The sequence below is a fragment of the Acomys minous genome (genome assembly GCF_964271855.1).
Source record: "Acomys minous genome assembly, chromosome: 16".
NCBI classification, from domain to species: Eukaryota; Metazoa; Chordata; class Mammalia; order Rodentia; family Muridae; genus Acomys; species Acomys minous.
Window position 1 is genome coordinate 69,711,241 of NC_140498.1, and position 138,710 is coordinate 69,849,950.

General features: G+C 53.2%; 6 protein-coding genes across 15 annotated transcripts; 2 read left to right on the plus strand and 4 right to left on the minus strand.

Annotated features, from left to right (window-relative positions):
• Positions 1-514: 514 nt before the first annotated feature.
• CHLSN (cholesin) lies at positions 515-104,110 on the plus strand. Of its 4 annotated transcripts, none has more exons than XM_084764273.1 (5): positions 515-642; positions 5,100-5,229; positions 100,675-100,868; positions 101,481-101,562; positions 103,028-104,110. In XM_084764273.1, the coding sequence occupies exons 2-5, from the start codon at positions 5,101-5,103 to the stop codon at positions 103,211-103,213; spliced, it is 591 nt and encodes a 196-aa protein (XP_084620399.1). In that variant the 5' UTR covers positions 515-642; position 5,100; the 3' UTR covers positions 103,214-104,110. The 4 variants fall into 4 exon arrangements, with proteins under 4 accessions (XP_084620399.1, XP_084620398.1, XP_084620400.1 ...); XM_084764272.1 differs by lacking the exon at positions 515-642 and adding an exon at positions 4,287-4,415; XM_084764274.1 differs by lacking the exon at positions 515-642 and adding an exon at positions 4,392-4,418.
• GPER1 (G protein-coupled estrogen receptor 1) lies at positions 35,494-40,687 on the minus strand. The gene is made up of 3 exons (XM_084761380.1): positions 40,506-40,687; positions 39,975-40,174; positions 35,494-38,173 (listed from the first exon to the last, which is right to left on the minus strand). The coding sequence occupies exon 3, from the start codon at positions 37,926-37,928 to the stop codon at positions 36,801-36,803; it is 1,128 nt and encodes a 375-aa protein (XP_084617506.1). The 5' UTR covers positions 37,929-38,173; positions 39,975-40,174; positions 40,506-40,687; the 3' UTR covers positions 35,494-36,800.
• On the minus strand, positions 49,052-59,160 carry LOC311587447 (uncharacterized protein). The gene is given in 4 exon segments (XM_084764267.1): positions 49,052-50,654; positions 58,265-58,271; positions 58,274-58,407; positions 59,054-59,160. Coding segments are annotated over 4 exon segments (1,158 nt in total). The 5' UTR covers positions 59,076-59,160; the 3' UTR covers positions 49,052-49,659.
• GPR146 (G protein-coupled receptor 146) lies at positions 70,775-86,398 on the minus strand. 2 transcript variants are annotated; one of them, XM_084761381.1, is made up of 2 exons: positions 86,244-86,398; positions 70,775-74,765 (listed from the first exon to the last, which is right to left on the minus strand). In XM_084761381.1, exon 2 carries the CDS (start codon positions 74,738-74,740, stop codon positions 73,739-73,741), a length of 1,002 nt encoding a protein of 333 aa, XP_084617507.1. In that variant the 5' UTR covers positions 74,741-74,765; positions 86,244-86,398; the 3' UTR covers positions 70,775-73,738. The 2 variants fall into 2 exon arrangements, with proteins under 2 accessions (XP_084617507.1, XP_084617508.1); XM_084761382.1 differs by lacking the exon at positions 86,244-86,398 and adding an exon at positions 77,098-77,394.
• Positions 104,111-104,695: 585 nt separating the features above from the next.
• CYP2W1 (cytochrome P450 family 2 subfamily W member 1) lies at positions 104,696-112,367 on the minus strand. Of its 6 annotated transcripts, none has more exons than XM_084764256.1 (9): positions 112,328-112,367; positions 111,083-111,249; positions 110,688-110,837; positions 110,453-110,610; positions 108,544-108,717; positions 108,076-108,214; positions 107,798-107,982; positions 107,463-107,604; positions 104,696-107,341 (listed from the first exon to the last, which is right to left on the minus strand). In XM_084764256.1, exons 2-9 carry the CDS (start codon positions 111,141-111,143, stop codon positions 107,154-107,156), a joined length of 1,197 nt encoding a protein of 398 aa, XP_084620382.1. In that variant the 5' UTR covers positions 111,144-111,249; positions 112,328-112,367; the 3' UTR covers positions 104,696-107,153. The 6 variants fall into 6 exon arrangements, with proteins under 6 accessions (XP_084620382.1, XP_084620379.1, XP_084620381.1 ...); XM_084764253.1 differs by having other exon boundaries at positions 111,087-111,249; positions 112,164-112,366; XM_084764255.1 differs by lacking the exon at positions 112,328-112,367 and adding an exon at positions 112,164-112,237.
• An 8,231-nt stretch (positions 112,368-120,598) lies between these two features.
• On the plus strand, positions 120,599-126,362 carry COX19 (cytochrome c oxidase assembly factor COX19). Its single transcript, XM_084764277.1, has 3 exons — positions 120,599-120,749; positions 123,001-123,116; positions 125,613-126,362. The coding sequence occupies exons 1-3, from the start codon at positions 120,668-120,670 to the stop codon at positions 125,691-125,693; spliced, it is 279 nt and encodes a 92-aa protein (XP_084620403.1). The 5' UTR covers positions 120,599-120,667; the 3' UTR covers positions 125,694-126,362.
• The last annotated feature ends 12,348 nt before the right edge of the window (positions 126,363-138,710 follow it).

Below are 138,710 nucleotides of genomic sequence, written 5' to 3' on the forward strand. Positions count from 1 at the left end.
TGGTCCTATTTTGGTTTTTGGAAACAGGATATCATATATCCCAGATTGGTCCATAATTTTTTTTTTTTTTTTTTTGAGACAGGGTTTCTCTATGTTATCTTGGACGTCCTGGACTCACTTTGTAGACCAGCCTGCCTCTGCCTCCCGAGTGCTGGGGTTAAAGACATGCTCCCCAACAACAGGGTCTTCAACAATTTATTCTGGCTTCGAACTCCCTACGTAGCTGAGGACAGCCTCCACCTAATCCTCCTGCCTCAGCCTTCCTAGGGCTGGCGGGGGTGGGGGGGAACAGGCGAACACATCCAAACTAGGCAGCCCTCGGATTTAGAAGCTTTACCATGCTGCAGTTTTCTGAGAGGCGGTCCATCTGTCCCGCCCAGCATCGGCGGGCAGATTCTGGCTACTCGTGCCCACGCCACTAGGAGTTGCCCGGGCAACTGCCTGCACCCTTAGCTCCGAGAGATGACGCCAGTATCCTGCGCCGGGCCTGCTCCCTCCCATGCAGTTGCCATTGGCTAATTAGAAGACGGACGCGGGTCCTGTCCAATGGAGAGATTCGCTCTTCGAGGGCGGGACGGCGCGGAACCTGCGGAGCTGGTGGTGGAGGCGCGTGGCAGAGGTGTCTGAGAGTGGACGCTGCAGGTGCGTGGTCTGCGGGTCCTGGGGGGTCGCAGCCGCTGGGGAGACGGCGTCCTGGGGCCGGCCGTGCGTGTCTGCCCGGCCCTCTACGTGGATCGCCATAGATCCATTAAGCCACCCACCTACCCATTTACCCCTATGGATACATCCATCCAGGCATCCGTTCGCCCACCCCTCCACCCACTTAAACATGCATCCACTCCTTTATCCACTTATCCATCCATCCACCCACCCATTCATCCACATCCTTCGTCCACCCACCTACCCATTTATTTATCTATGCATCCAACATTCCTTCCATTCATTCATCCATCCTTACAAGTTGGGTGTGGTGGTACCCAGCTGTAATCTCAGCATCTCGGAGACAGGCAGGAGCATTGCTGCCAGCTCCAGTCCAGCAAGAATGTTTCAAAAACGCAAAAAAGATTCTTTCGTTTCTTATTTTGTTTTTTCGAGACAGGGTTTCTCTGTCCTAGACTCGCTTTGTAGACCAGGATGGCCTCGAACTCACAGAGATCCTCCTGCCTCTGCCTCCTGAGTGCTGGGGTTAAAGGCCTGTGCCACCACGCCGGGCCTCGTTTCTTCTTATGTGTTGGTGTCACTCAAGGCTCTGGGACATAACAGGTCAGCATAGGAATCCCAGATCTAGCTAGCCCAGGTTCTGGACCGGAGACGATCACATGTTAGTGGTCTTGGTTGGAGGCAACTTTAGGGGGGTCTATTCATTTCCTTGACCTTGTTGAGACATAGTTTTTCTGGTTTCTGAACCCCCCCCCCCCCACGCAGCATGTACCCTAGGCTTAGTCTCCTGTCTCCACCTCCCATTTTGGAGTAGGAGAGGTGAGGTTAACAGATGCACACCACTGATCTGGCTTTTTATGTAAGTCTCAGGAATCGAACTCGGGTCGTGCCGCTTTTGTGGCAGCTTGCTTTTACCCACTGAGAAGTCCCGGCCCCTGTCTTATTTTTAGCTGCTGCATGAAGCCATCTCTCCAGCCCCTTTATATGCTATTTTTAATTGTGCGTGCGTGTGTGCGTGTCGAGAGCTGGAGTCACTGGAGGCCGTGAGCTGCCTGTGGGTGCTGGGAACTGAACTTGGGTCTTCTGCAAGAGCTCTTAGCCACTGAGCCCTCTCACCAACCCAAGGGCAGAAGTTTTTAGTTGTGATGTAGCCCGGCTTATTTTTCGTTAGACTATCTAGTTATTGGGGTTTTTGGTTTGCTTAGTCTTTGGATTTTTGGTTTTTCGAGACAGAGTTTCTCTGTGTAACAGCCCTGGCTGTCCTAGACTCACTATGTAGACCAACCAGGCTGTCCTGGAACTCACAGAGATCCGCCTGCCTCTGCCTCCTGAGCGCTGGGATTAAAGGCGTGCGCCACCGCATAGTTATTGGTGTTTTTAATCTGAGAGAGCACTTTGTTCTCCAGGGCCATGAAGGTTCATCCGTGGAAATTCTAACAATTTTAGGCTTGGCCTGATAAATCCCAACTTTGCACGCCTTCAATTCCAATCTGGAGGCAGAAGCAGGAGGATCTCTGTGAGCTGAAGGTCACAGGGTTGTGAGACCCTGTCTTTAAAAAAAAAAGGGGGGGCTAAGCTTGGGCTCTTTGACGTGGTGGGCTTGGTCTGTCCTGAGTTGTTAGTCCTGTGGGGGGGGGTCATACCCGCTCTCCCCATGGCTGTCCAGCTGCCCTCCAGCTCTGGGCGGAACAGGGTGCTCTTGGAATTGTCTTGGCACCCTTGTGGAAAGTCGCTTGATTGGAAGCAAAGGCGATATTTCCTGGAACAAACACTCGTTCCCTCAGTTGCGAGCTGCTGCCTCTTAGAACCCCCTGACGTAGAATCGTCTTTTCCCTTCTTCTTCGCAAATAGACTCCGTGATTAACTTTTTAACGCCGGCTTCCAGGGTGAACGCAGACCTTTTTCTCTCCTAAGCGGTGTGCAAATATTTGCTGAACTTTCCTTATTTCTCTAACGAGGTAATTGGCTGGCGTCACCACCCCTATTTTCAGTGTCCCTGTGTCAACATTCTCGCCTTCTTTTAAGATTTCTTATTACACAGCTAATTGAAAATTGTAGCCTCTGGCTTCAAATATCTTTAAAAAAAAAAAAAAAAAGAAAGAGGAGGCTTAATTAAAAAAAAATATATATATATAGATAGGGCTTGGAGGTTTCTGATTCTGGAATGGTAATATTCTGTGTGCCGTCATCAGTGACAGCCCCAAGTGAGACAGGGATGTCCCGGTGCCCGCACACCTGGGCTGCAGGTTTGCTGGACTTGTTCGCCGCTCTGCCTCACAGACAAGGGTTACATGGCTGCAGATTTGATCTCTGAGGGTGTTCGAGGCTTCTAGAACTCTCCCATCTTTCCATGCTCACTCTCCTCTCTTTTTCTCTTCTTCTTATCACTGAGTTGATCTTCAGCCCTATAATCATCCCTATACATCCCTCCCCCCCAGGGTCTCTTTGTGTTAGCCTCTGTGTAGCCTTGGCTGTCCTGGAACTCTCTTTATAGACCAGGCTGGCCTTGAACTCACAGCGATCCGCCTGCCTCTGCCTCCGGAGTGTTGGGATTAAAGGTGTGTGCCACCACCGCCCAGCTCCATTATTATTATTATTATATATGTTTTTTTGAGGTTCTCACTTGTGTGTTCCAGGCTGTTCTTGAGTGTCTTATGCCCCTCCTACTTCTGCCTCCCGAGTTCTGGGATTACAGATGTGCGCCACCGTGTCTAGAGAGGCCGGCTCTTGCTGTGTAATTTAGGCTGGCCTGAAACTAGTGACAGTCCTCCTGCCTCAGCCTCCCAGATGCTGGGATCACAGGCCACCATCTCTGCCTTGCATATTGGTCTTACATTCACGGGCTTCTGGTTTTTTTCCTGATGTGTGAGGAGGTAGATGCTAGGACGCTAGGCTTAGATTTATCTCAGTATCTGAAATCTAGCTTCATCCAGGAATGGCTCCGGGCTCTGCGCCTCTGCCCCACCCACCCACCCACTTACCCAGGGTCTTTCAGCCTCTCCACCCGGGGATGGGGGTATAATACAAGTTACAGCTTGCATAGGGTTGTGATTTAGCCTAGATTTGGAGAAGATGAAACTGCCTTCTAATATGTACTGAGTAATGAAGGAATAGGCAGATTTCTACCTTTAGAACCCGGTGACAGTAAAGATGGTGTTGCTTTTAATCTTTTTTCCTTCCTTCCTTCCTTTCTTTTTTATTTATTTATTTATTTATTTTTCGATATAGGGTTTCTTTGTATAGCCTTGGCTGTCCTGGACTCCCTTTGTAGACAAGGCTGGCCTCGAACTCACAGTGATCCACCTGCCTCTTCCTCCCGAGTACTGGGATTAAAAGAATGAGCCATGGCTCAGCTATTTTGCTCTTTTTTCCTTTTTTTTCAAGACAAGATCTCTCTGTGTAGCCTTGGCTGTCCAGGACTCACTTTGTAGACCAGGCTGGCCTCGAACTCACAGCGATCCGCCTGCCTCTGCCTCCCAAGTGTGGGGATTAAAGGCGTGCGCCACCACGGCCCGCTCAGCTATTGCTCTTAATCTTTCCATACAGTGTTGCTTTTGAGTTAGACCCAGGCCTACTGTCCCGGGCGGAGGCTGTAGGCTCGCAAGTTCAGTCGCTGCCTGGGCTGCAGAGTGAGCTGAAGAGGCCAGCCTGAGTCATTTAGCACAAACCCTGTTTGAAAAATCAAAGAAAAAGGAAAATTAGATATTCATGCTAAAGGGGAACTCCTGGAAGACAGTGGCCATTGCTGCTCCACAGTGGTGTGTCCTTGGCCATCTTTTAACGTTTATGTTTGGTGTTTTGTATGTATGTATGTTCGTGCATGTATGCACATGTTTGCACACATGTTGTGTGCTCATGTGTGTATGCACACGTGAGTATCTGTGTTTGCAGGTGAGAGGACCATCAGTTATCTAATGGTCTCCAGCTTATGTTTTGAGATGTGGTCTCTTATTAAACCGGGAGCGCACCAGTTCTGCTAGGCTGGCTGGCCGTCCACTTGAGGGGTGCTCCTGTCTCCACCCCCACCCCCGTTGCCTGGCTTTGTATTGGGGCACTGCCACACCCGATTTTTTTTCTCTCTCGTGGATTTTTTTTCTTGTTTTTTGAGACAAGGTTTCTCTGTGTAGCCTTGACTTCCCTGGACTCACTTTGTAGACCAAGCTGGCCTCGAACTCAGAGCGATCTGCCTGCCTCTGCCTCCCGAATTCTGGGATTAAAGGCGTGCGCCACCACCGCCTGGCTCTGGGGCACAAACTTAAGTCCCGGTGGTTGTCCAGGAAGCCCTTTATCAGCAGCCATTGCCCTCGTTAGCTTATTTTACTTAAACCTCCGTCTGTGTTACAGCCAGGAAGGGTCCCCTCCACTGTGTCACAACACAGCACTTGGTGGCACAGGCCTCTTCCTTCCTACTATTGATTGACCTGCGCTGTCTCTTCCAGTATGTCAAAACACAAGAGAAAAAGTCCCGAAGGGACTACGGAGAAGAGTAAGAAGCAGAAGATGGCACCAGCGGAGGGGACGCCACGGGCACCTGAAGCCAGGCCAGGCAAGGAGGCGGCCAGCCCCAAGGTAGGCGACTCTGCATGGAGCGGTCACACGTGGCTGTGTTTGGTGCTTCCCAAAGCAGTTATAAGACAGCAGCGTGGCTGTTGCGTGGATGCCCACGTTTACCGGTGGACGGCGATGGGCCAGCCTGGCCACGCGGAGGGTCTGGGAATACAGGGCCTCACGGCTCCACTCCCAGGAAACTTCTCTCTTTGATGTGTGTGTACCTGGGGTGTGGCCCAGGTTCCTGTGTCTAAAAACTTGAGTGTCAGCGCCAGGCTATGGGCTCAGTGGTAGAGCACTTGCCTAGCATGTGGGTAGCCCTGCCTTGGAACACAGCGCCAGAAAACAAACCGAATCCTTCATGTTTTATGGAAAAAACAAAACTTACTCACGTTTGTTTACTCATGTGTGTATTCTGGCACCGCATGTAGGCAACTTTCGGGTGTCGGGTCTCTTCTTCCACAGTGAGGGTTCCATGGGTCAAATTAGGTTTGTCAGCCTTGGTGGCGAGCACCTTCACCCACTGAGCCATCTTACTGGCCCAAATAATTGATGTTGATACTCACCAAGAGAGGGATGCTAAATGCTGTGTAGGTTTGGTTTTCATCGTATAGCAGGTATCTGCCATGTGTATGCAGATACATCTAAATGTGATTTTTTTTTAAATTCATTTATATACGCATGCGTGTGTCTTCATGGTGTGTGTGTGTGTGTTAAGGTCAGAGGGCAAATCATGGGAGTTCAGTTGTCTCCTTCCGCCGATGTGAGATTGAACTCGAGTCATCAGGCTTGGCAGCAAGTGCCTTTACCTGCTGAGCCAGACACATCTTGGTCTGATTTAGAGCCTGATGTTTCCAGGAGAGCCACAGGCTGTGTTTGCTTTTCTAACTACTGGTGTTGGGAGACAGAAGCTCTGGGCTGTTCAGTGGGCCTTTGGAGGAGGCCCTGGTGTACTGGCCTTCCTCTGAGGCGGTGGTGTTCTGGTACCCTGGGCCGCAGGGGACTGGCCAGCAGGGTGTTGTCAGCCTTTCTCTGTGGTCACCGTGACTTAGGACTGTAGTTTGGGGACTCGGGTCTTTAGCACCCCTTCTCCTGTTTCTGGAAGCCAGTGTTGCATACAGAAGGAGGCCTTTCTCTGCTTAAGAATGCTGATCTCTGTAGACAAAAACATTTCTTCGTTCAGCTCTCATGGGAAATTGTCAGAAGGATGTGTGTCAGGCATATTTTCTTCAGAGGAAAAATAGGGAGAGCTGAGCCTAAGTGTTCAAGAAGGCTGGGTCTCAAGGCCTGAAGAGCAGCAGTCCCATCACCCAGGAACTGGTGGAAAAGTACTATGTTGGTCCAGGCCTGTCCCCCTGTGGCTCCAGTGAACTCTGTGACAGGGAAGGAAGAAGCCTCTGTCCCTACTTGGGCCACTCCATTGTCCTCCCTGAAGTGTCCATGTGGGGAGCTCCCAGGGCCCAACCCAGCCACTTCCCACAGCTCAGTGCTCTGTGCCTGCGCCAGGACCGCCCAAGTGTCCCCAAGTGCTGGGAACTTCATTGGCCCTTGGGGAGCGGTTTCCATGGAGCCCAAGTTCCACTTGGGGCTCTGGGCCCTGTGAAGCTGTTGCATGTTTGGGCCACGGCTCTCTGGGTCCTGGTGCCGAGGGCCTGGGGTGCGTGGGCACCTTGCCCCAGCCCCAGCTTCTGTCCTGCCCTGTTCCCCAAGGCCCTGGAGAAGTAGTTGGTTTGTGGATCCTTGGCACAGGAAGAGTTCAAACACCCCCACCAGGCATCTTGGGACTGGTTCCTGTTTTCTGGCTGCTGGTCTGAGAAGGCTCCGGCCTTACTGCTTCCCCCTTCCTGGATTCCCAGAGGCAGCAGATCTCTGGGCCTTGGTGGGGAGCAGGAATTCACAGAAGTTCCATACTCATTAATGACACCCTGGACCACAACTGTCTTGTCTACTGTAGGAAGGGCCCCCCCCCCCCTGGACCTTAAGTCCCAATCTCTGCCTTAGTCCTTCCAGACAGAATTCCTACCGCAAAGAGCTGCGGGATACAGCTGTTGGTATCACTCGCTCTCAGGAAGGGCTGCTTGGGCCACCCTGGCGCGCCTGGCACCCATTGAAGTTGGGACAAGCCAGGAGGTGGCTGTGTTCCTGAAGATGCCTCCTCTCCAAGGCTGGTGGCAGTAGGTCAGATGTAGGGACCAGACTGTCCCACACCAGGACCAGGCAGGCTGCATGCATAGTGGCCAGTCCCTGGACAAAGGAACAGACCCCTCCTCCCCCCTTTGAGACTATGCTGTAGTTAGGGCTAGGATAATAATAAAATGCTTGCTTTACAGTCATGAGCGTTACGTTACCATCTGGGGGACCTTGACTGAGTTTGCTTTCTCTGCCAGTTAAAGACTTAAAAGTCAAGAAAAACCTTAGACACAGCAGGGCAGCCGCAGGTTAACAAACTTGATTACAAGCGATGAAGGTGGAGCTCACACACTTGTGCACACACCAGTATGCTGGCCAGCCAGTGGCATGCAGGTCCCCAGGGCCACCTTTCTCTTCCATGGCGGGTCCTGCCTGGTAGGGCTCAGGCCACATGGAAACCATCAGAGCTGCTGGCTTTGGTGCTGGGCTGTGGCCCTTTAGAAAGTCACGCACATCGTGTGGGTATGCAGCCTGTGGTTCCTTAGGAAGCCACCCAGAAAGGCTTGGGAATTTTATGGCCCTGAGACTACTGCTCAAATCCCTCACGGCTGTGGTAAGCGTTGCTATGCAGAGGCCTCACCAGATGTGGGATCTGAGTGAGGTTTGAACAGTGTCACAGAAGCATATGTGTCTGCGTTGATGGGACTGACCACCAAGAGGGTGGTTTGTTGAGGGGCCGTGTACTCCTGAGGCCAGTCCTAGCCCACAGGACACAGGCTACCATCCAGGGCCTGTGTGTCACCAGCCCCCTGGCCTCCCTCTTTTATCTCCCAGGGAGGCTACTGCCAACTGATCTCCTGGGTTAAGTGAGTACAAACCAAGATAGAAGACTCCTGCCTGGAAACCCCCAGAGGAGCTGAGCGCCTTGTTTGAATTCTGGCGGAGGACAAAGACAGAGGCGTGTGCTGGCGTGTCATGGGTTGATGGTGTCTAGGGCCTGTAGGGGAGGAACTGGCTCAAGAAGCTGGTGTCTGTTGCCTGGCTGCCTTAGCCTTCGCACCGTGGAGCTGGCCCAACCCAGGGTAACTTGGGTCACTGCCCATGGTTAGAAGTGACAGTTCAAAACTTTGTAACTCTTATGTTGGGGCTCCGCAATGCCCTGCTGACAATGACACGTGTGGGGGAGGTGTGGAGGGCGTGGTTGGGGTGGGTGAGGGGCTTGTCCGCCTTTTCCCTAAAAGAGATGATATTTTTTTCAGATTCTGGTAGATTCTTAGGAAGTTGCAAAATGACACAGAAGGCGGTCCCAAGTACCCTTCACCCAGTTTCCTGCAGTGACAGCTGGTGCCCTGTATCAGGGCCCACAGTGATGGAGCCCGGGTGACTGGGCAGCCTGCAGGGCTTGCTCGGGCTTCAGGAGTTTGCTGTACCTCATGTGTTTGTGTGAGCATGTTCCCCTGCAACCTTAGAGTACATGGGGCCGCCCATAGCCATGGTCAAGACTGACCCCCTCAACCCTCATCCAGGACAGGGCCAAAGGCTTCTGGGATTCTTGCTTTTGTGACTAAAACTGACCTAAGTGTTTGTGATGGCAGGTTTTTGTTTCTGTGGGGTTAGTGCCAGGGTGTGGTTTCTGGGTGCTACAGTTTTTAGGAGTACGCTATTCAGTCTCCCCAGTAGGAATCGCTGTGTGATCTGCCCCTCCCCCAACCACCCCGTGACCAAGTCAGATGTATGTCTCTGTGCCTGCAGCATCCCCCCCTTTTCTGTTTTAACTAGTTGAGTCATGGAGTTTTTTGTTTTTAAGATGGGGACTTGCTTGCGGTGCTAGCAAGGGGACCCCAGGACCTTGAGCATGACTCAGGCAGCCATTTCACCAACCAGGCCACATTCCCCAGCTCTGTGTTAATGTTTAATGTGTCCTGTCTCATCTGTCTCATCATTATCTTTCTCCTGGAGCTTTTTGGGGTGGCCACCCTGCTACCCCACTAGTCCCACTCCGAGCAATCAGACCGACACTTCTGCCTACCTCTCCCAGCCTCTGCCCGAGCGCCATCTTTTTCCCCAGCCTGGGGTCCAGTCTATGGAGGAGCTGGTGGCTGACTGTCATCACTGCCATGGAAACCTGACAGTTCTCACTCTGCTCCAAAGAAAACAAACCCCACTCCTTCCCTGTCCCCATGCCAGCTGTGTTCCCAAAGTGTGTGCCTTGCTCAACCAGGGAGATGTTTCTGGGCTGGGCTTCCTCATGCCTGATAGAGAATAACTCAGCCAACATAATTGGAAAATGTTTGTTGCTTTTCCTGAGTTGCACATGGCCAATGTAAAAAAAAAAAAAAAATAGCAAGTACAGAAAAATGCACAAGGAAAAACCAAGAGCAGGTGTACCTCCCTAAGGTGCATTTGCCGTGTTCAGTGCCTTAATATCTTCATTGTAGTGTGTATGGGAGAGCGTGAACCACACACCAGCCTGGGCAATTTACATGTACAGTTCCTGTATCTTGCGTTCCAGTGACAGCGGATTCCATTTTGCTTTCCTCCCTCCTTCCCTCCAGGCTTCTCTCTATTATTAGCATCATCATCATCATCATCATCATCATCATCATCATCATCACCACTGTCATCATCGATTTGATTGGGTGGATATTTGAGACAGGATCTCACTGTGTAGCTCTGACTGGGTTGGGAGTCTATGTGTATATCAGGCTGGCCTCGAACTCACAGGGATCTGCCTGGCTTTGCCTCCTGAGTGCTGGGACCAAAGGCAAGCATCCCTACGCCCGGCTTCATTGTCTCTTCTAGTTGTCTGCGCGTATTCATGCTCCTGGATGCGCACATAGATGCATGCACATGTACACAGCTGGCCACATGGACGAGGTGAGCAGGACCAGAAGTTACAAGCCCAGGGCAGGAGAGATGGCTCAGCGGTTAAGAGCACCGGCTGCTCTTCCAAAGGCCCTCAGTTCAATTCCCAACAACCACACGGTGGCTCACAACCATCTATAATGAGATCTGGTGTCCTTTCCTGGGCTGCTGGCTTACTTTCAGGCAGAATACTGTATAAATAGTAAATAAATACATCGTAAAACAACAACAAAAAGAAGGTACAGGCCCTTGTTGTGAGTTTGATCTCAGATCTCCCATAAAGATGGAAGGAGAAAACTGACTCCCTCCTCACCACACTGTGAGTTCAAGGCCAGTCTGGTCTACAAAGCGAGTCCGGGACAGCCAAGGCTACACAGAGAGACCCTGTTTCAAAAAACAAAACAACAAAAAAATAACCCTCCCCAAAACAAAACAAAAAACAAAAAAAAAAAAAGAAAGAAAGAAAGAAAAGAAAAAGAAAAAAGAAAGTTTAATCCTAGAACTTCCAGGCGAGAGAGTCTAGCCAGCAAGGAATGTGAAAGAGAAAGGGAGGCGTAGTGCCTGTGGCTCATCCGAGGGTTTTGTGCAGCCCCTGGGCCCAGCCACTGTCCTGCTCTGGGGCTGGATCCCTGGCCTCTAGGAGAAAAGTATGTGCGTGGGTCCAGCTTTAGAATGAAGGAGGTGCTGAGGGAAAAGGCCCCACTCTGCTTTCAGGGTAGGTGTGGAAATGCTCTTGTCTTAATGGTTTTGAGCAAATAGAGGGAAAGCGTTCAAGGTAAGGTTATGGCTCTAATCAGGCAGGCTGTGTGCAGTGGGGAGGGAGGATCCATTGAGTGATAAGGATGGTTCCTAGAAGTTTTGGGTCTCTAGGAGTTGGGGACTAATGAAGTGTTTTGTGTTTTTTTTTTTTCCATGTCCTGAAGCCAGACAAAAAGAGATGAAAAACAAAATCACTGTGTCCTCTCCCTGCTCCCGGGAATCCCACAAATCATTCTGTGGAAAGAGAATGACATCCGAGGCCTTGACATGGCCTGGAGCTTGCTCCTTTACTGGGCATTGCTGTCAAGCAGTTGTTGAAAAGGCCTGCCCTACCCTGGGGCGATTCCTCAAAGAGGACCTGCCACAGTCAGCTGTTGAGGGGTTTAGATCTCCTTCCCTTTCTCCGAGGGGCCGGCTGAACGCCATACCTGTGCATTTGGGGGAGAGATTGCTTGTTTTTTCCTGTGTGCGTGTGATGGGTTCTCTTGTTCACTACTACGAATACCAGGCTAGCTGGCTGCTCTGTGAGCTTCTGGGGCTCTCTCGTCTCCTCCTCCCATCTCACCGAGGCAGTGCTGGCATTGCAGATGTGTGCCGTACCCCTAACTTTTCACATGTGTTCTGGGGATCCAGACTCAGGTCTTCATGCTTGCATGGCAGGCACTTTATGTGCTGAGCCTGTTTTTCTTTTTGTTTTGTTTTGGTTTTGTGATAGAGTCTCACATAGCCAAGGCTGACCTTGAACTCCTGGCCCTTTTCCCTCTTCCCAGAATCCCTGCTGAATGCCTGGCTTCTGTTGGGTTGGTTAGGGGCCTCCGCGAGCTCTGTCCTGTGGACCTTCCAGGTTTTCCTTACCTGGTTTCTGCTGTGCTGGGCCTGGAACCCAGGGCCTGGAGATGCCAACTAAGCTCCCTACCAACTGAGCCCAGTTACAGCACAACCACAGTCTTAATTTCTCAAATACAAAGCTTCCCCCGACCCTTTTAAAAATAAAACAAACCCATTGTAAAAGTACCAAAAACATGGAAAAGTTTGGCAAGAAAAATGGTTGTGTTTGTATGTTCTATCTTTTTTTTTTTTCTCCTCTGGCATGGCTGGCCACAGGCTTCATACTGAGCTTTGTCACTGTCACGGTGACTTCATCTGTGACCAGAGTACAGCTGATCACACTTTTAGAGCTGGGCTTTTTTTTCAATTCTTGAAGAAAAATTTTAAAATGTGTATGTGTGTTTTACCTGTGTATATCTGGGCACCACATGAGTGCAGTGTCTGCAGAGGCCAGAAGAGGGCACTAGATCCCCTGGAACTGGGTAGTTGTATACTGCAGTGTGGGTGCTGGTACTTGAACCCGGGTCCCCCGCATCCAGTGCTCGCTCCTGACTGCAGAGCCATCCCCCCCTGTCCTTGAACTCTGTTGTTTTTGAGCCTGAGTGGCTTATCTCAGCTTGTTCTCCAAATACCTGACAAAGGCAACTTAAGAGAGGAAGGGTTTATTTGAGTTGAGGGGTATCGCCCACCATGGTGGACAGACATAGTAGCAGGAGGGTGAGACCCCTGGTCGCCTTAGAGACACAGGAAGTAGAGAGGGGGATGCTGGTGCTGAGCTCGGAGTTTCCTCTCTAGTCCGCGTGGGACTCCGGTCCATGGGATGGCGCCGCTCACATTCAAGCTGTGCCCATCTCCCCCAGGTAACCCTCCCTAGAAACCTGTGGTAGCCAGAGCCTTGGCTTCTAGATGATTCTGCCTGCTGTCAAGTTGGCAGTCAAGGTTAACTGCCAAAACATAAAACGGCCAAGGTGCCATCTCGACACCGGAGCCAGCAGCACCATCCGGCTCGCAGTGTCCCGTCCCCTTCGCAGGCGCATCCCATCCTGGGTCCGAAGCGGCCCAGGTGGCCTGGGCTGGTGCCTTCAGCTTTCATGCAGGGAAACCGCTGCCCGCCCCATGGCAGCCTGGGCCGGGCTTTCCCATCCAGCCTGTATTTCAGAGCCCCGCTCATCCTCTTGGCCCTGGGTGCGTGTGCCGTGGAATTACTGTCCTACAGGCCTGTTGGGCACTTGATGTTTTGGTTCTGCTTCCCTGTGGTACCACACCCTATCCCTAAGGTGCGCAGACTCTGTTTTTGATGAGTCCACATTCTTTCCCCAGTTGCTCCGCGCTGTGACGGGCTTCTTGTGTCACAGGTCTCTTCTTCCATAGGTTGCACATACTATAGAAAAGAAAGCGTCCCGTGTAGGGCAGCCCCGCTGGGTGGTTTCACCTTCTTGATGGCTCCAAGGCCTCCCACATCAGGGCCGAAGCCAGGGAGCCAAGCCTGGGTGGGTGGGGAGCAGGGAGGTGGGGGAAGGCCCTGATGCTCACAGGCAGTGCTGGGCACCACCCTTCTCCACACAGGGTGCTCCAGGAAGCTCTCCTGTTTGGAGTCTCAAATACCAGGATGAGGGGCGCAGCCTCGCATGTTTGTACAGTCATTTCAGAATTATTCTTGTAACGGCATGGAAAGATTTCCCAGGGTGGAGCGTCCACAGCTGGGAAAACAGTTGTGGCTTTGAAGACATTTTCCCAGGAACTGAGCGCGCATCTCCCGCTGTTCAGAGCACGGACCGGCTGCGTCTGGCTTTGCTTGCTTAGCTCCAGGCATGGGCAACGGCAAGCACCCTGGGTGCCCTGTCAGGAGCTCTTGGCAACGTGATGAGGGCTGCTTTTCAGTGCCCGGGTTGCCTTCTGAGTGTGACAGGGGCTTGTCGGAGTGTGACTGGGTTTCAGGAGATGTGTGACTGCGTAGTGGGGAAGATGAGGAGCCTTCTTGAGGCCACCAACCTGTCCAGGGTGGGTGAGCTTTCTTTGGGTGTTCCCTGGTGATGGGTGTTGTTTCCTTGCTGTGACGAAATGCCCCACAAAAGTCACATGAAGGGAAGAAGGTGGCTGGTCACATTGCCACTATAGTTAGGAAGCAGACGAGTTTGTTTGTTTTTGTTTTTCCAGCCAGGGCTTCTCTGTGTAGGCCAGGCTGTCTTGGAACTCACTCTGTAGACCAGGCTGGCCTCGAACTCACAGAGATGCACCTGCCTTTGCCTCCCCAAGTGCTGGGGTTAAAGGCGTGCGCCACCACTTTTTACTTTTTATTCTGTCCTTTCCACTTCTTATTCATCTCATCCCATGAGATAGTGTCACCCACAATTAGTGTAACTTTCCCACCTTAGCCTGTTCTAGACGCTTCCTCGTAGGAATGCTCAGAGGTTCATCTCTTAGGTGACGAGACCTTGATGAGCCAACAGTGATTGCTGTCACCCTCATCATGGACTGTTAAAGTCAAGGTTGGCTGGGCCTTGTCCTAAGTTCCTCTTCCTCATTCTGTGGCCCTGGGCAAGAGTCCTGCTCATGCTCAGGATAGCCGGGTACCCTGTGGCAGGCCCTGTGGCCTTGGATTGGTTCAGGCCTTTCCACTGATTGCTGGACTCTTAAGAGGTGGCACAGGAGATGGTGGCGTGAGACCAGCTACAAGTGATGCTGAGGTTCCCAGGGCTGGCACCCTCACGGGGTCTGTTCTCACCGGGTGCGACTGCCAGCCTTGCTTTATGACCAGCCCCAGGACTTGCTCCTTCTGCCTTACAGCTCTGCCACCCTCCCCCTCCTCCCAGCAGTGCTGTCCGGGTCCGTGGGAGCCCACCCGTACTTACGCTGTATTGAGGATGAGCCTCAGTGTTTCCACGTCCCATCTCTGAAGTGAAGACATCAGGGCCCAACTTAGGTGTCAGGCAGCTCCTGTGAGGCAGCGTGCATGGAAGGCAGGGCAAGGTGCTGTGGGACAGCTGGCCAGGGTGCTGCAGTTCGGTGTGAGTGGTGCCCATCAGACATCCAAGGCCAGGAGCTGGCAGGTAAATATGGAGGCTTGTTGCTCCAAATTTCCTAGAAGCCAGAGATTGCCTTTTGTCTGGAGGGTTTCGTTCCAGCTTTAACCATTCTGTTTGGGTCCTGGGGTGGCTCTCCTCCTGGGCTCCTGGCAATAATGTCGGGTAGGGGTGGCGCCCTCTGCAGCTACAGTTCTCTTACAGGACCTTTAGACCTACGGTGACAGCGGTTACAGAGCCCTTAGGTCTCAAGTGTTGGGGCTGTCAGCACTTTAAGGCTTGGCAGCTCTCTGAGACTGTTTCAGTCACCAGGACCTGAGGTGTCTCATCCTCAGTGTTGCCCAGCCTTCATTGTCTCTGTTAAAAGGTGTACGGCTGAGGTTAGGGCTGTACAGAGCGATAGAATCACCACCACGCAACAGATCCACTTAAGAGGTTTAATAGGGAGATACAGGAACCGTCTCTGGAGACACACGTGGAGAGGAGAGAGAGAGGGGGGGGGGGGTAGAGAGATAGAGAGCCACGTGGAGGGCCTGTTCTTTTATATGGCCCTGGGCAGGGCCACGCCCCTGTGCCAGGTAAGCAGTGACATCACAGGTAGGCGGACTGACGCAGAATCCTAACAGTCTCCTGTGGTCTCTGCCTGACCACTCTCTTTAGCCTCTTGACACCACTACTATTGTCCTTTCTTTGTGTTACCAGCCCAGCCCATTCTCCTAGGAAGAGTTCCCTGGCCTGATGTTGTACCACCCGAGGCTGCTAGGTAGCGGTGGGGACATCTTTGGGCATGCCCCAAAGTGAGCCTAGTAAATAGCCTGCTTATGCAGCCAGAGAAGGGCTATCAGCACCAATCACAGGGAACCTTTATGCAAATGAAGCCTGTCCCCACCAATCCCAGGCTCTCACTGAGCTACCTGGCAGGCACTCCCCTTCTGCCTGGGTCGGAAAGGCTGCCGGAGTCATTGGGAGTTCACTGAGCAGGCTGTTTGCAGCTGTGGTGGTAGCGGCAAGGGCAGTGGTGGCTCCTCAGCAGAAAACGGCTGTGATACGGGCATTCCAGCTGGCTCCGTGATGCACAGTCTTTCTCTGAAGGCAATCAGGACACCAGGAAAGGGACAACAGTTGTCAAGTTACCACCCTAATTGTAAAGAAAAGATTAAGGTCAGGAGATGGCTCGTTCTGGAAGGTACTTCCTGTACAAGCATGAGGGCCTGGGTTTGGTCCCCAGCACCCACATAACAAGCCGGACATGGTGGTCCATGCCTGGAACCCAGGGCTGGGGTGACTAGACAGGAGAACCCCTGGAGCCCAGTAGCTGCCTAGTTGTGCAGAATTGGTGAGTTCCAGGCCCAGTGAGAGACCCTGTCTAAAAACAATAAGGTGGAGAGTGATTGAGGCCAGACCAACCATTGGTTTCTAGCTTGCACATGCACGCACGCACGCACGCACGCACGCATGCATGCACATACACAAGCACGCATGTGCACACACACACTTCACACTAAAGATAAAATAAATCCACAATAAAGGCTTATTAATTAACATCATCAGTCAGGATGCTTGAACCTTGTTCCACTCCTGCCCCGGGAGAGGCTGGCTCCTCTGCCCTGCCCCCTTCTCCTGTGCTGAGCAGTAGGTATGCACTTATTGTTATTAAATTCAATTAGGTCAGAAGTGAAAACGTCTGACTGGCTCACGTCTTGGGAAATCAAGCTCGACTGAGTCTCAAGTCCAGCCTACACCCGTCCGCCGCCGGGAACTTGGAATTAGAAGTGTGACCAAAGGGTGGCTTGTGATGACGGCTGTCTCAGCTCAGATGCTCCAAAACCATGCTTTATTTTTTAAAATTTTATTTGTTATTGTTTGTGTGTATGTGTGGGCATGCATGTGTACATTCCATAGCATGCCACAGCACACGTGATCAAAGGACAGTTTTGTTGGGTCAGTTCTCTCCTTTGACTTCACATGGGTCTTGGAGATCGGACTTGGGGTGTTGGGCCAACCCATCTCGGTGGCTCTTTGTTGGGTGGTGGCTTGCTGTTCTGCCACCATGGCTCTCGTGCTGCTGAGAGCCCCTTTCCTGTGGCCCACATGCTGGACTATGCCTGTGTGTGTGTGTGTGTGTGTGTGTGTGTGTGTGTGTGTGTGTAGGACCTGTGTCTGTGTGTATGTCCACACCTATGTATGTGTGTGTTGCATGTATGTTTGTGTTGTGTATATGCCAGCGTCTGTCTGTCTGTCTCTCTCTCTCTCTCTCTTTCTCTCTCTGCGCGCGCATGCGTGCTTGTGTGTGTGTGTGTGTGTGTGCATGTACACATAGGCATCCCTCCTGGCCCAAGGCCAGCTGCATCCTGCTGCGCCAGGCTTCTGCCCACTGACATCTAGTATCAGCCTCATGAGGCAGCACTGCCTCCCGGCTGCCCCTTGGGTCCTTATGTGGCAGCTTCTGTCCAGGTTCCCTCCAGCGCCACGTCGCCAGCATGTCTGAAAGGGAACGGGGGTTTGTAATGAGGGACAAAGGCTGGCAGTGTTTCATGCATATAAATTGAGTTTTCCTTTCCGTCCATATTTTGACAGAAATCTAATACTTGGTATTTTTTTTGCCCTTCCTCAGGACAAACAGCCGTGGCTACAGCGCTGTGCTATCACTCTGTTCAGACATGAGATTGCTGCGTGGAACTTTTTTGTTTACTAGAACCAGGGCTGGGGGCATGGCTTAGCTGCTGCGTGCATGAAGCCCTGAGGTCCCTCCCCAGCACTGCGTAAGCCAGGCTGCGGTGTGGACGCCACTTATCCCAGCCCTGAGAGGGACAGGGAGGAGGAGGATGGTCATCCCCAGGTACTTGGAATTAGCATGGGCTTCCATTCCAAAGAGACAAGACAGGAAGGGCCATCCACAATGGGTCCTATCCATCAAGACTTGAGACTCTACCCCCAAAAACAGAGACACAGAAATAGAAGCTTAAGACAACTAACTGGGGGAGTCTCCTTTTACCCGCAGCACAGCCCTGGCCGGAGCCAGCCGCTTCTGCCAGGAGCCAGGCTGCTGCACATGGGGAGTGAGCATGCACCGTGCACAGGGTGCCCTATCCATCACCTGGGTGGCCACCCTGCTCTACTTGGTAGCGTTTCTTACTCTGATGGAGCTCTGAGTGGTAGGTTGGTAGGTCTCTTCGCAATAACCGGTTGGTTGTACAGGGTGTTCTTCAGCTTGTCCTCACTGTGACGGAGTACCCGAGAGAAACAATTTGAGAAGAGTAAAGGTTTTGTTGTGGCTCAGGATTTCAGACCTTTTAGTCAGCGGTCAGCTGAAATTGTTTGGCAATTTCTGACAAGTTGAAACATTTTATCCTGGAGGGTGAGCTTCCGTGTACAGGACAGAGCAGAGCCTTGGGTGTCTTGTGCATATGGGTGCAGTGTTTGGGGTCCAGAAGAGGGCGTCTGATCCCCTGGAGCTGGAATAACAGGTGGTTGTGAGCCCCCCACTGTGGATGCTAGGAACCAAACTTGGGGGCCTCAGCAACAGCAGTTAAGTAGAGTCACCTGCTGGACCATCTTGCCAGCCCCTCTACCTTAATTAATTATGTAGTTAGTACATTTGAGACAAGGTCTCTCCCTGAACCTACCTACACAGCTCATGGGTTTGGCTAGTCTGACTGGCCAGCAAGCTCCAGGGATCTTCCTGCCTCTGCCTCCCCAGTGCTGGGATTATGTGGATATGCCACCATGCCTAGCTTTTTATATGGGTGTTGGGCATCCAAGCTCAGGTACCCAGCTTATGTGGTAAGCACTTTTGCTGAGCCATCTTACCACACGCCTTCATCATAATTATTATTTATTTGTGAGGTAAGGTCCTCTCCCCGAACCTGCAGTTCGCGGATCCAGCAAGACTGGTTGGCCAGTGAGCCAAAGAAATCCTCCTGTCTCCGCCTTTCCAGCCCTAGGCTCATGGGTGCATGCCGACACATTGGCTTTCCACTAGGTGCTGGGCATCCCCCCTCAGACTTCACGCTTCCCTGGCGATGGCTTTACTGGGCCATCTCCTCAGTTCTGTCTTACAGGTTTTTCAGGGGGTATTGTCTGCCCAGAGTGGAGGGAAAGTGGGAGGTCCCTGTGTTTGTTGGTACTTGGGGGCTAAGCTGCTGGGCGCTTGGCAGGAGGCTTCAGTTCTGTGCTACCCTTAGGGGTGGCAGCAGAGTGACACCAGGGGAGCTTAAGTAAAATCTGTGGACTCACACTCCTTCAAGGCTGTGCAGCTTGAGAGGCCCTGAGGCTGGCTCGGGGGAGCTAGTTAGGTAACTCCGAGCAGAGCGTGGCCTCTCTTCCTCCTCCTCCTCTCCACAAACCTCCTCTCTTCTCAAGCTACTTTGAGGCAAGAGAGCGGCCAGGTTTGCAGGCCTGTGTGACGTCACTGGAACCACGTGTCTTTCTAGCCATCGTCGGTCAGACTTGGAAGGCAGGTGTACGGAAGGTGGGCTGTGCTTTGAACTCCCTTTGGTTTGACTGGGGAAGTTAAGACCCTGGCGCGTGGGCAGGGACAGTGATGTATGGTGGGGGCCTCAGCTCTCAGCTCAGCCATCAACTTGAGTTGGTACTGAAGCAGAAATGACACGGGTAGATCAACGCCCCCCACCCCCCACCCCTGCTGCTGCTGTCTGACCAGGACCATGCCGTGCATTGTCCCTGCTGTCTTACCTGGGCCATCCCGTGCATTGCCCCTGCTGTCTTACCTGGGCCATCCCGTGCATTGCCCCTGCTGTCTTACCTGGGCCATCCCGGGCATTGCCCCTGCTGTCTTACCTGGGCCATCCCATGCATTGCCCCTGCCGTCTTACATGGGCCATCCCGGGCATTGCCTTGGCTTCGATTGTATGTGAACCTCACAAGAGTAGAAGTCTGTTACCTGCCACCCCCCCCCTTTTTTTTAAACTTTCTTGCCTCCACTTTCTAAATCTTAGCCTTGCTGTTGTATGCAGCTCTAGGTTGTTCATTCTCATCCACCATTCTGTTCCTTCTGAGTCAGGAGATGTCTGGCAGTTGCTGGCAACGCTGTGTGCACACTCTTGTTGTGTGTGTCCCGCCTCGTGGGCACACAGGATTCCCTCGGGGATGCTACCTCCTGTGACTCCTTGTGTGTGCTAGATAAACCAGTGCCGTGAGCTAGCGCTACAGCTGTCAAGCCACGGCAGGGTTCTGGGGGTGTTGGCTTCCCACTGATCCCTGGCCATCAAAGGGCCCTGGTCCTCAAGGACATCGGGCCACGGCCACACACAGGCCACGCTGGTCTCGGCCAGAGCATCCCCTCCTTGTCACCTTTGGCCTTTCTAAAAGGAAACACAAAATGAGAGCAGAAAGGGTCGGGACTAACCAGAAGACATTCGTAGAGAAGAGGTCCAGCCCCTTTCGTTTCATTCTCTTTGGTAGGCACTCCAGGTGCAGCCCACTTGGGGGAGGGGATCTCAAAGGATGTGACAGTTAGGATGGGGCTGACAGGAGCCGTTGGGAGAGAATCTCACACCCTCCGCCACACACACCCATACTGTTCCCAAAACACGAGGTTGTGTGAGTTCACGTTGCTACAGCAGCAGAGTGCAGGATGTGCTGTTGCCTTGACAACGCTGAGGTTGGCCAGGCTCTTTAACCATCTCGTTTGTGAGAATAGCACTTCATCATCGGTCCTGCATACCAGTATGTATGGTGTGTGTGTGTGTGTGTGTGTGTGTGTGTGTGTGTGTGTCTGAGTGCATGTGTGTGTCTGTGTGCCTATGTGTTTCTGCCTGTGCGTGTGCACTGCATGTGTGTGCATGTGCATACACACATGTTGTTAGAGGGCTGGAGGAGTCTGAGCTCTCGTGACACCTGTACTTGGGTCTGCAGCCCTGGGAATGCTGTGGGGACACCCACCTCACCTCCACTGCTTCCAGCTTGCTTTAGGACCTCAGCCTAGAGTCCCAGGCCCACCTGGGGTCTATGCCTTTAAGGAATTGTGTGTGTGCAGCCCACCGTCTTGTGGGGGTGCCTTGCTTGTTAGAGGCTGCTTCCAAGGGTACTTCCTGGAGAAGAATTTCCACGATTGTGGGTTCAGCCAACTTTACTGGCTGCTTGGGCATGGGAGGAAGGCAGCCTCTGTTCCTCTCTCCGTTTCTGAAGGGTGCCGTTTCCAAGTTAGGAGTACTGGGTGTCGGTTGCTTCCCTTTGCCGTCCCCTCCCTGTTACTAGCCTGACATACCCGTGGGGACCACAACCGACCATAGTTTCTGGTGCTGTTGATGCTGAGAGGAGCTGTTGGAGCCTGGAGGACAAGTCCTGTGGCTCCTTTGAGTGGATGCCCCCAGAAGTGGCTTCACGCAGACTCTGGGCTAGGACTTGTCACCACCACACTGTGAAGATGCTGAGGCTGCGTGAGGAAGACAGAGCCCATGTGGGAGGTCAGAGAGGAGGCCCAGGCTGCAGGGGAGGAGAGAGGAGGAGGACCTGGGCTTCCCTGCCACTTCATTGTGCCTTCTCCCTTGGGACGCATTAGTTCTCAGTGGAGCCAGCTCCCCGGGCATACAGCTGGGAGTGCTCCAGGCCCCACAGCTGAATTCTTGTGATAAGTTTCAGGTTGATTCCCACCCCAGGGTAGGACACGGGCAAGTTTGGGTGCCTTTTGTGTTCCATGTTCCTGTGGCTTTCAAAGGGGTCCCCACCCACTGCACAATGGCCGCAGGCAGATTAGTCCAGCAGATGACGTCTTCTTGATATCACCAGGTTGGACGTGTGAGAAAATTGAGCTGCAGTGTATGCATGAGCACCCCCCACCCCCGTGCACACACACACACGCACATCTTGACAGCCCTAGAAGCTGGGAGAGGGAGCCTGTGTTGTGCCTCTAGGCTTCTGCTGTGCCAAGCGAGTTGCCTTGGCTGGCCTGGCAGCTCAGCTGGGGGTGGGAGGGTCTCTCCAGCCTTTTGCCCTCTCTTCTCAGCATCCCTGAACCTTCTGCCCAGGGCTCGTTCCTGGAGGCCATGGCAACCCACTCCAGGCCTGAAGTATTCTCCTCTAGCCTTTCAGTGTGTGCCGGTGAGCAAGATGTCTTCCCAGCACTCAGGGAGGCAGAGGCAGGCCGATTTGCAGCCTGGTCTACAAAGCAAGCCCAGGACAGCCAAGGCTACACAGAGAAACCCTGCCTCAATAAACCAAAGGAGGACGAGGAGGAGGAAGAAGAGTGTCGCGAGCAGAGAGTTTACACTCAGAATCCGGAACAAAAGAGTCAGGCCAAGAGCAAGTGGTACGATTTAGCAAGAGAGGTTTATTAGCAATACAAAGGCAACTACAACAAAAGGCAGCGGCTAAGGCTCCAAGGCCAAGCCACCAATACCATTCCATTAACTCTTAACACTATCCTAATTCTAATAGGAGTAACATTTAGCATCTTATAATATCAATGTTCTGGGAGCTTATGCCATTAGGGTATACGACCTGATATCGTGAAGTTCTGTCGAACAGGTTCGCTGCTGCGACTTGATTCAGTTCTCGGGTTGTTTTCTGACAGCATGTCTGTCTGCTCCATCCTGGGAGAGCGCCCATCGGCTGGTAGCATTTTAGGTAATCATGGTGACAGCGAGAGAGAGAGCTAGAGAGCTAGCGAGCGAAGAGAAGAGAGAGCGAAGAGAGCGAAGAGAAGAGAGCTGGCTGCTTCTTCTCAGGGTTTTTATACTTACTTTAGCCTTACCCTCTCTAATTCACACATCTAGCTTTCTGCGGCACTCTTATCACCAACTTGCAGTCCTGGGTGCTCCTAGTTCAGAACTTACTACTAAGGTTTTATCTATCACTCACACATCTGGTCAGACGTCAGCTTTTTGGGCTGTCAGCTATTTTCTACGCTGGGCTTTGAAACAAGCCCTGACATGTAGCTGCTTCCTACACTGGGCTTTGAAACAAGCCCTGACATGTTTATTACATTCCACCCCCTGACACCTGAAATGATGTCAACATGAAAGGTGTCATCCTGGTTAAGCCATCAATTGTTGGCTATTGATGGTTAAACAGTTGCCTCGCAGGGCTGGGGTTTACAAAGTCATAATGGCGCAAACTTCTAGTAATTAAAGTAAATGGTTTCCTTAACTTAGCTTCCATATGCAAACGTTTTAAAATTCTATATCTTCTATTCATTTTATAACATGTTTTAAAAGCGGCAAATTCTAATAACATTTCATCCATCATTGGTGCTATCAGGGCTCTAATTGCCCATGATTGTAAGCTATTTGGGGTATCATTGATTTGGTCAAAATGCCTGTGGTAGAAGTGTGAGATGAAAATGCGGGGTCCGTTGTGCTGTAATGGGTCACACCGTCGTCCACTGGGTCCTTTTCCGAAGTTTGGCATGGTTTCCTCTATTTCTGCATGATAAAACAAATTTTGCAAGAATAATGACAACAATAGCAATGCCTGCTACCATTACCATTTCTTTAAACCATTCCCACCATCCATATAGTGGGGAACATATACTATTTTCCTGCTTTGTTAGCCGCCAATAATGCTGCAATTACTTCTGCGTGTTACGCTGACTTTTCAGTTCCTTGGTCAGTTATGACCTTACCATCTTCTGGCCTATAGGCTGCAGCTTTCCACTTCACTATATTATTAGTAAACCATGCATTTGGTATATTCTTGCTGAACTCCTTAGTGCCCCACAGACCAATGGTCTGATCTGGACCAGGTTCAGCGCCCTTAGGTATAAGACTGGGTGGTATCAACCAGGTTGGGTTTTCTGTATTCCCTGATCTCAGAACTTCTTCTGAGGCTTGGGATATACGACCCTGGGTTGATACTTTATTGTGTCTGAAAAAGTCTGACAGGTACCACTTCCAGTGAAGTACTTTGCCTTCCATGGGTAGTCCTGCCCAGGCTTCTCCAGGTGCTTTAATCCAGTCTATAATGGGCATTTCTGTTCGGATCACAGTTGGGTTATTCTTTATTAGTGAGTGGGCAGTTCTGCATGCCTCATATGTGGCCCAGATGGTCCTCTCAAATAGAGAGTATTTATTTTCTGACCATGGGAACTTTTTGCAGTAAAAGCCAATTGGTGTTAATCTACTTCCTTTTGCGAAGATATTCCAATTACCATATCCCTTTGTATACAATACTTCTATTATTACTGTATCTTCCTTATTAATATAGCCAAGGGATTGATACTGTCTGATTAGGTCAATCATGGTTCTGACCGCCCGTTCCTGTGCTTCTGACCATTCAAAGTCTTGAGCTTTTTTGATAATTTTGTAAAGAGGCTGCAGTAGGAGTTGCTGATAAGGAATGTGTTGGCGCCAGTAGCCAAACAGTCCTATCAGGTGCTGTACCTGCTTCTTATTTTTAGGCTGTTCCAGAGTATCTAGTTTACTAATAACTTCTTCTGGTATTTTAGGTCCTTCTGTGGACCAATGTACTCCTAGAAATTTTACTTGTTTGCTAGGTCCTTGAACCTTGGTTTGATTAATAGTCCATCCTTTATCTCTTAAATGTTGTATTAAATCTTTTACTGTATCTTGAATTTTGTCTTTGTCCTGTCCATAAATCATCAAATCATCAATATAAGATACTAACTCCACCCCCTGACTATCAAAGTCCTCCAGGGTTTTCATCAGGGTGGTGTGGGCTATAATTGGACTGTTTAAATAGCCTTGAGGCAGTCTTAAAAATTTATATTGCTTTGACTGCCAGGTAAAAGTTGTTATTTCCTGTGATGCTGGATGCAATGGTATTCCAAAGAACATATCTGAGAGATCTATAGTTGCCATCCATTTTGTCTTATTCTTAAAAATATATCCTCAATGTCAGGTAAGGTTCCTGGCATTTTTGGACTTAATTCATTAATTTTCCTATAATCTACTGTAAATCTCCATTTGCCATTTGGCTTTAATACTGGCCAAACGGGTGAATTATAATTAAAGCTTTGGGTAGGTGTCACTATACCTTCTTTAAGCAGTTCCCTTAAGGTGTTTGTAATGTCCTCTATTCCCCCTTTAATAGGATATTGTGGGGTGAAGGAGGGCTTAATTTCTGGTAACCTTACGGGTTCTATTTTTACTTCTGCTAAATTAGTGAAGAATTTTTTAATATTTTTGATTTGCAAAAATTTTGGAAAAAGCATCTTAATATGATCTATTCCTAAAACACTTGAGGGTGCAGTAAAGCTTGCCATGTCTAACTCATATTTTTTACCAAATAAGTCTACTGTTACCTTAATAACTGGTACTGTTTTAGTTGAATTTACTCCTTGTACCTGTATATTTTTAAATCCTTTGTTTTGGTTTGGGTGGCAGTTTATAATACTAATTTGACTTCCTGTATCTAGTAGCCACCTTACTGGTTGTAATTTTCCATTTATATCTATTGGGAAGTTAACAAATGGTCTGGAGTCTAGGTCCTGCCATTCTGGTTCCGTTGCCATTGTCTGACTTGTGCTTGTGGGTGAGGAGCCCTGCGGCCTCCGTTGCCTAAAAAAGGTCTTGTCCTCAGGAAAGGTCTTATCACTGCTCTCTAGGTTTGACTTTCGCTTGGAAAGATTCCACTCGTTCTTGTTCTAATTCTCTGAAGCCTTTAAAGAAATTAATAGCTTCTGCCACTGTTTGGCAGCCCTGAATGCTTCCTGTCAAGCTCATTTTTAGATGTTGTGGAGCTCCTTTAACTATAATTCGCTTGAAGGATGGCAAAAATGGTGCTGCCTGGGGTGTGTTAGCCTCATTATATATGAACCATAGAATACCCAGTTTTCTGCAAATGTTAATTGCCTCTGCATAAGTTGTCCATCTACCTGCTGTTTCAAATTGTGTTAGATCTAGGGTGGGGAAAGCTAAGCGCCAGGCTGCAGTTATCCAATCCAGGAGTGGGTGTGTGTCACCTTTAGCGGTGTCCAACACATGTTCCAATGCTTCATAGATAGACGGGTTCTCTATGATTCCCCTAAATTGTCCCATCTCCTGTTCTGTTAGAATGATTGTGTCAGCCCCTTTTTCCCACAATCTGACCATGTATTGTGCATCTTTCTGACCATTTTGGGCATATTCCCGTCTTAAATCTGCCATCTCCTGTGGGGAGTATGGTCTGGACTCTTTGACCTCTGTTCCCGGGATATAGTGGGGCTGTCTGCCATCGCTGAGGGGATTCAGACGACTGGCAATGTTCCTGATTGGAGTCCTTTTACTTGTAGTTACTACCGGGAAAGAGTATGAGGGTTCAGATGAACTGGCCAGGTTCTTCTGTTTCCTCACTATATTCATGGCTAGCCTTTTGCCCATAATTTGGTCCTTGTCTATATCCTGTATAGTTTTCACCAAAATTGCTGGTACTTCATTCTTAGGCGCCTGTTTTACCAGCGGTTGCACTACTGATGGGTCAATAAGATCTATTCTTACATCAGTAGGTTTCATGCCAATTCTATTTTTAACTGCCTGGGCTGTTCCCAACCATTTCTATTCTTCTGCAGTTTCTGGGGGGCTTCCTGTGGCTGGATTTAGATGTAAACCTCTCATTTTCTTAATTAAAGACTTCATTTCCACAGCTTATTTGCCAACCAGTATAGCAGTTTAATCTCTCTTTTCCTAAGGTACCACTGAAGGTTACTTGTTTGAGTGCTCTTGATTAATTTTTCAAATTTTAGATCGGCCAATCTTTCAATTCGTTTACTGAAAAATTTCAGCATTTGTTTGAATTTTAGATGCCTTATATTGAGTTCTTTTCCTCTGTGCCATTAACCAGCTCGGCATCAGGCACTGAGTTTGTCCTACTTCCGCACCCTTAGGGAGGGTGGTGTTTTCGGACCCAGGCTTTCCCCGCTCCTATCATCGAGGAGTCCGGTAATCACCTGGTAACTCGATATAAGTTTTCAGCCAGATTACATGCAAGCCTTTTGAAAATTGGGGAAAGTTAGCATAAACTAATCCTCTCCCCAGCCTTGTTCCAGATCCTGCCGACTACGCCAGCTGTCGCGAGCAGAGAGTTTACACTCAGAATCCGGAACAAAAGAGTCAGGCCAAGAGCAAGTGGTACGATTTAGCAAGAGAGGTTTATTAGCAATACAAAGGCAACTACAACAAAAGGCAGCGGCTAAGGCTCCAAGGCCAAGCCACCAATACCATTCCATTAACTCTTAACACTATCCTAATTCTAATAGGAGTAACATTTAGCATCTTATAATATCAATGTTCTGGGAGCTTATGCCATTAGGGTATACGACCTGATATCGTGAAGTTCTGTCGAACAGGTTCGCTGCTGCGACTTGATTCAGTTCTCGGGTTGTTTTCTGACAGCATGTCTGTCTGCTCCATCCTGGGAGAGCGCCCATCGGCTGGTAGCATTTTAGGTAATCATGGTGACAGCGAGAGAGAGAGCTAGAGAGCTAGCGAGCGAAGAGAAGAGAGAGCGAAGAGAGCGAAGAGAAGAGAGCTGGCTGCTTCTTCTCAGGGTTTTTATACTTACTTTAGCCTTACCCTCTCTAATTCACACATCTAGCTTTCTGCGGCACTCTTATCACCAACTTGCAGTCCTGGGTGCTCCTAGTTCAGAACTTACTACTAAGGTTTTATCTATCACTCACACATCTGGTCAGACGTCAGCTTTTTGGGCTGTCAGCTATTTTCTACGCTGGGCTTTGAAACAAGCCCTGACATGTAGCTGCTTCCTACACTGGGCTTTGAAACAAGCCCTGACATGTTTATTACAAAGAGGAAGATGAAGAAGAATAAGGAGAAAAAAGAGGCTGGGCGTGGTAGCGCACGCCTTTAATCCCAGCACTCGGGAGGCAGAGGCAGGCGGATCGCTGTGAGTTCGAGGCCAGCCTGGTCTACAAAGTGAGTCCAGGACAGCCAAGGCTACACAGAGAAACCCTGTCTCAAAAAACCAAAAAAAAAAAACCAAAAAAAAAAAAAAAAAAAAAAAAGGGAGAAAAAAGAGAAAAAGAAGAAAAAAATGGCTTCCCAGAGAGAGACTTGGGGTGTGATGGAGTTTCCAGAAGTTTCCCCCTGCCACCTTTCCTCATCGTTTTTAGTCTCTGTTTTTCCAGTGCTGAGATAACAAATGTAGACCACCATGCCTGGTTTTGTTAAGTGAGTGCTGGGGATTGAACTCAGGACCTCAGGCTTGCAAAGCAGACACTTTATCAACAGAACCATCTCCCCAGCTCCACCCACATTCTTGGTGTTTTTTTTTTTTTGATTGATTGTTTGTTTTGTTTTGTTTTGTTTTGTTTTCAGATGGGTTACAATGTAGCCCAGGTTGACCTCAAACTAGCAATCCTTCTGCCTCAGCCTCCCATGCAGCACCACTTCTGGCCTGCTTGATGCAGAAGGATGAAGCCAGAGCAGCAGTGTTCGCCCTTCTCTGGTCTGAGAGGAGAAACTAGCTTTCCCACGTGTGGCAGCAACCCAGAGTGACTTGCTCCATTTCCTCTCGGTTTTGGCCATCCCCAGGGGTTGCAAATTGCTGATCTCATTGGTTGATTGATACATCTTCCACCCTCCCATCCCACAAATTCTTCAGAGCTACTGTCCCCACAGAAGTGTCAGCCTTGCTGAGTGATGTGACTGGTGTTCCCTTCTGTACCTAGTTGCTGCTGCTGCAGCCGTTAGACAGCAAAGGCTGGGCCGGCAGCCTCAGGCAGGCCCTGGGCCGCTAGGCTGGCTGAGCCACTGTGCTCAAGTGTCCTGGCTCCCCCGCAGACCCTGCCCTCTGGGACAGAGAGCTGCCCTTTGCCTCTTTGTGAGCGAACGCAGAGAATGTCTGCCCTCGTCCCCACTTTAATTTTACTGAAGCGCTTTCCCCTGTTTTTAATTGAAAAGCCTATGGAAAGGCACCCCGGATAATTAGTTTCCCACTGTGAAAGAGAAAATAAAGCTGGAATTACCAGGCAGTAAGTGAGAAGAGAAAACTTTAATTAGGAGCTTCCCAGTAAACCGCAGGAGGATGGCTGCTTCGAGGATTCCAGATGGCTTAAGCCTGCCCTTGTTCAGAACCCACTCTGCAGCTACTGATGGCAAGGACAAGAGGTGTAGGTGTCGCCCCCTCCACGGGGAAGGGAGAGCGGAGCCAGGCAGAGGGTGGGGTGGCTCTTCAGAGAAGGAGTCCAGCCTGGAGCAACTCACAAGCCAAGGTGTCACCTCCCCTTCTTGTACTTCCCCTTCCCAAGCCAGCCCTGGGTCAGGCCCAGGAGTAGCGCTTAGCTTTGCGCACGAATGCCGTGCTTTGAACTCAGGTCCACACGCCTAGGCTGCAATCTCCCCCAGTCCCAGAATGCTCTTTACCTTTGATTATCTCGATTGGCGCTGAGGGTGCAGGAAGTAGGTAGTCCCATTATATGACATAAGCAGGCTTGGGGAATTGGGGTGTTGGTACACAACCTTAAGCCTCCCCTAGTAATAGCGTTTCCAGATTTTTTTGTGGGGAGGCAGGGGCTCACGTGGCCCAGGCTGGACTTGCATGCCTGATCTTCCTGCCCCGACTTCCCATGCACTGCAGTTACAGGTATGTAGCCCCATGTATCTTTTCTCTGGTTGTCACCTATCTGGGTCTCCCCCTGCCCTTTTGGGGGGTGGTGGTGGAGGCTGAGGATCTTACATTGCATTCCATACTCCTTTTCCCTTGGACCTGGAGCCGTCACTCAGTCCTGTCTCTTGTATCATTGACGTTTGTGGCGTGCGCTGGCTCCTTGTCACCATCTCGGGTTTTTTCCTAACCTTTGCTCCCGATTGGATCAGGTGTGTCTACCGCTGCTGCCTCTCTGAGTGTCTAGACTCCCTCCCCTCTGTGATGCCAATGTAACCACGGGGGAGGGGCTGTGCCATCTGCTCTGCGGGAGCTCCCAGCTCTAACAAGCTGGGCTTTGCAGGTGCCTCATCCCCTCACCAAGGGGGGGTGGTGGTGGCAAAGGCCACATGAGTGAGCCCTTGGGGAAGGGTACGCAGAGACTGGTCTTAACTCCAGCTCCTCTCTCCTGCCAGCCAGCTCTTCCCATAGGCTAGAACCCCGCCTCCTCCTCCCAGTACCCGTGTCTGGCTCATTACTGGGCTTGTTATTACATTGTATTTATTATGTAAGTTATATTTATCCAGTTATTACTGGAATGGAGTCATGGTTGCTCCTTAATAGTCTCTAACTGTTTCTAACTGTTGACTTCTCTTAATTATCCCGATGCTCAAATCATCCCAGTTTGGCCCACGGGAGGCCCTTAGGCCATCTCCTCTGTCCTGGATGTGACCCTGTCCTCTGAGACCCTTTCTCACCAAGAAGCACATGTTCCAGGCGCTCCCACCCCGAGCCTGCCAGGCCTCTGAGAGGCCAGGCTGCTGTGGCTGCCCCCTTGGCCGCAGACTCTGAGCAAATGGAGCCTAGTGTGCTTGGGGTGACACAGCCCAGCCCAGTGGTTTCAGTGTCATCCTGCAGATGACAGTCTCCCGGGGCTTGCTTGGGGTCCGTTCCCCACCCTGCCACTAGGGCTGAAGGCATATAAGTGAGGTTTTAGTACTTACCATTTATTTTTGTGTGTGAGCGTGCACGCATATTTGGAGACCAGAGGAACAAATTTTAGGAGGTGGCATTCTCCTTCTACCATGTGGACCTGGGAAAAGGAACTCAGGTTGTCAGGGTTAGAAGGTAAGTGCCTTTACCTGCTGGACCATGTCTCCAGCCTGAGGGTTTTGATTTTTAAAAGAAAAGTCCCTGAATTTAAAATTCTGATCTATGCACAGAACTCATGTTGACCTCCCAGCTAACCTCAGTGCAAAGTATAGCAGTGTTAGCACTGCATTTTGCCAGAGAGACCTCTACCGTCCTCTCTGAGGATGACTTAAAGGGGCAAGGGCAGATCATTTTCTGCTGTGATTGGGTAAGGAGCCCTCGGACCTTCTAACTATAATCTCTAGGTGATGATTTTGTTTTTGTTTTTGTTTTTGTTTTTTGTTTGTTTGTTTTTGAGACAGGGTTTCTTTGTGTAGCCTTGGTTGTCCTAGACTCGCTTTGTAGACCAGGCTGGCCCCCACCCCGAGGCTGGCCTCGAACTCACAGCACTCCGCCTGCCTCTGCCTCCCGAGTGCTGGGATTAAAGGCATGCACCACCACGTCCGGCTTCTAGGCGTTAATTGTATCCCAAATACTTCCTCAGAGTTAAAAGTTCAAATACTGTACGTAGCTCTGTAACCACTACAACTTGCAATGAAAATACTGAACCGAGTGGCCTTTTTTGGGGGGCGGGGACACACTGACAAGACTCTCACTATGTAGCCCAGACTGGCTTCAGACTTGTGATCGCCCTGCCTCCAGTCTCCAAGTGCTGGGCTTACATGCACACACCACAGAGCCCAGGCTGGGCCACGCTGGAGACCTAACCCAGGGCCTCGTGGTTGCTAGACAACACCTATGTCCCAGCCTGAAAACTAGACACTTCTCTTACAGTTTTAGGTTTATTTTATTTTATGTGTGTATGAATGTTTTTTCCTGCATGTATGTCTGTGCACCACGTGCATGCTACTAGTGCCCATGGAGGTCAGAAGAGGGCATCAGATCCCCTGGAACTCGAGTCATGGATGGTTGTGAGCTGCCATATGGGTGCTGGGAACTGAACCCGGGTCCTCTGCAAGAGCAGCATGTACTCTGAACAGTGAGGCATCGCCCCAGCCCTGGCACTGGGCACATCCACGTTTGACTACAACAAGAAGCCGTGCAGAGCCAAAGCGCATTCCGGACGCATTAGATCCTTCTCACAGTAGAAGCAGGAGGGCTCCGTGGGTGCAGGGCCTTCCCACCACGCTGGCAGCCCGAGCGTGGTCCCAGGACATGCTTGGTAGAAGGAGAGAACCAACTCTTAATAGTTATTTTCTGATTCACCCCCCCTCCGTGTGTGTGTGTGTTAAAAAAAAATATTAGTGAGGCTGGAGAAAATCTGAGTTTGGGTCTCTATCACCCAGGTAAAACCCAGGCATCGTAGAGGAGTTTTAATTCAGAACATGGCTGCTCTGGCGAGAGATCACACCCAAAGATCGTCTAGGTCTGTGTGATCAGGCTGAACTACGAACACACCTTTAATCCAGGAGACAGAGGCAAGCAGAGCTGAGTTCGAGGCCAGCCTGGTGTAGAGCAAGTTTCAGGTGAAGAAAAGCTCAGGTCCATGCCTTTAATCCCAAACGATGAAGGGAAAGATAGCGGTAGAAGAAAGCACCCATGTTTGAAAGTGATGCCTAACTGAGGGGCAGAAAAAGTGACCAATCAGAGAAGATTTGACAGAATAGGATATGCCCAGCTCCCATGGGAAGAGAGGGGAAAGGGAAGCTACTTAAGGAGCAATGCAGAGAGGAAAGAGAGAGAGAGGGAGGGGAGGGGAGAGGGGGCAGTTTTACCAGGACAGTAAGAGTCAGAGACTGGCTGCAGAGAGAGAACAAGTTCCACTCAGATGAAGACGGAATGAGCCAGAGAGTGAGAAGGAGCCAGGAGATTAGAGCAGATTGCTGGAGTTAGTTTGAGGCCAAGCAGAGCAATTCAGAGGCTGAGAGAAAAGCCAGATTGAGTAAGTCAGCTGGGAGAGGAGCTTGAGCCAGAACAGCTGAGTTGAACCAGCCAGCTATGAGCTCAGAAAGTACAAGAAAGAGTAAGCTTATTAAGCAGTAAGTCTCAGAGGCTGAAAACATTCTAGGTCTAGGTTAGACTGTACAGAGGGTAGAAGCTTCCAGGACTAGGCCTAGGTCAGCAGACAGAGGCAATGAGCCTCCCAGACAATTGAAGCAGATGAATAAAACCTTTTACAAGGCATGATAGTGTGTGCCTGTAACTCCAGCATTAGTGTGTGTGTGTGTGTGTGTGTGTGTGTGTGTGTGTGTGTGTGTGTGTGTGTGTATACAGGTAGCTCCCTGGGGTCACTGCTCAGTGAGAGACCCTGTCTCAAAAAAAGAAATAGGTAAAGATTTTTATTATCGAAAGCGATTAGGGGAAGACATCCTAAAGTGACCTCTGGCGCAACTCTATCCCTCATCCCCCTGCATACACCATGTACACACACGTGAGCTTGCACACGCGCGTGCGTGCACACTCACACACACTTTTTATTTGTTTATTTTTTATTTTTTCCGAGACAGGGTTTCTCTATGTTATCTTGGCTGTACTGGACTCACTGTGTAGACTAGGCTGGCCTCAAACTCACAGCCATCCACCTGCCTCCTGAGTGCTGAGATTAAAGGCATGTGCCACCACCCCCGGCCTCACGCACACACTTTAAAAAAGCATTACTGAATCAGAGACACCCGAGACGGCATTTTACACACGTTACGGAGGGTGAAGGGGAGGCTGCTCCCATGTGTGCTTGTGGTACGTGTTCAGGACTGCAGCGGAAAAGCCGCCACGGTGCTCCACTGCATAAGCCTTTTTGGGGTTGGAAAAAGAACCCCAAAAGACAAGTGTGCTGCCAAGCCTGCTGATTAGCCTAGTGTGCTTTAGAATGTTTGCCTCTGTGGGGCAGCCGGGCCGCTGCCTCCTCTGTCCCGCCGGAGCAGGGAGGAGCTAATGACTTGTACCTTAGGTCTTGTTCACCAGGGCCAGGAAGGGTGAGTGGGCTGCAATGCAGGAGAGCTCGTTATTAAGTTGTGGGAAGGTGATGGCATGGCTTCCAGTCCTAAGCAGGTTTTCTGTGCCCACGGTGGCTGCCTCCGCTCTTCCTAGGGTCTGAACTACATTTGTACGCAGGAGCGAGCCAGGTTACCAGGAAACAGCCGTGCAATTAAAACGCCTTGATTTTATCTTGTGGTGTTCCTGCCAAGAATAATTGTGTTAGCCTCAGCTCAGCTCCCGGACACACTCTTGAGGGGGAGGGGGTCAAATGGGCTGCACAGGGCCCCTGCAGAGCCAGCCACCTCTGTCCTGTCCCCCTAAGTCCAGCCTTCTGCGGCACTTTACTCTTCTCGCCACCCTGCCCTGGGACTCACGGATCTGCATCTCTCTCGTCCACCCCACCCACCGCACGCACCCCAGAACAGTTCTCACCGTTTGCAGATGGCAAGGGTGCTTTGAGGCATAGAGGAGACAAAAGCTGTGCTCCCACCCTGTCTGGCTACAGGCAGCCTCAGCTTAGCTTGTAGAAGACTCCGCTCAAGAGCCTCAAATAGGTCCAAGGGCTACAGTTGTGTGCGGCCAAGAGTGGGCCTGTCCTGCCTGGACCACTTTGCTGCTGTCCAGAGGACTGGGGAGGGCGCTGCCAACCTAAAAGGAGTCTCTTGAGAATGGCTCTTGGACTTTGGGCAGGTGCAGTCCCACTGTCATCCCTGGGGGTATAGCCGTAAAGAGGAAAGGCTGACCCTGGCTCCCTGGCTGCCCGTGCTCTTCTCTGTCCTGGCTGAAGAGCTGCAAGTGCTGTTGCAAAGGGGATGTGGTGTTGGAGGCTGAGGGCCTGTCCCAGCCTCATCCTTTATTGTCCATGGTTTTGCATATTCATAAGCTCTAAGCATCTAGTTGGTCTTCTGTCTCTCTGTCTGTCTCTGTCTCTTTCTCTCTTTCTCTCTGTCTCTCTCAGGGGGCTGTTGTCCTCTTTCTGATGCCTTGGCTGCCTCTGTAGCCAGAGCTGAAAGTCTTGGCGTATTTTGGGCATCTGAGCATCACCCTGGCCTGAGGACAGCCAGAAAATGCTTCTTGTATAGGCAAATGTGAAGAGTTGAGGCCCAGCCGTGCCTTTTTCTGTGACTTGGATTGGAGGGTCTTTCCCTGTCGCCATCACTGAGGTCAAAAGGGGCAACTTGAACCAGACATTAACAGTGACATCACCACCCTATCAGGGTTTGCGGCCACGCTTCTCAGCCTCCAGCCACCATAAGTCCTGCTCTTTGGCTGTCTATAGGAGCATCATGAAAGCTGCTCACAGCATGTGGCGATCAGAGGTTACTGACCAAAGCGTAGTAGGGTTTGCCCTTCTTGAGTTTTGCAAGGGCTGCATGAGCCGTGCACACCTTTGAAGACTTGGCTGGGGTGGAGCCCAGGGCTTCTCTACTTGAGTTGTAGGTCTCTGCAAGACAGAGCCACCGAGCCCTTCCTTCACCCGCCCACTTCCTGTGGTGGTTCTTCACCTGTTAAAGACACCATCCTGGAGGCAGTGTCCCATGTCCTGGCCAGGTAGAAAGCCAGCCATGCACGGGACTCAGGTAGTCGTTGGGGACCACTGCTGTACTCAGTTGCAGGTGCTCACTCCAGACTGCGAGCCATGCACCCTCCCCAAGCTGGGGTTGACTCTGTGTCCTGTGTTGTTTGGCTGACTCCTTGGCTCTGCCAAGTCCGCTAACTTAATAACTTAAATATCACGTACCTTTTCACGTAAGCTTATCTATAAATACAACTTGTTATCATCTGAATAAAAAGGCCGGGGGCGGGGGGGGGGGCGGTCATATATTTGAATGGAAAATAGCCTATTCTTTAGAGACAAAGTGGGTCATTTCTGTCACCTATGCGTTACCTCGTATGTTCCCCTAGGGTCCTGCCCCGGCTTCTGCATGAGTCCAGAGACATACACACCCCCCACCCCCCACCCTACACACCCACCCCTTGCCACGGGTCCTTGGCTGGAGTAGTGGGCTTCCTAACATGGGCAGCTGCCCCGGTAGGTGGTCAGGGAGTGGAGACTGAGAGTAAAGCGGTCTGTCCTGGGATGCAAAACCAGAGGGGCATGCCCTGTGACCCCCCCACCCCCACCCCTGGGCATTTCTCCCAGTCCAGAGTTTTCTAGGGATGGGCTAGATAGCTGTCCTCTGCAGACACTCGAATGAGGCTACGAGTGGCTGGCTGTCAGCCTGAGGAACAAGGAAGACGTGTGTGGTGTCCAGGTGGAACACAGGATGTGGCCCACTCCGTCCCAGAAGTGCCAGGTCTAGCCAGCTGGGTGGGTTGGCTGTTGGTGCATAGGACGGTGCCCACAGTGGCACACGGGTGTGTGAAGCTGTGGACAAAGTGTCCTTTGCAAGGAAGTGGCTGACTGTTCTGGTGTGGCTTTCTCATTGTCCCTCCCTCCCCCGTGCTTCTCACACACACACACACACACACACACACACACACACACACACACACACACAGAGGAAAAAAATCACAGAGCAAAGAAGAATCACCATATGACTGCATTTTATTCACAGACACTGAATGGATAACCCCAGTGCTTAGCTCTCTTTCTTTCTTTTTTACATTTTAATGCGATTCATTTACATCTCACTGTTCCCCGCATTCTTTTCTGCAGAGGCAAGTCCTTCAGCCATACGTCTCAGAACTGCAGCCCACTGGCCTGCAGAGCGGCACCCACAGCCTCCTTCCCCCTTCCCGGAAGGGCAGACACCTCTGTAGACCAGCATTGGAAGAGGTGGGCGTCCCAGAGCAGGCAGGCGCTTTGTTAAAGAGCCTTTCTCAGCTCAGACACGTTGGTCACTCGGGAGTTACAGCGGCATCTGGAGTGGTCCTGCAAGCCTTCTGGAAGACAGGAAGAAGACCCTGGTGTTCTTAGCTTTTGCGTGTGCCTGGTCAATTATACATCACAAGCAAAGGAAATATAGCCAGTTTGGGACGGGTACATAAATTCTGTCTCTAGACTCCTCCACCCAGGTAGCAGGCAATGTAGCAGGAGTGTCCCTGTGATGCTCCCATGGGGTGGCCTATTCTTTTGGATGTCACTTGTCAACAGCAGACCTGTCTTCTGGCCATATAGGGTATAGAGAGAAAACCAAGCAGCAGGCCTGTGTGGTGCCCTTTGAGGGCAGCTGTTAATGTCACGTGACCTGCTGCTGCCTTGGGCCCTTGGATCCGGATGGCAGCAGCCATGAGCTGGGCAGTCAGGAAGGATCCCAGCAGCCTCAGAGATGACCCAGCAACGTGCCATGTCCCAAGCCACTGGGCTTTGAGAAGTATGGCACGGCTCCGCTCACCCCACCACCTATGCCAGGTGTGCGCCACTCCTGAGCACAGGCCCACTCCCCCCGTGTCTTCCTCCCTCTTGGGGGGTCCCTCTCACACAGCACTGCTGAACTTGACGTCCGACGGCTCCGTGCTGTCGGGGATGACCGCTTTGAGCGTGGCATGGCAGAAGCGGTTCAGAGCTGGCAGGCTCGTCTTCTGCGCCACGTACAGCCTGAGCTTGTCCCTGAAGGTCTCGCCCAGGAAGCTGTAGATTAGGGGATTCAGGCAGCTGTTGGAGAAGGCCGCCAGGTTGACGATGTGGCCCGTCAAGGGGTAGGCATGCCGGAACGACTGTTTGCACGGAGCGTCCCCCGGTTGCGCCCACTGCAGGAGGTGGACGCTGATGAAGATGTTCTCCGGCAGCCAGCAGATGAAGAAGACAAGGACCACAGCGAAGATCATCCTCAGGGCTTTCTGCCTGCGCGGGCGCAGGCCGCGGTGCCTGTGGGCGCGGATGAGGGCCCGCACGATGAGCGAGTAGCAGAGGCCAATGACGGCGAAGGGCACGAAGAAGCCCAGCGTGACCTCCAGCCACTGCACCTCCCTGACGTCGGCAAAGCAGAAGCAGGCCTCTTCGGTGTGCCGCAGGTGCACGGCTGTGAAGGGCACCAGCGTGGCAGAGACTGAGGCCATCCAGATGAGGCCGCAGCTGAGCCGCGCGTGGTGCTTGGTGCGGAAGAGGCCACAGCGCATGGCCTTGGCCAGCGCCAGGTACCTGTCGAAGCTCATCCAGGTGAGGAAGAAGACGCTGCTGTACATGTTGATCTGCAGGAAGAGGGACATGAAGGTGCAGAGCGCTGCGATGTCGTAGTACCTCTCATCCAGGTTGAACACCTCGATGAGCGAGTCGGCCACCAGGATGAGGTCGGCAGCCGCCAGGTTGATGAAGTACAGGTCTGGGATAGTCATCTTCTCCCGGAAGCTGATGTTCACCACCAGGATGAGGATGTTGCCCACAAAGCCGATGGGAAAGAGGAAGATGGTGTAGAGGCAGGAGAGGAAGAGAGCGATCACATACTGCTGGTGCTCGGAGAGGTCCCCAGTGAGGTTCCCCGGGGTGTCTTCCTGTAGCGGGAGGGACAAGTTGAAGCCTAGGGGGGTACTGTTGGAAGGGGCTGGCCACACGGGACCCAGGTAGATCTCCACGCCAACATTTTGGGCTGGAGTGGTCGCATCCATGGCTTCCCTCGACAGCCTTCAGGACTTGCTGAAAGGGTCACGGGAGTCTCTCTTAAGCGGCAGCTCCATCTTCACAAAGAAAGGCGATTCTCTTGAAAGTGAGACAGGCATTTGTAAAGCAAGAAAGAATCGTCCTGGGAGCCTGTCTCAGAAAACCAGAAGGGCAGACAGGGTGCCTGGCGTCTGGGCCGGTGCTGGGCAGTCACGACTGCTGCCTGCTTGCTGCCTGCTCGCTCTCTGGGCACCTGTGGAGGGAGACGGGACAAGATTAGGCATCGAGAATCCTGATCCCGAGGGAGCCAGGTGTAGCACGTGATGGATCCCAGCGCCTGCCGGGACTCCGGCTTTCGCCATCTTGGACATGTGGAAGTGTCCCTTTCTGTCCCCTAAGGGCGTCCACAGTTGGAGTTGGTGACAGTCTGTGAGTCATGGGAGATGCAGAGTGGGACCCGTCAGATCGCTGGCTCATGAAATAACGTGAATGTGCGGTGTGGGAATTTGAGGAAAACTACTGTTTGTTGAGACAGGAAGTCTCATTAGCTTTGGCAGCTGTTGGAAAGAGATGTGGCATGGGAAGGGAAAAACCCAGCCTTTCTCAAAGGTAGTCCAAGAAGCCTACGGGGTGGGAGCTGTCTCTTCTTCTCTTCAGTAATATGGTAAGAGAAATTTTGCTCTTTTTATTCGTGGCAGTTCTGAGTGTGGGTACTAGGAATAAACACCTACCTCCCCCCAGTATAAAATGAAAACAAGTAAATAATAGAAATTATTATTTGAGGACTGGTATATAGTTCAGTGGTAAAGCATTTACCTGGCACACGAGGGCTCGGGGTTCGACCTTCAGCAACACACACACACACACACACACACACACACACACACACACTCATATACACAGCTGTATTGTTTTGTTTTGTTTTTCCTGAGACAGGGCTTTTTTCTGTGTAGCCCTGGCTGTCCTGGAACTCAGAGATCCACCTGCCTCTGCCTGCCAAGTACTGGGATCAAAGGTGTGCGCCACCACTGCCTGTCCACACAGCTGGCTTTTGAGGAAGGGTCTGGTGTAGTCCAGGCTGTCCTCAACCTTACCAAATAGTTGACAATGACTCCTCGTCCTCCCAGCTACTCGAGGGAATGTTGTAGAAGGACCCTGTAAGCCCAGGAGTTTGAGACTATCCTGGGCAACAGCTGAGACACCCCTAGCCCCACACCCCTGCCCCCATGCCAGGGAATAAGGGAGAAACAAACATGGAAGGAAGCATTTTTTTTGTCCTTTTCATAAATTGTGTGGGACATTTTAGGTGTGGGAGCCTGGAACCTGAGTTTCATTCGTGGCTGGGGATGTTTCCTAGCCTGTGTGACTCTGTGCCCCAAGGGCTCTCTGTGGTGTGACCCGGGGTTCTCAGCAGCACTGGCCATGCATGCAGACCCTGGGGTGTCACTGTGCAGGAGATGGGTGCTCGCATCTGGTGGGCAACAGCTGGGAATGCTGCTCAGCATCCATATTGCCCTGAGCAGCACAGCTACATCTCCCACAGTCAGGGTGGGTGAAGTGTGTAGGTTTGGCTCTGAAAGAAAGCGCATCTCTGTTGCTTTCCTTGTGGGCAGTGCATTTGCTTTGAAGGTGAAGCAAGAGCAAGCCAGAGATTTATTGGCCTTTTCTCTCCCAAAAAGACTGCTTCATTAAAATAAGGGGAAGAAGAATGGAGGGAAGGCTCACCGCCATGCCCACATTCTGAGCTGGCAGTGTGGGTGTGCGTGGGCAGCCCATCTTTCACGGGTCGTGCCCAACTGAGCCACAGAAGCGCCACTCTTGTGAGCTTCGTCTGCAGTGTGGAGGGCTTCCCTTTATTTCCCTGGGATCCAACCAGACATGTGGGCCCGGTGCACACTTTAATACCAGCGCAAAGGAGTGGGAGGCAGGTGGAGCTCTAAGTTCGAGGCCAAGCCCAGCGTAAATGTTCAGTTTCAGGCCAGTCAGGGTTGCACAGTAAGACCCTACCCCCAAAGAAACGAACAGACAAAACCTCAGACTTTTAAAGTACTCACCCAGAATGTGCCAGTGTTGAAATTCAGAGGCTTGGCCACAACCCCAGCAGCATAAGGGGAGCAGAGCCCTCAGGCGGCTTTCTCCCTAAATCGTAGGAGCATGGCAGAACCCACACCCTGGGCTCTGTCCTTGCTCCACTGCTACCCTGTTAGTCCAATGGTCAACGTCAGTGTCCTGGTTTTCTGTTGTGTGTCCAGATCTGGGGAAACAAGGCCCGGTTTTTGCAAGGCTTACGAGGCCCCTGTCCCTGGAACAGTTCTAAGTCACCAAGACCACCCCCCCCTTGGCAGACAAAGAGTGGCAGCAAGGTGGTGTTACAGGGCGTAGCCGGGATCAGAGCTCGACCCAGCTCTAAATGGGCACGCTGTTGCCTGTACTTGGGCAGAGCCCCTGCCACGGTCACACCTAGCATGCTGTCCCTGGAGGCTGAGGGGCACATGCCTACTACTCCACCGCTCCTGTCCCACCACAGTAAGAAGTTCCCAGCCTGATGCTTGTGCCCGGAACCTCGGCACAAGCATGAATCTTACCTGTGCCACCGTGTCACTGGACCGTCTGCTGCCGGTGCACTTGGAGCTTGCCCACAGGGGATTATTGACCCTGGGTTTGCAGCACCTTGGGGATGGCGCCCAGCAGGGATACAGCGGGAGAGGAAAAGAAGAGAGACCTGTCTAGAAAGGAGCAGGCTCACTATGCCTGTGGCTGTCCCGCAGCAGTGTCTGGCCCCCTTGGCACAGCGCCTCCTTTATAGACTTCCCAAGCCTACTCACTGGGCTCTGGCCAGCCTCCTTTTAAGGCCAGCATTAACCATTTTTTTGCTGGCTGTTTTTTTCCTCCCACATGTAGACAGTGAAAAAACGGTCCTGCTGGACATGTATTTTATGGAAGTTTCCAGTGTGTCGGCTGCTTTTCACCCACCGACATATTTGTTTGAAATACAAAAGGATGATAATATTGATAATATTGACTACCTTTTAGGTAAGAATCGTTCCTCAGTTGTCGAAGCAAATAATAGTACCCTTGTACTTTTAGCTGGTGCTGGCTTTAAAACTGACTGCTGAGCCTCTTCGGTCAGCTTAGTAGGGCACCAGTATCACGGTGAATGTGCGCTACCGTTTTCCCAGGGATGCTTGCAGCGGGGAAGTGCAGCGTACAAGTAGCAGGCATTTTGATCAGAAATTAGGAATCCAGGTGAGCTTTCTGCTCTAATGTCAGCTGGGTCCAGTGTCCCTGGTCAGCGGGGCCACCTGCCTTCCTCTGTTCCCAGTTCTAGGCCTTGTACAGCCAAGGTTGGGGAGACCCAGGCCCTGGGGTCCGAGTGGCCTTGTGACTGATTGCCATTCCCAAGCAGCCCACCTTCTTTCTGGGTGTTGGGAGTTTCATCCACAGCAATGGAGTGATCTTGGAATTGTTGCCCTGGATTGGAGACAAGCACAGGGGTCGGGGTGGGGGTGGGGCTTCACCCCACGATCAGACCTCAGGCAGCCTGAGCTATCCAGTCAAGTTATTTGGTATTCGTAATAATTTAGAGTTCTTCGGTCTCATTTGTACTTTCTTCTTTGTATCTGAGTGTGTGTGCATGTTCACATATGTTCATGTGCATGCATGTGGCTGTGGAGGCTAGAGAACTTCACTTGTTAGCCCTCAGGTTCTGTGAACCTTGGTTTTTTTTGTTTTTGTTTTTTTTTGAGGCAGGGTCTCGCATTGACCTGGGGCTCACTACACTGGCCAGCCAGAGACACTCCCTACACCCGCCCATGGTTCTGCCTCTGCCTCCTCAGTGCAGCCCGCTCTGTTCTCATCTTGATAAATGTTTCAGTATTGAGAAGCTGTGATGTCAAATACCCTGGGTGGGCAGTGGGCACTTGCATTCTGAGCAGGAATCTTGCCTGTTTCTGTTGGCTGAAACCACCACGTGTTGCTCCCCAAAGAGGTGCTGTGTGCAGCAGGAAGAAGCAGGCACTGGGTTGGAGAGAGGGCTCAGCGGTTAAAATGTGTTGCTCTGGAAGAAGACAGAGGTCCCAGCCCCAGCACCCAGGTGGTGGCTCACCCTCATCTGTAACTCCAGTCCGAAGGGATCCAGCTCCCCTTGGGCCCTGGGAACCAGGCACACAGGTGGTTCACAGATATACCTACAGGAAAGCACTCATGCACATAAAAGGTTTTTTTGGGTTTTGTTTTGTTTTTTAAATGAAGCAGTTACCTGCATGCAGACAGCTGCGGGGGAGTTCAGGGACCATTGGTCGGCTGCCCTGTGCCCGAGTGCGTCGCCTCCTCCTGCAAGCCCGCTTAGAGTCTTTGAGACATGTATTTTCGGAAATGTACAGATCTTTAAGTAGAGTTCCATTAAAAATAAAAGTTTTAATGGAAAAATACTAAGTCAAGGCCCCTTCGAGCTGTAGAAGCCCTGATTGCATTGACGTTTCCTCGTCTGAGCCGCACAATAAAGAGCCCTCTGCCTTTGGTCCTTCAGTGTATTTTGACTTGACCAACTTATCAAGGCAGGATGACGTCACCATTAAAAAATGCCCATGACACCATCTTGAAAGAAACAGATCATGAACAACAACAAAAAAAAAACCAACCCCACAGTTTCCTTTTGAATTAAATAAATAAAACAGAAACCCAAGCCTTGAAATAGCCAAGACGTGCCACTTAAAAATAGCTGCTCCCTTAAAAATTCTCCATTCTCGCAAAGCCCATGCTCAGGGTTCCATGGTACTGGATCACCAAGAGGGCCTTCATGGCCTTCTGGGTTCCTCGGGAGGCCCCTGGGGTGCTCTGACGTCATGCACAGGTGCACGATTGGCAGCTGAGATGTCGGGGCAGTGTCTTACCTGGACCCCAGCCTGCCTACCCTTTAATGTACCACACAGTCACATCCTATGTCCGTCTGCTAACAGACAGGCAGGACAGGACCGAGGCAGGGGGATTTCTGCCTTCGGACCTCCGTAGGTTTTCGTGTCGCTGAGGGATGAGAGAGACTTTGAAGAAGATCCTGTCCATACAGTGGGGAGTCTGTCCTTTGATGAGGTCTTCCTCCATACTCTCCTCACAGAGCTTTACAGTAGTCTCAGGGAGCGCTCCTTCAGAGCCGGGCTGCCTCTGGCCTTGGTTTCTTGACAGAGGACAGAGCCTGAGGGACACAGCGTGAGCGTTTGCAGGAGAAGGCAGGGCTGGTGGCTGGGCCTGGGCCAGGGTCTTGGCCGTTCACCAGCCATGCTCATCCTTCCTGACCTGCTTGGCCTAGAGTGGGTTGGACATTTGCGTGGGTTCCGCAGTATGCTCTGCGCATGCGTCTACAGTTGTTTATAATAGCCTTGTGTCTGAGGAACCCACCCTGGCAAGGAAGGGCCGGGCTGCTGCTGAGAGGAAGTCCAGTGTGATGGGCCCATGCCTGTTCAATAGACAAGGGAATTGGTCCACCTATGGGGAGCAGATGCCAGTAATATAGAGCCATTTGCCTTCACATTCATAAGCCCCTCACAGGAGCTCTCGGCACACAGCCCAGTCATCTTCCCAAGGCCCAGGTCAGGATCCAGAGTGCCTGCAGGGATCCCTAGCCCCGCCAGTGCTGCTCATGCCACGCCCACCCCACCCCTCCCCCGCAGGCACGCCCAGATTTCTCTCTCTGGGTCATCCTGCCCTCTTCCACAACACAGGCACAGCCCGAGCACCTCATGGGTCTAGGGTCACCTCTTGCCTAACAGTAAGAGCCCTGGGGGCGTGGGGCATGATGCCAGAGTCTGAGCAGGGCCAGTGTGCAGCATTGCCCTCCCCCCTTCCCCACTCTTCAGTGGTCACCTTGGACATGGAGATGACATAAGACAGCTCTGCCAAGGCCTTTCGACAGGGCTGCCCAGCCCTTTGACATTGTAATCGCCTCCGAGTATGTCGGGCACGTTCAAAGCTATTCTGGGACACATGTGGCCCATGGCTGCAGGTTGGACCCACAGACGTTAGGCTTTCCACTTCCTTTCATCACAGAGGCCACCCTGCCTCTTAGACAGCAACCTGCTAGGAACCTTGAGTGACAGCCATTTATTTGAGTCAGCCATCAATGCTCTTGGCTCTTCTGGTCTTCCTTGGGTCCCTACCAGGGAGACGGTCTGCCAATCAAAAGCTCACGTGACTTGGTTTGGCCCTGAACTGTCGAGCCCCGTAGGTTGGGAAACACAGCACAAAGCTTCGAGAAATGTGCCCGCGTGTTTCCAATCTGTAACACTTACGCATTTTGTGTATGTGTTTGGTGTTTATATTCTTGTGTGCTCATGTGTGTGAAGGGCAGAGGCCGATGCCCAGTGTTTTCCTCAGTCGCTGTTCACCTTATTTTTTGAGATGAGATTTCTTAGTGAACCCAGAGCTTGCTGAATTGGCCAGGCTGGCTAGCCAGTGAGTTCCAGGGGTCCTCTTGTCTCCCTGCTAGCACCGGGGTTCTAGGTATGTGGTGCTGCACGCAGCTTTTTATGTGACTGCTGTGGATCCGAAGTCAGGTTCTCACGCCTCTTTCTGAACATCTCCCCAGACCCAGTTTGTGCATTTTTCTCTAGTTGTCCAGACTGGGGGGAGGCAGGGAGCTGCGGCCCCTCCCTGGAGATGTCACTGGCTTCTAAGTCTTTGGGACAGTTAGCACTTGACTCAAATATTCAAGTGTTTAGGAGGTTGAGAGGCAGGCATCCTCTTTTTAAAGGAAGAACCAGAGCCGGAGAGGCTGAGCACTTGCCTGGGTCCCAAGGCAGCCAGGGGCCAGTCAGGGCCTATCAACCAGAATGAGAGACCAAGGCTGAGCTGGTCCCGCAGCACCCTGTCTGCTCACTCTGGCCTGGAAAGGCTGTCTTGTCAGGCTCCCCAACTCCTGAGCCTTCGCTCAACTCGTGAGATGGTGTCTGGGATAGCCTTGCCTCAAGGGGGATCCCCTCACTCAAGTTCCAGGAGGACCTGGCCTGGGGCCATGGGAGTGGCCATCTCCATGCTTGGGGGCATCTGGGTGCTGCCGTCCTGGTCCTCATCCTGGTCCTCGTACAGACAAGCATCCCAGGTGCACACTGCAGGTGCCACCCCGATCGATCTGGGGCTGCTTCCCAGAAAAAAAAGGCAGTTCAGTAGCCTTATCTTCCAATGTGGGAAGGAATTTACAGCCCCAGGAAGAGTGTCATATCCCTGCCCTGCAGCTGCCCCACCCCCACCCCCACCCCCGCCACCCCCTCCAGCACTCAGAACACACAGCCATGTGGCTGTAGGGAGCGGTTTCGGTAGCTTCACAGTGTTGACAGCTGGGCCCCTTTCACGGTTGCTGGGAGCACTTTGATTCCTGGAGAGTGCTGGCAACCACAAGTGAATGTGTACAGCTCAGGGTGCAGATGAGGGTGGAGGGGGGCCCTGAGTATATTCAGGGGGGGGCGCCGCTGACGGTGGGGAGTGGTAGTGGAGTGAGGCTCTGGAAGGAGTGGTGGGGGTGCGTCCTTGTTCACAAGTCACAAGCCCCTTGGGCTCCAAAGGAGTCTCTCCCCTCGCGTGATCAGTTAGTTCCAAGTCTCCTCCTTTTCAACACTGAGAGTACCTGTGCCCTTGCCCTGGGTCGGAGCACTCAGACCTGCATTGTGAGGTGTCCCTTTTGCTCCCCTTTGCTTTAGATTTTCCACTTGGTTCCTTCAGTAGAAAGACCCTTCCTTGTTCTTAGTAGTTATCAAAAGGTTATGACGTAGTGGGTATATATGACCAGGTCTAGAGACAGAGAGACAGAATCCTAAGGCCTAAGGCCTAACCCTGTCTACGGCCTGCTGGGAGGACTTTGGCTCAGGGACTTTTCCCACAGGGCCCTGGGGCAGCCTGCCGCCTCTTGCTGCTCCTGCACTGGAGCCCCTCCCCTAGTCACTAAAGCCCCTCCCCTAAGCACTGGAGCCCCTCCCCTAGCCACTGAAGCCCCTCCCCTAATCAGACCTCAGTGGTTTTAATTGTTTGCCCCTCCGCTCCATTTTTGTTGTTTTTATTGTTGTCATTTGTTTTGTGTTTAAGACAGGGGAGGTGCCCTTTTTTTTCTTTTCTTTCCTTTTTTTTTTTTTTTAAGATTTATTAGCTGGGTGTGGTGGCACACACCTTTAATTCCAGTACTCAGGAGGCAGAACTCTTTGTGAGTTCAAGGCCATCTTGGTCTACAAAGAGTCCAGTACAACCCGGGCTGTTCCACTGAGAAACCCTGTCTCGAAAAAACAAAAAACAAAACAAAACAAAAAACAAGGCTGGGCGTGATGGCTCATACCTTTAATCCCAGCACTAGAGAGGCATAGGCAGGTGAATCGCTGTGAGTTCAAGGCCAGCCTGGTCTACAAAGTGCTAGGACAGCCAAGGCTACACAGAGAAACCCTGTCTCGAAAAACCAAACCAAACCAAACAAAATAAAATTTATTTTTTTTAATACAGTATTCTGCCTGCATGTGTGCCTGTCTGCCACAGATGGTGTTCTTGACCTCTGAGCCATCTCTCCAGCCCTAGACAAAGTCTTTTTAAACCACAAAAGCCTAGGTGTGTAGAGAGAGCACAGTCAGTAAAGTACTTGCAAAGAAAGCCTGAGTTTGATCCCCAGAACCCATGCACAAAAATCAAGTGTAGCTGAGAGAGGGCTCAGCAGGCGAAAGCTTTTGCCGTCACGCCTGACGACCTGAGTTAAATCCCTGGGCCCTCAAGGTAGAAGGAGAGAACCTTCTACAGGTTGTCTTCATATCTTCGCATGTATGGTGTGTGTGTGTGTGTGTGTGTGTGTGTGTGTGTGTACAATAAAGAAATAAGTAAATAACTATCTACTTAGGCATATGGATGTTTTTGCTTGTATGCATAGCTGTGCATCACATGTGTGCAGTGCCTGAGGAGGCCAGAAGAGGGCGTGGGCTACCCTGGAACCCTCCCACACCGACACATGCACAGAGTTTCTCTTGGTACAACCCTGGCAATCCTGGAACTCACTCTGTAGACCAGGCTGACCTTACAGAGATCCGCCCACTTCTGCCTCCTGAATGCTGGGAGTCCACCATCCCCACAACCCCTACCCCCCACTTCCGACTCCCAGCTCCCCTGAAACTTTTTAAAGTCAGCCATGGTAGTTCCAGTGCTAAAGAGGCACAGACAATGGATCCCTGGGGCTCACTGACGAACCAACAAGTAGCCTAATAGGAGAATTCCAGGGGAAAAGGGAGGCCAGTGAGCTGGAGAGATGGCTCAGATATTAAGAGCACTGTCTGTTCTTTCAGGGAACCCAGATTCAGTTCTCAGGACCAACAATGGCCACTTACAACCATCTGCAGTTCTGGGGTGCCAATGTCCTCTTCTGGCCTCTTCAGACACTGCACACATGTGATGCACAGCCACCTATGCGGCCAAAACACCCATATACAGACAATAAAGATAAATAAACCTAAAAAAACAAACTGGACACTTCCTGAGAAATGACCCTGAGGTTGTCTTCTGGGCTACACAGTATAGCTGAAAAATCAGGATGCGGCCATCTGAGAGCCTCCAGTGCACTTTTTGTGGTCGGATTTCTAAATACACTCCTTGCCTGGAATGCTGAGGGGCTTTGCAAGTTGAGAGCTGCAGCTTGTCCTGTTTCCTGCTTTTGTCCTGGGATCCCCTGCTCCCAGTGGCCTCAGCACACAGCTCTTTTCTTCTGAGCCACGTGCTGTGGTCGCCAATCGTGGCAGGTATTTATAAGCTAACTTAGGGACCTCCACATCTGCCACGGGTGTGAACGTTGAGGGAATTGACCACGAGCCACTAAAAACCGGGGCAAAGGTAAGAGATGACTGTTGTGACACCAAGAAGACCCAGTGTGCAGAATTTGGTCCTGACTGGGTAGTGCCCAGCATTGACAAGCTTCCTGCCTGAGGCATCCTCTGGGCCACACAGCACAAGAAGAACATCTTAAGGTGAGCGGGACAGGCTGTGTGTGTTCAGCGGAAGGGACAAAGACTGGATTTGTGGACAGGCAGGAGAATCAGTATTGTTGGCATATGGCACTTGGGTAAGAGGGTACCACATGGAGAGAGTGCCCCAGAGCGTGCATCGCAGTCAGCTCAACTCTGCCTACATCCAGTGTACGTGCTGGTCTCCAGGGCTGGTCCAGGGGCAGCTGATGGCTGGCTGTATGCTGAGCCCAGTGATGTCTTGGAGTGTGGATGTTTAGTCAGTTTTTCTTTGCTGTGGCAGCATAGCTGAGGCTGGTGACTTACTTCATAGAGAAGGGTGGTGTTTGTAGCTCACAGTACAGGCAGTCCTGCCAGCTAAGCCTCTGAGAGGCCCTTGCTGGGTTTTGTCACAGCGGGTGAAAGCCTAGCAGGGGCAGGTGGAACTGTGGCTGGAGTAGTGGGAGCTGAAAAGATGGGACCACAGTGTGAAAGGATGAAGAGATGGACCATGGTGTGAAAGGACGGGATCATGGGAGGAGCTGGCGGTGAGAGCACACTGGACATAAGAGATCACGTGCTGATACAGAAAGTCTGAAAGAGGCCAGGGAGGGGCCTGTGGTCATTGTCTACTGGGCTTCTCCTCTTAAAGACCCCTCACACAACCTGGCCACTGGTGACCAGGCTTCCAACACAGAGCATACTGGAGCTCTCAGCAGCTACTGTGACACCATTGTCACTGGATAGAAACCAGCTGTTTCTGTGACCTTCCACTGATGAGTGAGAATCTCTCAACACTCCGTGATTATGGCAGATGTTTAAAAGGTGTATTTGTGTTCTTTAGAACTGTGTGCGTGCATGCGTGTGGTGTGTGTGTGCGCGTGTGTCCACAAACATATGGGTGCAAATACTCATGGAAGAAAGTATTGGATCCCCCTGGAGTTAGAGTTACAGGCAGTTGTGAGCCATCTAATGTGGTTGCTGGGAACTGAACATGGGTCCTCTGCAAGAACCCAGAGCACTCTTGACTGCTGAGCCAACTCCAGCCCCAGTGATGACAGATTTTTAAATTTTATTTATTATTATTATTATTATTATTATTATTATTATTATTTTGATTTTTCGAGACAAGGTCTCTCTGTGTAACCTTGACTACCCTGGACTCTCTCTGTAGGCCAGGCTGGCCTTGAACTCACAGTGATCCGCCTGCCTCTGCCTCTCAAGCACTGGGATTAAAGGCGTGCGCTACCATGCCCGGCTAAGAGATTTTTTAAAAAGGCAAATCCAAAGAAGATTTTTTGGCAGGAATTCTGTTGCCCAAATTCTCTGGCACTTGAAAGCCAGCTGGCAACAACTGCGTAGGACTAGAATGTAGCATAGCTATAGACGGAGAGTCAAGTGAGATCCTGTCTCAAGAAACACAAACATTCAATGAGAACGGTGTTTTATTTCCACAACGCCTTTCCTTGCCGTCAGATGGGACTATTGAATGGAGGATGGTGCCCAAGCGGGCAAGGTGGTAATATGTGGCCATTATAGTCAGGACATCCTCCAACAGACCCATGGCCTCTGGTCAGCCTCTGTACCCATGTCACTGTGTCCCTCAAGTTGTGACTGTGGGTCTCGGAAGAGAAACTGTCTTGTTTTGCATAGGTTGAGGTGAATACAGGCAAGCTAATGTTCAGTAAGGGCCTTCCAAAACACTTGAACCCGGTTCAAGCTCTCTGCGAAGGCAGTCTTCCCTGAACACCAGGAAGGGGTGTGGCCTGTGCCAGCAGGCAAGCCCTGTCTAGCCCCCTACTCTGTTCAAGGGCATGCTGTTGTGCAGCCCCTGCCTACATCGCTGTGTGAGGCGCTCAAAGAGGCCCAGCAACCCGAGTCTGCACGGTGTGTGGAGGAGGAGGATGGCCACCGAGTTGATACAGCTCTCTCCGGACAGGACCAGCTCTGCGAGGTTCATGAGCAGCTCATCCCTCGGGGAGCCCACATCCTTCGACAGCTTCAGCCGGGCCCGATGCAGGAGGACCGCATTGAAGAAGAGTCTACAGGCAAACATGTTGAGAGCCACGGCCAGTACCACCCAGCGCCCAGAGTCTGTATTATCCCTCTGAGCAGGTGCCACCCGCCAGGCTGGCTGTGTGGCACGCAGGAAGAGGAGAACCATCTGGAAGCTCAGAGCAAGTGCGAAGCCCAGGCTGAACTTGACAATCTCGTATTCGGGCCATGCAGTCAGCGGATCCGCCTGGCACATGGTAGTTGTGTGCAACTCCCCAAATGTGCCCAGCAGGGACACTAGGATGAGCGAGCTACAGACAGCACAGCCCCCGATGGCAGCGAGGCTCACCACAGGCCTCGCCAAGAGCCGGCAGCCCGAAGATCCCGGCAGAAGGGACAGTTTGAGCATGGCTCCCTGCAGGTGCTGGGCTGTGAAGTAGCAGACGTTGGAGAAGAATGAGAGTGCTCCGCAGCCCAGGTGTGTCGTGTACATGTAGTCGGGCCGGCTAGCAGCATTGAGGGACAGTAGGGTCGCCAAGATACTGGTGACCGTGAGGCCCGCAAGGAACCTGTCCAGCACCCCCAGCCGAGTATGGCCCCGGATGAACACGCTCAGACTGAAGAGCCCCGTCACTAGGCTCAGTGGGACACACACTGCTACATACACATGCGTGCACCTAGAAATGACGCTCTGTGCTGCGATGACGTCCTCCACAGCTGGGGACACATGGCTCGGGTAGCGGACCCAGGACATGTTGTGACGGTCCATCTTCAGGAGAGCTGTCAGACCTGCAACAGAAGCATATGCTTTGTCGCCACGTGGCCTGCGCACGTGACTGACCCAGCAAGGGACACCTGTGCTACTCAGGGACAGGGTTTCCAGAGGGTGCCTAGTGTCAGCCTCTGGGTGGATGGAGGAAGGATGTGAGGGCCCAGTCTTGGTGTCAGGAGCAAGGGCTGAGGTTCAGATGACTCCAGCAGGCCTGGTGTTAAAAGGTGCAGGATGAAACATGAGAAACCCCAGGCACCCTAACCGCTGACCCACAAGGACCCCACTGCCTCTCAGCAACTAACAGTGGCCTTGGATCATGGCTTTTGGCAGCAGTCTGTCTCTCTAGAAGGGTTCAGCTAGTGATTCCCAGGAACAGGGTTCTAGGGGGCCCCAGCACTGAGTCCCCCAGCACTTGCTGCCATTGCTGGGGACAGGCAGGCCTTTGTATTTGAGATTCTGAGACATTCTAGAAGATTCCAGCCAGTTTTGACCTTTGAAGGGACCTTGTTCTAAAAATCGGGGTAGCATGTTGTGGAGGCGGGGATGTCGTGGAAGCTCCCTGGGGTGGCCAGACCTCCTGCCCTATTGGCCAGAAATCACTTGGTAGCTGTAAATTCCTGGGCAGGCCATTAAATAAGGATGCTGACAGCCCAGCGCTCTGCCGGCCCATCTTTGGTAAATGAAATAATTTTGTTTCCATACAAATGGCCCCTTCCTCCCTTTAAAATTTAACCAAATAGTAGTGGAGGCTAGGAAATAGTATTGCTGTTTATTCAAAGGAAATGGAGGGTGATAAAAGTGGAGCCATAATTTTAATGGGGTTCCTGAAGACTGGCTTAGCTCCAGAGTCTGCTTTTGTTTGCTCTGAAGACGGCCCACATGCATACATTTTTGTGTGTCTGTGTGTGCGTGTCTCTGTATGTATGTGTGTCTGTGTGTTTCTGTGTATGTGCGTGTGTCTATGTCTGTGTTTGTCTCAGTGTGTATGTGTGTCTGTGTTTCTGTGTGTGTGCGTGTCTCTGTGTGTCTCTGTGTGTGCGCGCGCGTGTGTGTCTCTGTGCATGTGTCTCTGTGTATGTGTCTGTGTGTGTGTATCTGTGTGTGTGTTGGCCTGGGCTGGCTGATACACACAGTGTGTTTGCCTCGATGTACCTGCTCTGTACCCAGACCGAGGTTTTGTGTAATGCTGTCTGACTGGGGAGGTCTAGGAGGAGTTCCGGCATTGCTCGCGGAAGTAGATCACGGAGGGCTCACTTTGAGCGTATAAAGCCCAGCCCACTTCCACTTCGCTTTTCCTCTCCCTCTCCTTGTTTCACGCTTGGGGTTCAAGGTGCCTGCTGCTTGCTGCCATGCCTCCCCGCTATGATGTCTAAAGAAGCTGTGTTTTCCTACAGTAACAAAAACCAAAGGCTACAATAGCTGTTGTGTTTACAAAACACAGAGGGAGATCCTGCATCCCTTGCCTGCAGGTTCCTGACCAGACAGAGAGACGAGACAGAAAAGGTGGGAGCAGCAGGGGAGGCGCCGTGTGTGGAGGAGGATGGAGACGGGCAAGGGGGGGGGTCTTCTCCCTGCATGCATTTATAGGCAAGAGTGCACAGACCTGGGAATGCTTTATGCTTGTGGGTGTGTGCACGTGAGTGCCTGCAGAGACCAGAGGGGAGCGGGGGCGTTGGTCCCCTGGAACTGGGGTTATTCAGGAAAAGCAACAAGCACTCAGCCAATGAGCCAGCCCCAAGTTCTTTGCTTTTATAATTTCATCATCATTTAATTTTTAAAATTATTATGCTTTTTATGTGCGTGGTTGTCTTACCTACATGTGCGTCTGCGTACTATGTGTGTGGTTAGTGCTCACTGATGTCAGAAGTGGGTGTCGGATCCCCTGAGACTTAAGCTACAAATGGTTGTGAGCCACCATGTGGCTGCTGGGAATCGAACCAAGGTCCTCTGAAAGAGGAGCGAGTGCTCTTAAGCCAGCAAGCTGTCTCTCCAGCCCCTGTAGTTTTTTGTTGTTGTTGTTGTTTTAACTAATTTTGAGCACTTCCCAGTGCATACTATTATTGACCCCAGTCACCAAGTCACTCTCTGTACCTTGCCATCCTCTTCACTCAGTCAGTCTTCAGACCCAGAGGACAGTTCTCTCTGGGTGACCATCCCTGGCCCCGTGATGCCGCGATGGACTTGACTTTGATGAGTATGAGGTGTGTTCGGATGTTTACGGCGCCGCTGCCGCCAGCCAGCCTTTGCTACTCCCCATGGGCCCGCGGGCTCCTCATCGTATCTGTCTCTTTCAGTCTAAAAAGACACAGCAGTGACTGTGATGGCTTCCAGCTGCCAGTGCTTACAGAGCCAGCGGCGTGGAAATGAAGAGTCACGGCCGGGCCGGGAGGAAGCAATTTGAAGTCTGTCTTGTCAGGTGGAATGGGAAGTCGTCTTGTGATCTCTGACCATGATCTGGAAGCAGAGCTGCTGAGCAGACATCTGATGTATCTGTGCAGCCACTCCATGCCTCATGTGCGCGGTGTGCTGCTGGGTACCGCGTCTGTTGACATCCATCACCGAGCATCCCTCTGGCTCTGCCTCTCTCTGGCTGTGGCCTATCTCTGGTCCCCAGCTGCTGGATTAGGGCGGTGCCTGAACTTGCCCCTCACCACAGACTGTGTGATCTCATTCACAGAGAAAGAGGCTGCATGCAGGCTGCCACCCATGGTGGAGGGCCCTTGCTCAGGTCCCAAGTGCTGTAGCCAGGACATCTTCTAGTGCCATCCGGGCCCACAGAGAGTGGTACTCTGGCTTCATCACCTCAGTTCTTGGGTGTCTCAGCCTTCCAACTATGTACTGGGTACCAACGCCCCTTCCCGGCTGGGAGTGCGAAAGAAAAGTATTGGTTCCTGAGAGGTGGACACTGGTGTTACACAGCCATGCTTGGGGGCTCTGCTTCCTGTACCCAGCCCTGCTCAAGTTGAAGGTTTCACAAAGGTGCTTTTGTCCCTTGGGACCTTGGGAGTGGATGGAAACCCATGTAGACTAGACGAGCACGTCTCCCTCGCTGGCCCTCAGAGTCCTGTCCTGCAGACGCCAGCTAGGGGAGGAGTAGCCTAGAGCTTTCCACTCCATGCAGTCCGACGTCCCGGTGCACAACACATCCTGGGTACACCTAAATGCCCTGCCACCATCCACAGCCCCGTCTTTGATGATGTCAGGAGGGTCCAGCCCTTCTCGGGAGCTGGAGTCACGTACTTTCAGACCTTGCCAGCACCTCGGGACCACCTGGCCCCTCTCCCAACATGTTCTATCTACCTGACAAGGTCACTGAAGCCCCCTGTCAAAACCTTCCGCAATCTGCTCTTCTCTACGCAGCCTTCCCCTAGCACCCCGTGTCCTGGCTTTCTCTGTGTGTAGCCTTGACAGTTCTCAATTCCCCTTCCTCCCCAGTCAGCCCCAGATGAGATGGAGAGAGGGCGAGAGAGGCACCAGCGGGGCTGCACAGGGCACCCCGCCCGAGGTTGGCTCCCAGCGTCCTCTCACTGGGTAATGCTATGCACTAGTGATTTGGCGTACTTCTCTCTGACAATGCACTTGGACCTCCCTCGGCTCATAGGTGGTAGGACAGCCATGCCCTGCTTTAGTTTGCCTGGGACAGCCTGGGAGTTAACACCACTGACATCAGAGCCTAGTTTAGCCAAGAACTTGAACCTCTCCCTGAGGCCATTTTAAAGAATCTGTAGAAATGACACACACTTCTTGGCAGGCACTACCTTGGATCTGTCTGGTCACAGCCCTTGACACAGCTTCGTCACTGACTGCCCTTGGCACCCAGCCCCAGCAGCCATTTGTCTGCTTTATCTCCTGCAACTTTGACATGTCTCCCTTAGCACTTGGTAGGGCTCCGTGTGGAACTTTCAGGACTTGATTTCTCGTGCACACAAGGTGCCTGCCTCCCTGGCACTGTGTGTCCAAGTTGTCCCTGCCTGCCCCACTAGTAGTTTCTTCCTGTCGCTAAGAAGCGCACACAGTGTTAGGCAGCAGCTCTTACATAGTAGCTCTCAGCTCTCCCGTGTAAACACTTTGTTTTTGTTTTTGTTTTCCCTTGGGCGGATATCTGAGAACGGGGTGGCTAGGGTAGCCACAGCATCCTACTTTCCTACCGCTGCCCAACCCACCTTCTTAGAAGAACCTAGAACAATGCCACAGAAGAGGGATAGACACTCCATGGACGCATTTCAGGCTGAGAACCTAGGGCCTCCGGAGCCCTGCAGAAGGGCTGCCAAGGTCAGCTCTGTGTCCCTTGGGAGCTCCCCGTGGCTAGCGTCTGAGAATGCTGTGTTCCTACAGTGGCTCTTGGCCACCACTCTGGAAATAGCCCTTTAGAATGGTTCCTGGCAGTGTGGCCCCTCACCCAGTGCTGCCTTGGGGCGGGGGGGGGGGGGGGAGAAGAGTGTAGGGGGCACAGCGCAGGGCATTTTCTAAAGGCCATGAGAACGCTTACCAAGCCCTCCCCACTCGGGCACGCGATGCTCACTGTCCAACCCACTCGGGCACACGATGCTCACTTTACAGATCTTTCCAGCGGGGCTCACACGGTTTTGAAACAGCGCAGGTATGACATAAATGTGTGAGATTGTGTTGTGTGACCCACAGGTGGGGTGGGTGGCCTTATGCATTTGTGGTATACAGCCGGTGAAGCGGCCTCAACATACTGGCCAGAGGCACAGGTCACATAAGGATTTCCTGGCTCCTCGCTACCTCCACAGCCTTGTCAGTCTCAGACTGAGCCTTCTGAGGAATCCCAGGTTTGCTGGGACACCCCGCAGACTGCCAACCAAGGGCACAGGAAGCCCGCAAACACAGTGTGTGAGACTTCCGAGGTGGACAGTGGGTTGAGGGAACTGAGTCCTAAGCTGCTACACAGAAAGCCGGAGTTGCCCTGAGATACGGGTTCCTGTGAGGGACCCACTGTGCTCCGCCCCGCTCCATCCCCTCAGCTGTCTCCTCCTCCTGGCAGGGCTCAGCCACTCTAGCCTCGGCTCTGTAAACGGTTCCATTCCAATCTCCTGCTCTGCAGACTAGGGCGGACCCGCTGGTGAGTCATTGTGTCTGTTTAGCATACATGGCCTGATGTCCTCCTCCAGCCCCTCGGCCAGCCTTGCACGGGAGGTGTGGCCTTGGAGGAGAGCTTGAGCTATAGCATGGTGGTGTGTAGAGCCAGCGAGGGGCCACCAGCCTCAGACCTCCAGCCCAGGGATCTGGAAGGGCAGCACAGGACACATTGACTGTCGCAGTGGGCAGCATGGGCCTGTCTGTCTTTGTCCTAGTGGTGCCAAGGCTGTCTGTTTCTATATATGTCTTAGGAACTGAAAAAAATTACCCTCACTAAGCTAACCATAGAAGCAGTCTCCTGTTCGTTTTTCTCGAATCTTCCAGATAAGGTACCACGTGCCTTTCGTCTAGGGTAGATGTGTGTGCATACGTGTACCACCAGGCACATGAACATGCAAACACGCATACACACGTGTATATCCAAGCATACACCAACACACAGTGTGCATGTGCACATACCTTGGTAGATATGCGTCTGGATACAGAGAAACATGAACGTGTACATGCCAGGCACACCCCATGTGTGCACACACCCACCCAGGCACATCTTTACAAACAGGTACGCATATGGGCATATACCAACATAAACTGTGTGTGCACATGCACACATATACACAAACACTGGCCTCTGGGAGCCTCAGCACACCTCCTGGCCCCCGTGTGCTGTGGGCCAGTGACCAGTGCTGCCCAGCTGGGCAGACCTGCCTGGCCTCACACTGGCTCTGTGCTTCCTCATGGGCCTCCCCTCCCGGCGTGCCCCTCAGCCTTCTTTCCAGGAACCCTCGTGCACTTCCTTCCCTGGCAGCGTATTAAATGGGGGCACTCTTTGTAGTTGCTTACTTAAGGCCCGTGCTTTCCCAGCTTCCTCCTCCATGAGCACCGGAGAGGACAGGGGAGGGATGGACCCAGAGCCGGGGAGCCCTGCGGCCCTGGGGGGCCTCTGCATTTGCTGGCCATCTGCCTTACGCACAGTTGTGTGAGCCCCTTTCCCACAAGGCGAGCTTGGGGAATGCCGGGAAGCAAGCTCCCCACGAAGTGCCAGCCCTGAGTACTGGAGCTGACCGTCCCTGACCCCACGTGCCACCTGAGGCCCTCAGCTGTTCTGAGATCCGGTAGCTTAAATAGCTACTTAGGGCTGTTGAATAGAAACCCACGAGATGCCCGGGGCTAGACTGCATGATCCAGAGTTCCCCACCCCCACCCCCCCAAAGCAGGATTTGCCTGAGATGCCAAGCAAGGGGTTGAGCCTTCCTGTGTTGGAGGGCAGGGCTGAAGTAGTTGAGAGGTCACCAGGAGAGGGGTTTGATATTTTGTGGCTTTAGTCGCGGTGGTTCTGTGAGGATGTGCACGGTCACTGGGGAGGCTGCCTTCAGACTAATTGGGGGGCGGGGGCATTGTCAGATGATCAGCCCTTTTCCTGCCGTTCCTCTGCAATACCTGGTACCCTAGCAGGGATGGCAAAGAAGTCTGGCCTGTGCCGCAGTGGCAAGGGCTTCTGAGAGGAAATCCTGGTGGGTTCTCTCTGCATCTTCCTCCGTGGTCCCTCCTTGCTGGTCCTTCCTCCAGCGGCAGGTCCTCTAGGCTCTTTTGGCCAGCTGCTTGATGGCAGGAGGAAAGTTTTCGGCCAGCCATAGCCAAAGAGGTGAGGCCCAGCCGAGGGGACAGGAGGGCAGTGGAGTGCTTGACCAAATCAGCACTTCAGAAGGCGCAGCTTCTGTCTCCGGGGCCCAGTGAGCCATCAGCACTACAGCTGTGTCCACACATATCTTTAGGGAGGTAGGCGATGCAGCGGTTTCCCCTTCATGGCCGTGGTCGTGGCTCTGCTAACTGGCCCCACGGAGGCACCGTAGAGCATCACTGGGAGAATATGAGGTCTTAGGAAGTCAGCCGACCGACCGCGCTTGGCAAGGCATCCAACCAGCGACTCTCCTTGCCTTGGCTTACAGAGACACGTACAAAGCCCACCTTGTGTGGAGGTGACGAGCCTGATCGCCCCAGTTTCCAAAATCTCCCTTCCTGTCCCGCCTCACCCTGCTGCAGTCAAGCCAAAGGAGTCCTCTGTTTTTGGGTTTCATGCCCCCGTGCAAACACACATTCCAGATGTGCCCACTACAGCGCATTCTCTGTACGTGTTCTGCCCCACCAGCCTCGCTCCACACCCCACCCCTACCCCACTCCCAGAGCTGAAAATCCCCCACATAGCAATTAACCTGACAGGATAGCCCTGCTTGTGTTCGCTCTCCTTTCTGACCGTCCTCGGACTTTTCCCCTTTCGCTGTGGGAGCCGACCGGAGTCGCCATTTACCCTTCCTTCAGGAAGAAGCTAGATCACCTTACCAAAGGCTGCAATTCTGTTTTACTGAACGACACTGACCTGTACCATGGAGGAATCAGTGTCACAAACTTGCCACCGCTGTGAATGGCTCCTGGGCGCACTCACTGGCAAGTCAGAGACAGGAGGACAAGCTGGGTAGACAGGGCTTGCTATCTCCCCAGGACACTCAAAAAAAAAAAAAAAAGCTCTCACCTGTGCCAGGCCTTGGGGTCCACACAAGTCTCTGTCAGCAGTAGGAGGCTGCCACGAGGCTAGGGCATGCTCTGTGTTCATCCAGTCTCCCCTCCACTGCTCCACTCTTGCCAAAGACAGGCTGGCACAGACGCCCACAGTTCCTAAGGAAAAACAGGATTCGGCCTGGAGTCGTCCAAGCCACACACTATGTTTAAGCGGGCTATGGTTGGACCATGTGACCTAGAAGAATCCAAATGGACCTATGTCTGAGGTGGAGGAGTGACGTGTGTGAGTCTGAGGGATTCCAGAGCTTTCTTGCAGAAGTGTGCTGGCCACTAGCAGGAGGTTCCTCCCAGAAGGCAAAGACATTTGCAACCTAAAATAGGAGCTGACGCCCCACCCAGCGAGGAAAAGCCCTCCCAACCAGTGCAGACCAGCGCCTGGAGCCTTGCCACTTGCTTGAGGATCTCTCCCCCTCTGTCCCCGACACCGGGTAACTCAGGACAGTGAACACTCCAGCCTGGATGGCAGGTGACACCAAGCACTCCTTACTACCCTGCGTGTCAGTGGCTACAGCTGCACCTTGGGGTTGCACTGAGAGGGGCTGTGCCTGGACGTGATGCCAGAAGGCACGTTGGCTTGCTGGTGTTTAGCGTCCTCTCCACCAGGCCTTAGCCTGGATGCCATGATGCTGGCTGGGAGGAGTCCTGAGCGGAGATGCCAAGTTCGGAAGGGAGGACCCCAGCCAGATGGAGGTAAACAGCCTGGGGGGGCTGCTTTAAAATCTTAAAATGCAGTGGTCTTTACCTGCACTCCCACCCCTGTGCATGCACACGTTTGCAGTGTTGCGGACTGTTCATGCGTAGCATCCGTCACAAGCTGCCCTGGTCTCGGCGCTTCCGTCAGCCTCCTGAGTGCTCCTAAGAGCCATCCAGCGCTGTATGCGGGCCTCTGGCTAGGTCCTGTGTTGCCTGCTGCTGTTTGACTTGAAGGGGGTTAGGAAGCCATTAACTGGGAACCTGGACTATTTCTTCTACTTCTTTGTGGTTTTTTGTTGTTGTTGTTGTTTTGGTTTGGTTTTTGTTTTTGTTTTGTTTTGTTTTGTTTTAAGACAGGATCTCTCTGTGTTAGTTAGCCTTGGCTGTCCTGGACTCACTTTGTAGACCAGGATGGCCTCGAACTCACAACGATCCGCCTGACTCTGCCTCCCAAGTGCGGGGATTAAAGGCATGAGCCACCACGCCCGGCTGGGACCTAGACTTCTCAAGTGCATTTTCAGCCCTGGATGCCAGATACTGCCCGAGGGAGGAAGAGCCTAGTGGGAGAGAAATCTGAAAAGGCCCTAAGGGCCGAGGCCTCACCCCAATGGCTTCCCTCCTCTAGGACAGTCAGTCCCCCTCCCTTTCCCCCTTCCTACCTGGTGTGTGATGAAGGCAGCTGTCAACCACGTCACTGCGCTGGCCTCCTGTATGTCCCCTTCCTGGCCACGAGTTCTACTGATTCAGCTCCTGGACTCTAAGGCTGGTGGCGCCTCAGAGGGCCGCCCTCCACTGCTTTTCTTGGGGCCACTTCTGGTACTTCTGTATTTGACTCCAGTCCTCAGTGCTGCCACTGACTGTGTCCTTCCTAATGGCCTTTGGCAGTTCTGCAAAGCACTTTTGTATTGTGTCACTCCTGAGAGTGGTCCCTCGCTTCCTTGGTAGGATGCAGCCAGAAAAAGCATGTGGATTCCCTGGGCTTTGTCCCACTGTGTGAATGCCTGGGCCCTCTCCTGGGGATTAGGCAGGGCACAGAGCTAAGGTGGGGACCCTGGGGGGCGGATGGTCCCCTTTCCCATAGTCTGTTTTCCTACTTCTCTGAAACCCGCTGATGTGCCCTCTCTATGTCATATACCCTGTCCCCTGATGAAGGGACAACCCTGTGTTGTCAGTCTTCTTCCAGAGCCATCTTCTGCTTGTCACAGAGAGGTGTTTGGTAGCACCTCCAGGCCCAGTGGGAGGAGGTCCTGCAGCTCAGCTTGAGCTAAGGTAAGGTAGTGGCCAGCTAGCCCGCCCCAGGCTCAACAGCCCAGACACTGGAATCTCATGGGGACTTTAGGGCACAGAGGCCACTCCCCAAGCCTCTGTACCTGCGTGTCCTTAGGTGCCCATGCTTCCTGCCTCGTGCAAGTGGATTCTTAGGATGAGCACAGAGATGTGGGACAACCCTGGCTTTTGTGTGTGCCTGCAAAGACCTGCTGCGGCCTCTCTGTGCATTGACGGTCGTGTGATCTTTGGAATCCGGCACCCCGTTTCCAGGTGTTAGTTTCCTCTTGCAAAATGACTGATGATAGCACCCATGCTCAGGTTGGCTTTGGGTGAGCTGGCATCCCCAGAAGTGTGACAGAGGAAAGCAGTGTTGGCTCCCCTGGGTGGTTCTGTGAGTAAACTGTGGTTCCCATGGGTGTTGCAGGGTCCCCAGGCATGAACTACTTCCCCATCAGACTTTCATCCTTAGCTCAGTGACCACTTCCTTTGTGTCAGTTTGTGAACCTTGCCTAAGCTTGTGATTGCCTGGATGGAGCCCTAAAGCTCTGGTCTGAACTTTTGCTCTGACCCGGGAATAGAATTCAGGGAGATGTGACTCTGGAGTACAGCCTCTTGCTGATGCACACATTCAGGAAGATGTGCATGCTGTCGTGGGAATTCAGAATTCAGGAAGATGTGGCCCCGTATCACATGCTCATGCTGCTATGGGAATACAGGAAGGCAGGTTCCGTGTTGCATGCTGCTGTGGGAATACAGGAAGGCGTGGCACCCAGGTTACGTGTTACACCATGCTGTGCTGAGGACCCACACAGCCCACAGGCCTGCCTCACCAGGAGCCCCCAGCACCAAGGGCAGAGTCTGTGCTGGGTCATCAGGAGGGGAGGGACACTGAAGGTTTGCATAGGGTGGGAGGGGGCAGTGGGTAGGTGTACTTCCTCCCCTCTGTGCCCCCCCACCCTCGTGACCTTCCCCTCCCCTCCCCTCATTTGTTCATTTCCCTGACTGAGCCTATGCTGAGCATGATGGCTTCCGCCTTCCTCCCTGTCTCCTTTTTGAGGATACACCTTGTTTTTCCGTTCAGTTGATTGTTTTTGTTTTTGAGACAGGGTCTCACAACATAGCCCTGGCTGCGCTGGAACTCACCACGGAGACCAGGCTGGCCTCCAACTCGCAGTGATAGATCTGTCTCTGTCTCCTGAGAGCTGGAATTAAAGGCGTGTGCCACCACCCTCAGCAAGGATACACTTCCGTGTCACTTGTACTGTGATCACGTGGCCACAGGCCACAGGCCACCTGGGCAGCAAGGTGGCCTCAGGCTTCTTTGACTGTACCAAGAGCTGGGGGAGTGGGGGAGGGGGAGCTTACAGGATGGCCCTCCTTCCCACAGAGACTCAGCAGGTCAGTCACACAGCCAGGTGGTGGGAGCAACCAGAACAGCACCTCTGTGTGTCTGTACAGCCAGACGTCAGTCAGCATGAAGAGGAATCAGGTTCTGGCACACAGCAATGTGGGTGGTCCTTGAGATATCACGCTCAGTGGGAAAAGTGAGACCCAAAATGGCACATGCCGAATGATTCCACTTGAGAAGAGACAGAGCCCAGGGACAGAAAGCAGACAAGGCTTCTCCGTGTGTCACTTCAGACTGCATCCACAGTGATGACTTTCTGATCCTCTGGACTTTGCCACATCTTTACATTTTAAGCACAGCTTTATCTGGCGGGGGTGAGGGGTGGCAGTGGTGGGGTGTCATAATTCTGCTAGGTTGGTTATGTGAGGCACATGGACAAGGCTGGGCACCGTCACCAGGCTCAAGTAGGAACACTGTCAAGTTTTGTAGCTGCCCGGTGGCTCACCCCAACCCTCTGAGCCCCAAGGCAGCTGGAACGTTGGTCTTGTGGGTGTACGGGGTGGGCAGGGATTCCGTGTGTCTGAGCCGTCTTGTGGGCACCTCCTGCAGAACACACTGCCAACATTTGTTCCTGAAACTCTGGTGGCAAACAGGGCTCTTAGGTAGCAGCTCTAAGTGACCCCCCCCCCCGCCCCTTTGTGCCTCCTTTTCAGTGCCTCTCTCTATGACCCTGCAGTTTGGAGAGTTGATGGGTATTGGACGTTGCCATCCAGGAGCCTATGGAAGGAACCAGTATGTGGTCCAGAGACTGGCCTGGGGTGGATAGAGGGTGAGCTTGCCACACTATGTCATGCTGGCTAGGGTGAGGGCCAGTGACTGCTAGGACTTTGGTCTTCCAATGTGGAAGCCCCAGGGGTCAGGAGGACAGGTTCCTGGAACGGCCTGTATGGATTTTTTTTCCATGGTGAGGCTTGGAATTGGGACTGAGGATTGAAAGGCCAGTATGGATCCGGTCTTGGCTCCTGCTGGGTACCAGGGCTTTGTCCCTAGTGCTTCTCTGTTGTGGGACATCTGTCCTCACTGTGCTGGCCTTGGCTCTTCTTCATCTCTGCTTCCCCCCTGCCCCCTCCCCTCATCTGTCTCTGGTGTCTTAGCTGTCTGGCATCTGTCCTCACTTACAGTGACTCGGGCACACTGCCTAACAGGCTCTTTTGGCCCGAGTACTCACACTTAGGGGGAACAAGCTATCCCGTGTCTTGCGTACCTGGAGCTAGGCCTCGCCTGGTGCAGTCTGTGCAGGCTCGGCCTGGGGTCTGTCCTGGGCCACTGTGGCTTTCCCACCAAGTGCTGTAGACTGAACCTGCCGAGGATCCCCAAGGGAGTGCTGCCCACATCGGGTTGTATCCCCAGTATAATACCAAGTGATCACCTGGCTGGCTCTATGGTGATAGCTGTAGGCTCTTCCCAGGAGTTTTGGGACAGATTTGAGGCTGACAACACCTGGCTGTCTATAACCTTCAACTCCCCGTCCTCCTGCCTCTGCTCCGAGTGCTGGGGTTAGAGGTGTGCACACCTCGCTTATGTGGTGCTGGGATTAAAACTCCTGGCTTTGTGCATCCCGGGCAAGCCCTCTGGCAACTGAGCCAGGTCCCAATAGTTGTTTGGTTTATTTGGTTTTGTAATTTTTGTTTCGTTTTTATTTTTTGAGACAGTTTCTCTATGTAGCCCTGGCTGTCCTGGACTCGCTTTGTAAACCAGGCTGGCCTCGAACTCCGAGATCCGCCTGCCTCTGCCTCCCTGAGTGCTGAGATTACAGGTGTGTACCATTGCCACCCAGTTTTAATTTTTCTTTTTCTTTTTTTTTAAGATTTATTTATTATTATGCATGCAGTACTCTGTCTGCATGTATACCAGCAGGCCAGAAGAGGGCATCAGATCACATTATAGATGGGTGTGAGCCACCATGTGGTTGCTGGGAATTGGACTAAGGACCTTTGGGAGAACAGACAGTGCTCTTAGCCTCTGAGCCATCTCTGCAACCCAATTTTCTTCTTCTTCTTCTTCTTCTTCTTCTTCTTCTTCTTCTTCTTCTTCTTCTTCTTCTTCTTCTTCTTCTTCTCCTCCTTCTCCTTCTCCTTCTCCTTCTCCTCCTCCTTCTTCTCCTTCCCTTTCTCCTTTTTCTTCTTCTTTTTCTTTTCTTTTTAGACAGGATATCCCAGGATGGCCTGGAACTTGGATCCTCCTGCCTCAGGCTCTTAGAGGACTGTGCAGGCGTGTGCCATCATGCCAGCTGCTCCCTTGGCTATTTGCAGTTCGTGCTCACTGCCAGATGTAGAGCGTCCATCATCACCCTCCTTTCTCGCTCCCTCGGCATCTGATTGGTGCACATCTCCGTGGACTCCTGGGCAATTTGGGGGTTTTAATGCAGTACGTTGTAATTGTTCTGTCTTCCCCTAATGCCGCTGCTGAGGGCAGTGGGGAGCTTGAGCCAGCTCCTGGGTGCTGTGGATATGGACTTGGTCCTCCAGCTCTGCCTGGCTGCTTCCTGTCATGGGATGTTATGGAACTCTGAGTTTTCCGAGAAAGCTCGTTTAGGGTTTTGGATTATTTAAAATGGGGGGTGGGGTATGTGATGATGGTGGTGCGCATGTGCGTGGAGACCACAGATCAACTCCCAGTGTCATCGTCAGAAGCTCTATCCTCTTCCTTTGAGACAGGGTCTTTCATTGGGCTAGTGAGACCCAGGGATCTAACTCTCTCCACGGCCCTGTCATTGGGAGGGAAGACACGTGCTTACTACCTCAGGTGGTGTTGGGTTTTTTTTTGTTCTTTGTTTGTTTGGTTGGTTGGTTGGTTGGTTTTAGTTTGGTTTTTCGAGACAGGGCTTCTCTGGGTAACAGCTCTAGCTGTCCTGAAACTCGCTCTGTAGAGCAGGCTGGCCTCGAACTCACAGAATCCACCTGCATCTGCCTCCCAAGTGCTGGGATTAAAGGCATGCGCTACCACTGCCCAGCTACTCCTGGTATTTTTAATGTCAGCTCTAGAAACTGAGTTCAAGTCTTTGTGCTGCCAAGGCAAGTGCTTTGCAAACAGCCATTTCCCCAACCCCAAGAGCCTGTGCAGGTTTTGCTCAGCTTGTACTGAGCTTGGCGTCTCAGACCAGCTACTTGGACCTGGGCTCGTCTTGCCACTCCACCTTCGCGGGCTGATTTCATGTCAGCTTGATGCAGGCTCCAGTCATCTGAGAGAAGGGAACCACAACTGGGAAAATGCCTCCCAAAGATTGGACTCTAAGCCAGCCTGTAGGGCATTTCCTTAATTAGCGATTGATGGGGGAGGGCCCAGCACACTGTGGGCAGTGCCATCCTTGGGCTCCTGGTCCTGGGTTCTGTAAGAAAGCAGGCTGAGCAAGCCATGGAGAGAAAGTCAGTAAGCAGCACCTTCCACTGCATCTGCGTCAGCTCCTGCCTCCAGGTTCCTGTCCTGTTTGAGTTCCTGTCCTGAATTCCTTCAGTGATGGACAGTGCTGTGCAAGTGTAAGTCCAATCACGCCTTTCCTCTCCAACTTGCTTTTGGTCATAGTGTATCCTCACAGCGGTAGTAACCCTGACTAGGATGCCACCCTTCGCCATTCCCTCCTTTTTAGCGAAAGGACGTGGGGCTACTGTGTCACCTTTCCCTGTCCACCTCCTTTCCTAGCTGTGGGCCGAGGGCCTCTAACACATGCCTGCATCAGCCATGCAGCCTGAGTCAGACACAGGGAATCTCAGGGTGAAGCCACGGTGTGAGCCCACGCATGCAGAGCCCACAATCCTGAGTTGTCTGCACCCATGGCTGTTTCTCACCACCTCCAGCTTGTTGTACTGAAAGCTGCCTTGTAGCTGCACGTGGTGTTCCTGTGTGTAGTTGCAGCCCAGCCCCTCCTGTGCTGTGTTGACCGTATCAGCTACTGTTTCACGGATGCGCCCTAATTGTCTCTCAGGAAGCAATTTAAGGGAAAAAGGGTGTAGAGCAATTTTAATCCAGCAACATGGCTGCTCTGGCAAGGGATCACATGCAAAGACCTTCTAGGTCTGTGTGATCCGCCTGGAAGGCTACTACACTCTGTCTGGAGTGCAGACAACACCCTAAACACACACCTTTAATCCCAAACAGTGAAAGTAAGGTTAGTTTATAGAAGGAAGCAGCCATGTTTGAAAGTGACTGTTTAGTTGAGGGGCAGACAAAGTGTTGAATCAGAGGAAGATTTGACAGAATAGGATACGCCCAACTCTCATGAGAACAGCACCGGAAAGAGGCTACTTAAGAGAGCGCAGGGAGAGGCAGCGAAGTGGAGTTCAGAGGCAGTTTTTACTGGGACCGTTTTTTACAGCAACAGATGACAGAGCAAGCCAGAGAATAAAAAAGAGCCAGAAGCTGGACGTGGTGGTGCATGCCTTTAATCCCAGCACTCGGGAGGCAGAGGCAGGTGGATCGCTGTGAGTTTGAGGCCAGCCTGGTCTACAAAGTGAGTCCAGGACAGCCAAGGTTACACAGAGAAACCCTGTCTCGAAAAACAAAAACAAACAAACAAAAAAAAAGAGTCAGAAGATTAGAACAAATTGCTAGAGTTAGTTTGAGGCCAAGCAGAGCAATTCAGTGAGAAACTGAGAGAAGCCAGTTCAAATCAGTCAGCTAGGAGAGGCGTTTGAGTCAGAACAGCTGAGTTGAATCAGCCAGCCAGAGTTGAGAGCTGGAGAGATGGCTCAGAGGTTAAGAGCACTGGCTGCTCTTCTAAAGGTCCTGAGTTCAATTCCCGGCAACCACATGGTGGCTCACAACCATCTATAATGAGTCTGGTGCCCTCTTCTGGCGTGCAGATGTACATGCAGGCAGAACACTGCATGCATAATAAGTAAATAATTAATTCTTTAAAAAAAAATAGAAAGAACTAGAAAGGGTGGGCTGACTCAGCCGTAAGCCTTGGCGATGACAATCTCAAGCTGGTGAATAAAAGTTACGTTTGATTTGGGGCCCCTGGTTTGAGAGGACACAGCTCATTATGGCAGGAATGGCAAAGGCATGTAGGGAAGGCTGCTGGCCACAGGGCTTCTGTGGTCAGGAAGCGGAGAGAAGCGAATGCCGATACTTCCTTGTTCGCTTTCTCCTTCTTACTGTCTGGGCTGCCGGCCTGTGGCATGGAGCTGCCCACATTTACAGAGAGGTCCCGCTTCAGTTAACCGAAGCTAGAAAATCTTTGGCCGACATGTGAGGCGTGTCTCACAGGTGATTCTGGATCTTATCACATTGATATGAACCATGATACCGGGCTTGGTCCTAGTCCTGCAGCCACAGAGAGCCCAGGTCCTGCCTACTTAGACCTGAACCTGTGTGTGTGTCTGACCAAGAGGGCGTGAGGGAACTGTAAGACCTGAGAAGATCCCCGTTTTCCCAGCTGCCTGTATCTCACACACAGGACTTGGGCACCCATAACAGGGTGTCACTTAGCACAGCCAGGACCCTTGGGGACACCTGAAAGAGAGCCAGGCTCCTCCTGAGAAGCCACTGGAGAGTGGAGCCTCATAAGCCCCTGCAGTGGGACTGCTGTGTGATAGCGCCTTATCTACGTCCCCCACATCCACTGCAGTGCCTGGCACCGCAGGTGTGACCTGGGAGCCCCACATGGTAGTTAGCAGCCCCACCCATAAGCCTACGCACAGACCGCCATGCCTTACCACAGTGTCCTTTATCCTGCTCTCTCAGATGCTAGTATCCTCCACAGCAGACAGAAGGAATGGCCCTGTGACAGAGCCTCCATCCCTCTGGGAGCCTTGCTGCATCCCAGACCATCATGCCTCAGCTTAGCCATGGTGTGGCAAAGACTGACTCTCAGCCCCGGACCCACGGTGTGCTAAGGATCATGGGATAAGTGTTGTAGGAGTCCAAGTTTATAGTCAGAAACTGTAGAAATGAGAGCCTTTCTCCGTGTAAATCTATACTGTGGTGGGGACAGTGGGCATCAGTGGGATTGCCCACACTGTCTGTGTGGGAGGAAAGCCATTGTGGGAGAGCTTTGGGCTAGGCAAGCCTATAGCGATTGCCTGACATGCCCTCTCCTGACACCTGGCCTCCTGCCCCTGCCTTGTGCAGCCTGTGGAGGCTTGAAGTCCCCTGAAGGCACAGGTGGCAAGTCCAACGATGGCCACTGGGTGGAGCTCTGGAAACAAGCCTGTCTCCGAGACAAGAAACAAACCCAGAGAAGTCCTGAGACAGGATACTGTGCTCATAGCTTGAAAGCCACAGCACTTTTCACTTTATAGCATTCTGTATATGTGTCCCAGGCTCATGTCATCCATAATGGCGGTGGCATGGGGCTGGCCATCCTTGTCCCCTCTTGAGACGCTGAGGGTCAGTCCAGATCACCAGGTTCGTGCCTGGTGGGTTCTAACAGGTGCATCCAGCCCCTTGAGAGACTGTTCCCATCATTCTAGAAAGTTCCTCAGGGCCCCAGAGATAGTGTGTCCTTTCCTAGCCCAGCGAGGCAGGCTGTTGGGTGTCAGGGGGACTGTTGAGATTTGAGGTGCTGTTTGGGTGAGGTAGGCATCCTTTCTCTGCCAAACAGCCCTCTTGTACTGGAGAGTCTGTGTGTGCCTGTCTTGTCACCACTGCCTCTCAGAACAAGCTGTGAACACACAGACTGGGAAAGTACAGGTGTGTGGTCAGCTGTCCTTACTTTTCCAACTGTCTCAAAGTTGGGGCTGGGGAAGTGGTTTGACGTCCGTTAAAGTGCATGCTACACAGTGTGAGTTAGGATCCCCAGAATCCATGTATGTGCCCAGTGGGCGTGGTGGCCCACCCACAATCTCAGCCCTGGAAGACAGGGATAGGCTCCTCAGAGCAAGCTGAGCAAGACCAGCCATATCAGTGCGCTCTGGGTTTGATTAAAAGGCAGGCCCCGCCTCCACGGATAAGGCAGAAGAACAATCAAGGATATTACCAACCCCAACCTCAGACCTCCACATGCACAAGAGCCCCTCCCCAGACATGCGCCCATAGTTGGACAGGCAGGCAGACAGGCAGACACGCATGCACGCGCGCGCGCGCGCGCACACTCACACACACACACACACACACACACACACACACACACACGGAAGGAAATTTGGAAATGGGGAGTAAGGTGGTCAGAGCACATGGTGGGCGTAGCTTTCCAGCAGTGGTAGGTTTGAAGTCTTTCCCTTTTCCCTAACCATGGCCTGACACATGAGCCAGGAGGAATACCTCGGCTCCTTCACTGCAGGGTGGCTAAGGGAGCTGAGTGCCAGGAGCCCGGCTCATCCAGCCTTCCTCTGAAAGAAGTCCCAAGACTTGGCTGTGGCTGACCTCAGGGGCTCCTAACATGCCCCCCCCCCAGAAGGAACCTGTGACTGGGTCTGTGAATGTGGCTAGCACTGCCCTCCCTCTTGAGGTCTGAAGTGCATGTGACGGCAAAGTGTGGCGTTCCCAACTTAAGAAGCTCCCTGTGTATCCATGATCCTGTCCCTACTGCAGACTGGGGGACACGCTAGGCAGCATCAGAGGCTGTGTGCCCTGGCCTTGTGGCAGCAGGATGTCTCACTCACTGAGGGCAGAGAATTTTCCTTGTCACCTGAGAGGCTCAGTGGTGTACCTTTCGGGTCCTTGCCTGTTGTACATCTAATAGTATAGTAGGCTCAGGAGACTCAGCTGTGGGGAGTGCAGTCCTCACACTACCCTGGTGTACCCCAAAACAGTGGAGACCATGGCGATTCTCCAAATGGAGTGACCTTGCCTTGAGTTAGCTTGAGGCACTGGATTCGGGCTCCTGTGACCTTAGCTCATGGTTTTGCCGACTGCACCCTAAGAACACCGGGAAAAGCAATGCCCCCAAAGTGCCCTCACTCACACATGCATCCAGCAAAATCAGGCAAGCTCACAGCAGACTCCGGGCTGCAAGCTCTTCACTGGTAGCACCAGGTCTGTTCTCACAAACACCATTTGGAGGTTGTCACTCGTTCACTTGTCGTCCAACACTGTGTGCAAAGTGAGGTCAGCTGCTGCTGGGACGGACCTTCCTATGTGTGCCAGGAGCCTTGGTGGAGCGGCTAGGTCATGAGGAGACCCTCAGCCTGTCCCTAAAGATGAGTGACATTTTGGGAATGTCCCACTTCCCTTTGTCACCCATAAGGTTTGCAACCATGGGGCATGTGACATCTGAGCAGCTGTTGGTTTATCAGCCTAATGTAATTCTGTAGACAAACTACAGCGTCAAGTAAAAATGTTGAGATTTATGGTATGAGTGGAAACAGTCTTTTAAAGAAAGATTTGTGTTGTTTGTTTATATGTGTGCCCGTGTAGACCAGAAGAGGGTGTCAGATCCCTAGATCTGGAGATGTACACCTTATGGTAAGGGGATTGAACCCAGGTCCTCAGGAAGAACAGCTTCTCTATGTAACATCCCTTGCTGTCCTGAAACTCCCTCTGTAGACCAGGCTGACCTCGAACTCAGAGATCCGCCTGCCTCTGTCTCTTGAGTGCTGGGATGAAAGGCATGCACTACCAAACTTGGCTCATAGCCAGCATTCCTAACCTCTGAGCCATCTCCAACCCTGAAGCAACCTTCTTCTATCTTGAGACAAGGTCTCCTGTAGCCAAGGATGATCTTGAACTCCTTACTTCCCAAATAATGGGTTTATAAGCATATGTCACCACATCAGGGTCATGCAGGTGCTGGAGACCAAACCCAGGGCTTTGTGTGTGCTAGGCAAGCACTCTACCACTGGATTACATCTCAGTCAGGTGCTTTGTTTGTTTATTTTCTATTATGTTTGTTTATCTCTGTGTGTTTGTGTGTTAGAATGTAGAGGCCAGAGGACAACTTTCACAGGTCTGGTCTCTGTCCATTATGTGGGTCTTAGGGATTGAACTCAGGACTTCAGGCTTGGTGGCAGGCACCGTAACAGCTGAGCCATCTTTACCTAAAACAACCAGTTTTAGAACACTTTGCTTGCTGGTTCCTGACACACATCACAGAGCCCTAGAAATGCACATTTTAGGAATTCAGACATTGGGCCTGGCCATGGCTCAGTAGTAGGTGCTGGCGCAAAACCCTGGTGTTTGATTCCCCCCACCATTAAAAAAAATAGAAACAGGGTGTTAAGTGTTAAATAATTTAATTCTTCAGATGTGTGAATCTATCTCATCAGTAGTTTCTTTTTCACATTAACAGAATTTCGGCAAATGGGTTCAGCCCCTGGGGTGGATCCCATAGGTCAGGGACCAGAATGCTCACATCTTCCCACAAGCTTAGAACCCAAGAACCGGGCATGCAGTTTAACGTCATAACATCTCTCTGGTCTCACCCTTGCCGACCGCTTTCTCTATCAGAAATGGTGTCTGTTGGTTCCTGGGTATATCTGCCCCAACCAGCAACTGGTCCGGTTTCCTGTGTTGTGTCATGTGGCTTTGTGAAGGAAACCCAAGGAAAGGTCACTTTCTGGAGTCCCAAATAATGACACACAGCAAGCTTTCATGTGAATTAATGAAAATAAGAGCATTCATTGTAAATTATAACCATCAAGAAGTGTTGACAGCCAAATTAACAATACTTGGGGGAAAGTGTGCTCTGCCTGGTGTCTTAAAATCATGCAAGAAAGCATCACTGAGTCACACACACACACACACCATACACACACACACACACGCACATACACACACCATACACACTACACCCCACACACATACACCGTACATGCTACACCTCATACACACACAGACCACACATACACACACCTTATACACACTACCGCTCACACACACACTACACACCACACACACTATTGCAGTGAACTCTTCTCTCTGTGGTTTAGGTTCTTTCCTACTTTGGAAGGTACAAGGCAGAAGAATTGGGGCACAGACACTGGAGACCCCAAGGATGAACTTAGCCCAGGGTCATAGACAGCAGAGGTCCAGCGACTTCAGCGCTTGGGCAGTTGTGATGGAAGGCTGGGGCAAGGGGGAGGCAGGTGGTAGGAGGGTGCATCACTCCAGGGGGTCTCTACAGGAAAAGGGTGTCCACTGAGCTATCCCTGCAGGACAAGTGGCTATTCAGTTGATGCCAGTCACAGGGTCCTAGCTTCCAGTCCCTCAAGGGTCCCCTAGAACCTGGCCAGTCTGTACCCAAAGCCACTGAGAAAGTGCAACAAAGGAATATGACTTGGGCCTCTCCCTGCCTTGCTTGGGGATGACCTTGGGGGGTGGTTCTAGGGCACAGAGTCCCTCCAAGGACTTCTCCCTGGAGCAAAGGGTGCAAAATGGTCGGCAACGGCAGGGAGCGCTTTAAACCGGGACACTGACGTCACAGAGCCCTGCCCACCCGGATCTTTTTCCCCTATGACCCAAAGAGCTCAGGTTGCCCTTTGCTTGCCCTGACCTTGGTCCCTGGGCTTGCTCTCACCCACAGGAGAGTTGCAGCTGGCCTGCAGGCCAGGCCTGGCTAGAACCTTCATGGCGAGGGCTCTTGTTTCCTCAGCTAGCATTAAGGTGGTCAGTGTGGCCATCAGGACGGGAAGCCTGGCAGTCTCAGAGCCTTCTCTCAACCTGTGCACCTGGCAGGGAAGGGCAGGGAAAGTCAGGCCTGCCCCTTTAAAGACCTCAAAACAAAACTCTACAGCCATCGGCACCCCTGAGGACTCTTGTCTATCTGGGCCTGTGGTTTATTCAGCAGGTGCTGGGCCCCACGGAGCATGCCCAGTGGATCGCAGCCAGGGCTGAGGACCTCATGTATCTCCCTAATTCTCCTCAAGGTGGACCAACTTGGGTAGTCTCCATCTGAGGAGATGTAGTTTGCACAGAATCGAGAAAACCAATGTTACTAATTCGTAGTGGAAATTGCCAAGCAGCCAGGCCAGCCTTTAGGGCCATGTAGGAAGGCCAGTGAGTACGGATCACCCCAACCTTCGGCAGAGTTAGGCAGCTCAGATGATCATATGGAGATCTTTAGAACTGGGGAGCAGGGAGTTGTGGGCTTGCAGTGTCAGCCTGGAGAATGGGGTGGTGACAGTGATGGAATGGGGGAGGGGCAGGTGGGAATTCTTTTCATACTCGCGTTGGAGTAGATAATTACCAAATACAAGGATGATACAAGGCCCCAGAGGCACATGGGTGAGGCCTGGACCCAAACACCCGTGGGAGGTGAGCCTTACTGTGTACCACCTCACAGCTGTGTGAAACCAGCCAGGCAGGGCCCTTACCCCACATGCCAGTCCCTGATCATCTTGGAGCACCGGGCTTCATACCAGCCTGCCTTGCCCTTCCATGCCTGGCTAGCATTTCACCACATCCAGATCTCTGGGTGACCTGGGGAGATCTTCCAGCTTTGGCACTAAGAGAGTACTTCCTCTCTTCGGTTTATTTACGCGCACACACTGAGGCCTATACTAAGATCGTTTCTCAGTAAAGGAGAGGCACCAGGTATGTGTGGCTGGGCAGAGGTCCAGTGCTCCACAGCTGTCATTGTCCGCAATGCCTGTGTAGCCACAGCAGGCTGGACAGGCACACTGTCCTGTCCTCAAGCCGTAACACTGGTACCAGCGACAGCCACATTCCCCTGTACCTGCCTTCATCCGCATACTAGGCATTTTTCTAACACTTCTTTTTATTTTAAAAAAAAAAAAAAAAGGAGAATCAAGTATTGTGTCAATACGAAGTATAAATACTGGCTTTAGATTTCATCACTTCATTTAAAAAGCCCAAATACCAGGGGGGCCGAAGGTCAGCCTGCTTTTGAGGACACCGACCTTGAAGCTATCCCTGGGAGAAAGGCACACACCTTGGGGGGAGGGGTAAGGTGGCAAGGTTAGTTAGAAGCAGCCTGTTCACACGGAGCACTGCCGCTTTCCACAATGCAGCTTAAGGCTAAGAGTGGAAACCTTGGCCTTTTAGGGGGCAACACAAAACATCAAGAGAAATGCACCCCCTTGCGCCATCCTGGCTCCAGCATGGGTCCTGGAGACAGAAGCGCCATTGTGCTTGGGGAACAAAGTGCTATGCGTCCAGTTGAGTTTTAGTGTTCCTCACGGTCAGGTCCTCTCCTAGGACGTACGACCGGGGAGGGGTTAGCTACACCTGTGCCATCACCTGCTGTACCCCCCCAGGGTCAGGGGAGCAGCGCCGGTGCCCACAGTGCATCTTTTTCACCAGCCGCCGGAGCTTGCTGGGGAAGGCTTTGTTGATGTAACGGTAGAGCAGTGGCGTCACGGAGCTGCTTGAGAAGGCCAAGAACTTGGCCAGGTCCTTAGCAACCTGCAGGATGCCCACATAATGCCCTTCTACGGTCCTGCCCCGTGAGGCCAGCACAGTGTGCCCCAGGCTTAGATAGTAAGGTGTCCAGAGCCCAAACTGCGTGCACACAGTGGCCACCAGCAGCCTGTGCACCGAGGGGTCCAGCCTGCTGGCGTCCTGGTCCAGGGGCGTGTCTTCCTTCCCGATCCTTGAGATGAGCACCAGCGCATACAATACGGCCAGACCTGGCACCACATAGCCGATGAGCAGAAGGATGGCGTCAGCAGCCTCCGTGTTCTGCATCCGGGCACACTCGGCGATCCGGGAAGACACGTGGCTGCAGATGTAGAAGAGCAGGGAGGAAAAGCTGGTGAGCACTGCCCCTCCCCAGACGAAGCCGCACACGTGCCTGGTGTTGTACACACTGGCCATGTAGGTGCGAGGCAGGGCACGCTCGATGTAGTAGTCAAGGCTCAGCAGTGCGGTGGAATACATGGTCACCAGGGAAGCCACATTGAACAGGATGAGCAGTGTCACGTGGGCTTCGCTGCTGAGGCTCCACAGGGCCCACCTGGAGTGGGCGGGGCCCAGCAGGTATGCAGGTGCCAGCGCCGTGAGCACCAACCCCGCCACGGCCATGTTCACGAAATACACGTCAGGCATGGTCATGGTGTTCTTGCTGGTCAGGTTGGCCAGCACCAGAAGGGCATTGTAGCCTAAGCCCACGGGGACACCTGCCCCCAGGTAGAGCAGCGAGAGGACCCACAGCCCCAGGCGCAGGTTCCGGCACAGTGGCTCATCACCCCACGCTGTGCTGTTGAGTGGGCCGCAGCTCCACATGGCAGCTCACCCCAGCTTTGCAGCTCTGTTGAGAGAGAAAGGACAGAGTTAGTCACATTTGCCCACACAGGTGTGTGTGTGTGTGTGTATGTGTGTGTGCGCGCATGCGTCTCTAAGTGCATGTATCTTTCTGCAAGCAGGAGACTCCAAGCCAGGCCGCCGTAGCCAGGTCTCAGAGACTTCTCGGACATTCATAGCTATGGTGAGACTCTGAACTGTTTCTCAAGGAAATCAAAGTCCCGGGTGACCCATCAGAGAGGCTTTGGCAGAAACCATGAGAAGTATATTACGTGTGCCCTCCTGTGCCATGACTGTACCAGCTGTGCCCGTGGCTTGTCACCACCAGCAAAGCTACTGCTGCCTCTTGGCACTGATTGGGGGACTGTCTGGAGATAGAGCCCACAGAACCCCAAACCACTTGGCAGTCCCGGGCTGCCCCAGCCACCATCCTCCCTACCTGATGTCCCCTCCCTCCCACCCACCCCCCTCAGCAGGTTGTAGCAGCAGAAGCTATGCAAACGTGAGATGCGAGTGTTGCACACCTGTAGCCCTTGACCATAGCCTGTGAGCAGAGCCTGGGGGAGCTACCACCCTGGAAGTGTGTAGAAGCAGAAGGGCCCGGGCGCCTCTGAGGCTGATGCAGCCTGGGGGCTGAGCACGGACACTCGCTCCATTATGCCCACATAATTTCCCTCGAACGGGCTGGCCCCTTTGTAGTGACTTTTAAAGCCTGCTGGGTTTGTGGGCACCCAAATCCACCAGTGCCTGGATATGTGGGAGGCCTGGGTGAGCCCAGGCATTCCTTTCCTCCCCCAGGGTCACTGACCCATGGGGCAGCACAGAGCCTGTGTTGCAGTCTTGTCAGTCAATCTGAGCAGGAGGCTGGCCAGCGGATCTATAGAGAGCACTCCTCTGTGATTGTTCTTCAGGGACGCCCAGTTCTTTGGCGGGGGATGGGGAGGCCGGGGGGGGGGGGAGGGCTTTACATTCAAACTGTACTTTTGCCCAACCAGACCTCCTGTCCATAAAATCAAAAATGAAAGATGATCCCGAGCAGACACACTGGAAGCGAATGTTCCTGTTTCCCAGAGTGTGGGGACAAAGCTAGGAAGCCAGGCTGCTGGTGTTGGCACTGGTCCCACATGCCCTGGGTCCCCCCCCTGGGAGGAAGCTATGTGACCTCAGGCCTGTTCTCCACTTGCTCTCCACAGCCTCCAGGAGGGTCCTGATTGTGCTGTGGATCAAGGCAGTGAGTGGAGGGACACTACAGGTGCACAGGCTGGCAGCAGGTGGGGTAGGGCGGCTCAGTAGGAGGAACATGGGAGTCACACTCTATAGTCTGTTCCAGTGGCAGCCACCCTCCTGATGTCAGGTGTATCACAGGATTCTGGACATCAGCAGGTGATGCTGAAACCCTCATGCGGACCCACATGCAAGGCCACCAAGTAAAGACACTGCAGTCCTCGCCTGGGCCCCCAGCAGCTTAGGGCAGTGGGGCGGGGCGGGGTGGTGCCCTGCCCTCCTTCAAGGACAAGTGCTGCTCGCTGCATCTTCCACCAGACATCACTTGCTGACCCCTGCCTGCTTTGTGGGGGCCTAGAGACTGGCCGGTGGAGGGTCGGCATATACCAGCACCATCCTCCCGGCCCACTCCTGAAACGTGCCTCTTTGTGGCATCTCTTGTCATTGCTGGTTACCTCTGTGGGGTCTGCTTTTCTGTTTCCTTCTGGTCTGTGGTGCCTCCCCTGAGCACTAAGCACAGATGGCCCAGGATATCTGCTATCTCCTGTGAAAGGGTCGTTCCAACTCCCAAAGGAGTGTCTCCCAGGCTGCCTGGCTTCGACGGCGAATGATGGATGAAGAGGAGTACACATCCATGTGCCTCATCCACCAGACCATGCCACAGTCCTCAGGGAACAGTGGGTGTTCTGGGGACACTGTGGGTGGACATTAGCAAGTATTCTGTCCTCTCCTGGCCACCAGCCCACTGCCACGTTCCTGCTGACCTGGTCTTGTGTAGCATTATGGATCCAGGCTTTCTGGAGGTTCTCCCACCTGGTCCCCTTTTAACCCTTCTTCCTCAGCATGGAGACAGAGGCTGTGAGAGCCCACAGGGTCCTCTGATAAGAACAAGTTCCCCAACACCGATGACGGGGTGCTGTGCCCTCCTCACTCAGACCCTGCATCTACAGCCCTTCGTATATTGAATAGACCTGTCCAAGAACTCAGATCCTGCTCCGTCCCTCCATGTCGGTGGTGGCGGGTCATCAGTTCTCTCCTCCCACGCAGCTGCCCTCCCTGGCCTCCTCATCCCCAGCCCGCTCAGGCAGCAGCAGCGAGTGCTGCCAGGCTCCTACCTTTATGTCAAGTCCCTCCTTCCTTTGTACTGTGGGCTCCAGAGGCCAGCAGCAGGCAGCATGGCAGGGCCGGGGACCTCTCTTGGGAACCCCAGCCACCGTGCCGCAGCAGCAGCAGCAGCAGCAGCCAGCGATGCGCGTGAGCGCCACACACACACACACGCTCTTGCTGCACTTGTTTTCCTTGAGTCAATTACTCACAAAGTTGCTGCCTCCCTTGGCAGGCACAGAGGCCCCTCCCTATCTGTGTTTACAGCTGGTTTCGAGAGGAGAGGCGGCACTTGGACAGTCTGCCCTCTAGATCAAGTGTGCTCACATCCTCTGCTGGGTGCTGGGGGGGGGGGGGGCGGGACTGAAGACTCTGCATCTGCCCTGCACAGCATCCAGCCCCTGGGCAGGGAGGGCTGGCAGGTTGTTGGGTCCAGGCAGCTCAGGTCCAGAGCAGTTTAGTTCGTTCCTGAGTTCCCTTTTCCCTTGAGGAAATGAACTGAAGAGACATTTGTCCGTAGAACTAAGGACAGAATAGTTGGACCTTACCGAGACTCCGCCATAGAGATGCTGGCTGCTTTCACTGCAGGCCCAGGGACACACAAGGCTCTTTGAAGGCACAGCGGTGGCACAGGGCAGGCTTAGAATTGAAAACATCAGAGCTGGGGCAGGGGGTCCGAAACCTCCCACACGCACATTTCCAGATGTCCGTGCATGTGACCTGTTAGGGGGCGGGGGTGGCACAAGAGCAGACGGGAGCTACTACTTGGCAACAGAATGCATGCCTGGCAGGGCTGCTTGGCCCACTGTGTCCCCAATGCATCCTCATGGGCACAGCAGCGGCCCAGACTGCTAATGGCTTGCAGCAAGAAGTGGAGCAAGAGGTAGGGCTCAGGGCCCTCGCTCAGCTAGGAGCTGTGTGGACCAGTGTCTGTCTGGTTAGAATTCCCTCTGTATTCACGTGCTGCCTGCCACAGCCCGGCCCCTGGGTCTGAGAGCTGCGCAGTACCGTTTATCCAGCCTGTAAGCATTGCAGAGGGGCGTGCTTCTTGCCAGCTTGTGGGTGCTGACCAGCTGATAAGCTTCGCCTAGAAACTGGGGCTAACTGCTCTTTGGGATTTTCTCATTTGTCACAACTTTTCAGATGAAAAATAAAAAGCCATAATAATGCTTGCTTTCATGTATCTTCTAAAAATGCTCTTCTTTGCTGCTTGCCCTGATGTTGCTCCTGGGAGGTGCCTCCTCCCAGCAGGCCTAACTAGGAGATCCCAAGAGCAGAGTGGCTGTATGGGCTGCACCATCCACGTCAGAAGCGTAGGTCTGACAGAGTATCACTAGGGCCTTCATCTCATCTTCTCTGCCCTGGGAATGTCCCTGTGGCCACCCGGAGAGTGTTCCCTCCCCACCTTAAGGTGTAGGCTGCGGCTTGGGGAGGAACAGCTAGGGACGGCCTAAATGATGCTGGGAGCAGCAGGCAAGGCCCCTGCACCACAGCCGGTCTCTGTGCTCGGCTGTAGAGCTCTGGCCATGGGGACCTCAAGTCTATTCAGCTCCTCTTGGGGCATCCTACAGTCGGGCACCACCTGTGGAGGCTGTGGGCACCTAACACTAGTGTCTCGGTGTGTCCAGTGATCTCTGCCAACAACCCTCCCTAGCCACAGAAGGGCACTGGGGTGGGGGGGGACTCGCCCCCATGGTGTGTGGGTGTGGATGAACTCACAGGCCTCTTGGGGTTCCTGTCTCCCTGCATCTTGGCTTCCTTCCTGTTCCCCTTACTGCTGGAGAAGATGGACTTCCTGTAGCCAGGGAACAATAATTGGGGTTTCCACCCTCTGACCTGGACTAAGCTGTCTTTCCAGTTAGCCAGGCCATCTGGCAATTTCCTTCCTGAGAAACTGGATCACAAACCAGTCAGGGGGCTGGGGAGAAATTGTCTCGTGGTCTCCACAGAGGAGTACTCTGTGCCGGTCAAGTGCTGTCTGACTCTGTCCAGCGATAGGGGAGGTGCCACCCCCATGCAGCAATATGGAGACAGCAGAGGTAGAGGCCCAGCCAGGGGAGTGCTCCCAGGAGAGTGCTCCCAACACATGTTATGCCCATTTTCATCTGCAAGTGGCCTGAGAGTGCGCAATGTTCATTCCCAACCCAATGCCTGGGGTCCTGCCAACTGCTGCCAGGCCCTCTTTAGCAGACCAGCGAGCAAATATTTCCTCAAGTCACAAAGCACTGCCCACCAGCCCAGCCCAGGAACACACCCTACCTGCCCCTCATCGTTCAGCCGTCTTTGCCAGCACTGACCCCCCCACCCCCCACCCACACCCCCTGTGATCCCACAAGACCCTGCCCTCATCACACCTTCCTTCCATTCTTGCTTCTAACTGTTCCCATCCCCGAAACCCTCCCCCACAACTCCTGCCACTTGTCCCCAGGTCTCCCACACCCCACAGACACAGCACCAAGTCACGCCTCTCAAGCCAGGCCAGCCCCTGACCCTGTCTCCTACTCAATGCCCTGTTAACTCCTCCTGCTGGTTGCCAGTCTTGGCTTGGCAGCCACAGGCTCCTCCCAATCACAGTCCAACCTTGCCCAGTCCTCCTGCCAGCTCTGAGTGGCCCCCCACACCGTCAGTGGGGCTCCTGGTCTCTTCTGTCTCTGATGGCCCTCGTTCTGGCCATCCCCTCACCCAAGCCTAGGGAACCTTGGCTACAAGGGCAAAGGAGCTAGGGCGCACAGGCCTAAGGCTACCCAAGAGGACTGCAGTTAGTTCGCTAGCGAGTTCATTAATGATATTGTGATTCACCTGCCCTCTTTCATACTTGCTTTTGTTTTCTTAATTACATTCATAAAAGAGTAAGGGGGTGGGGCGGAGTAGTTGGTAAAACGCTTGCTGTGCAAACACGAGGACCTGACATATACAGACAGCATTTGTGTGTGACTATGTCTGTCTGAAACGCTAGCACTGGGGAGGCAGAGACAGGCAGATCCCCAGAGCGTGCTGGCCAGCCCATCTAGATGAACTGGTGAGCTCTAGCTTCCATAGAGGGGGCTGGAGAGATGGCTCAGGGGTTAAGAGCACTGACTGCTCTTCCAGAGGACCTGGGTTCAATTCCCAGCACCCACATAGCAGCTTACAACTGTCTATAGCTCCAAGATCTGACACCCTTCACACAGACATACATGCAGGCAAAACACCAATGCACATAAAACAAAAAACTAAATAAGTAAAATAAATAAATAAAGTAAAATAAAATGAAGACCAATGGAAGAGGACATGGGTAGTGATCCCTGGCTCTCATGTTCCTGTACACACACGCTCTCGCACACGAACACACACACACACACACACACACACACACACACACACACACACACGGACTAGACCAGGCTTCAGGACCAAGGAGGCTCTCTTCCTGTGAGTGACAAGTCTAGCGACAAGTCTAGCCGGCACTGAGACTTGCCCTGGGGCCTGAGCAAGGTGTGGAAAGAAGACTGGAGGGAACGGCAGTGGGTGTCACAAAGGCTGTCCCTCGCCCCAGCCAGGGTGGCAGCTCAGAATAGCTACCAAAGGAGAACTCGGGGCACTGCATTCCTGTTTCCTGCCCAAGCTGCCTCGCTGACTCTAGGATGACCTCAGCCAACCTGTTCTTCACCCTTCCAAGCCCCACAGAAAGGCCGGATAATGAGTGCCGCCTCCATCTGGGTGGGGTAAGGCCTAATTAGGGCGTGGAGCCGAGCAGGCTGGTGGGCGCCTAGGCGGTGGCTCTCTTTCCCTCAGACACCACCCTTGGGGTTCTGAGGGCCTGGCTATGGTGTCCTGCTGAGCAGTCCTCCGTGTCCAGTGCCACCACCCCCTCCTCCCCCCCAATGGAAGGCAAAGATGTCTTCCTGAAGCCCAGTTAGTGTAAGGAAAGATTCGATCCGTCCACCATCTGGATTCCCGCTCACACAGACCTGCAAGATGGGGTTTTTCTCAGATGACTGGCAATTCCTAATAAGTACCTGTCCAGGTCAAGACTGTCCCACCTCGCTCTAGGTCCCGAGGACAAAACTTTGGGGTCTTGCGTTTTGTTGAGACTAGAGTCTCAGTAGGTAGCTCAGGGCACCCTGCGGCACTATGTTGCCAATCAACAGGTCCCTGCTTAGAGCTGGATGCAGGCAGGCAGGTCTGAGTGGAACACCACCCTGTGATGTTGGCCCCACTGCCCAGCCACCCTGTAGCACCTGTGGGGAACAGCAGGGGACCTCGGGTCCTGAGCACCAGAGAAACCACAGTGTGGGTGCTCTCTTCCTTAACTATGCCAACGGCTAAGCTGGGGGTGGCCCCTGGGCCTGAGTGCTAGAACAGGACAGGAATAGGTACACAGTGGGCGCTGTCCCCACAGGGAACCTAGGACCTCTGTGTCCCTACCTTGTCACATCCGGGCGCTTCAGTCACACTTGTGCTGGCCTTAAATAGAGGCTTGGGGGATGGTGTAGTTGTTTTAAACAGGGTTTCACTCTGAAGCTCAGGCTTGCCTTGAATTCATCATGATCCTCCTGCCTCCGCCTCCGCCTCCTGCGTGCTGGAATTACAGGCATGAGCCACTACGCCAAGCCCTAAATAGCATCCTTACTTACAGACACTGATTAGACCCCAGGCCTGGTTGCTGTATGCTGTGCTATAGGAAGAAGGAGTGTAAAAATGGACATGGGGTAGTGAGGCTGTGAGCCCCTGCTACAAGCCTGTGCCCAGCGCGTGGGGAGCTCAGCCCCTCTTCCTGTGACAGGCAGGAACAGAAGCTGAGGCTCTCCTGCCAGCCCTCCCGCCTACAGACTGTGCCTCTCTGATTAGGAAGGTCACTGCCACGCTGTCCCTTAGTTTTCCCAGATTTAGAGTAGGAAATTCCTCCTAAGCATATAGGTGCAGGGTGGGGAGCGAGAAGGGGGGAGATAAGACACCAAGGAGCCTGCCAAACCCAGGAAACACTGGACGGAGATCTCTCGTTTTCCCCCTGGCTGTCATCCGAGCAACAGAAGCTGGTCTGTGACCTTTCCCTCAGACTCTGTCAACTGACACATGGGAAGAGGAAGGGGGAGGGGGCAGGCATAAGAGCACGTGGCCCCACTCTGCGTGTGAGCCTTCATGGGTGATGGGAGGTGCAGCCACCAGGGCAAATGTCAAGAAAGACCTTCCAGAATTCACTGTGGGGCCCCGGCTTACCCCTACATGGCCGTCAGGTGGCAGAGGCTCTGCAAATGTAGTCTGCTCTGGCTTGGGGCCTGATGATGGCACAGCGAGCTTCCTGATGTTTGTCTAGTATTAAACTACAGTGTAAATAATTGGCTTCGCTGGCTTATATTCACCGCTTTCCAAGGAATGTGGAACTGGGAAGGGAAGTGGCTGCGGGGGGCGGAAGAGGGTTGTTTTATGCTCCTAAATTAAAATTCTAGAGGCTCTGAGCCACTCGGGCCCCTAATGGGGCCCCCTGCTCAGCACAGGTACAGTACTGACCCTGCTAATGGTCACAGTCGACAAGGACAAGAGTCCGTTCTCTAGCTGCCTTTGAAAGCATTTAAAGGCCAGACACTACCTTTTTTTTTTTTGTATACCTTATTTAAAAAGAGTCCACGGGGTCCAAATTAGCTTGTTACTAGTGAATTTCCCTAGCAACAACATGACCAAACTGAGTGGAAAATAGTGATTTCCTGTGACACTAGGGGCCAGAAGCAGGCCAGAGGCAACAGCTCCCGGAGGAGACTGACAGTGCTAGTGGACCAAGACCCAGAGGGTCTTCCTGGTCCCCCATAGCTGGAGCAGATTCATTCAACACTCTCTTGCCTCTTAATCAGGAAGTCTACCTCTCTTGTTTATGGGCATCACTGTGACCCACTGCTCCATGATGTGGGCTGGCACCATTTGTGTACCAGGTGCCACGGTACAAGCTTGGCATCCTACCTACTCGGGAGGCTAGGGCAGGAAGAGTCCCAAGTTCAAAGTCTGTCTGTGAGAGACCATGTCTCAAAGCAAAAAGACAGCTGGGAGGTGTGGCTTGCCAGGAAATCATCTGCCTAGAATCCCCCAATGAGGGGCTGGGGGTGTCTCAGCAGTAGACTGCTTGCCTGCAATGTTCAGTGAGGTCCTGGATTCTATGCCCAACACCATCAGAAAGAGAGAGGGAGGCCAGGCGTAGTGGTGCATGCCTTTAATCCCAGCACTCGGGAGGCAGAGGCAGGTCGATCTCTGTGAGTTCGAGGCCAGCCTGGTCTATGAGTCCAGGACAGCCAAGGCTACACAGAGATAAACCTTGTCTTGAGAGAAAGGTGGGGGAAGGGAAAGAATTCTATATATTTCACTACAGGTCCTGACCTACCCAGGACCTTGCTCCCTGTCCATCTGGTGGATCTTTGAGTGTACCTTTAGGAACACCTCTGCGACCCATGCCCCCCCACACACACACACACCATCTCCCATCCCACTCTGTGGCGCCTTTGCAGATGGGGAGGCTTCTCTGCTACGCCCCAGTGCCTGGCTGGAGATAATGTAAACAGAAGGACAGCAGACTGGACGTGCTCATAGCCCTAACTCCGTCATCCCGACTTCTATGTGAAAGATCACAGCAGGCCTTCAGCTGCTGTGGGCCTGATGGGTCGTTGGAAGGTGACCCGCTTGCTGTACAGCAGGAGACTCTCAACTCCGGCTGCATGTTTTAAAACAAAGTGCTTCAAAAATTGACTTCTAGACGTTCGCTTCCCGTTGTAGTGACACTCAGGAGCCTTGGCAAACAACACTTAGCCACAGGGACTCACAAGTCAGGAAGGCAGAGGCCGCGACAGGCTTTCTGTGCACGTGCACTAGGCAGGCTGATTCCTGTATCCGCCCCTGCGCCTTCCTGGCATGTGATAAGAGCCAAATGACGTACACGAGTGGTTTTGATTCTCATCGCCTTTTGCTTTTAACACTTGACAATGCAGAGGAAGGAGAGTGGGCCAGGCTTCGTCGCTCAGATGCCCTGGACCAGGCAGCCCGCCTCATGTGCCTTGAGCACAGCACCCTGTCTCTGCCAGCTGCCAGAAAGCTGGGTGGGGGACAGTCAGGCTGAAACCCAACTGCTCCTGCCTAGGAGCAGCCAGGGTGCCTATGTGAGACCCTGGGCTTCGTTTTTCCCTGGAGGAATATAGTACCCGTTCTTTTGCTCACAGTTTACTCACTAACTTGGACACAATTTAAGGCCTTTTTAGACATAAGACGGGGGCGTGTGTGTGTGTGTGTGTGTGTGTGTGTGTGTGTGTGTGTGCATGCGCGTGCGAAACAACAAAATAAATTAGAGGCATCTTCAGAACTGCAAGGAGAAAACTCAGAACAGATAAAGTCTCCATTCCAGTCACTAGGTAGGCATGCACCCACCCCCACCCCCGCCTGGGTTCCCAATAACCTCAGCTTTTAAAAGAACTGGGTGTGGCTTCACCTGCAGGGAAGCGCTCAAAGCCACAGATCTTATCATGGCTCTGGTGGTTATTTTTGCTCGACATGTCACATTTGCTCTGATCACAACAGTCACTTGTTTGCTGGGTTGACACTGGTCCTAACTCAAATGGGGAAACTCCTAGGCACTCCTCCTGCTGGTATGTATGAGAGGGCCCCCCACGGTGTACACTGGGGTGCACAGACTGTCTGTTCCATGTCACCCTGCCCCTCTGCTTTGTCTTAAGATGGGGATGGGGGCCTGGCGTGGTGGTGCATGCCTTTAATACCAGCACTCGGGAGGCAGAGGCAGACGGATCTCTGTGAGTTCGAGGCCGGCCTGAACTACGAAGCAAGGCCCCAGACAGCCATGGCTAATACAGAGACCTTGTCTCCAAGGGGAGTAGTGAGGGGACCCTGTCACCTCAAACCAGAAAAAAACTCACTACTTCTCTCTGCAAACTGAGTCGCCTCTATTTTTTGAAGCCTCTGTGGTGTTTGGAGTCCTGGACCTTTGAGAGGCCCTGGACAGATGTGACCCAGTGCTGGCCAGCCAGACTTGTAGGTCAGAGAAAGCCCAGCTTTGGCTATAGGGAAGCTAAGAGCCCACAGGCAGGAGGAAGTAACTAGGGCAGGTTTAAGGAAAGCCAGTTCAGTCATGAGCACTTACAATGTAGACCTGTGGACGCCCACTCCCAGGACTCATGGTCTTGATGTGTCTGGGGATGTTTGGGTCATTAAAGGAGGGACTCGTTAGCACCTCCGAATTCCAAGGGACATCACTGGGTGAGGAGAGAAAGGCCAGGGAGCAGCAAGCCACTCCCTCCAGCCTGTGAACCACACAGGCGTCCCTCCCCCACCAACTTGGCACATTATCACTTAATACCCAGTACTGTGTAGATCTGCTCAGCCTACACATCCTGACCTAAGTCCCTATATTCCCTCACATTGGATTGGGTGGATGAGTCTCACCCTTCTTCATGACCCCTTTCAGGGATCACAGGGACACCAAGTCTACTCTGGACCTTGTGGTAGTTCTTCAAAGAGCTACATGACAGGTCATGGGTAATGTGACCGTACCCTTGGTATAATCATTAATAGTTTCTCTGTATTCTCAGTGATAGTGTCTGGTCCCCTGTGCATGACTGGCCTCGGGACATATCCAGAACTGTTTCGATGGTATTAATTTACAGTTCTTTAAAGCCAGCTTGTCCTCAGGTCATCAATGCCTCTAATACATTCGAGAATGTGGGGTGACATAGATGTCCAGCTGCTGGGTCAGGACAGGAGCAGGAATGCAACTCTCAAGAACGTAATTACAGACGGGGCACGAGCGCTAAAGTAGCAGGTGCTGTTCTGGACAGCGGGTACTAAGTTAGCCCTAGTCAGTATCCCAGCTGTAACCCTTCACCTGAAGTTTCTAGCTGCTGGCATTGCCTCCCGTGCCCGGTGACTGTCCAGGGCGCACGGCGCAAGTTCCGTTATCTCTACGCACAGGTTCCAAACCTCCTGACGCTCTTAAACCATCAAAAGAGACGAAAGCGGTAACCCTAGCGTCCCAGGAGAGCCCGTCCGCCTTTGCGGGCAACTAACCCGCCGCCCGCCGGGGGTTCCGGACCGCGCGCCCGGCCCCTGGCGCCCGCCCAGCGCAGCCTGGCGCGGTCCCCTCCCACCCAGGATAGAGCTCTCGAGGCTCCCCGCCCCGGGCCCCACTCACCGCTCGCTGGGCGGCGGCCCGCGCACGGTCCGCGGGCGGGCAGCTAGGCGCGCTGGAGGTAGCGGAGCTCACGGCGCGCACGCCGCAGGGGCTGTGTACACACGTGACCCCGTCCCGCCCCCGGGGGCTGCTCTTGTGGTCCCGCCCCCGCCTGCGCCGAGCACCGCCGTTAGGTCCGCCCCCTCTCCCGACCCACAGCGCCTGTAGCTCCGCCCTTTTCTTGGCGAGGATGCTTAGTTCCCTCAGGCTCCGCCCCCAGCCCGAAAGGACAGTCCCCTTGGCCAGCCAGGGCCGCCTTAACGGAGGGGCGCACCTGCCCTCATCCAAGTTTGTAGTTTCCACAACCCGTGACTCCTGGGTGCTAGAGGCGCCTAAACGGAGCTGTCCCGGGAAAGCAACCTGACTGCTGCTTTCCAACGTGAAAATGGAAAGGATGCCATTTAAAGCATTTGCCTAAATTCAGGAAGCCCAGCGTTTCATCCTCCACCACGTAACCAGAGGTATTAGTGCGCACACATGCAATCCCAGCACTCAGGAGGCTTAGCAGGGCGAGTCAGAAGTTCAAGGCTATCTTTGGCTGCATAGCGACTTGAAGGGCAACGTGGAATACATGAGATCTTGTCTTTAAAAAAAAAAACAACAACAACAAACACAAGAGATAGCCTGGCTGGTCATGGTGGTGCCCTTCTATAATCTGAGCACTCAAGAGGCAGAAGCAAGGACAGATGTAAATCCAAGGCTGGTGTGGCTTAAATAGCAAATTCTGGGTCAACTGGGGTTACAAAGCAAAGACTGTCAAAAAGGGAAAGGAAAGTCCTGCGGTAATAAATAGTCCAATTGCAAGCACACGGACCTATGTTTGATCTCTGGGAACTCATGTCATAAAGGCTGAGGGTGGTAGCAATGCGCTTGTATTCCCAGAGCTAGGGAGGTGGCAGGCAGACCTCTGGGGACCCCTTCCTTAGCCAGCCTAGCTTACTTACACGTTTCAGGCCACACACCCCCCCAAGGGGGGGGAACCAACAACCCTGTCTTATAAAAACAAGGTGGACAGCGCCCCAGGAATGACAGCTGAGGTTGATCTCTGACCTCCATAGGCACACATAAAAAAAACAAAACGAAAAGAACCATAAATAAACAACCTAACCTGGTCAGAGCCTGGGCTGCATTACCCATCTCTGAAGTGTCAGGCCTCCAGGGAGCTACCAGAGGGGTGCTCGCGAGGGTTCACCCACCACTAAGGAGGGCTGCGGGTTAACTGCCCCCCCCCCCCCCCAGTGCAGAAGGCTCACACTGGTTGCCCGCTCTGCAGGACAGGAAAGCTCAATACAGGTGTTCAAAGTGAGCATCCTCGCACTGTGCAAGCCAGTCACCAAGCTAGATGTCTCAGACGTGGTCGGGGTGCATGAGGCTGTGGCTGACCTCATGCTCTGGGGTTGCTTTTGAAAATCCACAAGGAATTGCCTCCCTTGTGCCGCAGGAAAGGCCCCTCAGGGTCAGGCACTTCCCCTGCTCAGGCCTCCTTCGTGCCATGTACGCTGTGGTCACGAGTCTCATCGCAACGCTGCAGCCCGGTGCCCTGCTGAGGCCAAGCACCATGGAAACGCCGGAACTTCCCTTCCCGGGCCACATTCTTGGAACTTGGCAGGTCTTCCTGGCTGTTCTGGAGTGGCAGTCGATAAGATCAGCTGCATTCCGCAACCAGGGCACTTAGGACTGTCGGGCAGAGACCCGAGAGTGGCCCTGTTTCCCAAGACTTTGCCTTTGGTCTTCCTGGGGTCTGGGGTGGATGGTGCTGGGGGTTACATCTGCCCTCACCGGACAGCAGCTGATTTCCTCCCTTTTCTCCACTTTCTCTTGTGCACTTGTGCATTGCTGGGTAGATTTGATTCTAGGGAACACGTTGGCCGGGGCAAGGAATGTTTTTAAGTTAATAGGAGGCGTGGCTACATTGTTAGAATGCTTACTTACCTCACGTGCTTCAAGCCTAGGGTCCATCCCCGGCTCCACATAAGCAAGGTATGGTGGTGGATACCATTGAGGGCCTTTTTTTTTTTTTTTTTTTTTGACTTAGGGTCTTGCTCTATAGCCCAGGCCAGCCTTGAGTTTGTGATCCTCCTTCCTGAGCCTCCCAAATGTTTGGGTGACAGGCAAAAGCCATCACATCTGACTGAGTGACCGAATAAGCAAAGATGGAGGAGTTGAGCCGGGAGCAGGGCAGGTGGTCTGAGTTCACTGGAAGTTTCCGGCATTGGTCAGCCTCATGCCTCGTCTTTGTCAGCACAGATGCCCGGGGCCCTTTCCTGGGACACCCTTCCTGTTTCTTCTCATCCGAGTCCTCTTCCTTTTCTGGCCTCAGCAGAAGCAGCTCTGCCCACTAGTAAATACAAGAAGGGCCAGGATGTGGCTCCAGCTGTAGCTAGGCCTCTGACCTCAAAACGATCCCCGTGTCCCTTTTAGTTGCTCTTGGCAGAGGAGAGCCTGGCTTGCAGCGACACAGGTCACACTAGGAAGACCATGCTGTGGGACTCTGTTGGGGACAAGATGTAGTATCCAAGGCTAGTGACTAATGGATTATCTGTCCTGACTAAGTGGCCCTCTTCCGAGCCCCAGTCACAGGCATATGAGCAATTGCCAAGGCCCTCAGGGAGATTTCCAGGAATGGCAGGAATTACCTGCATATATGGTAGGAACAACCAGCCCCGGGGGGCCTGACAGGATACGCCAAGGCCCTAGTCTCTCCTGTAGTCCCGGGAGCCTTGCTTCCCGTAGCCTCCCCTTCACCCTCTCTGGCCGGAGGTTGCGGGAGCTCTGCACCAGGACAAGCCTGCCGTAGCCCTTTGCTGGCACTCTGCACCTGGAAATTCTGGCCCCACGCAGATCCCTGCGGGCACAAGCAGTGGCAGCTGGAGAGAAGGGAAACAGAAGGAGGTGGTTTTCCGGCTGGCAGGTGCTAAAAATAGATATGTATGCGTCTGACATCGCCCCCAGCCTGCCCTTCTCTTGGTCTGTGTGCCAGAGATATTGTTCCCCCAGCTGCCAGAGCCACTCGGGCCACTCTCACGGCTAATTAGGTAGGAGGCCAAGAGAAGTGATACCACCATGGAACAGACACTGCCTCTTCATCTGGGGGATATGATACCTCGAGGTCCCAACTGCCATCACGTGCCTCTGTCTGACGCTCAGATCCACAAAGGGCCACCTTTGCTGCCCGGGCCCCTGTCACTCACGGCCATTCTGCTGCACTGAGTGACAGGGGACATTCCAGCTGAGAGTCAGTAGAGCAAGGGAAGGACAGCTGTCGGCAAAAAACATCCAGGGCCACAGGCTAACCCCCTTCACCACTTTGTCCTAGAAGAAAGTGGGGCCTTCAGAGTGCCCTTAGAACAGTGCGTGGGAAACCCCACTCCTGTGCACAGTGGCTGGAGTTGGGCTCCATGTATAACAGGAGTTGTCTGGTTGGTTTTCTGGGTTGACCCCAGTGAAACAGGCACCCCCTTCTTTCTGGGCAGGTGAGGTCTTAACACTGCCAAAATCCTAACATTAATAGTGTTAATGATTTTTTTTTTTTTTTTTTTTTTTGGTTTTTCGGGACAGGGTTTCTCTGTGTAGCTTTGGCTGTCCTAGACTCACTTTGTAGACCAGGCTGGCCTCGAACTCACAGTAATCTGCCTGCCTCTGCCTCTGAGCGCTGTGATTAAAGGCATGCACCACCACGCCCAGCCAAATTCTTTAAGTCTAATAAGATGTTCATTTTCCCGTAAATTAGCAAAGACACTGGGGGATGGGCAGTGAGACTCCTACCCAGCAGTTATTGGGTGCTCCCTTGCTTGCCAGGTTGCCTCGAGCAAAGGAACTGTCAATCAGATGGGCCCAGTGAATGATCCTTAAGGCGGCAGCTGCTTTAAGTTTAGACTCTGAAATGATAGAAGCTGTTTGCTCCTGGCTCCTGGAAGCAGGACTGCGGCAAACAGCTTATACCACACCTTTTGCTAGGACAAGCCTAAGTGAACGCAAGATGACTCTGTACCTATTTGCACTTTAGCCAGAGGGAGGAGGGCACGGCGTCCCTTTCGCCTAGCCTGTGGTTAGTGCAAATACAGGTATTTGCATGGTAGGTTTGCTGTGATTAGGCCTGTGCTCTTTTCTAACTGTTTAATCAGGTTAAGCTCTCAGCTGAGAGACAGCTGCTCCCCTAGTCCTGTGGCACTGGGCCCAATAAAAGGCTAGCAAGGAGCCAAACAGTGGTAGCACTCGCCTTTAATCCCTGCACTTGGGAGACAGAGGCAGGCGGATCTCGAAGTTCGGGGTTCAGATCCCCATCACCCACCAAATGCCTGGTGGGCGTGAACTGGTAGGCGTGAACTGGTGGGCGTGTTAAGAACATGGAGATGGGATTCCTAGGGCAAGCTGCCTAACTAGCCCAGTCATGTTGGTCAGCTGTAGGCCCAAGTGAGAGACCCTGACTCCAGTAGTCAGATGGAGAGCGATCTGAGACCACAGTTGTCAACCTCAGGCCCACACACAACATAAATGAACACACCGTGCGCACGTCCAGACACTAAAAGGAGGAAAAAGAGGCCTCCAGTGGGCAGCAGAGAGCCAGTCCACTGAGCCACAGAAGTCAAGAAGCTGTTGGAGCAGCAGAAGCAACCATCAGCAAAGCAATGGTGGCAGCTAGTTATTTATTATTGTGTATACAGTACTCTGCCTGCATGTGCACCTGTACACCAGAAGACGGCACCAGATCACATTATAGATGGTCGTGAGCCACCATGTGGTTGCTGGGAATTGAACTCAGGACCTCTGGAAGAGCGGTCAGTGCTCTTAACCTCTGAGCCATCTCTCCAGCCCCCCAGCCTACTGTTTCTTATCCCTTGTTCTTCAAAGCCACCCATCTGTCTTTAGTTCGGCCTCTGTTTCTCTGAGGTCTCTCTTTGTCTCTGCCACCTCTTTTTGTTGTTTGTGCCTCAGTCTATCTCTTGTCAGTCCTGTCTTCTCTTCGTGTTATCAGTCCTGTCCACTTTACTAATGCTCAAAAACAGTCGAAAAAGCCAGGCGGTGGTGATGCTCCTCGCCTTTGGCTTATAGCACACATCACTTTTCGTCAGTGAAGGAAGTCAGGACAGGAACTCAAACAGGGCAGGAACCTGGAGGCAGGAGCTGATGCAGAGGCCGTGGAGGTATTGCTGCTTACTGGCTTGCTCCCATGGCTTGCTCAGCCTGCTTTCCTATAGAACTCAGGACCACCAGCCCAGGCACGGCACCACCCACAATGGGCTGAGCCCTCCCCCATCAATAACTACTTAAGAAAATGCCCGGCAGGCTGCCCAATCTTATGGAGACATTTTCTCTATTGCATCTCCCTCCTCTGGTGAGTCTAGCTTCTGCCAAGTTGACATAAAACTCGCCAGTCCACTCCCTGGTCCTGGAGTGCGCTAATTAGGCTAGGCTGGCCAGCCAAAGATCTCCAGGGAGCTTCCTGTCCCCACCCATAGGACCTGGATTAAGGAGAGCAGAACCCCACTGGCTCTTTACTTGGGTGCCAGGTGTGATGGCTCCTGTTGATTGTCAGCTTGACAGAGCCTGGAGTCACCTAGGAGACAGACCCCCGGATAGTCCTGTTCTCGATTATCTTGAGTATGTTAATTAACGTGGCTGGAAACTTGGCTGTGTAAACCGGGAAAGGGAGCTGAGCGTGCGTGTCTCCTTGCTTCCTGACGCCTTGTTATCAGCTGTTTCGAGTTCCGGTTGCCTTGACCTCTGTGATGCGGTGGACCTGACCCAGAACCGTGAGCCGGAATCAGCCCTTTCTCCCTTGAGTTGCTTTTGTCCGGATATTTTATCACAGCAACAGGAAAAGTAACTAAGACTCTGAGGACCCAAACCTGCATCTTCACCTACAAATGGAACGCTGTCCCGGACAGCCATCCTCACCCCGCCGACACACCCCAGTGGCTCTCATCTCTCTCAGAAGCTCTAAAAGGGTTTGTAAAAGGGCTCAATGAAAGCCCAACCCAGCTTGCCCCTTCAGCAGCACTCGGTCTCATTCAGAGAGCTTCACTGTGCTCAACCCCCAGTTGGATGTGCAGGCAAGAGGATTGCTATGAGTCCGAGGCTATCCTGAGGCTATCCTGAGCTAAAGAGGAAGGCCAGGGTCAGCAAAGAACACTTAGCCAATAAGGGCTCTTGGCACCAAACCCAGATTCAATCCCAGGCGGTGGTGGTGCTCACTTTTAATCCCAGCACTCTGGAAGCAGAGGCAGGAGGATCTCTGTGAGTTCGAGGCCAGCCTGGTCTACAGAGTGAGTCCAGGACAGCCAGGGCTACACAGAGAAACCCTGTCTCGAAAAACTTTTGAAACAAACAAACCACAATGACCAAATGCAACTGAGAAGGGACGGGTTGGGTTTATTTCTCCTTTCAGGGCTTTCAGGTCACACAGAAGGAAGTCAGGGAAGGGACTCAGGAGGGAACTAAAGCCGAGACCATGGAAGAACTGTTTGCTGGCTTTGTCTCTGTGGCCTTCCCAGGGATGGCACTGCCCACAGTGGGCTGGCCTTCACATATCAATTACTAGCAAACTTTTTTTTTTTAAAACAGTGCACCCAGAGACTTGCCTATAGGCCAATTTAATAGAGGCGTTTTCTCAGTCGCTCCTCCCCTTTCTGGATGACCCTGGCTTCTGTCAAGCTGACCAAAAAATAAACTAACTAGGATAACCAAAGCACAAAAGACGCTCCTGGGAGGCCGCTCCTTCTACTTTTGCTATTTTTAGCTTTGTGTTTTGAAAAAGGGGTTACCTGGTTGGAAAAAATGGCACAGAGTATCTTGTTATCCCAGTGTTCCCCCCCAGGAACATGGTGCTGTGTGCCCTGCACCTTGTCTGTGGCCAACTCTGATGCCACAGGTTCCTCCTGCATCTCTCCAGATATGCTAGCTAGCTCTGCTTCCTGGCAGCCCTTCCAGTGGGGGGGGGGGGGCAGGAGGGAGCCGAAGGTGGGGACCTCCCAGTGCTTTATGAATAGAGCACAGCCTCATGGCCTTGGGAGCAGGCTGGTTTCTTTCACCACAGGCCCTGAGGTCAACCTTGGTGTACCACCACCACCACCACGCCCCCATATTGCCTCACTGCCAAGATCAAGAGTCTTTGGTGTGAAAGTACAGCATTCTCTTAACCGTAGGTCGTTTCCTACTGTCCTTGAGTGGGAACCTGGCAAGGTGCCTTATTCCAGTAATGACAGCACTTGGATACTGAGGCAGAATGATTGCTGAGGTCCCCCCCCCCGCCTCATTCACTCATTCATTCATTCATTCATTCATTCATTTTGTGTGTGTGTGTGTTGGTGCGCTTGGCCCTCTGAAACTGGAAATGCAGATATCTGTGTATTCTGGGATCGCCCCCAGTCCTCTGCAAGATCAGCAAATGCTCCCAACTGCTGAGAGCCTCTCCACTTCCACCTTGTTTTAATTTGCAAATTTTGTGGGGGAGGTGGGGACTACGGAACCCAAGTCCCCAGCGAGCTGGAACGAGGCGTGACCGCAGCGCACATCCCAGCCACAGCCTCGCTTAACCGTGGATATGCCCACCCACATCCCCTGTGTGGGCACGTGTGCCGGCAGAAGCCACGCCCACGCGCCGTGAGCTCAGACGCGCCTGCGTCACTGTCCTGCCAGCTAGATCTGTTCCGGCCAAATAAGGGGCCGGCTGCTGTGGAGCGTCCTGAGTTTCGGCTGCCAGCGCCAGCGATTCTGCCTACGAGCGAGCGAGGTCAGTGCGCGGCCAGCGCCTGGTGGCCCAGAGACTCGGGTGGCAGCCTCTCCCTGTAGCCCCGCGAGGTCGTCCTGGTGTCCCCACCGCTCCCTGCCCTCCGGGTCCGCAGCCAGGAACCTATATTCGGCTGGCTTTGAGATCACTTGCCCGATTAACCAGCCCAACGTGTGGACAATCGCCGAGTGTCTGGTGTGTGCAGAGCCCTAACCCAAGTATAGCGACTTAAGTAAAAACTGCGTGTGAACAGTTGGGGGCGGGGGAGGCTAATGACAACTTTATGGGCACTTAGTGAAGTCCCTGTGTACTGTTGATTTCGCTGTTGCCTGCCCCAGTAGCCTGCTCATGGCCCGGGTGCGATTTTCTGCGGGAACTCCTACAGTCTTGGGGGAAAGTAGTGAAGTTAGGACCCTGAAGTGAGAAAATTGCAGTCTGTGCTCACAGACAGGCCCGTTTGCAACATCGCCTGGCAGTGCTCAGAAGGAACAGGGTCACAGGCCGCCCCCCTAACTCGGGAGCCTGATGTTTGATAGTCTTACCGTGCACGGTTTTTTTTTTTGTTGTTTTTGTTGGGTTTTGTTTGTTTGTTTGTTTGTTTGTTTGTTTTTGGTTTTTGGTTTTTTTGAGACAAAGTCTCTCTGTGTTAGCCTTGGCTGTCCTGGACTCACTTTGTAGACCAAGCTGGCCTCGAACTCACAGCGATCCACCTGCCTCTGCCTCCCGAGTGCTGGGATTACAGGCATGCACCACCACGCCCTGCCCGTGCACATTTTTTTCCCCCAGTGAGACACCATTTTCTGCACAATTGCAGCTGTGTGCTCTTATACCTTGGATGCTGCTGCACTTTGCCTAATGGGCTTTTCAAAGCTTTAGGAGTCCAGTTTGCATTAAAATAGCAAGATCAGCACGAACAAGTTAGTAACAACTGCCCAGGATCCTATGAGTGCCATTTGTGCCTTTGTGTTTGTTTGTTGACCCAGAGCTGTCTTCACATTTCTGCTGTACAAACGGTCCAGTTTTGGATTCCTAGCGAGTCACTTTCCTCAGGTGAACAGAGCCATCTGAGTTTTGTGGAGTGTGGCTGGCCTTTCTCGGGCCCAGCAAGAAAACTTCCACAAGCCGTCTGTCCCTTGGGAGTCCGTCCACCAGGCAGTTTTTGCATGTGGACACAGCTGCCGTCCCGGGGGAATCCAGAATCAAAGACCTCGTCCCGTCTTACCCACAGGCTCAACTGGAATTGGGGATGTGGGGGGTTGGGGGGGGAGGGTTGGGAGACTGTGGAAACCAGGAGCTCCAGGCCGACATGTGGGAGCAACCATTTAAGTGTGGTGGGCAAGCTATGACGCTCTAGAAAAGGAAACGTGGGTGCCCACCACCCAGGGGGCTGCAGAAGGACAGGGCCTGAGTGTCGCCTCTTCGAGACATTTCCTAGGGTGAAGGAAGACAGCCTCAGCCCCAGAGATGCACTGTGACCTCTTGCACCAGTGCCGAGGTTCGGTGCCAGCAGACTCTTCCTGGACCGGGAACGCTCAGTCTGCATGGAGTCCTGTCATGCTCGCCTGTATGGAAAGCTGTGCAGCTTCCTTGTCTCGGAGCCTCACTCCTCAGGGTCTCCCTGTCTCCCCGGCCTCCTGCCCTGCCTGTTGGTTGCTTTCTGCTGCTTCTGGGTAGACCTGGGTATGAGCCTGTCCTGTTGCCAGCCCCAGCCCCACCCCCACCCACCACGTGTGTGACTCAGGTGGCAGGGACTGGGTCTCTGGTTCTGGCCTGGCTCTTGGCCCAGGAGCTGCCCTGATGGACACATTGGGCTGAGCTACTGGGCCCAGTTCCTGTGACCTGCATGCAAAGGGACAGAGGTTGTGGGTTTTACCTTCCGGGGCCAGCCCTTCATCTTAGCCAATGAAATCTCCGCTCCTGCCCACCTATTGAAGCTCCCAGGGTCTGAGTGCTTCTGTGGTGGGGGTCTGGGCATGCCGTGGTGGAGGACAAACAACTGAATGACAGGCCGTGGGGTGGCAGTCGTACAGGTTAGTTAAGTATCTAGAAAACTGATGGGACCTTTGTAACCTTGTCAGTGGGGCCGGGTCAGCCCGAGTCAGGTGGGTTGAGGTCAGAGATCCAAGAAAGCCTTCTACAGGGGAGGCTCCCTGCCAAGAGGCCATGTGGTCTGTCCTGCAGATGGGACAGAAGTGGTCTCTGGGGTCCAGACTCTCTTTAGTCTGAGGTCAAGGTCAGGTTTTAACCCCTAAGTGACGCATGATGTTTCTGCCATGACTGTAGACAGGACCCGGGCCAGTGTCAATGACAGCATCACCTCTGGAGGGTTCTTGTGTCCGGTGGCAGCTGAGTCTCCATCTTTACTTCCCAGGGGGAGCCTGAGAACTGCGTTCAGTTCATCGAGGAAGCAAGGGTGCCTTGGCCGTCATCTTTGCACGCCGCTTTGGGCATCTAAAAAGTCATTTCTAGAAGGGAATCCCTGGGTGGGTGTCACCCTGGCCTTGGCACCGAGGTGGCAAGAGGACAGTTATGCAGAGCTGGACGGGGTGGCCACCGTCCCTGTCCTCCAGGAGCTCACGTGTGCCTGCCTGTGAGTTCCTCGACGACAGAGCCGGCGTCCACCCCTGCACTGCCTGCAGACCGGCGGGTGCTTACAGGTGCAGCCTGTGCAAGCAGTACCGTCCTAAGCTCGGGTGTGCAGCTCTGCAGGCCGTTCCGTGGGAGGGAACTGTGGTTCCTCCGTGCAGCACCAATACCGCCGCCGGTGTCTTAATTGTCTTAATCTAAGCAAACACTCAGGAGGGAGGGGAGGGAGAGAGTGAGCCTTCCAGGTATTTCCGTATGCGTGTGGCCATGTGGCCTGGCAGTTGTGGTCCCCGCGTCACTTCCCACATCCACCCCCCCCACCTCACACACCCCCCCCCCCCCCCCCCGTGTCAATAATTATCTCCCAATAAAAAGCTTCATGGAAAACACATCCCTCCTCATTCTTCGTTATTTTGTTGTGCTTGTTTTGTTTTCAGGAAAGTTTGCTACCCGGGTGTGCACACCCGTCGGGTGGTAGTCGGCTGAGGTCTGTGAACTGGAACGGGCGCCCTCAAGGTTGCGCAGCTCTGAGGGGGACCCCAAGTGAGTGGTGGAGGGATGACTGTGTGGGCTGGGGAGCGGGCACAGGCCTCCTGTCTCAGGACCAGAATTCAGCTCCTTCAGCTTCTACAGGGCTCGTGGTCCTCCTGTCAAACATCTCTTAAGCATCCCTAGCGGCTGGAGAACGGATACAGGGGTGGTTAGGGACCCGAGAGCATCCTCCAGCCATAGAGACACCACCTGGGTGTGTAACAGAAGTAAAGCGGGGTGCTGGGCTCTGTCACTCGGCCCACCTGCCGTGCCTCTGGGACTCTGTCCTGTGTGGGAGTTGAGGATTCCCTGCCACTCAGCTGCCCTGTTCACGTAGCTGGGGACAAGAGAGGATCTTTCTGCCCTTACCTATGTTCATCTTCACACCTGACCTCAGTTCCTCCAAGAAAGAGGCCCCCTACAGCACAGTGTTCCTGCCACTGGGCCTGATAGGTAGCCCCTCTACCACTGCACTGTGTGACTCACCTGTGAGGTCTGAGCTCAGGCTAGCCTTGGACTCTCAATCCTCCTGAGTATGATTTATGTCCAGGGCCCGCAGCTCCCTTCCTCTAGCTCCGTGGAGAGGAAGAACAGCTCTTTACCCTGTGAGCTTTGGGAAGGACAGTGGACCCCTTTTCTGCCTTCCACACAGAAATCCTTTTTTGACCCCCGTGGAACCCAAGAGAGAGCCCTGAGGCAGAGCGGATGATAACAGGGGAGAAAAATGCCACCCAGAGTCTTTGGGCTGGCAGGAAACACCACGTCACCTGGATGCCCCTGCTCACAGGCGATGGAGTAAAGCAGCCTCGCCTTGCAACAGGCACACACAGGCCAGGCTCCTGTTACCTGTGTGGCCCGGAATGGCTGGCCATCACTCTTTTGAACATCCTTGGTTAGAGTGTATCTATGTGCCCCCAGAACTCAGGGACACTGAGGCAAGAGTGCCTCTGACTGGAGGCTACCCAAGGCTTTAGAATCCCAGGTCAGCTTGAGGCTGATCCTGCCGGCTAGCCCCCCGCCCCCATCTTGCTAGTCAGCACACAGATGGACTGGGGCACCTCAGCTGTGCGAAGTCCTGTGCCTGGAGCCTATCCTCAAATCCATGAAGTCTGAGGCCTTGGGGATATGAGGACCTGCAGCCGGGCAAGCAGTGGTAGCACAGGCCTTTAATCCTAGCACTGAGGAGACAGAGGCAGGCAGGTCTCTGTGAGTTCGAAGCCAGCCTGATGTACAAAGTGAGTCCAGGACTGTTACACAGAGAATCTCTGTCTCCAGAAACAACAACAAAAAAAACCAAAACCACTGAGGACCTGCTCTCACACCTCAGGCTAGGGCTGGCGTCCCAAGGGCCCCTTTGTTTTCCCTTTACCTTTCCAGGTTCTCTGGGGTATAGTGGGGACCAGCAATCTTGAATTTAGCTACCACACTGTTAGGGGCTGGTTGAGCTGTAAACCATGAGTGTTGGTGCAGATATGGGTGGAGGAACCCCAAATGTGTACCATTGAGGAGACAGCTGATTTCTGCTGTGGCCCCAGATGTGAGCCTACCAAGTCCAAGACAGGGTTTCTCTGTATAGCCCTGGCTGTCCTGGAACTCGCTCTGTAGTCCAGGCTCGCCTCGAACTCACAGCGATCCACCTGCCACTGCCTCCCAAGTGCTGGGATTAAAGGCGTGCGCCACCACGCCCGGCTTATTCTTGTTACTACTTCAAAACTGTAATTTTGCCACCATTATGACTTGTAAGGTAAATATCTGCGTTTCCTGTCAGTCCTTGGGGGGGGGGGGTCGGGACCCACAGGTTGAGAACCAGTGCTGTAGAGGCTGGGTTGTGTTCAAGACAGGCAGTAGCATGGCGGTGGGTGAGGGAGGTCATCTGAAAAGAGAAGTCAGAGCCCGTGCGGCTGACAAGGGAAGTCACACTCATACTTTCTGAGGAAGGGGAAGTTGCTTAATAAGAGGCTGCGTGGCTAATTCCCAGGAAGGGGCAGGGGTAGGGAAGTGAAGTGTGGCCTTCTGTGATTCGGGCGTGCATTCAGTTCCCCTGGTGAGAGGTCCCCACACCCGGGATCGCCTGCCGACCAGGGCCTCATGCAGACAGTGTCTGCGTCGGGATCCTGAGCAGACTGGATTCCAGCATTATGTTCTTAGTGGCACCGTGTCTCTCTTGCACCAGTTCAATTCAGGGACCATGGCTCTCCTGACAAGGCCCCCCAGCCCAGTGTCAGTAGGCAGCGTCTCTAGGCCCAGAGACCAGTAGACAGTAGGAGGCATATGTTTCCCGCCCTCCCCAGTGCTCCCCTCTGCCCTGCCTGTTCCCTTGACAGACCTGGTGGTGGCTGTGCCACCCACGTGGCGTGGGGTCTGTGGCAGGCCTCCTCGGGGGAAGACCCTCTGCTTTTTTCAGTGCTGCAGTTTATACCACACTCAACCACACAGCCTCTGGGACCTGGCCAGAACCATTCTGTGGAGCTGGTAGCCAAGGCAACCAGACTCCTTTTGTACCCCCATGGCCTAAGTTAACTAACCCCCCCCTCCCCCGTGCCGTACTCCTGCAGTCCCCTGAGAGCCCTCTGGCACCCTGCCCAGAATGCCTCCTCAAATTGAGACCTCCCCAATTTAAGGGAATACAGGGCAACCGTGGGGGGAAGGAAGCACTCGGGAGTTTGCCTTGGACCCCAGGCAAAGGCTACTGTGGGGGATGGGGAGGGGGCAGGGTCTGAGGAGGAACTGCTCTTATTTGAGCAGATGTGAGTGTCCTGTGGCTGGACTGTGGGTCTGGGTTTCTCCTGTGTTTGCTGTATCTTGTTACTCTGCCCTGGGGGTGGGACCGTTGGGAACCTGGGATCATGGTGCGGCTCACCCTTCCTGGAAAGGCTGGGGTGGTGTACTTGGGTTCCTCACCATGCCCCCACGCCCTTTCCGGGCAGCCAGCTACATCAGAGTCAACATTGGTTCTGCTTTTTCCAGGAAAGGCAAAGTAGGTTGACCAATCCGACACTGGACACTGCCGTCCGTCCGTATATGCCTTCTCAGTGCTGTCCTCCGGGTATGCTAGGGGAGGGGCTGCAAGGGCAGGCATGGACTTCCTTGGCAAGGTCCCTCCAGAAGCGGTGCTCCCCGAGGCCAGAGCCCCACCACAGCTGTGCTCCCACTCTGTGGGGGTCGGGGTGGGGCTTCATGGAGAGGTGTCCCTACCAACGGAGACCATGCCAGCCCCCCCCCCACCTGGTCTTCAAGACAGGCTGGAGCCTGCCGTCAAATGCTTGCCGAAAGAACAGACAAGGTGTCCGTGGCACTGCTGCCCTCTGGTGGCTGCTGTGGTCACTACACAAGGCTCAGGAAAACACGGAAGGAATGGGACCCTAATCAGACCACTTGACACCTGTCAGGTGGATCCAGGACCTGAGCTGGATCCTGCCACCACACTTGCCTCCCACGCACGACCTTCTGTACCTCCTGTGGACTGTAAATAAAAGAGTGGGCGGGCAGCATGCTGCCCTGGGGCCACATCCACACCCAGGTTAATAGCCTGTCCTTGACTCTCAGGTGCAAGAGGCCACCCCGGAGCTGCTATCCCCAGAGGAGAAGAGGGTCTTGGAAAGGAAACTGAAGAAAGAACGGAAAAAGGAAGAGAAGAAGCGTCTACGGGAGGCGGGCATTGCTGCGGCTCCGACGGCCAAAGTCCAGACCTTGCCAGCCAAGCCCTCAGCTGCCGCTCTGGCCCTGGAGTACCTCCAAGGGTAAGCAGTGTTGTGGGCTAAATCCAGAACATTCTACCACTGCCATAGTGCTGGGTAGAGGCTGGTCTGTCGTGGCAGGTGGGGAAGGGTGAATGGTCCACCCTATCACTCTCGGAATGGTGTTGGGGAGGCCCATGCCTCCCATGCTTAGACACACATGCTTAGACACACATGCACATCAATGAGAATAGGAAAGAAAGGATAAATAACCGAGCCAGGCATGTTGTCACACTTCTATAAGGTTAGCATTTAAACTGAGGCAGGACATCAGCCTGGCTGCATAGTGAGTTTGAGGCCAGCTTGGCCATATAAGACTCTCAAAAACAACAGCAAAAAGAATAAATGAACTGAAGAGATTGAGGATGTTCCGTTAATGTTGTAAAATGATGGAACTGCAGAGTTGGAAAACGACCCTGTATCCCTAATGTTAACAGATGTAGGCGCTCCAGGTAGACTGAGGAACGCGCCCCCCACAGTGGGCAGGCTGAGGGGCCCCATCGTCCTAAGCCAGACTCTACCACCACATGCTCTCAGGTGATCGAGCCCCCCCCCCCCCCCCCCGAGTCCCTGGGACTGTCCTCCATACCCTGAGGTGTCTGTCTTGGTTTCCAGGTGGGCCCAGAAGCAGGCGAGCTGGAGATTCCAGAAGACGAGGCAGACGTGGCTCTTGCTGAATATGTACGATGAGGACAAGGTCTGTGCACGGTAGACGGGCGAGGTGGGGCCCTTTGTGGTCGGGTGGGACATGCAGGCGGCAGAGTCCATGCATGGCAGGCGGGCACCTAGACGGAGCCCTGGATGGACAGTGGGATACTTGGGTGGACATCTAAAGAAAAGTTCCTGCATGGCAGAGGAACCTCAAAGCAGGAAACCTGCATAGGCCCTGGGTCTCCCAGGTGGCAAGGCCCATGCATGGCAGACGGGCACATGGATGGGGTCCTCACACACAGGGCAGCCCACCTAGGTACCGGGGTCCATGTACAGCAGGTAGGAGCCAGGTGAGGGACTGTGCACACGTACGCCATGTGCTCCCACACATCGTGGAATCTTCCCTTTACCCGTTGCCAGGGCCCTCCATCCCTTCCTTGTCCTCAGTGTCAGCTGCCTGTGCACCTGTGCAAGAGTGAAGCCATGCTGAGCACTTCTCAAGGCAGGATTTGGTCCCTTGGGATGCGGTAGGATTTGGAAGCAGAACCTCACAGCTAAGTTAGGCGGCTGGAGCTGCCCCATCAGTGCTGAGCTCCCATAAGCCCCTGGTCCTGCTGGATCTTCACACTTCTCCACCAGGGCAGCTCAGGCAACTCCCCTGAGCATCACTGTTGTGTCACGCAGGGTGTAGGATGCTCTATGTGTGCCTTTCAGAGGTAGGCAGTGAGAGGCGTGCCTGTCAACTCCACCCACCTCCACGCCTAGCCCTGCACCTGCTCCATGGGTCTCTCTTCTGTATGCAGGCTTCAGGTGGATGTACTGGAACTAGATGGTCTCGGAATAGGACCAAAGTCAAAGGCCGAAGCCAGAGCTCAATGGCTAGAGGGCCTGCCCAGTGGGCACTGGGCATTGGGTTCCATCCCCAGCACTGTATGAACTGGGTGTGGTCGTACACACCTGTAATCCCAACACTGCTGCGGGAAAGGGAGGAGGATGAGGGGTTTGGGGTCATCCTTGGAAACTTAGCAAGAGATGTCTCAAAAAAAAAGTTTAAATTTTATATAGGGAATGTCTGAGGCACAGGAGGGTCATACCAGAATATTGGCCTCTTTTCCACCATGTCCTGATTTCCTTTGTTCGTTTTGGGTTTTGTTGTTGTTGTTTGTTTGTTTATTGAGACAGGGTATCTCTGTGTAGCCCTGGCTGTCCTGGAATTCACTTTGTAGACCAGGCTGGCCTCGAACTCACAGAGCTCTGCCTGCCTCTGCCTCCTGAGTGCTGGGATTAAAGGTGTGCGCCATCATGCCCGGCTTATGTCCCTACTACTTGTCCTGATGAAGTAAAAACAGGGTGGTCTGGGGTCCCCTGCACACAACTCTGCTGGGAGACGTAGGTTGGCCCCCAAAATCCCAGTCTCCTGTTGCTGTTGGTCTCCGTGTGAGTACCCTGCCTGCCCAATGCTGGGTGTCCCCATGCCCTGACCCTCACCACTGCCTTCTTTTCCCACCCAGGTCCCTGATGAGCACTTTTCTACCCTGCTGGAGTACCTCGAGGGGCTGAAGGGCAGTGCCCGAGAGCTCACGGTCCAGAAGGCTGAGGCCCTCATGCAGGAGTTGGACAAAGCTGACACCGAGACCAGAGATGCCACCCAGGGGAAGACGAACCGCCTCCGGCAGGTGCTGCAACTACTATCCTAGTGGTTGAGGCAACCCTGGGTCCCGAGAGCACACTGGCTACCTCCTCCCATGGCTGTGGGAGCAAGCAGGTCTTCTGGACTGAGGATTTCCTTCTAAAGTCCTGGGAAGGACCCTCTGTCTCCCTCCCTATAAGCTGTAACAGGTCCTGGTGCCTTGAGAGTTGGACATGATCTCCCTGAAAGCGCTCCGAGGTGCCACTCTCACGTGTGTGGCCCTGAAGTGGCTGTAAACAGATTCTAATTTTCTACCAAGGATATCTTAGAGCCTGGCCCTGGCTGGCTTCCTCTATCAGCTGGGAGTCCCTGGTGTTGGGGTGGTGGGTCGCCTACATATTCAATCTGGGGGCCTTTGTAGTACAAGCCCGTCTGCTTGTAGTGAGGACCCTGGACCACAAGCTGCTAGAGGCTGCTGCCCCGTGATCCCTGCTCACTTGCAACAACCAATGTGCCATCCCTCAGTGTCAGCAGCATTCACTTCTCATTGAAGGTCTCAGCCTTCATGACAAATGACAAAGCATTTGTGTCAGGACCCATGTCGCCATCAGAACGCATACCCCATGCCCACTGGGTAACTTTTCCTTCAGACCCTAAAGAATCATCCATAATGCCACCTAGGGAAGATGCTGACTGGCCGGAGAGGATTCAGCACAAGTCTGGCGCAGTGAGTTCACTGGGGTCTGCGTAGGAGCCGTGCAGTGTCCGCCTCCTGTCTCCCGTGCTCTCTGGCCCACACCTTCTTGAACTCACTCACCATCCCTTTTGCATCAGCGTAATTTTTACACGCCCCTGGGTATAGAGGTATATAAAAGAGGCTTACAGATCAAATATATACTAGATCACAAATTTATTTTAAAATTCTAATACATAGAGTCTGCCATTTATTAAAGATGAAAGCACAGTTGCCTATTCACGACTGTCTGTTGCAGCACCATCCGCAGATAACATGGCGTCGTTGCTGAGAAGCTGAGGGGATGACAGAACACTGAAAGCCTGTTTTCTGTAAACTGTTTTAAGAACAGAAACCAAAGAAGCTGGGCGTGGAGGCAGAGCAGATCTCTGTGAGAGTTCAAGGCTGGCCTGATATACAAAGGAGCCCAGGGCAGCCAAGGCTACGCAGAGAAACCCTGTCTTGAAGAAACTAAAAAGAAAAAGCCAGGTGTGGTGGCGCACGCCTTTAATCCCAGCACTCGGGAGGCAGAGGCAGGTGGATCTCTGTGAGTTTGAGGCCAGCCTGGTCTACAAAGAGAGTTCCAGGACAGCCAGGGCTATTATACAGAGAAACCCTGTCTCCAGAAACAAAAACAAGAAGAAAAACAGAAGCGTTTGTATTTAAAGCCCTGAATTCCCAGCACTAGAGAGGCAGAAGCAGAGAGATGGATCTCAGAGTTCGAGGCCAGCCTGGTGTACAGAGTGAGTTCCAGGACAGCCAGAGCTGCACAGAGAAACCCTGTCTCAAAAGAAAAAAATAAAATAGAATAAAGCCTTGAGACTGATAACATCTGGGCCTGAGCCAGGTGTTTCAGGCTACGTATTGCGTGGCATGAAGGCATGCACAGGGCTTGTGTATTCAGACCCCAAGACTGCAGGTAAGCTGGGCTATGGGACACCAGAAACAACCAGGATCTCTTGGGCATTTAACTCCCCCCCACACACACACAGTTTCTCTGTAGCCCTGGCAGTCCTGGAATTTGCTCTATACACCAGGCTGGCCTAGAACTCAGGGATCCGCCTGCCTCTGCCTCCCGGGTGCTGGGATTGAAGGTGTGCGCCACCACGCCCGGCTTCAAATGTCTGACTTGCCAAGTAGGCTTGCAGCCCGCAGTTGAAGAGGCGGGAGGAAATGATGGCTGGGATCTCAGATGGATCAGATGGTCCTCCCAGCCACATACCTCTCTCCTACAGGGAACGTTAGCAGACCCAGTCAGTCCCTCACGGGTCTCCTTTGGGTGCTGGGTTGCTCTGATCCAAAGCCTGGGGGACAAGAGTTCCACCACCCATTCCCAACTCCAAGTAGATAAGGAATGTGTCACACTGAAGAGATGGGCCACCAGGGCCAGCTGCCTGGAGGCCCAGGTGGTCACAGCATCCTGAGCCTGTGTGAGCAGCTGGGGTCCCTCAAAGGGCAGGCCGTTCAGATCCAACTGCCACTAGAGGGTCGTCCCCACACCCACGCAAACTCTTAAGCAAGTCATCCCACTCTCTAGCCCTCCCACCCGCCCTGAACAAGATGCCATGGGGCAGAAGAGAGGCTGCATGCTGGGCCAGCAGCACCCAGGCTCCAAACCTTACCGGCTCACTCAAGTGGAGCAGAGCTGAGCTGTCCCTGGGTGTCCCTAAGTGTTACGATGGGCAGAGTGGCGCACGCCTTTAATCCCAGCACTCGGGAGGCAGAGGCAGGCAAGGCTCTTGAGTTCAAGGCCAGCCTGGTCTTCAGAGTGAGTTCAAGGACAGCCAGGGCTACACAGAAAAGGCTGTTCTCAAACAAACAAAAAACAAAAGTGATAGTCTTGTCACAGGTCCCCAGCATTTGGGTACAGTGGGGAGAGAGGCAGCCAGCCAAAGCGTGGGCCTCTCCCTAGTCATGGGTCTCCTGCAATCTGGCCATATGTAGCCAAATCCAAACCTCAGCTACCAGGCCCTGTCCCCATCTTTTCTGTCACTTCAAAGTTAATTACTTTTTGTTTTGTTTTGGTTTTTTGAGACAGGGTTTCTCTGTGTAGCCTTGGTTGTCCTGGACTCACTTTGTAGACCAGGCTGGCCTCGAACTCACAGCAATCCTCCAGCCTCTGCCTCCCAAGTGCTGGGATTAAAGGCGTACGCCACCATGCCTGGCAGATTTAATTACTTTTAAAGCACCAAAGCTGGGGACTCATTCACCAACCTGTCACCACCAACTGCCAGATTCTTCGTGCCAAGAGGGACCCAAGTGTCCCATGATCTGGGTTTCACATGCACGCCAGCTGGCTCTTGCCATTCATGGTGGCTTCTAGCCCCGCCCTTTCCTCTTGGGGAAGCCCCGTGAAGGTTCTGCTAGAGTTGGCAGGTTGTCGTGACAGACACACGCAGCTCGGTCATCCGCCCGAGCGTTTCAAAGCCTTGAGTGAGCACATCAGGAAACAAGGAATACAAGCAACACAAAGGAATAGAGCGGGCGGTTCAAGAACCACAGCTCTGGGTTTCCTGGTAGTCAAGTCGAAAAGGGAAACATGGTGAGAGCTGGCATCCGAAACCTGGGGAAGGGTCCTAGGCCATCAGCTGGAAGTGGCTTTTTTCCTCCCATCATTCTTGCCCCGGGTGACCACAGAGTGTCAGTCTTCAGAAGAGGGAAACATCACCTGTGGTCAAGCTTGGGTAACCCCTGGAATCCCCTTGGTGCTAATCAAAGGTGGAGCACCCTAGATTGGCTAGTTAACTCTCCTAGGTAAGGAGGTGAGAGTGTATACTGTGGGTTGTGGAAGGGCTATAGGCCAGGCATCTGGGTACAGGGGAACCCCCATGGGCTGGTGGAGAGCCTGGATATAGCCAGCGGTAGGGGGAGGGGAAGATCAGTGAATGGACTGAGGGATGAAGTAGTCTGTACTCTGGGGATTTGGCTGCCTTGGAGAGCAGAGGAGAGGAGAGCTGTGTGTAGTGTTTGGGGTGTAGGAGACTGGAAGGTGGGTTAAGGCTCCCGGAAACACCATAGCAGGCCAGGGTAGGACTGCTGGGATGGGCAGATATGCCTGCTGCCTATGATGCCCAGATGAATGGCCAGCTTCCAGCCTCCAGTGGGCAGGGGCAGGCATCCCAGCCCCACCGTACACTGACACAGAAGCTGTGGTCCAGATGGATGGTACAGGCACTGTCTGCCCATCATTCGTTGCTAGGGATACTACAACCACCTGCAGTGCACACTGGAGAGGTAGGCTAGGCTCTGGTAGTTTCTTTCGTGTGTGAGCACCCTAGGATCTAGGCACCGCACACAGGGTCTGGGCAGGTGGTCGCATAGTGAAGGCCGGGGCAGGTCGCAAATCCAGGTCTGCAGGGCTGAGGCCAGGCGGGGGCAGCAGATGGTACCGCTGGAGGAGGCCTGCAAAGAGCAGGAAGAGCTCGGTCCTAGCCAGGCTCTCCCCAACGCAGACCCGGCGGCCTGCAAGAAAAATCAAAGCACCATGTAGGGTCCCTGGGCCTGCTCCTGGAGGGGCAGAGCGGGGGAGGGGGGCAGGGAGCTGGGAGAGGCACACCCTGAAGGCTGAGGGCCCGCAAGTTACCAGTGGAGAAAGGCAGGAAGGCCCCCCGCTTCACGAAGTGCCCCTCGGCATCCAGAAAGTGGTCTGGGTTGAACTGGTTTGGGGTCTTCCATTGCGTCTTGTCCAGGAGCACTGAGGTCAGCAGAGGGATCACAGGAGTGCCCTGTTGGGCAAAGGAGTCCTAGGGTAGGCGGGCCTGCTCAGAGGTCGGTGAGGGGGACAGAATGCTGGGGAGGGAGGGGCAGTTCCTGCCTCCCACCTGCACCACATGGTGTTAACCTCTCACTGGTGAATATGAGACCCAAGAAGTCCCCTCTCCACCCCAAGTCAAAGGGCAGAAGGAGGTGAGGTGCCACCTTGGGGAGCAGGTAGCCACCCAGTTGGACGTCAGCAGCTGTGCATCGGGGCACATGGGGCAAGAGTGTGATGTACCGCTGGGTCTCGTGCAGCACGGCGCTGGTGTAAGGCAGGGCTCGCTGGTCCTCTGGCTTGGGTAGCTGCCCAGGGCCCAGGACTCGGCCCAGCTCCTCCTGCACACGACCTAGGCCAGAGGGAGGGTGGCACCGTGCGGGGGGGTGAAGACCCATCCCTAACCCCTAAGGGGTCCCGCCCCCTACCGTGGAGTGACTCTCACCCTGCACACTTGGGTGCTTAACCATCAGGAAGACTGCCCACTGCAGCGTGGCTGCCGTGGTCTCCGTTCCAGCCATAACCATGTCCAGTGTGCAGGCCAGGACATTGGCCTCACCAAACATATCCTCAGGGTCTTCCTCCTGCAGGCCAGGTGGGCAGAACTGGGCTTGAATCTCTGAGGATCCCCCAACCTGTGGGCCCAGCCCAGTCCTATGCCCCGGAGGAAGTCAGACCAGATCGAAAGAGAACTGGCGTTTACCCAGGGTTCACCCAAACCACTGCTCACTCCGGGTACTCACAGGGTCCAATCGCACCCAGGAGACCGAGACTCCCAGAGGTCCCCCAGTAGATGGGAGAGAGCCCTTCCCTAGTTCCTCTCCCCTGAGCTGCCGCTGCCAACACCACTCCACACACACACACCCGACACCCCGCCCCCAGGTCTCTGAGGGAACCCTGGCCCCGTCCACACCTGGCCCCGCTGTAACAGAGCTTCCACGTAACTCCGCACGGGGCGGCCACTTGGCAAGAGTGGTCTCTGAGCCTCCAGAAGGGTTCTCAGGATGGCACGCACCTCCTCGATCTTGCTCATGACAGGCCTGTGCAACCGCAGCAGGGCCCCCAGCCGCGGAAAGGTGTTGAATAGCTGAAAGTGGGCGGGACCGTGAGGTGGAGTAGAGGTGGGTGACAGATGCAGTTACTGTGAGTAAACCATGTCCATCCAGAAGCAGGTGCATCTAGCTCCAGACTCTGGACAAACATGTCAGGGCAATGCTACCCCCGGCCACAAGGGGGCACCAGGCTAGCAGTACTGGAAGCTTGTCACCCTCCTGGGAATCCAGGGGCCAGGAGGATATGGCGGAGTGTTGAGGAAGGAGCCAGGTAACTTGATATATTTGGATGGCTCTGTGCTTAAGAGGAAGGGCAGAAGAGGGATAGTTACGATGGAGTTAGAAATCACAGCTATGGGAGCACACAGATCTCACTGGGAGGGGGCAACGTGTAACTTATAGTAGAGTGGGTCCGGTGCCCTTAAGTATTCAGAGTTCCAGCTGCTCCTGTGTTGATAATTATTGGCGGGAAATGCCAAATATTTCTCCAAAGTGGCAATGACCATCTCTATTGCCGGGGTGGGGGGAAGACCCCCTCCTCCATCCCCCAGGGGGTCCTCTGGGGTTGAGCTCACTGCTTGCTCTGACAAAGTGTGAGTGGAAAACCCAAGCCAAAGGGCACGCTCACCATAGTGGCCGCTCCCCCTAATCCCCTGTGGGGCCTCAACCTGAGCCAGGGCCCAACCGTGAGGGCTAGATGCTGAGTGTCTAGCCCAAAGCCAGGACTCTTAAAACTGTTTTCATGATTTCTGTACGAGGAGGATGTGCTCAAGAAGGTGCTTAGCCAGGCCCGGTGGCTCACACCCTTTGTTCCAGCACTCAGGAGGCAGAACCAAGTGGGTCTCAGGGAGTTCGAAGCCAGCCTGATCTACATAGACAGTTCTAGGACAGCCAGGACTAAAGAGACCCCACTCTCAACAAATAAATAAAAGAAAAGGTGCCTGGGTAGGGGGGACCTCAGGACACGGGTTACACAATACTGTAAAAGCCCCCCCCCCCACACACACCTTTGGCACCTGCGTCTATTACTGTAGGGGGCTTGGGGAAAGCTGGGACTCCTTGGTCCAGATGTCTCATCTGCCAGAGAGCAGATGGTTCGCATGCAAAACATGTCAGCCGATGTCTGTCTTTAGCCAGTGTCACATGCTCTCTGTTGGCTTTATTTTTGTTGTTGTCGTTGGTTTTGTTTTTGTTTTGTCTTTTGAAATAGGGTCTCATGTAGCCCCAGTTGTCCTTAAAACTCAGTATGAGGAGGACCTTGAATTTATTTTATTTTATTTTTTCGGTTTGGTTTTTTGGTGGTTTGTTTGTTTTTTGTTTTTGTTTTTGTTTTTGTTTTTTGAGACAGGGTTTCTCTGTGTAGCCCTGATTGACCTGTACTCACTCTGTAAACTAGGCTGGCCTCGAACTCACAGAGATCCACCTGCCTCTGCCTCCCAAGTGCTGGGATTACAGACATGTGCCACTGCTCCCGGCTCATGACCTTGAATCTATGATCCTCCCGGCCCCGCCTCCAGAGTGATGGGAGGTGTGTACACATCGTAGGTGTGTACCACATGCCTGGCTTATGGAGTTCTGGGGATGCCACCCAGGGCTTCATGTGTGTTGGGCAAGTGCTCTCCCAATGAAACCACATCCCCGGGGCTCCTTGTTCCAAGGGTGACAAGGGTGACAAGGGTGACAAAGGTCCTTGGCCACAGGGGCCAGAGCCGGCCCTCACACCCTAGTTAAACCAGGGCTTAATCCCCTATGGGGGTGGCAACCTCTCACCTGTATGCCAGGTGACCCCAAAAGGACCATGACCTGGTCAATGAGATTCAGCAGGGACACAAACACGGGGTCCCGGTAGTCAAAGCGCTGGCCGAAGAGGAGTGTGAAGGTGATGTTGCAAGGTGCCCAGCCCAGCAGGGCCAGGGGGAAAGGCTGGCCTGGAGGTCAGGGAGGAAGACAAGCCTCAGGTGGGCAGGGATGCCGGGGGAAGGGGCGTCCCGGTCCCCCCACTCACCTCCACAGCCGTCCAGCTGCTCTTGAAGACAGGCCAGTTCCTGCAGCACCTTGCCCACCATGGGTGGCTGCCCCACACCCAGGCTGTGCAGCGTGCGCACCGTGAATTGGCGAGCTGCCCTCCAGTGAGCTCCAGAAGAAAAGAAGATGCCTGTCGGGGTAGACGTGAGCCGTGAGTGCCAACCACTCCCCATCTTGATGATGCATATACGGGGAACAGGGGGCCCCCCCCGCTCTGGGGGAGGGGGCCCAGGCTCAACTCCAGGCCCCTCCCATTCGGAGGTTACCCTGGGTCATATACTCCTCCTGGCTCACAATGGACTGATCCTGTCCCTCCCCAGTACCAGTCCAAGAGGCCAAGTCCCCTCTCATCTGGCAGGGAACCCCAATGCCCACCTACCCCCACCTCGCTGGATAAGCTGGAAGATGGGAATTGGGGGCCGGTCGGCCAGCTCATGCCCAGTTCCAACCAGGGCCTCCCTCACCACCTCGTAGCCGGACAGCACCACGGTCTTCTGAGATCCCAGGTGGACTGTGAACACCGGCCCGTAGCGTTCTGAGAGCTGGTGGAGACAAACGGACGTCAGGCAGGCAGCCTCCGCCCACCCTCCAAGAGCCAGGGTTAGCAGGACAGGTACTGATGTACACTGAAAGCTGAAGAGCTGGAGGGGACCCAAGGAGCCCCTCCAGTCTCCCCAGGAGGGCACGTTATCCGGACTGCCATCTCCCCACTTCAAAGACAAAAAAAAAAAAAAAAAAAGCTGAAAATGGGAATGCGTAGTTTTATTTGTGTGGGTCTCATGGCTGGGCCTGCCAGATATTTGCTCCTCGGGCTCAGCCCTGATCCTAGTGCCTGCAGCCACGTTGGAGTCTAGCCTGATCCACCCTAGGAAAGGTGGGGCAGAGCCACTTGAAGCCAACTCTGCAGGTGTGTAGACTTCTCTACAAAGACGGTTCCCCCCCCCCCCATCCATGTGCAAGGACCTCCACCCCACTGGGCCAGTTAGCCCTGGCTAGTGGCAGCACAGCCAACTCACCTTCACCTCCCGGTCCTGAGGAGAGCTATCCCCTAGTAACACCCTACCCAGACAAGGGCTCCTCTGTACAGTCTGCAGCCCTACCCCAGCACAGTCACTTCTAGACACACCTGCCAGTCTCTTCCCCCTTGTCCCAGAACCTACAGGTTTTCTCCCATCCATACCTCGGGAAGCCCACCCTGCCAATCACTCCTGAACCCTGACCCTAGACTTCTGTTCCTGACTTTCTTTCTTTTATTTGCAGTGTTGGGATCAGGTCCTTATGCATATAAAACAAGACCACTACGATGAACTACCTCCCCAGCCTGGGACACTTCCAAATCTGTTCCCTGGGGACAAGCCCAGCTGGCTTCTTGTATCCCCCTACTGTCTTCCCCTGTTGGCAGCTGGGACACGGACACCATCCAGGCTGTGACATGACATAAGGTTGCCCACCCTACCTCCATCAGGGCCCGGTCCTGTTGGGTCACACCCAGCAAATGCAGGTTCCCCAGGAACGGCAGAGGGCGAGGCCCAGGGGGCCACCGAGGGGCCAAGGAGGGGTCCCGGGCAAAGCCGCGGAGCAGCCCCCACAACCCCAGAAGCAGCAAGATCCCCCAGACACCTAGGAGCAGCAGAGCCATGTAAACAGCTGGATGGCAAATCCTCAGCACTCACTCCAGGGGCCCAGAGAGCCCTGCGCCTTATAGCCATCCTCCCCAGGGCGTGCCCGGCACCCCACCCACCCCACCACCCTGAGAATGTGGACCGAGCAGTTTGCAGGGGACAGCCCAGCAGGAGGAGGCTTAAAGCTACAGACTGTGTGGTATGTGGGGTCCCCTCTGTGGCAGGGGGCCTGGGTTTGGGGACTGGAAGGACCTCTGTAGGAGGTACAGGGCCAAGGTTTTTTTTTGTTTTTTTGGTTTTTTTTGGTCACAGGTTGTCCAAGCCTGGGCCATGTAGGGTCTTCTTCCACGAGATCCATCCCTATCCCTCCATGTGTCCCCCACCGCCCCACCGCCCCCTGGGGCTCTAGTGACATAGTCAGGGCCCATTATCTGTTCTGTCCCCAACTCTGAGAGCCTGTTAGTTCTACAAGCTCTCCCCATCAAAGTGGAACCTGTGGGACTTTGAGACTGGGTCCTCATCCTGAAAGAAAGAAGAACCCCCTCAGCCCCCATGTCCTCAGATTGTAGCTTCCAGAAGCAGACACAGAACCTCTGTGCAACACAGAAAGCCCTGTGCAGCCACCAAGGGCCTCTCTAATCACAAGGGCCTCAAAGGCCACGGCCTTCAGAAGTGACAAGTGTCTGCTGAAGTCGAGGGAGCTCGCCCCAGCAGCCTGGAGCAAGGGGCAGGGGCCACCCAGACACTGAGGGGCTATCCAGCAGACTTCATAACAGACACACCAGGTGGCTCGGTTTACAGCCCCTGCTGTCTGGGCTCTAATCCTGCCTCTTAAATCCTGGTGGCCTCCCTGGGGAGGAGATGTCCCTGTGAGAAAGAGCTGTGCGGGGCGGGTGGCTGTTGGCACCAGAAGTAGCCGAGTTGCTTCCTGCAGCCTGTTTCAACATGAGGCACCGGGAGTCCTGTCCCCCCTCCAGCAGGGCCCCCTCACCATGGGGCCTGTCCCCTGAGGTGTCATCCACACCCTGAACAAATGCTGAGGTGAGGCAGAAGCTGAAGGCATCCCCGCTCCCTGCAGCCAGGTTTTGCCTGTGGCGCGAAGGCCAGCCTCTAGATCACATCTCACCTGTAAGGGAGAACCTAGCACTTCCATTCCCTGGAACAGTGTGAGCCTGGGCTGGGACAGCTTCTTGTCACTGCTGTAGATGTCTGGGTCATGCTTCTGCCAACGGCTACCAAGGCCACTTACTGAGCATCCATTGCTAGGGATCCTACCCAGCCACGTACATCTACATATTTGCTGCAGGAAGCACTTACGCAGAACTCGCTGTGTGCCAGCCTTGGCCAGGAATGAGGGCTATGGCTGTGGAAATCAGCGGCAGAGGGACCGATAGGATTCTGCCATCACATTTCCAGGGCGAGACTGATATGACCATGTTTGCCACTAAACGTGCGTTGGAGAGGGAGAAGTCAAGGCAGACGGTGTTTTGTGCAGTCTGCACTGCAGCTTCTGAGTTGAGATTTGCCTGGCTGACAGGGACAATGTGATGTGAAGGTGGGCTGGCGCAGGACGATCATGGCTGGAGTCTGCAGCCCCTCCAGCAGCAGCCAGGAGCTCCCCTGCCAGCATGAGAGTCCCTATGGCTGCAGCAAAGACCCACAGAAGCTCACCCGACAGTTGCCTGGGTGAGTTAAGTGTCCTGATATCCAGGCATTTGTGAACAGCTCTCCTCCCGGCAGCATCCATGCTTGTGACATGACTGGTGTAGCCCAAATCCCCCTTGGGATTACAGGTAATACTACCCAGCTACCATGGGGGCTATTTTGGTAAAGGATTGTTGTTGTTGTTGATGATGATGATGATTTGTCTGTTTGATACAGGGTCTCACGTAGCTCAGGTTGATGCTCAGCTCACTAAGTAACGGAGGCTGGCTTTGAACTAATCTTCCACCCCCCTCACCCCACCCTACCCCCTGCTTCCCTAGGGCTTAGATTACTAGTGCACCTTGCCCAGTTCAAAGGGTGTGTGTGGCCAGATGTGGTGGCTCATGACTTTAATCTCAGCACACAGGAGGCAGAGGCAGGCTGTGAGTTCGAGGCCAGCCTGGTCTACAAAGCAAGTTCAGGACAGCCAAGGCTACACGAGAAACCCTGTCTTGAAAAAAAAGTGTGTGTGTGTGTGTGTGTGTGTGTGTGTGTTGTAATGTTGTGTCCATATGTGCATATTGATGGTTTAAGTGTGAGCACGTGTGTGCCACAGCACCTGTGTAAAGGTCAGAGGTTGACTTCTACTGTCAGTTCTCACCTTCCACCTTGTTTGTGACAGGACCTATGCTTGCAGCTGCCTATGAAATACTAAGCCGGCGTAAGGGCTTCTGGGATTTCTCCCCTCCTCACCTCCCACCTTGCTGTAGGAGCCCTGGGATTGCAGGCACCCAGGCTATCACATCCAACTTTACACAGGATCAGGCATCCTCAGAGTTGCACAGCAAGCATTTTACCACCCCCCTTAAGCCCTGGCCCCAGCCCCACTTTGCTCACTCAGACAGGAGCTTTCACTGGCCTGGAGCTCAGCAATTCTGCTAGGCTGGCTGCCCAGCTAGCCTTCAAGGGCTTTGGTCTCAGCTTCCTCAGCGCTGTGATTGCAAGTGTGTACCACACGCTTTTCACCTGGGTACCGGGGATCGATCACAAGTGTTGTGCTTGCATGGCTTATTCATCTATTCTCCACACTTCTGACGTTATTAGCACATGCTAGACCACACGGTGAAGCAATCTGGGCTGCAGATAGGTACAGTTTAGCAGCAGATCACTCACTGAGCATGCACCAGGGCTCTTTCCAGCAGCACTGAGAACGAGAGAGAGAGAGATGGAGAGAGAGAGAGAGAGAGAGAGAGAGAGAGAGAGAGAGAGAGAGAGAGAGAAGAGGAGGGGAATTTAAAACAGATACTGATGAGTTTTGACATGTGTCTGGGCCATTACCACAATTACGCTAGCAAATATCATCACCCCACAGCTTTCCTGGGCCCAGTGTGTCCCCTGCCACACATCACTTGATGCTATTTTTAACAGCACTGTGTACCCAGAATTAGACACGGGCCTCCTCTGCTGTGCTGGGCGTGGTGGGTGTGAGTGTTCACGTTGTTCCCAGTCTTGAGCTGTCACAAGGCAGTCTGCTAAAGATACGAGGGTAGAAGACGGGGTGAGCACACCTGTGCTGAAGCAGGAGGCTCAGGAGCTCTGGACCACCTTGTCCTATATGGTAAGACTTGACGCTGTGCACACCCACAGGAGATGTTGCGAAATAAACTCTGAGCAAAGGGATGCCTACACAAAGGTGCTGGGAGTTTGTTACTATTTCTTGTGCTGCTGGGACTCAAACCCAAGGCCTTGTTAGAAAAGTGCTCTAAGGGGGCTGGAGAGATGGCTCAGAGGTTAAGGGCACTGGCTGCTCTTCCAGAGGTCCTGAGTTCAGTTCCCAGCAACCACATATAATGTGATTTGGTGCCCTCTTCTGGTGTGCAGGTGTACAGGCAGAGCACTATATACATAATAAATAAATTAAACAAAAAAAGAAAGAAAGAAAAGTGCTCTAGTACTGAGCTATGCCCTCCCCCAGCCCCTCACTGGGGAAGTCTAGGCAGGGGCTCTATGAATGAAAAATAAAATAAACTAGCTGGGCGTGGTGGCGCACGCCTATAATCCCAGCACTAGGGAGGCAGAGGCAGGTGGATTGCTGTGAGTTCGAGGCCAGCCTGGTCTAAAAAGTGGGTCCAGGACAGCCAAGGCTACACAAAGAAACCCTGTCTCGAAAAACCAAAAATAAAATAAAATAAAATAAAATAAAACCAGAGGAGGAGGAGGAGGAGGCGTGGTGGCACACGCCTTTAATCCCAGCACTTGGTAGGCAGAGGCAGGCGGACAGCCAAGACTACAGAGAGAAACCCTGTTTCGGGAAAAGAAAGAAAGAAAGAAAGAAAGAAAGAAAAAAAAAAGGGAAAGAAGACATGACTGCACAGTGGAGGAGAAGGTCTATTGGAGATATGAGGGCGAGCAGAGCCAGAGGCAGGGACATCTGGGAAAGCCCAGAGTGAACATGACCCTGAGCAGGGCACTGTGAGGAGAGGGGGAAGGGTAGAGGACAAGAGCCCGGAACCACATAAGGAAGGGGGGCGGGGCAGAGCAGCCCAGCTGGGCAAGAAGTTTAGGGTAGGCGGAGTAGGTACAGATAGGGTGTAGACAGGGTAGGTACACCAACCATACTTACCTATAACAGGTAAGGACTGAGGGATGCTGGGAGAACCTGGTGGCCAGGTCTGCTCTGATATGTTAAATAGGCGCTTCAGTTAGGACACCCCCAGTCATACTTTTTTTTTTTTTTGAGTCAGGGTCTATTTGGGTAGCCCAGGTTGACCTGGAACAACTCTTCCTCCTCCTCCTCCTCCTCCTCCTCCTCCTCCTCTTCCTCCTCCTCCCACTCCTCCAGAGTGCAGGCTGGCATTGCAGGAAGGAGTGCACCATATGCCTGGTAGCTGTTCCTTTTTTTTTTTTTCTTCTCTTTCTTTTTTTTTCAGTGCTGGGGATTAAATTTTAGCTTTACTGAGCTACATCTCCAGTAGCCCCAGGGCTGTTCCCTTTTTTAATTTTTATGGAATTTCCCCCACACCCAGCAAAGGTGTGTCACCAACTGTCTCCAGCGTGGTTGCTCAATCCACCAAGGGTCTGTTCTCATCAGATTTGCTTGGTAGGGGCAGGCTGACAGATGCCCTGGGCTATCCTTGTATGCAAAGCTCTGATTGGCTGGCTGGTTAGGGCTATATCTAGCCTTGACCTGATGTGGAGGTGGGCGAATACTCACCAAACATGGCCACATAGATGTTCCCCATCAAGTGTCCTTCATGTAAGATGCTCTTGTCATCTTTCTATCAGAAGGGGCCTGTATTTCCCACACTTGGCTCTAGGGACACTGTGGGGATACTGCAGCACTCCAGAGGTTAGGTCATAAAAGAGATATAGTGTAGAAGTATATCTAATATATGCACGCGCATACACACACACACACACACACACACACACACACACACACACACACGCACCTGAGAAAAGGGATGCCTGCTTCTCTCTGTACTTTGTTACTATTTTCTGTGGTGCTGGGACTCAAACACAAGGCCTTGCTAGACAAGTGCTTTAGTACTGAGCCACACCCCAGCCCCTCACTGGGGGATTCTAGGCAGGTGCTCTACCACTGAGCCACACCCCAGCCCCTCACTGGGGGATTCTAGGCAGGGGCTCTACCACTGAGCCACACCCCAGCCCCTCACTGGGGGATTCTAGGCAGGGGCTCTACCACTGAGCCACACCCCAGCCCCTCACTGGGGGATTCTAGGCAGGGGCTCTACCACTGAGCCACACCCCAGCCCCTCACTGGGGGATTCTAGGCAGGGGCTCTACCACTGAGCCACACCCCAGCCCCTCACTGGGGGATTCTAGGCAGGGGCTCTACCACTGAGCCACACCCCAGCCCCTCACTGGGGGATTCTAGGCAGGGGCTCTACCACTGAGCCACACTCCAGCCCCTCACTGGGGGATTCTAGGCAGGGGCTCTACCACTGAGCCACACCCCAGCCCCTCACTGGGGGATTCTAGGCAGGGGCTCTACCACTGAGCCACACCCCAGCCCCTCACTGGGGGATTCTAGGCAGGTACTAGAGCCCAGGTGTAGAATACTAACAGTCCAAGGACATAGCCATGCTCCCATCATCAGCCTCAGTGGGTCAAAGCTGTGAGTTCTTTTGCACAACCACAAGGGCTTGAATTTGAATCTCTAGCATCCACATAAAAAGCCAGGCAGGGCTATGCATGTCAGCAGCTCCATTTTGGGGACAGAGACAAGTGGATCTTGAGAGCTTGTTGGCCAACCAGCTTTGCCAGAAATGGTGAGCTTCCGATTCAGAAAGCAATATGGGAAAAGTCACTTGACATCCTTCTGTGGCCTCCACGCACACATGCAGGTGCATCCAACTACACACACACACACACACACACACACACACACACAAACACACACACACATCTCCCTTAAGTAAACAGCTGGGCAGGGAGGTGTACGTCTTTGATCTCTTTGATCACAACACTTGGAAAGCCAGCACTCGGGAGGCAGAGGTGGCAGATCTCTGTGAGTTTGAGGCCAGGCAAAGCTACAGAGTGAGACCCTGTCTTAAACCAAAACTAAAAGCAAAATCAAAACAACCACCATCACCCACAACAAGGGCTCATAGAAGGCAGTAACCATTTCCTAGGAGTGGTGGATTAAAATCTTGCTGGTCACGGCCCAGACTCCAACCCCTGCTGCTTTCTTGGTTCTTTGGGACTGCCTGACAGAGCTCCTGCCACCTCAGGGGCAGAGATGCCCTTTCATTTTAAGTGGCAAGGGTTGCTTGTTGGACAATAAAAGCTACCATTGTTCACAGCTTAAAAAAAAAAAACCCAAAACATTAATGAGTAACTCAGATTGTGGCCCCTGGTTCCAGGCATGGAAAAGGTGGGAAAGGGCTGTTTATATATATGACAAGAACAAAGTACACCTTTCCTCCTGGAGCCTCCCCTCAACGTGTGTGTGTGTGTTTGTGTGTGTGTGTGTGTGTGTGTGTGTGTGTGTGTGTGTGTGTGTGTACCCCATGCAAGTGGAAACCAGAGGAGGAAGTCAGGAATCTTGCTCTAACATTCTCCACCTTATCCTCTTGTGACAGGCTGTTTGCTGAACCTGGAACTAGGCTGGCAGCCAGCAAGTCCCAACCCCTTATAGTGCTGGGATTACAGGCCCATGGCACCTAGCCTCTGTGTGTGTGTGTGTGTGTGTGTGTGTGTGTGTGTGTGTGTGTGTGTGTGTGTATGTGTGTGTGTGTGTGTGTGTCAGGGGTGAAGGCAGGGAGAGTGGGAGTAGGGGCGGCCTCTGAGGATTTGAACTTAGGTCCTCATGTTTGTATAGCAAGTGTTCTTGCCTGCTAAGCCCATCTCCCCAGGCTCCTTCTTGAGAGGCAAGCTGAACTAGAACCCGAAACGGGCTTTCTGGAGGTTTGGGTAGGGAGGTGGTATGCCTCTGTAAGGCAGCCTAATAGGTCTGGACACAGGAAGCTAAATCCAGCCTCCCACACAGGAAGCCAGGGTGGAACCCAGCAAGGAGACCAACGGATGCCTGTGGAAGAGGGGAGTCCAGCAAGGTAGAAGATGTAGGGGAGCATCTGCTGCCCAAAACCTCTCTGTAGCCCCTGGGAACTGCCAACACACCCAACACTGGATGTGTTAGTGATGTTGGGGTCCGTCAGAGGACGGCAGAGGGAGAGCTGGTCCCAAGGAGCTGCTATGAGCCTACTGATGCTCCCCTCTTACTCACTGCCGGAGCCTGGCATGGTGTGGAACACAGGGACCATTTGTGGCTCAGATGGAATGTAGGACACGTCCTAGGATGCCAGCCAGTGCAGGGAGGTGGGGAGCAAGTGGTCTTCTCTGTCCCAGGCTGAAAAGCAGGGGTGCAGCCATAATAGTAAAAATAAGCCAGTAGACTGCATCTCACTACCAACAGAATATTTCTCCCAAATCCAAGTGGCACGATCCGAGCCCCCAGGGAGAATTACCCACTATTCACCTCAGAGGCTGGGGAAAAACCTGGGCTCCCTGGAGCAGACAGGAGAGACAGCAGCCCACATTAGGGCTAATGGCCCACACCTTAGGCTCAGACTTCCAGTGTCTTGAACCACAGAAGATGCCCTTTGGAGCGATTTTGTTTTGTCTTGTGAGACTGGGTCTTGCCGTACAACCCAGGTTTGCCTAAGACTCCCACGTCGGTGCCCCATGTGCTGGGACTACAGGTGTGAGGCACTACACCCTGGTTTAATTTCTGTTTGTAAAACCTCTGTTTGTGGCACTGTGTCACAACACCCATCCTTTCTTTAGTGAGCTTCTTGCCTTGCTTGGACCTTCTGAGCAGATGGTGAAATCCTGGTAGACAGATGGATAGGATGAAGCTCTCGGAGCACGAATTGGTGTCCTCGGGCTGCACCTCTGTGGGCTGGCTTTGCTCATCGGTACCAGAAGATGACTGCCTGGAAAACATCAAATTGTAGCCACAAAGGGTGGGGGTCCTTTCACATCCTGGCGGGGACCTGGCCTAGACCGGTGGAGCGGGGTTTTATGGGCGGGGCCTCGGTGGGCGGGGCGGGGCCTGGGGGCGGGGCGGGGCCCGGCCTACCGCTCGACTAGCTCTGCGCTTCCTGGGCCTGCTCGGTGTTCGACCGCCCGCCCTGCGTCGCCTCTGCTCTCTGCTCTGGATTCCGCCGTCATGTCGACCGCAATGAACTTCGGGACCAAAAGCTTCCAGCCACGGCCACCCGACAAAGGCAGCTTTCCGCTGGACCATTTCGGTGAGGCGAGGCGATACGCAAGCTGCTGGCGGCCTGGCATTGGGTGGCAGCGTCTCGGGTGCTGAGCCTGAGTGGTAGGGTCTGGAGGGCTGTTTCTCGGTGACAGGTGACAGGGGTCAGGGGTATTGGATGTGGGTGGCAGGATCTGGGATACTGCTTCTGCATGGCAGGGTCAGAGGTGTTGGATTCAGGTGCAATATCTGAGGAGCCCCGTGGGGACGCAAGTAGGGAAACTGAGTCTTGAGGATCCTTATTTCAGAGAGCCACCTGCCAAGCACGGTCCCTCCAAGTGAGAGCTCAGACTCGGGGTTAATGTGACAGGATGGCGACAGGACTCCTGGCGTGCGACTTGATGCTAGGCTCCCCTCGTGCCAGTGCGGGAGATACCCGCCTTCCCCAGCTTAATTAAGGCTCTGGGTCTGCAGTGAACACTGGGCAAAGAAATATTTCCGAAAAGCTTTTTGACATCTCATGTTGAGGTTGGAACCCAGGGCTGGGCCAGGCTCCGCCTGTGAGCCACACTCCCAGCCCAGAGCATTACCGTTCGCAGTGCTGAAGTTTACCGTTAGCACGCCTTTTGGAAAGCTGAAACATGTAAAAGAAAAACAAAACAACAACAACGAACAAACAGAAACAATCTGGAGAGAGTTGGGGCTGTAGCTCAGAGGATGAACAGGTGCCTAACACACACAGGGACAAGAGGCCCCGGGTTCAGTCCTCAGTGCTACAGTTAAAAAAAAAAAAAAGAAAAGAAAGAAAGAAAAAGAAAACAACCCTCTCCCAAACCTACCACAAACAAACAAAACAGTCCTGAGAAATGCTTCTGTTTATGGTGGCATGTTAGTGTAGATTGAGCATTGGGTACGATGTTGTTGAAACTCTGTGCCAGGGACAGCTTCAGAGGTTATTGTTTTTGTTGTTGGCGGTGGTTTTGTTTTGTTTTTAAGTTTTTTGAGACAGGGTTTCTCTGTATTATTTTGGCTGTTCTGGACTCATTTTGTAGACCAAGCTGGCCTTGAACTCGCAGCGATCCACTTGCCTCTGTCTCCCACGTGCTGGGATTAAAGACGTGCACCACCATGCCCGGCTTGTTTTTGTTTAAGATTTTATTTATTTATTATGTATACAGTGCTCTGCCTGCACGTACACCTGCAGGCCAGAAGAGGGCATCAGATCACATTATAGAAGGTTGTGAGCCACCATGTGGGTGCTGGGAGTTGAACTCAGGACCTCTGGAAGATCAGTCAGTGCTCTTAACCTATGAGCCACCTCTCCAGCCCCAAGATCATTTGCTTTTTAAAATTATATTTATTTAGCGTGTTTGACGATGTGCCACGGTGTACATGGAGGACAACCTGTGGAGGTCAGGGGGCGAGGTCTCTTTCTCCTCCATGTGGGTCCTAGCAAGTTCCTTTACCTGCTGAACCATCTCACTATCCTTAAATTGTGATTTTTTTTTTAACCAACATTTCATTGGGAAATTTTCCATTTTAAAATTTTGTTTTCATTCATTAATTATTAATTAATTTTGCTTTTTTTTTTTTCCAAGACAGTTTCTCTGTGTAGCCCTGGCTGTCCTGGAACTCACTCTGTAGACCAGGCTGAACTCAAAACTTACAGAGATCCACCCACCTCTACCTCCGGAGTCCTGGGATTAAAGGTGTGCACAGCTATGCCTGGCTTTTTGTTTTGTTTTGTTTCTCTGCATAGTCTTGGTCGGGGACTTGCTTTTGTAGACCAGACTGGCCTTGAACTCACAGTGATCCACCTGCCTCTGCCTCCCAAGTGCTGGGATTAAAGGCATGCGCTACCACTGCCCGGCCTACGCCTGTTTTTATTTTAATTTTTTAACTTTGCATGTATGTATGTGCAGCTGAGCATATGTATATGCACCATGTGTGTGCAGGTGCCATTGGTAGCCACAAGGGGATGTTTGACTCCTGGAGCTGGGGTTACAGGCATTTGTTAGCTGCTCAGTTTGGATGCTGAACTAAACTCAGGTCTTCTACAAGAGCAGCCAGTGTTCGTAACCAGGGAGCCATCTCTGCAGCTCCTTTGTTTTGTTTTGAAGTACAAGGAGTTGAACCCTGGGGACTATATGCCAAGTGTGCACATTACCTCGGAGCCACACCCACAGCCTCACGAAGGGCACAGATTTTGAGGGAAACCATAGCACTGCTCCTCAGGCCGTCACGGGAGCAGGTCAGGCCTTCCTTTCACAGATAGGATGCTGTGTTTCTTTTCTTCCTAGGTGAATGTAAGAGCTTTAAAGAAAAGTTCATGAAGTGTCTCCGCGACAAGAATTACGAAAACGCTCTGTGCCGAAATGAATCTAAGGAATATTTAGTCTGCAGGATGCAAAGGCAAGTACCCCATTGATGGTTCCTACCTTAGTTGGTGGGTGGCGAGCCACCATATGGGTGCTGGGAGCTGGGTCTGTCGCCGCCCTGGGTTCACTAATTAGGCTAAGCTGGCTACAGGCAAGCCAAGGGAGCCTCCCATCTCTGCCCCCCCATTGCGGGGATTGCAAGTACACCCAGCTTTCTTTATGTGGGTTCTGGTACGTGGGACTCAGGTCCGTTTTACCAACCCAGCCGCCTTCCCGGCCACATCAGAGTGGCTGATGTTAGCAGGGAGAAATCACAGCTTAACCACTGAGGTGACACAGGGCTGCCAAGATGCCCTGGGAACCTCTTTGTGAGTGGCCCCCCATTCCTCAGAGCTTTGTCCCTCTGTCATTAAGCTTTCAGAATCGTAAATCACGGCAGCGCTGACTGAGCCAGCATACCTTTCACATTCTCAGCCCGTAAGAACATGCACCGCAATAGTAGCTTTCCACTGAAAGCTGTTTGGAATGTCACGGGGACAATAGGCGACTTAAGCAGTGATGGATGGTGATGCTTACAGTCCCTGCAAGTTTACTTTTGAAACACAGCAGAAACCTCACTCTGCTGAGCTTTGCCTGAGAATGAGCAAGAGCCATTCTGACTAAATGGGAAGGAGCAGCTAGCATGTCATTACGCAGGGGGAGGGGGCCGGTCCCCTTGCTCACACAGGAATTCAGGCCCCTTTGTCTCTCAAGGTGGGGGAGACCTCAGTGGTCCACTTAAGCCTCCCTTCTTTGTGTTTGGCAGACCCAGACAAGTTCCTGAGGTGTAGGCACGCAGGGCTTACAGTATGGGTGTTTCAGCTCTGGCTGCAAGGCCTGGCCCTGCCATCATGACAGCGCTTGGGTCTGTCCTACTCTCACTGCCTCTGGCCTCAGAAGACAGATAAGAATTTCTTTCTTTTTCTTTTTTTCTTTTCTGTGTGTTTTTGTTTGTTTGTTTTTTGTTTTTTCGAGATAGGGTTTCTCTGTGTAGCTGTCCTGGACTCACTTTGTAGATCAGGCTGGCCTCGAACTCACAGCAATCCTCCTGCTTCAGCCTCCTGAGTATTGGGGTGCCAGGTGTATGGCACCATGCTTGGCTGGTTCATTATTTTGTTTGGCTGGTTGTTAATGAAATTATCAACCGTACAGTGGAAGTAGACCTAGCAGAGGCGAGCACTTACACACACACAGAGAAAAGACATGAATAAGTAAATGCAATTAAAAAAATAAAATTAAAATATCCCCCCTTAGTCCTCCTGGCAATGGGGAGCCTCAGGGACTGTTGCTGCCTTTGCAGCCCTCCTGCCCCGACCTCCAGAGAGGCAAAGGTGACGGGAGGATGCAATGAGAGGTGCTGGGACAGGTGGGCGTGGCTAAGCTCTCAGGAAGGGTCCAGAAAACAGCTCCAGGCTCATCTGAGTGATGCCAGCCTTAGAAATCCCAAAGACATCTTTCTTGGTGTGTCCCCTTAGGTGGCAGAGGGACATTGAAAACATTCCTTTGGCTTTATTTATCTATATGTGTGCGGATGTGCACCTTTCATGCATGTGAAAGTCAACCTTGGGTTCTGTCCTTAGGGGCCACCCATCCTAGTGGCCTGGAGCTCACTGATCGGCCCTGTTGGCAGTCTGTGGAGCACGAGGGACCTGCCCTTCTTCACCTTCCCAGCACTGGGTTACAAGCACAAGCCGCCCCAATGGGCTTTAGGTCATAAGTCCTAGGCATCCAGGCTAGGCACGTCCCTGGCCTTTTGTTTATTCCTCTTTCAGGACATGGTCTGTGATTAGCCCAGGCTGGTCCATAGCCTGTTTCTGCCCCCCACCCCTGGGCTCACACAAACCACCATTCACTGAGGCCTCTGGTCTTCCAAGAGTTGGGCCCAGGCCTGTGGAGAGTGGAAGCTGCCTCCTCAACTATGTCCTCCTTGGCTGGTAACTTTTCTCTGGCAGTGAGGGCCAGCAACACTAGGCTTGTGACCTGTGGCTTCAAAACCACAGACAAGCCACTCACACTCAGCATACGCATACACCCCTGCAGCCTTTGGGCAGACGGCCTGAGGCTAGACCTTAGCCTCCCAGAGCTGGAGTCCTGTCCTTCTGCAGAGCTTTGGGTGGGGCAGGTGTGGGGGCATCTGTGTTCCCAGACCCTGGACCACCTTCCTCCTGATGCTTGCTGTCTGGCCAGAGCCAGGCAGACTCTGATCTTCAGTGTCCCTGAGGTTAGAGTGTGACCTGCAAGCCACTCCTCTGCTCCCACATCAGGACCCTGGCACCCATAGGCCGTGGGCCCCAGGAGTGTCTGTCCTTGGGCATCGTCACTGATTAAGGAGGCAGAGAAGTCCCTGAGTCGAGATGGTGACCAGATTCACTGTGAGCCTCTCCTGCGCATTCTGAGCCGTGGGAAGTGGATCGTGCTGGGAGCCTGGGCAGGTGATCTCGCCCTCTCCCTCCTGCCCTTCCTTCCCCGTGACAGTGTCCTTCTCTTCCAGGCAGCTGATGGCACCGGAACCGCTGGAGAAGCTGGGCTTTAGGGACGTAATGGATGGGAAGCCAGAGGCAGAGGACAAAAGTTGAGAAGAAAACCACAGGGCCGTGTCTCCAACTGCCTGGAGCAGAGCCGAGCCCTTCTGCCCACAGGGCAAGGAGACCTGCCTGAGACTCTGTGCCACCCAGGGTGACTTTAACATGGCTCAGCCCTGCAGCGCACACCAAGATGCTTCCTCTGCTGACCTGTTTCCCTTCAGAGAGTGGCTCCGTTCTTCTTCCCCGTCTGTGAATGTTACAGGCTTCCCTTGGGGGTGAACACCCATGTGATTGGATATCCCGCCCAGTGTGGCCGTCACACCATGGAGCCTGGACAGCTTTCGGCCTGATTCAGCCTGTCACAGACCTGAGTCCTCACGACAGAACCTGTCAGGGAAAGCAAGTGGCAGCAAAATGTCCACCTTTTGTCCTCATGGCCAAACACCAGCCTCTTTCCCTGACTCTGTTCTTTTCTTTGCACAAACAAGCAATACAAAATAGGAAGTGAGGAACTATTTGCCTTTTGACATATTTGACATATTTGGGTTTTTTTGTTTGTTTGTTTGTTTTCTCTCTTTCTTTTTTGGTTTTTTGAGACAGGGTCTCTCTGTCTAGCCTTGGCTATCCTGGACTCACTTTGTAGACCAGGCTGGCCTTGAACTCACAGCTATTGACTTGCCTCTGCCTCCCAAGTGTTAGGATTAAAGGCGTGTACCACCACTGCTGGGCTTTGTTGTTGTTGTTGTTGTTGTTGTTGTTGTTGTTGTTGTTGTTGTTTTGAGACAGGGTTTCTCTGTGTAGTCTTGGCTGTCCTGGACTCACTTTGTAGACCAGGCTGGCCTCAAACTCACATAGATTCACTTGCCTCTGCCTCCCCAAGTTCTGGGTTGTTTTTGTTTCTCTGTGTTTCTCTGTGTAGCCACGGCTGCCCTAGAACTCTGTAGACCAGGCTGGCCTCAAACTCACAGAGATCCACCTACCTCCTCTGCTCCCAAGTGCTAGAATTAAAAGGCATGCACCACCTCTTGTTTGAAGTGTTTTGAGATAGGGGCTTTCCATGTAGCCAAGGATGACCTTGACCTCCTGATCCTTCTGCCTCCACATCTGGAGTGCTGGGATTACGGGTGTGTATCTGGTTCTCATGATGTTGACGGATGGAGCCCAGGGCTCCCTGCGTGCTAGGCAAATGCTCTACCACCCGAACCATGTCCCCAGTACAATTTCTTGCTTTTTAAATTACATATTATTTATTTAAGAACTCTGTCTCTCTCTCTCTCTCTCTCTCTCTCTCTCTCTCTCTCTCTCTCTCTCTCTCTCTCTCTCTGTGTGTGTGTGTGTGTGTGTGTGTGTGTGTGTGTGTGTGTGTGTGTGTAGGTACATCTAAGGACAGCTTATAGGAGTCATTTCTCTCCTCACATGTGTGAATGAACTCAGGTCCCCAAGCTTAGGAGATGTCACCAGCTCAACTTCATTTTTCTAGTCTAGCAGCAGCTATCTTTATGCTGAGGGTTGTTTTCTGGTAGTTCCAAACTGCTTCTGAAACCAGCTTTTCCCCTCAGCAACCCACCTGCTCACTTCCACAGGGGCAGGTCAGCAGCACCCTAGAAACGGGGGGCTAGTGTCTGCTACTCTCCCTCGATTGCACCACGTCACAGTCACACCATGTTTCTGTATCTGCGGATGCTGGCATGAGACCCCTGGGTGTCGAGCGGTGACCCTGTGTTGTGAGCAGTAAGCGGCGCTGAGCTGTGTGGCTTACCCCAGGCCGTCCTCAGAGTTGCTGTGGGTTGTTCACACATCCAGGTGCCTTTGTGCAGAGGCAGGTGACTGGGGCTTCTGCTATGTGCAGGGACCCAAGGACACCAGCAAAATGCCAGTGCCAGGTGCCACCAGGCTCGAGTGCCCTCAGATATGTGTCTTCCCGGAGCTATCGGAGAACAGCTACCTCAGACTGTTCGTCCTAGCTCCTGTCTGGTGAAGGATGGTAAAAGACAGGGAAGACGGGGTGGTGGGCAGGTGCAGCGGCGCACATCTTTAGCACTCAAGAGGCAGAGGCAGGTGCATCTGTTTGAGGTTGAGGCCAGCCTGGTATATATGGTAGAAGTTCAAGACTACATGGAACCTGTCTGGAAAAGAGCGATGGGGGGGGGGAAGAGGACTCGGCATGTTTATGTTGGTCTTAGGCAGCAGCCCTGGCATTGCAAGGCTACTACAGGGTCTGCTGATCCCCCCCCCCCCCCCGGGGACAGTTAACCCTTGCCCCAGTGACTGTGACTGCCTGAGAGCCCTATGCTCTGTGACACAGAAGGGCAAGAAGCCCTTGGTTAGCCCCACAGTTAAGTACCCCCAGGGTCTGCTTGTTTCCACACGCTAAGCCCAGCCACACAGTGCAGGGCAGCACCAACTGCTCCCGTGCAACACACTTTGTGTTTGATGTATCGTCACCTGTGAGCCTTGGTTTTTCTCGCCCAACACTGGTGTCCCCATAGCACCTGCTCACAGTGGCAGCGTGAGAGCAGCCAAGCTCACTCACCAGAGTGTAAGATGTGTGTGGCAAGCGCTGCGGTGGCTGAGCCATCTCCTCAGCCATTTTGTTTTTCATTTATCAAGAGAGAGTCTCACTCTATAGCCAAGGCTGGCTTGAACGCTGGTTCAGTCTCCCAAATGCCGGAATTACAAAATTCTGTCGCCGGGCGTAGTTGCGCACGCCTTTAATCCCAGCATTCTGGGAGGCAGAGGCAGGCAGATCGCTGTGAGTTCGAGGCCAGCCTGGTCTACAGAGTGAATCCAGGACTGCCAAGGCTACACAGAGAAACCCTGTCTCGAAACACCCCCCCAAAACAAAAACAAAGTCCTGTCATTTGGTGTATCTTGCTGTCACATGACAAAATGCACCTCTACGCACTTCACAGTGAAGAGCTGCAGAGTTTAAACATTCCGACACATCATGGTGCCTCCATCCACAGCTGCTCCACTGTCCACCTCCACCAAGACGGCAGGAACACAGCATAGCAACGCTGACAGCTTTGGGGCCTGATGTTGGAAGCTACTTGGTTTCTTCCTGGAATTTTCACGATGATATTTTAGAACAAGTGTGCATCATTTTTATAGAAACTATAAAATCCTGACTTGAAGGGAACTCACTGTGCTGAGCAGGATTTTTATACCCTCTGTAAATTACAGGTTAGGTGTAATTTCTCATCCCCTGTGGATACCACCCAACTGCCTATTTCTCCTGGTGGTACACTGTACCGTGTGTGTGTGTGTGTGTGTGTGTGTGTGTGTGTGTGTGTGTGTGTGTGTGTGTGACGCAGTATGGGCCTGTCAGTCCTCCACAAGCCTCCCTGAACATCGAGGGCTGCCTTGAAGTCACCTTAGAACTGTTTGTTGCCTGCAGATTTGGAGGGAGCACCTTGTCATTCTAATATTATGGGTGCATTTTTTGGGGGGGAAATCTATGGCCTGTCTCTATGCATGTATGTGTAGTCAGAGGCCAGAGGTCAGCGTCAGGTGTCAGAAGCCATCCACCTTTTTTTTTTTTGAGACAGGGTTTTGCACTGGCTTGGAGCTTGTGCTGGCCAGTGAGCCCCAGTGTTGTGCCTGCCTCTGCCGCCTCTGCACTAGGATTACGAGTGTGCATCACCATGCCTGCCTTTTCACGGCGTCCTGGGGATCAAACTCGATTTTCATGCGTGTGTGGCAAGCACTTTAGCTATTGATTTATCACCCTAACCCTTCTTTTTTATTTTATGTATTGGTTGGAATAGTGATTGTTTGTTTGTTTGTTTGTTTGTTTTTTTGAGGCAGGGCCTCATTATGTAGCCTTTGCTGGTCTAGAACTCACTGTGTAGACCAGGCTGGCCTTGAACTTATAGAGATCCACCTGCCTCTGCCTCCCAAGTGCTGGGATTAAAGGCTTGTGCTGCCAGTACTGGTCCTTCCTCCTCCTTTTCCTCCTCTTCCTTCTCCTCCTCCTTATATTCTTCTTTGTTTTTAAAAGGAAAGTTTAAGCTGGGCATGGTGGCGCACGCCTTTAATCCCAGCACTCGGGAGGCAGAGGCAGATGTATTGCTGTGAGTTCGAGGCCAGCCTGGTCTACAAAGTGAAGACAGGACAGCCAAGGCTACACAGAGAAACTCTGATCAAAAAACAACAAAAAAAATAAAAATAAAAATAAAAAAATAAAAGGAAAGTTTAGGACTAGGGAGATGGCTCAGATGGGTGAAAAGTGCTTCAGCAAGTATGATGACCCAAGTTCAAATATTCATCACCTACATAAGAAGCTGGATGTGGCCACACTTGCCCCTGCAGCCTTAACACTGAGGGGCAGACACAGGAGGGTCACTGGCGCTTGCTGATCACTAGCCTGCCTCCAGACTCAGTGAGCGACCCCATCTTGAGAAAGCAAGGCAGAGATTGGTCCAGCAGGCCACCTGATGTCCCCCTCTGGCCTCCACATGCACGAACAGGCCCATACATCACACAGACAAAATATAGAACACTGCAGAAATTTGCATTCCACCCTTGTGCAGGCGCATGCTAATCTCGGTGCCTTTCCCAGTTTAGTGTATATGATGATAAAGCAAGTGGGCTCTTAAGTTGTTAAAATTGAGACAGTGTCTCATAGCCCAAACTGCCCTTGAACTCTTGCTTCTGGCTCCAGGCTGTCAAGGATTGCAGGCCCATGCTCCCACACCCAGCCAGAGGAAGTCTTGGATTTGAAGAGGCACCCTGGGTCCGTATGTATGGCCTTCACCTGGGGTCCGGTGACTAGGTCTGGACCAGCCCACAAGGCTCTTTACTTGTCCCCTCTGGCCTCCCTCTATCTGCTCTGAAAAGCAAGCCCCACCTTGTGCTCAGATAAAAATCTTTTTAGTGAGCCAAATGCCTGCACGGGTGAGAACTCAGGGATTTTATTATTGCCAGAGATACTAGAGAAGTTTCTATGAAGCCACCGAACAAGTGGCTTTGTCATAATACTGGGAATGAAATTGCAAACCCCTGTTCTGTTCCAGAAGAGAAGGGAAATCAAATTTCACAGCTCCCTGCTCAGCTGCTGTTATAAAGTGGAGGCCCTGGGGCAGCCGTCTCCACCAAGCCCCTCCTCCTGCTGGTAGCCTGGGCAAATGTCACCCTCGACTTAATTTCTTCTGCCTGGGCAAACATCAAACATCGTGAAATTGTACCCGGGGAGTCCTGAGAGGTGAGATGGCTGAGATACTAGGAACCTGCGGTGGCCACCATTTTGCAGAAGGATGGAGGCTAGGGGTTCGAGAAGCTGCTGGGTTGAGGGGAGATGTGGGCAGCGTATGCTCCAGGATCTTGGATTCTGATCCTGCTTCCCATCTCCCTCTACTAGCCTACATATCTGGAGCAGCCAGGCACCATGGGGTAGCCAGCCACCAACCATGGAGCAGCCACCAACCATGGAGCAGCCAGGCACCATGGAGCAGCCAGCCACCATGGAGTAGCCAGCCACCATGGAGTAGCCAGCCACCATGGAGCAGCCAGCCACCATGGAGTAGCCAGGCACCATGGAGTAGCCAGGCACCATGGAGCAGCCAGCCACCATGGAGCAGCCAGCCACCATGGAGCAGCCAGCCACCATGGAGCAGCCAGCTACCAACCATGGAGCAGCCAGTCACCAACCATGGAGCAGCCAGCCACCAACCATGGGGTAGCCAGCCACCAACCATGGAGCAGCCACCAACCATGGAGCAGCCAGGCACCATGGAGCAGCCAGCCACCATGGAGTAGCCAGCCACCATGGAGTAGCCAGCCACCATGGAGCAGCCAGCCACCATGGAGTAGCCAGGCACCATGGAGTAGCCAGGCACCATGGAGCAGCCAGCCACCATGGAGCAGCCAGCCACCATGGAGCAGCCAGCCACCATGGAGCAGCCAGCTACCAACCATGGAGCAGCCAGTCACCAACCATGGAGCAGCCAGCCACCACCATGGAGCAGCCAGCCACCAACCATGGAGCAGCCAGCCACCATGGAGTAGCCAGCCACCATGGAGTAGCCAGCCACCATGGAGTAGCCAGGCACCATGGAGCAGCCAGCCACCATGGAGCAGCCAGCCACCATGGAGCAGCCAGCCACCATGGAACAGCCAGCCACCAACCATGGAGCAGCCAGCCACCAACCATGGAGCAGCCAGCCACCAACCATGGAGCAGCCACCAACCATGGAGCAGCCAGGCACCATGGAGTAGCCACCAACCATGGAGCAGCCAGCCACCATGGAGTAGCCAGCCACCATGGAGTAGCCAGCTACCATGGAGCAGCCAGCCACCATGGAGTAGCCAGCCACCATGGAGCAGCCAGGCACCATGGAGCAGCCAGCTACCAACCATGGAGCAGCCAGCTACCAACCATGGAGCAGCCAGTCACCAACCATGGAGCAGCCACCAACAATGGAGCAGCCAGCCACCAACCATGGAGCAGCCAGCCACCAACCATGGAGCAGCCACCAACCATGGAGCAGCCAGGCACCATGGAGTAGCCACCAACGATGGAGCAGCCAGGCACCATGGAGCAGCCACCAACCATGGAGCAGCCAGCCACCATGGAGCAGCCAGCCACCATGGAGTAGCCAGCCACCATGGAGCAGCCAGCCACCATGGAGCAGCCAGCCACCATGGAGCAGCCAGCCACCATGGAGCAGCCAGCTACCAACCATGGAGCAGCCAGCTACCAACCATGGAGCAGCCAGTCACCAACCATGGAGCAGCCACCAACAATGGAGCAGCCAGTCACCAACCATGGAGCAGCCACCAACAATGGAGCAGCCAGCCACCAACCATGTAGCAGCCACCAACAATGGAGCAGCCAGCCACCAACCATGAAGCAGCCACCAACCATGGAGCAGCCAGGCACCATGGAGTAGCCACCAACCATGGAGCAGCCAGCCACCATGGAGTAGCCAGCCACCATGGAGCAGCCAGGCACCATGGAGCAGCCAGCTACCAACCATGGAGCAGCCACCAACAATGGAGCAGCCAGCCACCAACCATGGAGCAGCCAGCCACCAACCATGGAGCAGCCACCAACTATGGAGCAGCCAGGCACCATGGAGTAGCCACCAACCATGGAGCAGCCAGGCACCATGGAGTAGCCAGCTACCATGGAGCAGCCAGCCACCATGGAGCAGCCAGCCACCATGGAGCAGCCAGCCACCATGGAGCAGCCACCAACCATGGAGCAGCCAGGCACCATGGAGCAGCCAGGCACCATGGAGTAGCCACTAACCATGGAGTAGCCAGCCACCATGGAGTAGCCAGCCACCATGGAGTAGCCAGCCACCATGGAGCAGCCAGCCACCATGGAGTAGCCAGGCACCATGGAGTAGCCAGCCACCATGGAGTAGCCAGCCACCATGGAGTAGCCAGCCACCATGGAGCAGCCAGGCACCATGGAGCAGCCAGCTACCAACCATGGAGCAGCCAGTCACCAACCATGGAGCAGCCACCAACAATGGAGCAGCCAGTCACCAACCATGGAGCAGCCACCAACAATGGAGCAGCCAGTCACCAACCATGGAGCAGCCACCAACAATGGAGCAGCCACCAACCATGGAGCAGCCAGCCACCAACAATGGAGCAGCCAGGCACCAACCGTGGAGCAGCCAGCCAGCCACCATTAGGTGCAAGGCCACCACAGAGAATTCTGCCCCTGGTAGTCAGCCTCCCCAGTGCCTAAATGGTCACTGACAATTGACTAATGATTCTGCCCATGGTCCATGGAGTCTGTTCCGTAGGCATCTCTGGGTGCCCTCCCCTCCCCCACATGGTCCAGTAAATGGTAAACCCCACTCCTTCCCCCAATCCTGCCCCCTGGAAGGAAAGCCTCCATATTCCTGGCATTCTTGAGGACTGCCCCAACCCCCTCCCCTGGAGCCACCAGCTCTCCAAGCCCAGCAGGTGGCAGACATGTCATCTTCCTATGTCATCTTCAATCCTTAACACATACCTAACCCCACCCCGCCCTCCTGCCACAGGCCAGGTCCCCTGAGGCTGCTGAATTTGCCCAGGAGCCTCAGTTCCCAAATAAACCTGCCCTTTCTATAGGTTTAATCTGGCTTCAATTGGCTTGTTTTATAGGCGGAGATAACCCATCAGGGTCTACAGCAGAAGATAACTGCATTAGGGCAAGCTCCCCCTCACCTGCCGTAGGTGAGTCCTGCATGTGTGTCTCTGGAGGAGCCCAGGGCTGGCATGCAGCCACAGACCCAAGATGCCAGCAGCCCTCACAGAACTTAACCACACAGAGCCACAGCCACCACATATAAATCCATGAGCCTAGCCAGAGAAAGAGCTATGAGAACATGACTCCACTCAAGGAAAGGATGCCCACCCGGTGTCCCGTGGAGCTGCAAGTCCCTGGCCACCAAGGTGTGAGCCACTGTAAATCGTCCAGCCAGATAGATGGCACTGTCCCTGTGCAGACTGAGGACTAAATGAAGGTCCTTGCCCATGCCTGAGGCCCCATTGTGCCCTTCTTGGGTGGGACAATATCTCCCTGATGTTTGCTCTGCTATCTGGGTCTGAGGAACCAGTCCTGAGCCTTGAAGGAGCCTCCAGCCTCACTGCACCCTTGGGTCTTTTAAAAACATGCTCCACATACTGGGCACGGTGGCACACGCCTTTAATCCCAGCATTGGGAGGCAGAGGCAGGCAGATCGCCATGAGTTCGAGGCCAGCCTGGGCTACAAAACGAGTCTAGGACAGCCAAGGCTACACAGAGAAGCCCTGTCTCAAAAAACAAAACAAAGCAAAGCAAAGCAATAACAACACCAACAAAACAGGGCTAGAGAGATGGCTCAGTGGTTAAGAGCACCGTCTGTTCTTGAGTTCTGAGTTCAATTCCCAGCTAACCATCTATAATATGATCTTATGCCCTCTTCTGGTGTGCAGGTGTACATGTATACAAAATAATAAATAAATAAATCTTAAAAAAAAACAACAACAACAACAAAACAGAACATGCTCCCCTCACCAGGCCTCTGCATAGTGATCTGGCAAGGTTGGGCTTGACCTACATCACCCTTCCTTGGCCCTGTACCACCCTCTATTGTAGCAGAGAGAGGCCTGTCCCCACCCCAGTCCAAAGGACAGGGGAGCAGGGGGCCCAGTGTGGCCTGGGGGGCAGTGTGGAGCACGTGGCAGATAAGAGTGCAGGGAGAGCAGACAGGCACATGATCACCACCCCACCCCCTCCCACCCCACCCCAGGCTAAGCATGCCCCACCCTGGGCAGGTGCAGGGTCACAGCTGAGACAGGGAGAGGCACAGGATACCTGAGATCCATCAGGCCTGGCTGGGACATAGTGACAAAGCTAGCCAGGTAGGTATCAGGAGGGTATGTGGTCATAGTGACACCAAGCAGTCTGCACCCCACAGCACAGGGTCATCGACCACCAGCCTTTCCTCGGGTCCAACCAGCTCGCTCAGAATTGTCACCACAGACTTCTAAGTCCCAAAGCAGCAGCCAGCCCAGAGGTATTTAGTCCAGACTCAAGGGCTGCAGGGCACTGTCCTGTGTCTTCTCTCACAGCCCTGCATTGGGACCACAACTTCCTTGGACTTAAAGGATTGGAGAGACACTGCATCAGACTGGCCAGTGGACTCTGGGCCAATTGGCTCAATTGGATTCTGGGATGTTTCAGGCCGGCCATGCAGCCAGATCCAGGAACTGACTTTCTAGGTTCCGAGGTGGGACAGTTCCACAGAACCTATGGGGGAGCTGGAGGGGAATGCTGAGAAGAGACATTCTCTCAGCAGAGGGTGTAAAGCCTCACGTGAGGACCTGGGAGTGCAGCCTCAAGCGCTGGTGGGCAGCAGTCGAGGGTGGGGCATGGCACCACACACCTGTGATCACAGAGGCGGGTAGTTCAAGCTCAGCCTGGTCTATATAATGAGCTCCAGAATAGCCAGAGCTACGTAGAAAGACGGTGTTTCAACTCTTTCTAAGCCCCCTCCCCCACAGGAAAAAAAATCCTCAGGCAAGGAGGAAGCCGCATTTGGGAAACTGTCCTCACCTGCAGTGTTGGCACCTGGAGAAAGAAAACGCTGTGTTTTGTCTCCCCCTGCTGGGCAGTGGTGGCATTGCAGCCCTTGAGAGGGTCATCTGGAGGACAAACGGCTTTGGGCTTTGGTACGAGCTACTTCAACATTTCCTTGAGGCCCAGTCAATTTGTATGAAACCTCAAAATCTGCTACGTTGGGGCAGTCGCTGCTGGGACCAGGAGAAGGAGAGGGTCTTCTGGCATTTTGTCAGGAGCCTGTCGTTCCCGACCAGGTGTGTGCACCCAGCCCCAGAGGCCCTTCGTACCTTGTCCCTTTGAAGGCCATGAGGTCACCTCCCACTGCCAGACTGAGGAGGGAAGGACATTTTAGGGCATGCATGCCCAGCCCCCACTCCCTTTGTCTACCTGTCAATCTTCCTGCTGCTTCCTATGAGGCACCTCCTCCCCATGTCTCATCTGGGAAGTAAGCAAGAATACTGTCTGTCTGTCTGTCTGTCTATCTATCTGTTTATCTATCTATGATTTCATGTAGCCCAGACTGGTCAAACTTGCTATGTACTATGTAGCTGAGGATGACCTTGAACCCTTGATGTTCCCTTCTCCATCTCTTCCGTACTGGCATTGCCGGGATCTTCCACCATGCCCGCTTTATGCAGTGCTGCGTGATATCTGGGGCTTCTCGTGTGCTACGCAAGAATTCTACTGACTAGCTTACATTTCAAGTCTGAAAGGAAAATTCTAAACTCCGTCAAGCCCACTATGTGAACCCTAACACTCACTGCTGCCATGGGCCCCTCCTTCCCAAGTTTCTAGCTATTATCCTTTGGGAGACTCCAAAGTTCTCTCCTCTTCTGGTCGTGATGTCCAAGCCAGCTGGGTCCCAGGTGAGGTGCTTCTCACTCCTGTCTGACATCAGGGGACCCCTGGGCCGGCCTCTGTGCTGTGGGGCCATCAGACCCTGGCGGCCTGGGCCTGCTTCTCGGTAGCACACGTGCTGTCTCCTTTAAGGCTCTCTGGAGCGGGCGGGGCTCCTTGGAAACACTTCTTGGTACAGATCTTATTTCCATTTGATTTTTCTGTTTCTGTTGTGAGAACAAAGTGCTGTCTGTGGGGGTAAGGGGCGGGGCTGAGCTGGCTGGGCAGTGGCAGCTGGAGCTGCTTTGGAAACCATGTAGCTTTTTTCCTTTTCCTTTCTCTCCCCCCTCCCCCCACCCCTTGGCTTTTCTTTCTTTCTTTCTTTCTTTCTTTCTTTCTTTCTTTCTTTCTTTCTTTTCCTGGTTTTTCAAGACAGGGTTTCTCTGTGTAGCCTTGGCTGTCCTAGACTCACTTTGCAGACCAGGCTGGCCTCGAACTCACATGGATCTGCCTGCCTCTGCCTCCCGAGTGCTAGGATTAGAGAGGCCTGCTGCCTAGCCTGGGTCAACTGTGATGACACTTGCAAAGACCCTGTTTCCAAAGAAGATCACATCACCAGGCACCCGGATTAGGCACCCCGATATATGTTTTGGGGGGCACAATTTATCTCCTGACGTAAGTCAACTGGTGCAGGCACTGCTGTGGGGTTGCTCCTGCAGTTCTGGGGGGTCCACATTGAGTTCCTGAATTCTCTCTTCCTCCAGAATCCATCACCAGCCTTCTTGACACGCCCTCTTCCCTTACAGAAAACCTCCTTCCCTCTCAGAGAAGGTGCCCACCAGATGTCCATCATTAGGTCCTTCCATGTCTTACCCTCACCTTCACCTCCCTCAGAAGCTTCTTTCTCTATCCTGGCCCAAGACTTGAGTTCTATCTGACTGTCCTTCTTCCTACCCAGGCCACAGGCTCTCTATCCAGTAACTACCGTCCCTTGAGGGGCTCCTATGACAAGGCCTTCACCATGCTGACCTCCTGCCCCCGAGGAGGTTACAGCTCCCGGAAGCACCTGAGCCACAGGCCCCATTACCAGGACGCCAACAGCTCATATCCAATAAGAGCACCTGGAAAGCAGACGTGCTATAGCGCGGCGGCTTCCATTCTAACATCTAGGAGGCTGTAGCTTTGAGACCAAACTGGGGTACCTAATAAGACCCTGTCTCGGCCCGGCAGTGGTGGCACTCACTTTTAATCCCAGTAATCGGAAGCAGAGGCAGGCGGATCTCTGAGTTCGAGACCAGCCTGGTCTACAGAGTGAGTTCCAGGACAGCCAGGGCTACACAGAGAAACCCTGTCTCAAAAAACCAAACCAAACCAAACCAAACCAAACCAAATAAACAAACAAAACAGAAACAAAACCGCTAGAACTGGAGAGACGCCTCAGTGGCTGAGAGCACCTGCTGCTCTGGAAGAGAACCCAGCCTCAGTTTCCCTCACCCACGTGAGAACTCATAGCGGTAATTCCAGTTGCAGGGCACATGACGCTCTCTTCTGGTATCCACAAGTACCAAGCATGCACGTAGTACCTATACATACATGTAGGCAAAACACTCAGACACGCAAATTTTTTTTAAATCTTAAAAACAAACAAACATCTAGGGGCTGGAGAGATGGTTCCGTGGTTAAGAGCACTGGCTGCTCTTCCAGAGGTCCTGAGTTCAATTCCCAGCAACCTCATGGTGGCTCACAGCCATCTGGAGTGAGATCTGGTGCCCTCTTCTGGTGTACATGTGTACATGCAGGCAAAACACTGTATACATAATAAATACATCTTTTGCGGGGGAGGGGGGTTTGAGACAGGGTTTCTCTGTATAGCCTTGGCTGTCCTGAACTCGCTTAGTAGACCAGGCTGGCCTCCAACTCACAGTGATCCACCTGCCTCTGCCTGCCTCCCAAGTGCTAGGATTAAAGGCATGCACCACCACGCCCAGCAATAAATAAAGAAATCTTTTCTTTTAAAAATCTAACTGAGAACCTGGGAAGACAGCTGCTAGTAAAGTGTTTGTTGTGCAAGCCTGAAGAAGACCTAAGCTTGGATCCCCAACACTCATGTGAAAATGTGACAGTGGCATTTGTCTATAACCCTAACACTGGGGAGGCAGAGGTAGGAGGATCCCTGGGGCTTGCTG

What these genes read in the sequence shown, in the direction of transcription:
- CHLSN (XM_084764272.1), top strand. Translation starts at nt 4,369, where the DNA reads ATGCTAAAGGGGAACTCCTGGAAGACAGTGGCCATTGCTGCTCCACA. An exon ending in AGGAGGCGGCCAGCCCCAAG is followed by an intron (nt 5,230 to 100,674) that starts GTAGGCGACTCT and finishes CTTGACTCTCAG; the next exon opens with GTGCAAGAGGCCACCCCGGA. An exon ending in ATATGTACGATGAGGACAAG is followed by an intron (nt 101,563 to 103,027) that starts GTCTGTGCACGG and finishes TTTCCCACCCAG; the next exon opens with GTCCCTGATGAGCACTTTTC.
- GPER1 (XM_084761380.1), bottom strand. Translation starts at nt 37,928, where the DNA reads ATGGATGCGACCACTCCAGCCCAAAATGTTGGCGTGGAGATCTACCTG.
- GPR146 (XM_084761381.1), bottom strand. Translation starts at nt 74,740, where the DNA reads ATGTGGAGCTGCGGCCCACTCAACAGCACAGCGTGGGGTGATGAGCCA.
- CYP2W1 (XM_084764251.1), bottom strand. Translation starts at nt 111,660, where the DNA reads ATGGATGGGGGGGGGGGGAACCGTCTTTGTAGAGAAGTCTACACACCT. An exon ending in CTCTGTTACAGCGGGGCCAG is followed by an intron (nt 108,215 to 108,543) that starts GTGTGGACGGGG and finishes CCTGGCCTGCAG; the next exon opens with GAGGAAGACCCTGAGGATAT. An exon ending in CTTCCTGCCTTTCTCCACTG is followed by an intron (nt 107,342 to 107,462) that starts GTAACTTGCGGG and finishes TTTTTCTTGCAG; the next exon opens with GCCGCCGGGTCTGCGTTGGG.
- COX19 (XM_084764277.1), top strand. Translation starts at nt 120,668, where the DNA reads ATGTCGACCGCAATGAACTTCGGGACCAAAAGCTTCCAGCCACGGCCA. An exon ending in CTTTCCGCTGGACCATTTCG is followed by an intron (nt 120,750 to 123,000) that starts GTGAGGCGAGGC and finishes TTTTCTTCCTAG; the next exon opens with GTGAATGTAAGAGCTTTAAA. An exon ending in TCTGCAGGATGCAAAGGCAA is followed by an intron (nt 123,117 to 125,612) that starts GTACCCCATTGA and finishes TCTTCCAGGCAG; the next exon opens with CTGATGGCACCGGAACCGCT.